This window comes from Lytechinus variegatus, chromosome 10 (assembly GCF_018143015.1).
Source record: "Lytechinus variegatus isolate NC3 chromosome 10, Lvar_3.0, whole genome shotgun sequence".
NCBI classification, from domain to species: Eukaryota; Metazoa; Echinodermata; class Echinoidea; order Temnopleuroida; family Toxopneustidae; genus Lytechinus; species Lytechinus variegatus.
The window spans coordinates 10,773,208-10,906,594 of record NC_054749.1 but is presented as its reverse complement, the minus strand read 5'-3'; the positions used below and the strand labels follow the sequence as shown (position 1 = coordinate 10,906,594).

At 37.1% G+C, this 133,387-nt stretch overlaps 1 protein-coding gene across 2 annotated transcripts; it reads left to right on the top strand.

The window, feature by feature from the left end:
• Positions 1–33,026: 33,026 nt before the first annotated feature.
• On the top strand, positions 33,027–124,164 carry LOC121423196 (DNA-directed RNA polymerase III subunit RPC5-like). Of its 2 annotated transcripts, XM_041618516.1 has the most exons (18): positions 33,027–33,157; positions 50,057–50,107; positions 51,790–51,867; positions 59,990–60,105; positions 66,098–66,180; positions 69,636–69,743; positions 71,097–71,260; positions 73,827–73,909; positions 79,087–79,223; positions 91,156–91,276; positions 94,018–94,099; positions 95,303–95,362; positions 96,167–96,324; positions 104,039–104,103; positions 105,246–105,760; positions 110,412–110,486; positions 113,294–113,422; positions 123,510–124,164. In XM_041618516.1, exons 1-18 carry the CDS (start codon positions 33,119–33,121, stop codon positions 123,567–123,569), a joined length of 2,124 nt encoding a protein of 707 aa, XP_041474450.1. In that variant the 5' UTR covers positions 33,027–33,118; the 3' UTR covers positions 123,570–124,164. The 2 variants fall into 2 exon arrangements, with proteins under 2 accessions (XP_041474450.1, XP_041474451.1); XM_041618517.1 differs by lacking the exon at positions 59,990–60,105 and having other exon boundaries at positions 33,039–33,157.
• The last annotated feature ends 9,223 nt before the right edge of the window (positions 124,165–133,387 follow it).

Sequence of the window (133,387 nt, the reverse complement as noted above, 5' to 3'; positions counted from 1 at the left end):
GTCAGAAGGGGAGGATGATTTTTTAATGGATATTGGAAATAGTTATGAGGAAAGTGATGTAATTATTTAGAATTTGTTCTCCCAAGTTGCTGTCGGTTGCAGTCCCAAATTGTAGTCCCATTCAGTAGCACCAGGGGGGTCAGTGCGCATTACAGCCTATAGCAGTCAAGTGGTTAAAGAACTAACGCAAGAAATTTTTAATACAGTGACCAGAAAAGGAACCTTTAACCTTCTACAGACTGTATTTAGTGACTCATCAAAATGATACAGGCTACATTTCTCACCAATCAAAAAATGCAAGAGCGAGCTAAAAATTTGTGATATTTTAACCATAAAACTGGACATTTTAGGCATTTATTTTAACCAGAAACAGAATGACTACCCTAATTAACAATAATTGGTGCGACCTAAAAATAGAACTAGCAAAAAAATGTGTGATATTCCAACTTGAAAACTGGACATTCTAAGCATTTTTGTATTAACAGGATTAGATTTAGATTTATTTCCGTTCCAAAAATTTTTCAAAACATAATTGAAGTAACAATACATATTCAATATAATCAATAATACAGACAAATCAATGAAATTTCGTAATAATCGCTGAATATAAATTAAACAAAACTACAATGTGTTGCAATAATTTTATCTATAAAAAGAATGTAGAAATGACTTGCCAAGAAAAGCAAAAGCTTGTTGAGAAGGCAAGACCCTAAACTTAGTTTCAATACTAATTATAAACAAAGTATGTATACAACTAAATCGAGACAGACACAGAAGACAAACTTAAAACAAGTAATCCACAAATATCAAAATAAAACGAATAAGTGACAACAAAAATAAGAGAAAGTAGTTCAAATGATGAGTATGAGTGATGAGTATCTTACTAAAAAATTAGTGATGAGTGCCAGAAAAATGTGATTATCTCAGTTGAAAACTGAATATTCTAAGCAGTATTTGTAAGTAGAAACACAATGAGTACCTTAATGAATAACGAGCCAAATACAAGCCAAAAATGTGTGATATTCCAATATGAAAACTGGACATTCTATGCATTTTTGTAACAATAAACAGGAAGAATACCTTATACTAACCAATAATTGATGCGATGTGATCTAAAATGTATAATGTTTTACTTCAAAAAGGGTATTTCATTTTGAAAAAGGGCACATTTAATTTTGAAAAAGGGGCATTTCCTCCTACAAGGAATGGGGGGGGGACTTGTGGAAGGGGGGCAACTCCCCCCTTCCACTGTGGAGCTTTTTTATTTTTCAAGGTGAAATTGTGTGATCTGGTGCATACTTTATAGAATATTTTAATACTTATCCAAAGGCATTATGAAGAGGGAAAATTAAAAAGAGCCTCTTTACATTTAAATAAAATGATAAACATGGAATACCCACTTGCTTAAAGGGGAAGTTCACCCTGAAGAAAACTTTATTGTAAAAATAGCAGAAAAATTAGTTAAAATATTGGTGAAGGTTTGAGGAAAATCCGTTAAAAAGTAAGAAAGTTATTAGAGTTCAAAGTTTTGGATTTGTGACGTCATAAACGAGCAGCTGCCCAGTGTGTTATGCAATATAAAATGCATGAATTTCAAATTTTGTATGGTTCCTGATGACTTAATTTTGTTTTCTATTCATGATCGGGTGTGAAATGATTTGTCTATTGATATACAAAAGGTACAGTGAAACCCATTTTCAATTTTCTGAGAAAATGACATTTCTTTGATTTTTTACTATTCCCTATGTATGAATGCTGCTCGCATATGACGTCACAAATCAAATAATTGAAATTCTAATAACTTTTTAATTAATTGATTAATTTTTCTCAAACCTTTGGCAATATTTTTTCTGCTATTTTTACAATAAACTTTTTGTCAGGGTGAACTTCCCCTTTAAATGCCAACCATGTCTGGATGTAGGTAATCTACAGTGTAGATGATGGGGAAGATGCAACAAGAAAGCATCTTAATAGAGAATTTCTTTTACCAAGCTTTCTCTGGGCTAGACCTTGGACCTAGCTAAGCATACAAGGTGCTACCTACAATAGCTTATGGCCATGCTTTCACTCACTAACACACAGCCACACTCAAAGACCAATGCAGCAGTGTTGTAGTTCTTTGATGTTTGGCCTTGGCCTTAAGGCCTACTTTTACAAAGCCTGGGCCTTGAGGTTTTTGAGCCTTAAAATTTCAAGGCATTTTCTAGGCCGCATTTTAAAGGCTGTTGAAGACAACAGGTGCAGGTACCACCTTTTCCAAGTTTTGGAAAACTTGATGAAAGTGGAGATGCTGATGTGAATACCTTTTTATCGATGCCTGAGCTGGCAAAAATCTTAATTGGACCTTTTTCTTCCAAAGGAGTGTAAGTTAGCGAATGTACTTGCAAATGATTAACAAGGAGATCTTACCACAGTAGTTAGACCAACATTTTGAGAGGCAGGATTGAGTAGTGTACCTGCAACTTTGGTAGATTCAGGACTAGCACTCCAGTCCTTTGATCCAACATCATTCAAGATAGACTCAAAGAACTCTTTGGACATCAAGTTGTTGAGTAATGGCCATTAAGATCCCCTTCCTTTGAAGACACTTAAAAACAAGTTATTTGTAATTCCTCCTCAAGATCTTGATTATTTGCAGGGCTAAATTTGACATGAAGTGGATGCCTTTTGTGCAATGGTAAGATGAGCTTTCCAAGATATCCTTAATTTTTCCACGCTACCAGTTTGTGTACAAAGGAGAAGAAGACATGTGGAAGGTGTGGATGTATGACATGAACCTTTCAATTATTATTTCAGAGGAATGCCTTGACTCTTCTTTCCAAACATTACTTCTTTACATTTTATTCTATCAAGCCCACATTTTACCCAACTTTACCAAAACTTTGAAAAAGTGGTACCTGTTGTCTTCAACGTCAATTAATTTGATTTGGTTACCTTTTTATTAAAAACGCTTATTTTTTTCATTTTTATTTAATTATTTCATTATTAGCGTAAGAAATGGGTGAAATATGTGAGTCTCGCATTCAACGCATGAGCGTTGGCAGCCCTGCATTCAAGACCCCACACCTACCTTCGAAGACAAAGGCCTTCAAAGGACCAGTGACAATTTTACGCAAGCAAGGTGTCAAATTAAAGTTAATGAGTTAATGCACAATAGAAATCACAAGAATAAATCATGTATTCTGGATATGGTCGAAATTTAAACTGTGGTTACCTGTTTTTGGAAACATCCTGTATGGAATGTGAAAAGAAGTTTGATACACAAATCTTGATTCAACATGATTTTTTTAGCCCTTTAGTTATTTCTTCGTCCTGTTTTCGAAAAATGTTAATCACATCTTTATTGTTAAGTACTGATACATACTGTACTTGTTGAAATCACACTGTGAATTTAGATATTACATTAAGTAATAAGTGCAATCAGAAATTTCTAATTCAAATATGAAATGAATGAGAATATCCAGCATATTCCTGTTAAAAACTTATATTTCTTGGAGCTATTGTGCCAGTTTTTAATTTATATTTTTATATTGAAATAAAATGTGTTGGTTTATTTTTTGTATAATTTCAATAATGTATATTTTATTGTCATATTGTAGCAAAATATAATAAGTCAAATAAAGTAAACACACAGTTCTTTGTATTTTCTTACTTTTCCTCAATTCTTTTGGGTCAAGTTCAACTTATAGTTGATTGCAATATTTTTTTCCAATAGATCAACCCCAAAGCAGAGTATGATTAGAACTATTCGCAATTAATGATGATGATGATAATGGATGAAAGAAGTATTACAATCCACATGTCTACAGCATGTCCCACAAAAAAAAATGTTAATTGGAATTCTACATGAGTATAATGTGAAAATGACCAAATCCTAGTGTCCATTGAACATAGATATACGCAGCACTCATCAGGGAACCTCTCAATCCAAGTTTACATTTTACATTGAATAAAGTACATAGTCCAATTACATCAACATTCTTTTTCTTTAATTTCCCTTTTTTAGATGTTTTGCCCATATTTTGGGGGCCAATACCTCAATTTTTTATGACGGTTGAAGAAAATTGGCATGCCACACCAATATGTACTAAAAAAATAGTACATTTTAAAGTTACTTTGGGAGATGCACTATACTCTTAAAATAAGAGAGAAAATAAATTATTACTATTGTATAGATCATAGGTACAATTTAACGAAAATGTGTCCATGTCATGCTAAGGGTTAATCAAACATAATTACAGGCCTATAAAATGGCAATCATGATCTCATCTACCGTTTTTATCAGAGGGGGATGAATGAATAGGAAATATGATTTTCATCAGCTTTCAAAGATCTCTGAGGTCTTTCAAAATTCCTAATTGATCTTTGTGGTCTCCATGATCTTCAAAACTTTCTGGAACGGTTCAAAACAGTCTTTCAGTGGTCTTTTATCAAAATGGTCTTACATCAGTTTTTCAGCAGTCTCTTGGTGAACTTCCAAAGTTCTTATCAGTCTTCCCATGATCTTTTGACAGTATCTCAAGATTTTTGCGGAGATCACTTGAAGACTCGTGAGATACAAGTAAAAGATGATTGAAAGACCAGGAAAGTCCATGGAAAGAATTCTGGAAGATCAGTTGTTGCTGGAAGACCCTTGAAAGTCTAAGCCCAGTAACAAGTATCAACTTTTTCAGAGTTCTTTGAGGGGTCTTTCTGAGCCATTCCACATAGATGACAAATTGCAGTGATCTTGGAGACGGCTGTAAGACCTTGCCAATATTTGGTCATTCAAAGGCCCTTCAAAGGTCTCCCTTTTGTGTGATGGGGGCCTAAGTTGAATCTGACTACAAAAATTGGATGGAGAAGTTTCCTGATGTATTATGAAAAAAATGTTCATATCTTTGTGATTATTATACCATATCACATAAAATTTAAATCAGTTGAACAAAAAAAACTAATTGTTGTTTACAGGTGTAAAATAAACAGTATAATGTTCATTTTAGTGTTATACCCATCTGGAGTGTCAGTAATTTTTTTAGAACACATACTACTCACATCAATTTAAATGTACATCTACTATGTGAACCTAGTCAAGCTTTGTTAAATTAACTATAAGAGGTCCACAAGGCTTGTTTAGTTTTTATATCTATATCCATGGAAATTAATTATGTCTGTAAGATGTTAATAGGCACTTCTCGCACAACAATGGGAACAGAATTGTACGACTCTAGTTGATTTGGCCCCGTCATAAGAAGCTGTCCTGCGATGCAAGTTGTGAGACAAATTCTAGTTGCTTCTATGGTAACAGCGACATCTCTCATTTTGGAGGACTTTCTAGAGTAGCTGTGGAAGCAACAGCCAATCAGCGTGCCTCTAGATAGATTCTATATTATTGCACTCTGTGCAGGGAACCTATGTCGAAAAAGAAATTCTTGATTTTTTCAATGAAAACAAGATATTTACCAAAATATAGGTCTACACCTTATGGATTCAAACAATGCCCACCTCACATGCGACATTGCTTGCCGTTTGTCTAGAAGACAAAGCGAAAAAAAAAACAGATGGATTTAAGCCGGACGTTGCTGTGCAGATCAACGCATGCCAAACGGTTTAGCTGGGGAGATGAATGTGACACATGGATTTAATTAATCCATGTTAGAAGTGATATTGATGATGGACTCCGGGGGGGGGGACACTTCCATTGACGCTTGGATACCATGCGTGACCCCCCAAAACAGGTAAAAATTGATCTCTTTTTCAAGATAGGGCAAGTTACGTATGTAACGTAATAGTGTCAAATACACAAGAGGAAATCGACGCGTTTACAGTCCAATTTGTGAGGGTATAAAGACTAAAATATCTTTTTGCCCAATTACTTCGTGTTTAGGGTCCGATTTGAGCTAGGTGTTTGGTGTGGTACAGGGATTTCGCAAATTGAAATACGGGACAATAATCACCCAAGAAGGCTCCGGGGGGGGGGACACTTACATTTACAAGTGGATACCATGCGCGACCAAAAAACACGTTAAAAGAATGTCTTTTTCAAGATAGGGCACGTTACGTATGCAACGTGATAAGGGTGTCAAAAACACAAAAATATTGCAAAAAGTGTATCTTTTTCGCTCGGAAAAAATATACGTGGGGATTTAGGGTCAAATATGCAGGGATGATAAAACAAAATCAAAATATTTTATTAAGGATGTCCTTTTTGCTCCAACACTGCGCGTTTAGAGTCCGATTTGCGTGAGGTGTGGAAGGTGGGACCGTACTAAACCAAAATAATGGTGTCTAAAGGTAAAAACCGGCGACCGATGGACGTGACATAACAATAAAATATCTATTTGTTTAGGGGTTCACTTCAGGGAAGGTTAAGAGCATCGTTTTGTTTCCAATTCTTGTTAAGGGGTGCATTTTCAGAATGTGGAAATACATCCCTGTACTTGTTTGGCAGTGGCGTAGCTAGGATTTTTTTCCCGGGGGGCACTGGGGGTCCTTGCTTTTTTAGGGGGGCACCGGCCATTTTCCGGTGTGTGTCTATGTGTCCACAAGGGCGGATCCGACTTTCGCCAATAGGGGACTGGGCCAGAAATTATCTTCACCTATATCATTCACTTCTTAGTTTTATTCTTATAAAACAACATAAACATAAAATAATCTCATAAGCCTTATAAAAAAGTGCGAGCGCGAAGCGCGAGCGAGTTTTTTTACTTTAATGTATTTTTTCCTGAAAATTTAATTTTCTGGGCAATGTTATGTGTGATCCTGAACAAGATTCGTATGTACCCCCAAGCGCGAACAGAAATTTTTATCAACTGTTCTAGCATTATCTAAAGGGACCTGTTAAGGACTGCTTACAGTTACCCACGAAGACGGTATATATTTCAATAATACGAGCGCAAAGCGAGCAAAATTTTTTACATTCCGACCTAAAAAAAATGGTCATTCTAAGCACTTTTTGTATTAATTAATGGGATAGGTAGGTAACTAAGCGCAAGAAAATTGAGATTTTAGACCTAAAAGCGGGACACTCTATTCATATTTTGTAAGTCATAAACAGGATATAGTCAATTGGGTATCATTAATAATGCGATCGTGAAGCGTGAGCAGACAATTATTGATATTCTGATGTAAAACTGGATAATATAACGAACAAGCAGGCTATCGCGCATGTTTTATATTTAGACCTAAAATCTGGGCATTCTGAATACATTTGTTTAATGGAACATTATGGAATACACGTAGACAATATAAACTTGGCAAATCAAACAATGCTGATATGTAGACCATAAAACGGACATTTTACAGAGCACTTAAATTTGTAAATGAAAAAAAAAATAATGAAAGCTCGATGTCCGAGCTGAAATATGTTTTGCACAAGGGCGCCGGAAGCGGGGGGGGGCACTTGCCCCCCCCCCCCCAAATAAAATTTTTGGGGGGCAAAACGAGTTTTTGCCCCCCCCCCCCCCCCAATGTGCCCCCCTGAAAGTAAAAAAAGGATAAATTATTTAAGGACAAAAGCAAACGAAGGCACTTTTCTGCCTGAAAATTGTCATTTCCATTGTCAAAAATGAAAAAATTTTGCCCCTAACGGGGCAAATACATTATAATAGTAAGCCTCGCGTCTTTCGACGAACAGTTCCTCTGTGAAACATACCTTTGATAAGCCCCTTTTCCATCTTATTACAGTGTGACAACGTTTAACCTTTTAATGAATACAGTTCAGACTAATAGCGAATGGCAAATTGATAGTGGTCCACCAATTATTAGGTTTATAACTCCTTGATGCTGGCTGTGTCGTCTAACAAACGCGCGGTCGGCCAGAAACGCTCAGACCGGACCCGATATCACTTCCCACTCGAAAGCAACTTGAGATAATGTTTAGACATGAAAAAAATCAAATCTGTGAATAAAAATGTAAATAAAGAATATAAAAGAAAAAAATAAGCGTTACAGTACTGCTCTACTATAAAAAAAAATCTTAAGATATTTTCACAGCCCCGTATTTTCCTCTATTCCTTTTCATTGGCATGACTGGAAGGCGTTTTGTCTGATACTATTTCAGCTCATATGATATAGCACTTATGTATTTTAGATTCCAAAACTTCTTCCCATTACCTGTTACTAATCAGATCGAGATGGCAGCTATGTTCTCTGGTTCATCCCAGCTTTTGTTATTCATGGACGTTTGCAAAAATCTAAAAATAATCCGGGAGTGGGTGGGGCTGCAAGACCTAAATTTTCGAAGAAACTTAAGAGCGAGGGGGTTTGTGATGGGGAGCTTAAAAATTTTCTAGAATAAAATTGAAGGATTTCGTGCACACTTTTGGTGAATTTTGTGAATTTTGCCCTCTCGATCGGCGGCCCCGGCTGCGTACGGTCATGTTTGCCATCTTAAAGTCTTTAAAAGGCCTATATTACATTGGTTTGAAACAATTTCGTTTGCAATAAGGCTCGTAATTTGCTGGAACTGCGACCCTGATCATGAAGAAACACCAGTCTGGGTCAGAAGGGAGGAAACAGAAGGAGCAAAAAGAACTCCAAGACTGTTTAATTCTCAAGAAATTTATTTTTGAATGCTATTAGAAACGCAACTTTTATACTCCATTTTTACACAAAGACCTTACCAAGGGGGGGGGGGGAGTCCCACAGCCTCTCCCACTCGATCGCTTCGGTATCTCACACTGTCAAAAATATTGTGCCCCCTTCGGGATTTTGCCCCCCAAAAACTGAAAGTGTTCCGGCGCGCCTGGTTTTGCATATTGACTTCAAAACCTGCTCCACATCAGCCTATTGAGCAAGATATGAATCCCATCGAACAGGCAATTATGGCGCGAAGCGCCAACAAAAATTCTATATAGTAACATGAAAATATTTTTTTTTAAATTGCAAGTCTTATTATTTCATTCACTTGTCTTCCTCCTCTTCTTTTTCTTTCTCTTTTCTCCCTTTTTTCTTTTTTTTTTGCTCTGCCAATTTTTTCTTGGGGGCACCTGGGGGGGCACACCAAATCTCGGGGGGGGGGGCACTTGCCCCCCCCCCCAGCCCCCCCCCCCGTAGCTACGCCACTGTTGTTTGGGGCTCAGTTCTGGGAATACTTGCCATTAGTATTTGTTTCCAATACTTGTTAAGGGTAGGGTTTCACACGCCCATACTTGTTAAGGGATGCATTTTCAGAATATGGAAATTACGTGTTTAGGGTGACCACATGGGGCGCATGGTATCGTCAATGGAACTACCCCCCCCCCCCCGGAGAAGGATACACAATATTAAACTTGTGAAAAATTATAAAGAAAAGGAAGGGAGGGTAAACAAAAGAATGAAGGAGAGAAAGAAAAGAGGATAGGAATGGAGTGAATGAGAGCGGAGGAAAGATAAGAAAAAAATGAAGGGGAAAAAACCTTATATAAAAGGATGAAAGAATATAAATGAGAATAACGGTTTCCATCATTCTTTGAAATGAATAACGATAGAAAGGAAGGTAAGATGAATGAATTCATGTGTGATCGAAAAAAATAAAACGAGAAACAAAAAAGAAAGAGAGAAAAAGGAGGTCAGAAGAATGAAAGAATGATGGAAAGAAAAGTGTTTCCTTCATTCTTTGAAAGAGAAAAAGGAACACAGGAAGGGAAGAAGTAAGGGGAACAAAAAGAAGGAAAAATAAAGAATGAATGAAAGATAAAGGGAGGATCGACAGAATAAAAAAGACTGAAGAAAAAGAAGGAGAGAAAGAACGAAAAAAAGGAAAGGAACGGAGAACTTGGGGGAAGCAATTTAAGTTTAAGTTTATATAGGAAAGAAAGAATGAATTAAAGAAATGAAAAAGTGGTAATTTAAGAGAAAGAAGGAAAGAAATAAAAATAAAGGATCAAGAAAGAAAGCGAGGAAAGATTGGAAATACATGTAAATATGGAATAAAGAAGGCAATCAGGAAGGGTACATTAAGGATGAAGAAAGAAGGTTAGAAAAGAAAGAAAATTGAAAGAAAGGAAAAAGTTCAAACTACAAGCAAACCCCCAAAATCCAATTATCTAACAAAAATCTTAATGATATTTGGATTTTTTGTATGTTTCAAAAATTGTTTGAAAACTAAAATGGTTTAGTTTAATGAATAAAATTTCAAAGTGAAACATTGTCGAACTTAGATGAAGCATCGCGGTCTCACACACAGGCATCTCTCCAATTCGCGCCATTTACCACCGTGACACATGCATGTGGTATGAAAGGGCTGGTCCGGAATGAAAATATTTATATCTTAATACATAGAGTAGAATTCAGAGCAAAATGCCGAAAATTTCATCAAAATCGGCTAACAAATAATAAAGTTATTGAAATTTAAAGTTTAGCAATATTTTGTGAAAACAGTCGTTATGAAAATTCCCCGGGAAAATTCATTAGGTGGGCTGATGATGTCACATCCCCACTTTCCGTTTTCGTATGTTATTACATAAAATAATAATTTTTTCATTATTTCATACGTGTGTGAATAATATGTCGCCCTTATAATGAAATAAGTTGCAGCAATAAATATCTCATGCACTCAATCAGTTAATCAAATTTTTCTAGTTTTGGAGGAAAAAAATTTGAATAAACCTAATTTCATATAATAAAATACAAAAGAACAAGTGGAGATGTGACATCATCAGCCCACCGACAGTTTTCACAAAATATTGCTAAACTTGGAAATTGAATAACTTTGTCATTTTGTTATCCGATTTTGATGAAATTTTCGGCATTTTGCTCAGTGAATTTGTACTCTATATATTAAGCTATAAATACTTTCAGCCCGGACCATCCTTCAAACGGTCACATGTGGTACTAAACCCAATTGTCAAGTATAGAGCCCCAACATAACCGTCAAGTTGGGTATGACTGCATTTTTTTGCTGGAAGTTAGGGTGTCTACTCCAAGAATCCTGCGTTTTTGTCTCGCCTGCGTAGCGGAGCGAGACATAGGTATCACTATTTCCGGTGTCGTCGGCGTCGTCAACAATTGTGTTGTACACCCAATAACTTTCTACAGCTTCGAGGTGGGATCACCAAATTCATACCAGAGGTCCATCTCGTGAAAGCACAGGTCAAGTTCGAATATGAGTCGAATTTGAATAAGGTCAAAGGTCAATGAACTTTCCATGACTGGCACTGTGCTGTGCTGTACATCCAATATAACTTTCTACAGCTTCGAGGTGGGATCACCAAATTCATACCAGAGGTCCATCTCCTGAAGGCACTGGTCAAGTTTGAATATGAGTCGAATTTGAATAAGGTCAAAGGTCAATGAACTTTTCATGACTGGCACTGTGCTGTGTTGTACACCCAATAACTTTCTATAGCTTCGAGGTGGGATCACCAAATTCATACCAGAGGTCCATCTCCTGAAGGCACAGGTCAAGTTCGAATATGAGTCGAATTTGAATAAGGTCAAAGGTCAATGAACTTTCCATGAATGACACTGTGCTGTGTTGTACACCCAATAACTTTCTATAGCTTCGAGATGGGATCGCCAAATTCATTCCAGAGGTCCATCTGAAGGCACAGGTCAAGTTCGAATATGAGTCGAATTTGAATAAGGTTAAAGGTCAAAGGTCAATGAACTTTCCATGACTGGCACTGTGCTGTGTTGTACACCCAATAACTTTCTACAGCTTCGAGGTGGGATCACCAAATTCATACCAGAGGTCCATCTCCTGAAGGCACAGGTCAAGTTCGAATATGAGTCGAATTTGAATGAGGTCAAAGGTCAATGAACTTTCCATGACTGGCACTGTGCTGTGTTGTACACCCAATAACTTTCTACAGCTTCGAGGTAGGATTGCCAAATTCATACAAGAGGTCCATCTTTTGAAGGTGCAGGTCAAGTTCGAATGTGTACTTGAACCGCGTGATGCAGGTGAGATGGCCAGAGGCATTCCACTTGTTATTTTTATTTATTTCTATTCTTGTTTATTTTTTATTCATTGTATATATGTATTGTTTATTTCTTTATTTTATCTTATTTTTATTCATAAATGTATTTATGAAAGGGGGCCTTCACCCTACAAGCTCTGCTTTTTAGTTGGTCTCGTTCTCTTTCGATTTCATAGTATTATTGTATTATAGAAATGATTTATATATTATATTTTGTAAATATGTATATTGAACTATCATTGTAAATGTAAAAAGACTGAAAGAGAAAATAAATGAATTGAATTGAATTGAGTTGAATTTGATTAAGGTCAAAGGTCAATGAACATTTTACTTCAGAACTCAGTACTCTCTGTACTTGAACCAGATTTTGTATTTTACTTGTTTATTCTTGTTTATTATTTATTTAATGAGCTATAGTTCTTGGCACCATTTATAATATTCACACAAATTTGCCAAAGGTACAATAGAAAAGCTGTCAAAGTTTTCACTCATATTATTATGCATTACATTCTTTTTCACTAACATTAATTTCCTTACTTCCATGGAAATCATTATAGCTTCATAGTATTAACAGCATTCTTAGTGTTATCTTATTTTCTAGTGATAAAGTAGGCCTATAGCATTATTGCATATGTAAACTGTCAGAACCACAATTCACTACCTAAACTGCTGATAGCCTCAGAAGTCATATAGCATAGTTTTGACATACATTCTCTTCATGACTGCAATATGCAGGCGAGACAACGCTTGGCGTTCGCCTTGTTTTTATTGACGTCTTATAGGCCACTTTGTCACATAACTATTAAATATGATTTTACGGAATTAACATGTCATGGTCGATAATATATAAAAGCTAATGAAAAATCAAAGGAAAATAATATGGATTACTGGGCATCTAAGTCACGCATAGGTCAGTAAAGGGTTGTTTAGGGTCCTGGTTTAAGGTCATAAAAGGTCAAAATACCTTACAAATATAAGTAAGGCATCACACCATGCTGTAAATACAAAGAAGTTAGGTATTATAAGCATTTGTTGCAAAGGTTAAGTTTGAGATTGTTCAGTTACATTCCTTTTAAATGTGACTTTTCTATTTAGCGGAATAAAGTAGCATATCATGTTTTAAATCATATTGAATAAAATGCACAACCTTTTCATTATGACTTATCTAGCGTACAAAATAAACGTATCATGTTTGGTATCAAAAGCTTATGGGAAATGGAATGTGCATTTAAAGGTTAGAAAAAATGAAGCATATTATGTAAAGGTGACTTTTAGGTCATTTACACGCATGGAAGGTTGATGATTGCTCAAGTTTCACATGACTTTATACAAAACGTTTAATTTATCTTCTTGTATATAATCATTTCATGGGATTCCAAATAATCTACACCAATTTAAAATTTCACACCATGTCCTGTTATATTCCTCTATACCCTCTGTACCATACCTTTTCGACCCGATGCTCATATGATTTCCCTTCACCAGCAATCTCAACTACATGCCTCTGCCAGATCTTCGATTCACACTAGCAGTATATGAATGATTTGAAGGGAGACCAGCAACTGCATTAATCCTTAAAAGTTATAGGACAGGGTGACGCCGACTTGTATCGACAAGGAAGTTCTTTTAATTCCTAAGGAACAACTACTTTGTCATGAACAAGTTCGGGTAGGCCTAATTTCCTGTTCCATATACTATAATAAGCTTTCTTCTGAAGATGTAATGGTAGTAGCTCCATGTATATTTTTTCTCTGACGACACTAACGTTTCTGTTTTAACAGTGTTGTCATTTGGGGTTTACAAGTCTTTTGCATACTGATGGAAAAGTAACTGACATTGAAGGTATGGCATTGAAGTTTGGAGAAAAACACTACACTCTAAAAACACTGAGTCAAATTTTACCCAATATTGGGTAGAAAGGGAACATGCATGTTTGCTGTGTGTTTTTTTAATCCCATATTGGGCTATTTCAACGCAACATTGCGTTAAATTTACAACATATTGGTATCTTTCTACCCAACCAACATGCATGTTCCCATTTTACCCTATATTGGGTAAACCTTTTTTTAAGTGTAGCTTTGCACAGATAATTCCTTATCAGGTTGTGATACCATGTTGTGTCAATATGGTAAGGGAAAGTTTTCTACTCTAAAGATGCTGCTCGAATAAGATCTTAATTTATAGAGTCCGATACTGAAGAAGTGCACTAGGTCTGCTGAAGAAGGGTTCTGAACAGTTTAAGCAAAAATACGCAAACAGTAAAAACACATTAACTAGAATTATTCGTTTAGAAAGGAGAAATTATTTTTTACCTTAAAAAGCTTCAAGAATGATACGCAAAATACCTGGAAAGTAATTGAGCAGGCAATGAACCATGTAAATAATATTTGTGATGTTACTAAAATAAACCATGAAAATAAAATAACAGAAGACCCAAAAGAAATTGCAAACATTTTTAATAATTATTTATCAACAAATATGAATATTAAAGATTTTCTCGGTAATCAAAATCCCAATTCCGTTTTCATTTTACCAATAAATAAACAAGAACTAACAAAGATAGTTTCGAATTTGAAGAATAAAAACAGTTCAGAATATGATGAAATCAACAATGTTATATTTAAATCCATAATACCTTTTATCGTCGACCCTTTGGTCCACTTTTTTAATCTTTCACTATCGTGTGGTCAATTTCCCAATGCAATGAAAACTGCGAAGGTCATTCCACTTTTGAAAAAAAAAGTGATGAGCTTGATGTTGGAAACAATATAGACCTATCTTCGATCCTTTGGTCCACATATTTAATGTTTCTATGAACACAGGGAAGGTACCTAATCTCATGAAAATGGCCAAAGTCATTCCTCTTTACAAAAAAGATGATAATCAACTTGCTTCTAACTACCATCCTATTTCATTGCTCACCTCGTTATCTAAAATTCTTGAAAAACCTATACTCGTACAATTACGTTCTTTAATAATACAATATTTTTTCGAACTCGCAATTTGGGTTCCGCGAAAATCTTATCACCTCGCATGACTTTTATTAATAAAATCACTTCTTCCATAGATAAAGGGTCTCAGATAAGGGGAACAGCAAGAGAAAATGTCGTGCATGCACAACTGACGACATTTTCCCTCTATTTTTTGGCTTGCTTGCTTGTCAAATTTGTTGTGACATAAATCGCCCTTCAATTGAATTGGCAACGACAACGGTGAACAGCGCAATGTTTGGTGCTCCGGCAAAAGTCACTTTTTGGATCATTTAAACCATCTTATTTGTTAGATTTGCCGATCTTATTTGATTTATACCTTCAAATACACATTTTATATACTCTGGATGGCTGATACTGTAACCTAAGATTTTTGTGGATTTTAACTTGCGTTCTTTTGGAACTCTACGACTACATGCAGATGATACGGACAACGCATAACCATCGTCAACTTTCACTTATATGTTTACGGTATGAACTCTGAATTGATCCAGAATTGTACATCTTGACAATGACGTGATAAACTGACTTTTACAGCTAGGAATACACCCAGGCGCAGATCCATGGGGGGGCCTTGCCCCCCCCCCTTCGGCTAAAAAAAAGAGAGAGGAAAAGGGGTGAAAGAAAAAAGGAAAAGAGAGAGAGGAGAGGGGGAAAGAAGAAAAGAGAGAGGAAGAGGGGAAAAAGAGAGGAAAGGGGGAAAGAAAAGAAGAAAAAGGGAAGAGGGGGAAGGAAGGGAAGGAAAAGAGAGAGAGGAAAAAGAGGAAAGAAAAGGGGGAAGAGAAGAAAAAAGGGGGGAGGGAGAGGGAGGAAAAAAGAGAAGAAAAAAGAGAGGGGAAAGAAAAGAAGAAGGGAAAGAAAAAAGAGAGAAGAAGAGGGGAAAGAAAGACAAAAAAGGAAGAGGGGAAAGGAAGAGAAGAAAAAGGGAGGGGGAGGGAGAAGACAAAAAGAGGAAGAGGGGGGAAGAGAGAGGAAAAGGAGAAAAATGGAAAGAGAGGAAGAGGGAAGAAAGAAGAGGGGAAAAAGAAAGGAAAGAAAAGAAGAGGGGAAAGAAAGAGAAAAAAAGAGGAATTGGGGGAAGGAAGAGAAGAAAAGGGAGGGGAGGGGAGAAAAAAAAGAGGAAGAGGGTGAAAAGAGAGAGGAAGAGGGGAAAAGGAGAAAGAGGAAGAGGAGGAAAGAAAATGATGTTTGAACCAAAAGGGCGCTGTAATGATGTTCGATGGAATGTCAAAATGCTGTTCGAACTGGGGGCAGAATTGATGTTTGAACGGGGGGGGGGCGAACTGATGTTCGACGTATATTAGACCTACATGTAGGGGCGCCGAATTGATATTCGAACTAGGAGGGCGCCGAAATGATGTTCGAAGGGATGTTAAAATGATGTTCGAACTGGGGGCCGATTTGATGTCCGAAGGGGGGGGGCCGAAGTGATGATCGACCTACATGTACGGGCGCCGAATTGATATTCGAACTATGGGCGCCAAATTTATGTTAGACCTACATGTAGGGGCGCCGAATTGATATTCGAACTAGGAGGGCGCCGAAATGATGTTCGAACTGGGGGCGCCAAATTAATACTCAAACTGGGGAGGGGGGCGCCACTTGATACTCAAACTAGGGGGGGGGCGCCTAACTGATGTTCCCAACTAGGGGGGCGCAAAATTGATACTCGAGCTAGGGGAGGGGATGATATTCGAACTAGGGAAGGCAAATTGAGTTCAAAGGGATGCCAAAATTATGTTCGAACTGGGGGCCGAATATTGTTCGAACGGGGGGGGGGGGCAAATAAATGATCGACCTACATGTAGGGGCGCCGAACTGATATTCGAACTAGGAGGGCGCTGAAATGATGTTCGAAGTGGGGGCGCTAAATTGATACTTGAACTATAGGGAGGGAGGCCGAATCGATTTTCGAGGTAGGGGGCGCAAAATTGATACTCAAACTAGGGGGCGCCGAATTGATGTTCAAACTTGGGGGGCGCAAAATTGATACTCGAGCTAGGGGGGCGAAATGATATTCGAACTAGGGAAGGCAAATTGAGTTCGAAGGGATGCTAAAATGATGTTCGAACTGGGGGCCAAATTGATGTTCGAACAGGGGGGGGGGCAAATTGATGATCGACCTACATGTAGGGGCGCCGAACTGATATTCGAACTGCCGCCTTGTTGTTGGCTCTGCGATTGGGGTTCATTTTTGCACCCTGCGGGTTCAAAATTGCACCCCTAGGGGTTCAATTTGAAATTTAGGGGTGCAGTTTTGAACCCCACCCGCAGTGTCCATTTTTTAAACATAATTCTAGCAGGGCCTACTCTGATGAGAATTTAAACGAAATTGAAAGCATCAAATGGTTAAAATAGAAATCGATCGAGTTTCCCGCTCGCATTGATTATTTTTTAAAGTGATATTACATTTATTCATGAACACATCATTTTAAAACCATTATTCAATTGCCTCTTCTTCATGCATAGGCGGATCCAGGTGGGGACCCGAGGGGCCCGGACCCCCTATGGGTAGAGCAAAAAAAAGTGGGAAAGAAAGAAAAAGGAAGGAAAAGAAAAGAGAAAAAGGAAAGGAGGAAGACGAATTAATAAAATAAGATGAGAGGAAGACTTGGACAAAATATTTTATGTCACTATATATAATTTTCGCTCGCGCTTCGCGCTCGCATTGCCTGTTAAGTGATCCACATATCTTGTTCAACACGGAGCTTAAATATAAAGTTTGGAAGTCAGTATACAAAACATATTTCTCCTTGGAAATCGAACTTTCATTAATTTTTGTGATTTATATATTGATTTTTAAAAAGTGCTCTGTAAAAATGTCAGTTTTGTGGTCTGAATATTAACATTTTCCAATTGCGCTGCGCGTTCGCGAATTGTGATGTATCAGGTACCTATTATTTTCATGTATTCCATAAAGTTTTCAAAATATCCCTTTTCAGGTCTGATTGTCAAAACGCATCAGCTAGAGCTGCTATGCTTGCATTTTTGATTGGCGGTTTATGTATGTCTCAATATTGATTGTATAACAAACTACTTAAAATCCCCTTTTCATGACAGTTTATCAAAAATTTCGGCTCGCGATTTGCGCTCGCATTAATGGTTAAAAATATATCAACTATGATGCATCCTATTCATAAATAAAAAAGTGCTTAGAATGTTCAGTGTTCAGGTCATAATATCATCAGATTCCGCGCCCTCATTATGCATTAATACTAATATATCAATTTAATAATTAAATTGTCACTTTTGTTTTATCTCGCGCTTAGCAAGATGAATAGGAAGATATATAGTCATCATATTCATATGATAACATGTGCTAAGGATGTCAAGGTCCTATGTCTCAAAATTAAAGTAATAATGAAACACATCAACTCTTTATCAAGTGCGATTTATATCCACCTTACAAGTTTCCTACAAAGTGTTTGAAATATCAGATCGGAATATCAAATATTTTAAGCTCGCGCTTCGCGCTCGCTTTTATTTTCATGATAAAAGATTGTTTAGAATGCCTAGATTCTAGGTCTAAATCTGAAACACGCGCGCGCATTTTCATTCAGTTATCCAGTTTCAGATCACAATATCAAAAAATTCTGCTCGCCCTTTGTGCTCGTATTATCAATGTAGGAAGATCCCCTTTCTCATCCCTTTCATTATTTACAAAACATGAATAGAGTATCCCGTTCAAGGTCGAAATCTCGATTTTTTTTTACGCTCGCGCTTCGCGCTCGCATAATTTGATTGTGAAATATGTAATGTCTTCATGGCTAAAAGCAAGCAGTCCTTAAAAGGCACTTTTCGATCAGTTCAAAACGTATAAAAACATTTTCTGCTCGCGCTTTGCGCTCGCATTATTAATGTAGGAAGATCCCCTCTTTTTCATGATTTAGGAAACATGAATAGAGTGTCCCGTTCTAGGTCAAAAACCAGAATTTTTCCGCTCGCACTTCGCGCTCTTGTTCTTTATGTAGAAATGTCAAAAATTTTCAGCTCTCGCTTCGCGCTCGTATTATTTGATTGTGAAATATGTAATGTCTTCATGGCTAAATGTAAGCAGTCCTTAAAAGGCACTTTTCGATCAGTTCAAAACGTGTACAAACATTTTCTGCTCGCGCTTTGCGCTCGCATTATTAATGTAGGAAGATCCCCTCTTACTCATCTTTTTCATGATTTAGGAAACATAAATAGAGTGTCCCGTTCTTGGTCTAAATCTAGAAGTTTTCCGCTCGCACTTTCGCGCTCGCATCAATTGATTTGATTTGATTTATTGTTTTCTTCTGCATGACTGCATCCATAACATTCGCATAATACATTTTCACAACATAATAAACATAATATGTTAGCATTTTTGGCATGAATCATAAATAAAGAGTACTAAAAATATTTCCAGACAAAAATGATTAACTGTATGATATTCACAATTTGCAGGAGGATTGTCATCATAAGCAGATTGCTTGAAAAAATGACAATCCCAAACTTATACTCATTGAATTAATACATTTATAAAGCAGAATTGGCATATATTTTCAAATACGAAACATGAGTATGAAGATGAAGATGATAAAGCTGAGGGTGACGGTGATATGATGATGTTGATGATGATGATGATGATTATGATGATGATGAAGGCCATGGAGATGATGGTGGTCATGATGAAGATATTGGTAGGGGAAGGCGGGGTAAGTTGAGCATAGGGGCAAGTTGAGCCACCAGCCCCAGGCCAATAATGAATGAGTCAGACATTGTGGTGGTGTCATGTATTGATGACCCATAGCATAACCCCTAACCCCACCACATTGTTTCCAACTTTGAAACAAAAACTAGTTTTTTAGAGGGAAAAATATGAATTTCAGCCAAAAAAGTAAAAAAAGAGTGTGAAATAGATAAGTGCTTTATAAACACACACGTCTTTAAATATAATAAAGACATGATAACAATATTATTAGTCCAGGTATGGATCTTCATTCTTGTCATAGTCTTTTATATGATGGATGCATAATAAATGTGTGGATACAAAATTATCGCACTAAGTTCGGACTGGGGTAAGTTGAGCCAAACGGCATGGGGCAAGTTGAGCCATGGTAATTCCTATGGTAATGTATCTTAAAAAACAAACAAACCATAAAAATAGATTGAAATGCAGGCTGAAAGGAGCAAATTTACATGACTGCTCTTTTCATTTTACAGGATGTTAGTATTTATAGAGAATTAGCAAGTGAAAAGACTTTAAACAAAAAATTGACATGCTGGTTCTCCCCCATATATTTTGTACATAGTTTTTGTGGCTCAACTTACCCCAGAAGGTGGCTCAAACTTACTCCATATATGGGGCAAGTTGAGCCATTTGACATCGGTTTTTTCAAAGGTCACGATGACTTTCAGTGTTGGGGTAGAAAGTTATATATAGGTGGAAAATATTTCAGAAGAATTAAATTTCAAGGCAAGGTACTTATTTCGACAAGATTATTAATCATATCAATTCTAACATGCAAAAAGCAAAAACTGTCACAACTTACCCCGCCTTCCCCTAATGACTAAATCGAAGGGGGAATAAATTCACGATAAAAAGGATACGACACAGAAATTTTGCTTCAAATATTCTGATAATAACATAGATTTAACGTTTGCCTTAAATGAGTGAAGAGACGAAGATTGTTTTACAGACTCTGCTGGTATAGAGTTCCACAAATCTGGACCATGGTGTCTTATGGATCTCTGCGCAATAAGCAGTTTTGGGTTGATTAAATGGAAATTTGAAGAGTTACGGGTAGGGTATGAATGAATAGATGTATTCAGAGAATAAAAATTGTGGAATGAAGGTAGGTGGGAGGAACTTAAACATAAGTAGTAAACTTTGAAGTGTATTTATGTCAAATACTGTTAGAGTCTTTAGTTTATGGAAAAATGGATTTGTGTGTGATAAATATTGGGAATCGGTACAAATTCGAATTGTTTTTTTTCTGTAATTAAGTAAATTGTATTCAAGTTTTCCATTCTTTATGTAGAAATGTCAAAAAATTTCAGCTCACGCTTTGCGCTCGCATTATTTAATTGATGAAATATGTAATGTCCTCATGGCTAAATGCAAGCAGTCCTTAAAAGGCACTTTTCGATCAGTTCAAAACGTATACAAACATTTTCTGCTCGCGCTTTGCGCTCGCATTATTAATGTAGGAAGATCCCCTCTTTGTCATGATTTAGGAAACATGAATAGAGTGTCCCGTTTTAGGTCTAAATCTAGAATTTTTCCGCTCACACTTCGCGCTCGCATAAAATTGTTTAGTTATACCGTATAGCTATCCTGTTCATGATTACAAAAACTGATTAAATTTTTCCATTCTTTATGTAGAAATGTCAAAAATTTTCAGCTCAAGCTTTGCGCTCGCATTATTTGATTGATGAAATATGTCATGTCTTCATGGCTAGATGCAAGCAGTCCTTAAAAGGCACTTTTCGATCAGTTAAAACGTATACAAACATTTTCTGTTCGCGCTTTGCGCTCGCATTATTAATGTGGGAGATCCCCTCTTTTTCATGATTTAGGAAACATGGATAGAGTGTCCCGTTCTAGGTCTAAATCTAGAATTTTTCCGCTCGCACTTCGCGCTCGCATAAAATTGTTTAGTTATACTGTATAGCTATCCTGTTCATAATTACAAAAACTGATTAAAGTTTTCCATTCTTTATGTAGAAATGTCAAAAATTTTCAGCTCGCGCTTCGCGCTCGCATTATTTGATTGATGAAATATATAACGTCTTCATGGCTAACTGTATGCAATCTTTAACAGGACTGTTAGGCCTAGCTTTCCGATCAGTTCAAAACGTTTATCAAAAATTTCTACTCGCGCTTCGCGTTCGCAGTAATTATTGCAGGCACATCTTTTTTCAGAATGTTCAAATTTTAAGAAAAAATAAATACAATTTCAAAAAAAATTGCTCGCGCTTCGCGCAGGCATTATAAAATAAGGATTATGATATTATACATTTATGTTGATTTAAAGAATAAAGCTAAGAAGTGACTTATAGGACTACCCCCTTCAAAGAAACAAACGAAAAAAAAATCTTCGAGCGGCCCATCGGGGAAAATATGGCTGAAAACAATTCAGAAGGCTGGATCCGCCCCTGATTCATGTGCCTATGAAATAAGATAATTTAACATGCATTTAAGGCACTTATGATTGCCTGGGGGAGGGAGGGGCCGCCATTTTTCCGAAAAGTACACAGGGGCGCCAAAATCAGGTCGAATTTGGGCCCCCCTCCCTACGAAATCCTGGATCCGCGCCTGACACCTATTGATTAATATCTTGGGTGAGCAATATATTTGATACTTCATATTTTCTCGATAATCACCCTCCTAATGTATTGCTTCATCGATCGTAACAGTTTCGTCGAATTGAATTTGAACATGAACTTTCTATGTTATTACTACCACGCTGGCTAAATATACTTGGCCCTATCCGTTGTTTATGCAATTAATAAATTTCCACTTCATATCCTGATATTTTGTTCTTCTTTTTCCATCGATTTTACGACCTAGAAACGGTATTGCTTTGACCGCCATCATGTCTTCAGATTCGTCACGTGATACTGTGGAATCCGTCGCTAATGACGCCATCCAGCGTTACATAAAGGGTGACGTGTTTCTTAACTCAATTCGGCAAACCGTGCGTGAAGCATGGATTTGACACATATACCCGAGCCTATGAAGCAAGCCCTTGTGTTACCAATACATAAAGGCAAGGGTAAGCCAACCAATGACCCATCAAGCTATCGTGGAATCTCCCTCACTCCAACCTTCTCCAAAGTACTTGAACTGCTTCTGAAACCCCATCTGGAAAGTTCTCTTCGAGACTCGAACATCCCTGATGAACTCCAGAGGCTTTTAAAAAGGTAGGTCCTGCATCTTGACCTCAGCATGCCTGCAACTGTCCATCGACATCAACAGTAGCTACAACAACTCTACCTACGTTGCTTTCTTAGATGCACAAAAGGCATTTGATTGTGTGTGGCATGATGGCCTCTTCAAGAAGATACGTGACACCACTGTTCATCCTTCAATTGTGGACCTCCTTGCAGAATCTTACAAAGATGCTAACAGCAAGGTTCTTTTGGAAGGAAGAGCATCTAATTCAATTCTACCGGAAAAAGGTGTGAGACAGGGTGCAATACTCTCACCATCCCTAAACACACTCTTTATCGACAATCTGATAAAGACTCTCAAAGAGAAAGGTCTAGGATACAGTTTTCAGGGGAGGTATACAGGTATAATCGTTCTCGCAGATGATGTAGCCCTACTTGCCTCCTCTGCTGTTGAGCTACAAGAGATGCTATCCATCACCCATGAGTACACCAAGAGGTGGCAATACTCCATCAACCCCTCTAAAAGTGCTGTTGTTGTCTTCAGTGAGAAGTACACCCCTTGTGACAAAAGGCAACCATCTCCATGGATGCTGGCTGAGGGTCAGTCCATCAATAAGGTGTTAAAACATCCCCACCTAGGTATCACCAAGTCTTCAATGCGATCTGACCCTACCATAGACATCATTGCAAGATGACTTAGGACCTTTTACTCCCTCCATGTTATACATCCGGCCTATCTCCACACCTCTGTGCGAAGCTGTGGACAATATTCTGTGTCCCCAGGATGTTATATGGCTCCTCTATCTTCTCCTTAACATCCCACCAGGCTAACCGCATAAACATCGCCCAAAATCAGTTATTTAAGAAGATTTTGGGAATCCCTTAGAGTGCAGCGAACGAATCAGTGTTCCTTCTCACGGGCAATACCCCCCTCATGTCACAAGTAGAACTGGATAGCCTCCTCATCATAGGTCAGCTAACATCATTATCTGAAGACCGCTTTGAGAAGAGGGCACTTGTACATGCTTTTATCCGCGGTGTACCCCTCGTGAAATCCTGGAACCTCCTTCTTTCCAAGTACAACTTACCAACCCTTCTCTGTCTAATTGAACACCCGATCCCATATCACAAGTGGAAAGCCATAGGCCTATGTAGGAAGTCCATCCATTCAAAAGTGCTGCAGGACACTACTAATGCCATTGCATCTAAGTCATCGCTGTCCTTTTGGAAAGATATTGACAGTCTCCCACCATCTTCTCTGCTATTTCCAGAAGGATTAGCCCCTCATCTCAGTAAGGCACAGATTATCAAAGCTCAGCTCCTCACCCAAACATATCTCCCCACCCAGAAAGCGTCTCTCAAAAATTGGCAAATCCAAAACTGCCTCCTGCCTGCTATGCAAAGATGGTGATGAAGACACCCTTCACTTTATCTCATCCTGTAGCCATCTACAATCTCAGCGAGTCACCTTTATGGCAAATGCCAACAAGATGCTGCCTGATTTGGGGATGAATGCCAATCTCCACATAGATGACCCCCTAGCATTTGCCCTGCTAATTCTCCCAAACCAAGACCTCTCTGCAAACACTGTAAAATCTTTTACGACACTTGCCCTCAATTTCCTGCTGAAAATCCATGTTTAGATCTTCTACACTTGAATCCTAGTCCTTTCTGCTGAATACATCTACCTTCTCTGACTGACCTCTCTTACAATACATACTAAGCTACATATACTGATCTCTCTGCTGATCTCCGAAGCTAACGGATGAAGAAGAAGAAGCTCTTCACGAAGAGTTCAAGTTCAAGTTTAACGTACTTCTCAAAAGAGTTGATGTTAATGAAGGGAAAATTATTGACCTTGAATGTCGCATCAATGACAAGGAGAATGAAATAGCCAATCTGAGAAAGTTGATTGAAAGTCAACAATCATCGCTGGACATGGTCCAGAGAACAGCCAACAACCAAGAACAATACTCGCGACGCAATTGCTTACGTTTTTATGGTATCGCAGACAAAGAGGGAAAGGATACGGATGATCTCATTTGTGAACTTGCTAGAGAAAGATTGAAAGTGACCTTGAAGAAAGAGGACATTGAGCGCTCGCATCGCCTGCTTTCAAAGTCTATGGATTCTGGGAAACCCCCTGCTCATTCAACCAGAAGCAACAAACGAAATGTTCCGAAACAAAATAAAGAAGCAAAACCTGACGTCATCATTGCGAAATTCGTGTCTTATCGCACGCGGAGACTTATTTTGTCTAAGCGGCGTGAATTAAAAGGAACTCGCATAGGGATTGAAGAAGATCTCACAAAGTTTAATGCTAGCCTACTGTCAAAAGCAAAAAAAATGTGAAAAGACAATTACCGCATGGTCTGCAGATGGTAGAATACTTGGCCTCTTCCCGACGAGTGGAGGCAGACAAATAAAACGGTCAATCACATGTGAAAATGACTTAAAGTAATTTTGTCAACTTTCTTGGCTTAACTTTTTAATGAGGTCTAGCACGGACTGTAGACTAGACTGATTACCCAACATGCTATTTTTAAATGATATCCTATAATGGTGTGTTTCAAATCTCCTGTATTCTTGTATTTCAATCATTATTTTTATTATTTTTAGTGCGTTTGTAAATGTTTGTTTTCTTGTAATATGTTTTTTCTTGTGTAAGTTGTTGTAAACCTGTTAAAACAAATCAAAAAGGGATAAAATGTACAAAATGTCATGGATGGGTACACATTAGTTGTGTGGGTATCAATAGGAAGGACTATGATAATCCTTTGAATGAATTCTTAAACTGGGAATGCCCAAAATGTTTATTTTTATACTTGCCTCAATTTGTATCTGAAAACAATGAAAATAGAATAAATCAACGATGACATTACATGTCAGGTACCATTGATTGACAACCGTAACTGGGAATCTAATGCTGATTTACAGTTTGCAGAATTACAGCAAAAGTGTCTAAAATGTTTACACTTGAATGTTAGGAGCCTTCTTAGAAACATAGCTGAAATTAATTTGTTACTAAAAATGAAGGTCTTATATTTTCCATCAATGAATCATGGTTGGATGCATGCAGTGCATGATAATGAAATACATATTAACGGTTATCGTATAGTTCGTAAAGACAGAAATCGTAATGGAGGTGGTGTTTTATTGTACATCAGGAATGATTTAAACTTCAGAATACTGGAACACCGTTGTTTGAATAACATTGAAGCACTTCCAATATTGGTAGATAGTAACCATGCCAGACCGCTATTTTTATATGTCTTAAGTTGGTATCGTCCTCCAAACTGTACAATTGGTATTTTTGATTACTATGAGGAATTGCCTACATTTCTCGATAGTTTTCATCTCAATATTATTATCACAGGGGACTTGAATTGTGATACAAAAAAAATCACCGTTAGCTAACACAACAAAACGACTGAATCAAATTCATAATCTTTTCTCATTAAAACACATTAATACGACTATATGTACGAGAATATCCACTGATTCACTTAGTTTGATAGATCATATGATATCAAATTAAGTAGAAAATGTTAAATCATATGGTGTAATACATACTGGGATCAGTGATCATTCCCTCTGCTTTTTTATCTGGAATTTACATGTAAAAAGATTTATTCTACGAACAATAAGCTATAGAAGAACTAAAGACTTTAACTCTAGTTTGTTCATTGATTATTAAATTATTTAATTGATTAAAATCTCAACCCTGGTACAGAGTATATGATGCCAACGAAATAGATGACAAAGTTAAAATCTGGGAGGAATTGATTTTAGATATCATGAATAATCACTTGCCTATCTGTCACAAACGTGTTAAGTCTAGACATTCCCCTTGGATGTGTTCTGAGATAAGTAGTTTGATCAAAGAAAGAGATAAATTGAAGAACAAGATGTACAAATTGAAATTCGAAATACTTGAAGAAAATAATGTATCTTTAATGAATTCAAAAGAAAAATTATATGATCAATTACGGACCCGTTACAAAAAACTTCGAAATATGATTACGTCTAAAGTGAGAAAGTGTAAACGTAAATATTACTCTGATAAACTATCTTCTGCGAACTCATCCTCTGATGTATGGGATGCTGTTAAATCTGTTATGCCTAAAAACAAATCTATGCTGTCAGAATGTTCTGAAACATCTCAAGACAAATTAAAGGCTGAGAATTTTAATAACCATTTTGCAAAGATTGGTGAAGAATAACAGCTAGTATACCTCATGTTCCCCCTTCATGTGCTCGTGAAAACATAAACTTTGAATCCTTTTCTCTTAAGCCAGTCTCTGAAAATGAAGTTTTTAAAGTAAAATAAGAAATCCATGGGCACTGATGGAATTCTTATGTACATCTTAAATTGTCTGCTCCAGTAACAATACCATCTCTGACTCATAATATAAATAATTCACTATCAAGTGGGATAATGCCGTCACGTTGGAAACGGGCCAAAGTTGTGCCGATTTATAAATCAGGTGAAAAAACAGATCCCTCTAACTATCGGCCAATTGCGATTCTTTCATCGGCTTCCAAAATCATTGAAAAACTTGTTCAAATTCAACTTGATAATCACTTGAAAGTGAACAATTTACTTTCTTCACATCAATCTGGTTTCAGAGAATAGCACTCAACCATCACTTCTCTTGTAAAAGTCACTGATGAATGGCTTCACGCTCTTGACAATGGTTTATACACTGGAGTGGTTTTCATAGACCTGCGTAAGGCATTGTGATACCGTTAACCATTGTATTCTGTTTGATAAACTCAAATCTCTTGGAGTGTCAGAGTCCTGTCTTACATGGTTTAAAAGTTATATGAACAACCGTAAAAGATGTACTTGTATAAATTCTACTGTCTCTGACTTAATATATATACAATACGGTGTGCCACACGGCTCATATTAGGGCCACTGCTCTTTACTATATAAACGACATCACAAAGATTGTCGATCGATGTACTATCCATCTTTACGCAGATGATGCTGTCCTTTATTTTTCCCATAAAAATGTGAGAAATATCGAAAATATACTGAACACATGCACAGTTAAACCATATTTACAAATGGATGTGTTCTAATGAGTTCAAACTTTGATAAACAGAATGTTTGTTGATTGGATCCCGCACTATGTTAAATAAGTGTTCCCAGGGTGACCAGACGTCCCGTATTTCCCGGGATTGTCCCGTATTTTGCTTCTTTGTCCCGGCGTCCCGACAAACCCTTCCCGGGACGCCTATTTGTCCCGTATTTCAGAATATTGAACAAAATGTATTTAAAAGTGACGAATTTTCATCAAAATAACCAACACTGCAACAGATGACGAAGCAGAGACAATAAAATCTATAGATCTAAATATACTTTTGCAAGTTCTGCGGTGATTTTCTTGCTAACCCAATACATCGCAAACGATTGTGTGGCAGGCTACTAGCTAGGCATGTAGGATCTGAGCAGATTCTTTCCACCAAACATGCCAAAATAATCACAAAATCGGCGGGAAATTTGCATGATTATATTATGGGTTCTCAGATTACTGATTTGGAGATGTAATCTCGGAGGAACAAGTTATTGAGTTTTCATAACTAGATCTAGTTGTTTCAGCTTTCGTTTTGAGTCTTGTTGTGTATGATGCCGCTATGTTTCATCTAATTTTAAGTAAAAAATCACTTTGAAATTTTATTCATTTCTAAAACATTTTTTTTTTTTTTAAAAATATATTTGAAAAACACCAAATATTATGATTTTTGCTAGATGATTGGATTTTTTGCTTGATGTTTGAGCTTTTTTCCTCACCTTTCTTTCTTTTCTTTTTTTTTTTTCTATCCTTCTCTCTTCGTCCTTCCTGCTTGCCCGTTTTTGTTCCATCTATCTTTATTTCATATTTGTCTTTCCTGATCCTTTCTCTCTGTTCGTTTTTCTTTCTATCCCCCTTTTTCTTACCCGTCTTCTTTATCAAATTTCCCTTTTTTATATTCTTTGTTTCTTTTTTTCTCTTCCTCGATTCCGCTCCTTTTTCTTTTAATTCTTTCTCTTCCTCCCAGTGGCGTAACTACGGGGGGCATGGGGGCACGTGCCCCCCCCCCCATCGGCTGGCCAAAAAAAACGGGGAAAGGGAGAAAAAGCGGGAGAAAGGAAGAGAAACGTAGTGGGGAAAGAAGAAATTATGTTTATTATAAATGTTATATTATATCATAATTATGTTATATTACATGAAAAAACATTTTTTTCATAACTATATAAAACATTATTTGCTTACAGGGCCTATGACTTTATTGTTACTGGTGCTCGCATAGACCGTTTAAAGAGATGAATAATCCTGATGTATAAAACCTCCTGTTTTCGAATCAATACTGTACACCAAATACACTACCTCGCAATTAGAGTCATAATTTTTTTCATGTAGTGACATTTGCTCTTTTTTATGACTACTTAAATTGATTGCCCTATTTAAGGTCTAATATAAAACATTTCCTGTCCGTGCTAACGTTCGCATTAGTTGATTGGTGAGATGTCTACTCTTCAATGAATTCCTAAAATCAGTCCTTAAAATGTCTAGTTTTCTCATCTCAATACCATTTGGTTAATGAAATACGCACAGTCTTAGTGAATTCCTGCAAACAAACAAGTCTTAGAATGCCCCTCCTTAGGTCTGAATTTCGCGCTCGCAGTATTTGATTAGTGAGATGCGTATGATAATCATGATTACCATGTCTACAAAAAATGCTTAATGTGTTTATATGTAATTCTAACAAAATCAGCAAAGGTTGGTACTTGCATTAGATGACTTTGCTGAGATATGTATACTCTTAATGGATTCCTAAAATATATTCCCCATTTTGGGTCAATATATACAAAAATTTCAGCTCGCGCTTCGCATTGTTTGTTTAGCGAGGCAGGTACATATCATGATTACAAAAAAAATTGCTTATAATGTCCCTTTTTAGGTCTGAATATCAAAAATTTTCAGCTCGCGCTTCGCGCTCGCATTATTTAATCAGTGAGATACATATCCGTACATATCCGTTTAATAGCACTGCATGTCCTTAAAATGTTTCTATTAGGTCAGTATACCTGAAAACTGAGCGCGCTTCGCGCGCTCCCTAAGTGACTCGATTTTTTTGCTGGTGCCCCCCAATGCCGTGGCCCACGGTACGCCACTGCTTCTTCCATTATGTTTTCATTCCCTCCTCACCCCAATTCTTCCTCCCTCTCTTTCCTCCTTTCTTTCATTCTTCATTTTACTATTCTAATGCTTTCCCTTATTCTTTCTCTCCCTCCCTCCCTTAATTCCTTCCTTCCTTTCCTCCTCCCTTACTGCTTTCCTTCTTTCTTTGTTTGCTTCTTTCTTTCAAAGAATGAAGGAAACATTTTTCTTTCCTTCATTCTTTTATTCCTCCTTTTTCTTACTCTTTTTCTTTCTCTCCTTTATGTTATCTTTCACATATTGTATTCTTCTTCCATTCCTTTCTTTTTCTTTCTTTCTGTATTCAATTCAAAGAATGACGGAAACATTTTCTCTCTTTTATTCTTTCTTTCATCCTTTTATTCTAACTTTCTTTTTTCCCTTCATTTTCCCTTAATTTTTTCTTTCTTTCTTCTCAATTCATCTCTTTTCTTTCGTCTTTTCTTTCTCTCCTTCATTCTTTCGTTCACCCTCCCTTCCAGTTCTTTATAATTTTTCACAGGTGTAACACGTGTAGCCTTCTTATTTGATCTTTTTGTCGATTGTCCCGTATTTCAATTTGTGAAATCTGGTCACCCTGAGTGTTCCCCACTTCAAATAAGTATACAGGGAAAGTTGATTCAACCGAAAGAAAGTGCTAAATATCTTGGAGTGGTTATTGATCAGCAGTTAAAATGGGACAAACATATTGAATACCTGACTGAAAAGGTTAGCAAACGGTAACCCGACACATGCTCCGGCGAAGATTGCTCCGGTGACAAATGCTCCCCAAAATGCGACATTTGTTCCGCGACATTTGCTTCTCCGACACTTGCTCCCCCGACACTTGCTCCGCCAACAATTGCTCCGCCGACAATTTCTCCGCCGACAGTTGCTCCACCGACAATTGCTCCACATTTAGCGACAAATGCTACCCGAACGACACATGCTCCGTCGACAATTGCTCCGCCAATATTTGCTCTAGTCTGCTATGCAGACTCTGAATGGCTCGTGAGGTGGGATCTGCTACTGGTTTGCGAAGCAAGCCAGCCTGAAAGGGCGAGCGTAGCGAGCCATTTCCTCAGTAGACCTATAGTCTGTTATGCAAACTCGTTGAATCAGCTAAGGTACACACACTGCAGATGTGGGTCTACATTTGTAGACTATATTTGCTCCGCATGTAGGGACAGTTGCTCCGCCGAAATTTGCTCCGCATGTAGGGACAAATGCTCCGCTGACAATTTTATTATAAGAAATATACAATATTCAAATTTATCCTCATTTTCCTGTGAAAAAAAGGTTTTATTTCTCCCTGAACATGTGTAATTATCATTGTTAAACATTTTTTTGAAGGGATAGTCCTACTAGTAACTTTCTAGTTTTATTCTTGTAAATCAACATATGATATCATAATCCTTATTTGAATAATACAATCGCGAGCGCGAACATTCTTTTTTAATTTTATGTGTTTTGTTCTAAAATGTGAACATTCTGGACAATGTTATCATAAAAAGATGTGTATGCAACTGGATAAAAACTACGAATGCGAAGCGCGAGCAGAAATTTTTAATATACGCTTTGAACTGATCAAAAAGGTTAGGTTTGCCTGCAATTAGCCATGAAGGAGTTACATATTTTAACAATCAAATAATGCGAGCGCAAAGCGCGAGCTGAATTTTTTTGACATTTCTAAAAAATGGAAATTCTTAGCTCTTTTTGTGATTTCAACAGGATAGGTATACAACTAATTTATGCGAGCAAGAAGCGCGAGCGGAAAATTTCGAGATTAAGACCTTAAAATTATGTAAAGGATGAGTAATTGGGGATCTTCCTAACATAATAATACGAGCGCAAAGCGCGAGCAATTTTTTTTTATATACGTTTTGAACTGATCGAAAAGGTACCTGTTATAGGACTGCTTGCAGTTAGCCATGGAGACTCTACATATTTCAGCAATCAAATAATGCGAGCGCGAAGCGCCAGCTGAACATTTTTTACCTTTCTAAATAAAGAATGAAAAAAATCAATCAATTTCTTTAATCGTGAACAGGATAGCTATATAACTAAACGATTGATGCGAGGCGCGAGCAACAAAATTCGAAATTTAGTCCTAAAAACGGGACACTCTATTCATGTTTTGTAAATCATGAATAGGATGAGTAATGGTGGATCTTCCTATATTAATAATGCAGGAACAGAGCACGAGCAGAAAATTGTTCATATTGTAATCTGAAACTGGATAATAACTTAAATAGAGAACAAGTTGCGTATCTGATGAAACATGCTCATATTTAGTCCTAGAAACTAGGCATTCTAAGTTTATCTTTTATCATGAAAATCAATAAGAAAAGGGTCTATTTCAACTTTATATTTCAAGCAATTTGCAGGAAAGTTGTGAGATGGCTATGGATCGTACTTAAAAAACAGCTAATATTTTTCACTATTATTGCTTTAGGTTTTGACAAGAGACCGGGACATCATTAGGACAAGTCATCACGGCGTGATCTTCCTATTTCTCTTGCTAAGTGCGAGATGAAACAAAAGGGACAATTTAATTATAAAATTGTTTATCTTAACTAATATGCCTAAGTAGGGCACAAAATCATGGACTGAAAACTGGACATTTCAAGAACTTTGGTAATTATGAATAAGATGCATGAGTAAATACATTTTTAACAATTAATGCAAGCGCAAATCGCGAGCCGAAACTTTTGATAGATTCTCACGAAATGTGGATTTAAGAAGTTTGTTGTATAATCAACATTACTTGCCAATCGAAATGCAAGCGCGCAGCGCTACCTGATACGTTTTGACAATCTGCAAAGGGATATTTTGAAAACTTTATGGAATACACGAAAATAATAAAAGTAACTGATAAAAGTTAAAATTTGCAAGCGTGCAGCACGAGCAGAAAATATTAATGTTCAGGTCGTAAAACTAACATTTTTAAAAATCACTTTAAAACAATCAATTTGTAAGTCAAACAAAATAATGAAAGTTCGATTTCCGCGGCGAAATATCTTTTGCATATTGACTTCCAAACTTGATATGTAAGCTCCATATTGAACAAGATGAATGTGTCGAACATTACTTATTTTAAAAAAAACGACACCACACCCTGACGTGCACGGATTCGATTGCGAGGTTACGCCTGCGCCGCCGCGCCGCCACCAAGCTCAAGCTAGACACTGAACACCTGCTTTTAACACGTGAAAACATGATGGCTGAAAGCGAGCCAGATCCTGTCATTGAAGAGGTGAGTTTATAGTCATTATTAGAAAAAATGAATGATCTTTTTATTTCAGAGTGAGAACTAGTGGCCCCTAAAAGCCTGGATTGCCCGATATATTGATGTGGTGTTGTTTGGTAAATTATTATTATTTTTTTGTGAATTGATTTTTTTCTCAATGTTTAGACGATTTAAACCTACTTATAATTTCAATATGTGGGACTACGATAACGGTAGATTTTGGCCTAACTACTATTCATTGAGCTCTCTCTTACTCAGTCTCATCCATTTTTATTATCTTGCACTGTTGCAGATCTGGAATTAGATGTATACACATTCCAAATATTTTTACAGAGTACAGAATAAATTAACAGAAACAAAATGAAGCATAGTTTAATAAACTAGGCCAAATCGCTTAATCGGGCACTCATTCAATGAACAAGGTTAATGATACTGATAGACCAAAAGCTTCGGTCTCTGTTTTGTTGGTTGTTCAGCTGAACTTCGTTGGCTTCACTCACCAAATACAGAGACCGAAGTTCTAGCGCGATCTGTACAGGGGACTCAATGGCCATATGTTTATGTACTTAAGATCGGATAAAACGGGGGAGTGAATTTGCGCGACAGCCGAGGTAAGTCACTGTTTTTGTTCCTTTTAACTTCATTTTTCTCCATTTTTTGGCAATTGATGCCAAGAAGGAATATAAATTTGCACTCTGGTCACTATAATTTTCGAAATTTTTATTCATTAAAGACAAAAATTGAACAGCCCCGACGGGGGGATTTTGCATTGCAAGTCCCCTAATGGTGGCTGCACGATAGCGAGCCGTCTGTGTACGAGGAGAAATAAAAAAAAAATGTTAAAAAAACTCCTCGAAACAGACGGCTGCCAGCTGTCTAGGTTAATGATATAATAACCTGGGGCCCGTTTCTCAACACCTGGACAAGTTATATCTTTATCCACAAACCAGTTAGTTCCAATCTTACTAAACCTGTTTCACGAAAGGATTCCTAACTAAAATACCTTGATATCGATACTATCGGTAAAAAGAGCAGACGAGACGTAGCCTTAGTCACAAAATAGCATAATTTTCAAAAAGAAAAATTATGACAAAATTGCAAATATTGTGATGAATTGGGAATTACATCTTTTGAAAATAATAGCACAGGTAAATTATGCATCATACATATTTAGACCATGAAGACTGGGGCATCAATTGCTGAAAAATTGAATATGAATAATTTATTTCATGAATAAAAAAATCACATGTGGACGTTGAAATGGGTACCCCGGGATATCCAATTTTAATAGTTTACGAAAGTAAACCATAACGGTTTTATTTGTAAAATTATGATAATTTTACAATGTTTTACGATTCCAACCATCATCGAAATATAGTTTTAACATTTTTTTTAAAATCTTTGATACCGATCTTACGATTTGACAAATTCTATGCATAAATTAGAGATTAAAATTTATCCGAATGTCAATAGGGTCTGAAAACGACAAATACAAGTCCAATTATGGATGGCCTGACGTGGTAGAATTTTTATCGATTAAATTATTTTACTATTTCAAAATGAATGGTTTTGTGGCGTTGTACCAACAGTTTTCATAGTTACTTTTTATTAAATGATCATTGAATGCATTATCCCACTTGTTTTGGGATTTAATTTCAACCTCTATGGTTGATTACGTAAGATTATAATTTTCAAATTTCTCGGCACTTTTGCATGTCATAGTCTACCCACATGATGCCATACGTCATTAAGAAAGAAGTTATGACAGGTTCGGAGGTGTCATAAATATTTAGTGAGGTTGTTGTACCCGATCTTGGTAAAGAGGGCTTCGTGAAACGGCGGGCAAGTAGCTCACTATCTACGATTTAGTCAAGAAGTTAGACTTATGACGGTTTTGTGAAACGGGCCCCTTGTTCTCAGTTACATCTCAATGTGTGGCAAAATAAAGGGAAGCAACTTTGGCTTATTTTTTTTATTTTTCTATGGGACAAATGCTTGTTTTTCTTACACTGTTAGTTTCCAATAGAGCTTTTCATGGCACTGTCGTGATCCAAGTCCCCAGTGACTCGGATCCACGGACAATTTTTCACAACGTAAAACATGTCTTACCTGTTTCTACCAACCTACCTCCTAGTTGTGTGCGATTTGTCTCTTTTCAGTCTCAACCAAAGATTGTAGAGCGCCGCGTACGCGGCGTTCTACAATCTTTGGTCTTTACTTTATTGGCGTGATAAATCAGAATTGCATCTGCTTCTTTTCAATCTCTATTTCTTTAGTTCGTAAATTAGTACTTTTCATATATATAAATCATGATTATATTCATCTTTTTATGTTTCTGACTATGAAATTTGCTTTATTTCGTTTACATTTTTACTAAATAAATCGGCCCCAAGTATATCCCTCTTCAGTCTCAATTGCTTTATTTCGTTGATTCATAATTTACTAAATAAATCAGAATTGAATCCTCTTTTCAATCTCTATTGCTTTGTTTCGTAAACTAGCACTTTACATATAATCATGATTATATTCATCTTTTCATGTTTCTCACACTATCAAATTTGCTTTATTTTGTTTACATTTTTACTAAATAAATTGGCCCCCAGTATATCCCTCTTCAGGCATTGCTTTATTTCGTTTATCCCTAATTTACTAAATAAATCAGAATTGCATCAACTTTTTTTCAGTATATAGCTTCATTTCGTCGTACTTTTTAATTATGCTATATAAATAAATCTCAATATATATGTTTGTTATGATTATGCTTTATTTCGTCAATCACGTTTTTACTAAATAAATCAAATTAGATATCTCCCTCTGAACTGTCTCCATCGTCAGGTAAAAAGAATGTCTGTATAATTACTCCTCGTGATTCAAGTCCCCCTTCATCCGAATTAAACTACTAAGTCACTTGTTTCCTATTTTCGATGATGAATTATTAAGATCGATAGAATTGAATTAAAATAGTATATACTACTCCTCGTGATCCAAGTCCCCTCTCCTAAAAATACAAAACGGCAATTAACCCGTTGATATTCATCTACCCCTCATTTCCCTCTTCAAAACCACTCTGCCACTTTTAGACAGTTTCCAAGTGATGATTATTGAATATTTTCGATCATAAGAATCATTAAAATCAATGAAAATCACATTAAAAACACTATTTAACTGTCTAAATACTCCTCGTGATCCAAGTCCCCTCTCCTAAAAATCCAAAATGGCAATTAACCCGTTGATATTCATCTACCCCTCATTTCCCTCCTCTTCAAAACCACTCTGCCACTTTTAGACAGTTTAGTAGACATGATTAATGAATATTTTCGATAATAAGAATAATTAAAATCAATGAAAATCACATTAAAAACACTATTTAACTGTCTAAACACTCCTCGTGATCCGAGTCCCCTTCCCGTGTTGAGTTCGTCCAATTTCCCATAGGAGGGGACTTGGATAACGAGGAGTAGGGGAAGGCGGGGTAAGTTGAGCATAGGGGCAAGTTGAGCCACCAGCCCCAGGCCAATAATGAATGAGTCAGACATTGTGGTGGTGTCATGTATTGATGACCCATAGCATAACCCCTAACCCCACCACATTGTTTCCAACTTTGAAACAAAAAGTAGTTATTTAGAGGGAAAAATATGAATTTCAGCCAAAAAAGTAAAAAGAGTGTGAAATACATTGTAGATAAGTGCTTTATAAACACACACGTCTTTAAATATAATAAACTTTATTATATTTAAAGACGTGTGTGTTTATAAAGCACTTATCTATTTCACACTCTTTTTTACTTTTTTGGCTGAAATTCATATTTTTCCCTCTAAAAAACTACTTTTTGTTTCAAAGTTGGAAAGACATGATAACAACATTATTAGTCCAGGTATGGATCTTCATTCTTGTCATAGTCTTTTATATGATGGATGCATAATAAATGTGTGGATACAAAATTATCGCACTAAGTTCGGACTGGGGTAAGTTGAGCCAAACAGCATGGGGCAAGTTGAGCCATGGTAATTCCTATGGTAATGTATCTTAAAAAACAAACAACCCATAAAAATCGATTGAAATGCAGGCTGAAAGGAGCAAATTTACATGACTGCTCTTTTCCTTTTACAGGATATTAGTATTTATAGAGAATTAGCAAGTGAAGACTTTTAACAAAAAATTGACAAGCTGGTTCTCCCCCATACATTTTGTACATATAGTTTTTGTGGCTCAACTTACCCCAGAAGGTGGCTCAAACTTACCCCATATATGGGGCAAGTTGAGCCATTTGACATCGTTTTTTTCAAAGGTCACAATGACTTTCAGTGTGGGGATAGAAAGTTATATATAGGTGGAAAATATTTCAGAAGAATTAAATTTCAAGGCAAGGTACTTATTTCGACAAGATTATTAATCATATCAATTCTAACATGCAAAAAGCAAAAACTGTCACAACTTACCCCGCCTTCCCCTACTATTACTCGTGATCCAAGTCCCCTCTCCTAAAAATACAGAACGGCAATTAACCCGTTGATATTCATCTATCCCTCATTTCCCTCCTCTTCAAAACCACTCTGCTACTTTTAGACAGTTTAATAGACATGATTAATGAGCATTTTCGATAATAAGAATCATTAAAATCAATGAAAATCACATTAAAAACACTAACTGTCTAAATACTCCTCGTGATCCGAGTCCCCTTCCCGTGTTGAGTTTGTCCTATTTCCCATAGGAGGGGACTTGGATAACGACTAATAGTGAGAGTGAGACTATAGGCGCCGCTTTTCCGACGGCGACGGCCCGGCGGCGGCGTCAACATCAAATCTTAACCTGAGGTTAAGTTTTTGAAATGACATCATAACTTAGAAAGTATATGGACCTAGTTCATGAAACTTGGCCATACGGTTAATCAAGTATTACTAAACATCCTAATAGAGTTTCATGTCACATGACCAAGGTCAAAGGTCATTTAGGGTCAATGAACTTAGACCATGTTGGGGGAATCAACATCAAAATCTTAACCTGAGGTTAAGTTTTTGAAATGTCATCATAACTTAGAAAATATATGGACCTAGTTCATTAAACTTGGACATGAGGTTAACCAAGTATCATCAAAGATCCTGCCTGAGTTTCACGTCACATGACCAAGGTCAAAGGTCATTTAGGGTCAATGAAATTTGGCCGTAGTGGGGGTATTTGTTGAATTACAATCAAAACTTTAAAAGTTTTTGGATCTGATTCATGAAACTTGGACATAATAGTAATCAAGTATCACTGAACATCCTGTGCAAGTTTCAGGTCACATGGTCAAGGTCAAAGGTCATTTAGGGTCAATGAACTTTGGCCGTAGTTGGGGTATTTGTTGAATTACCATCATAACTTTGAAAGTATGTTGGTCTAGTTCATAAAACTTGGACATAAGAGTAATCAAGTATCACTGAAGATCCTGTGCGCATTTTAGGTCACATGTCAAAGGTCAATGAACTTTTGCCATAATGGGGGTATCTGTTGAATTACCATCATAACTTTACAAGTTTATTGATGTGACTTTTGAAACTTAGACATAAGAGTAATCAAGTATCACTGAATATCCTGTGTAAGTTTCAGGTCACATGATCAAGGTCAAAGGTCATGTGAGGTCAATGAATTTTGGCCACATTGAGGGAATTTGTTGAATTACCATCCTATCTCTGGAAGTGTATTGGTCTAGTTCATAAAATGTGGAAATAGAGTAACCAAGTATCACTGAACATCTTGTGCGAGTTATAGTAGTTTTCAAAGTCAGCACTGCTGCTATTTTGAATCGCATGATGCAGGTGAGACAGCCAGAGGCATTCCACTTGTTAGTGTTATTAATTTTGTCTTATTTATTTTTTTGATCATTGTTTCATCAACTTGGAAGAATATACCGCCACAGGAGTGAAAAGAAAAGGACTATTTTTGTCGTTTGAAAAAGTGTCCGAGTCAGTTGTTATTGTGTCAATGGGAAAACGTGTGGTGGAAGGAAGTCCCCGCTCAGTGAGAAGCTTCGCACCGTTTCGCATCGCGAACAATAGATATCTTTTGAAAATCTTCCAACCGTTGATTCTATTGAAAGATTGCTGGATATTTGAGATGTGTCTCAAGTTTTTCCCCAGTGACTTGGATGACGATAAGGCCCTTTTTATCATATAACTTGGCTCTTATGTAAATTTGATTCTTTAAATCATTTTTTCTTAATTAAAAATAGAGATTAAAAAATAAAAATTTTCTTGCAATATTTCTTTCCACCAATAGAGGGCGTACACAAAAATATGCCCCATATTCAAGTTTTTGAGCGCTCTGGTGAATACAAAAATTATTCCCAAGTTATAAATGAAAAATAAATAGTAACAGTACAGAAATTAGTAATTTTGGTCACAAAAGTGATATTTTAATGATTTTTGAAAGTGTGTGCTATGTACAGCTTTGGCATACCATACTATAGTCCTACCTGTAGATTCCCCATAGGCAGGATGGTTGCAGTGAACAAGTGGTTGCGCACTTGTGCACAAAGTGAATGGAGGTACTAGGAAATAGCGAACCGTGCGTGTGACTGAATAAACTAAAGCGCTGCTTGTCTGAAGTGAACGTTGGTTCCGAATATCATGATAATGCCAAACACTATACCCAACTATTTGTCTTCTATACTTGATTATGTATTAATTAACCTAATAATGGTATACCAATTTAGGCCCACTCTTTTAATTATCGATCTCAAATGGATTTTTCTAAACACTTGACAATGACTCAAAAGACAGAGTATACAATTTAATTACATTGGTTAGATATACAGATAGATGACAAGCTCTCTCGAAGGTTCATTTTATCCATGAAAAAGTTATTATGGTAGGGGTCCTAAAGCTACGCACCACTCATCACGCATGCAGTTTTTAATGGCAAATGCGCACTTTGTGTGTGGAATTGTGACTGCAGAGTGACAAACAATTCCTATTCAATTTTTTCTACAGAGGCTGCAGTAAATCCCTAAATGCAGAGAAAACCCTCAACTGTTTGGAATTTTGGAGGTATATTCCCTTTAATTTCATAATATCCTATAATATGAACAGATTTTAGAAATTGAGGCACAAGAAATACTATCTTTCTGCATGATAAATCGAGTGCGTAGCTTTAGGACCCCTGCTAACATCGGGCGGCGAATTCAACAGGTGTTTGGAAAACACGGCGGGATTTTCGTATTTGTGACTTTCGCGATATTTTTTTCTTGCTTAATGATCTTAAGAATATTTGCCACAAGTTAGTGACAGATAATTTGTCAAATATCAAAATTTGCATAGTTTTTATCGTTTGTAACCAAAGTGCGTAGCTTTAGGTCCCCCCATCATATATAAGCGTTGATAGGGAGATTGGGGTTTATTTGGGAACATTTTGACAAAAATGGCTGTAATATCTAAATAGATCCAAATAGATGTGAGAAACAATTTGTCAGCTTAAAGCATATATCTACATGTAAGGGCTTCAAACGTACTTCATGAAATTTTTAACTCTATTATGGTTACTGATAAAAATCCATCTTAAGAACAAGACCATCGCAGGCTTTCCAACTTACCCCATATACGGGGTAAGTTGCAACGAGGTACGGGGTTAAAGGGATGGTCCGGGCTGAAAGTATTTATAGCTTAATAAATAGAGTAGAATTCACTGAGCAAAATGCCGAACATTTCATCAAAATCGGGTTACAAATAACAAAGTTATTGAATTTAAAAGTTTAGCAATATTTGTGAAAACGGTCTTCATGAATATTCATTAGGTGGGCTGAGGATGTCACATCTCCACTTGTACTTTTGTATTTCATTATATGAAATTAGGTTTATTATATTTTTTTCCTCCAAGAACTAGAAAAATTGGATTGACAACTGATTTAGTGCATTAGATATTTATTGCTGCAACTTATTTCATCATATATTTATTGACCCTGACCGAACACCCTCTGAAAGAAAAATACACAAACTGATGCGGGATGAACTCAAAATGCGTAGGGCCAATGGTGAGAGATGAATAATTCGTTGAGGTAGAATTGTGAATTTGGGAAATGCTCACAGACCCAGCAATCCATGGACTAACTCATATAGCGCAAACACACAAAGCCCTCAACCAAAGCGATCTGATGTTGAAGTTATTGGCATATCAAGCAATGATGACATATGGTCACGCACACACCTGACCAAACTTAGCAGAAAGGGAGATGAGTATATTGACTTCCCAACATTAAATGAAAGTATACATATTGATGGACAGCAGATGTCAGACATCCCTAGGATTTTGAAGCGAAGTGAGGGGAACACTAGTTCCAAGGTCAGACAGGCAATGTAGGGGTCACTGCTAATACCCCACAGACTGGAAAAGGACATACAATCCTAAATGAAACTGAACTAAATAGCAACATGGATTCAGACATCAATTTTGTCATTTGTAACAAATACCTACGAAAAAAATTGCAAAAAGTATAATTTCTTATGTATTTTTTGTCTTTTTTACGCCCATCATTACGGGTCGTATTATGGTATCACGCTCGGTGTCTGTCTGTCCGTTAACTTTTCCTTGTAAACGTGATAACTTCAGTTTAACTTATACCCCTTTCATAAACCCAATTACTATGAATTAGGCGGCTAATAGCAGCATAATTTGGTCGTAAAATTGGAGGAGGACAAGAGTTATCCACATTACTCTGATGCTGCTATTATCCGCATAATAGCAGCATCGGGACAAGATTTTGAGTTTATGAACGTATTTCCAAATAATGCGGATAATTGCCATGGTGCGGTCACAAGGTCACCCTTTTCCAACACAACCGCATCGGAGGGGCGTGTCCAGTTGTCATGGCGATTATCCGCCTTTTTCAGGACGGGCGCTCGTAAAAATAATGCGGCTTATTTTCGGAGTTTATGAACGCAATTTTTATTGAATTATCCGCATTACTTTTAGGCGGCTAATTGGAGGATAGGTTTATGAAAAGGGTATTAGCCTAGGCTCATATAATTTGGTATGTATGATACCAGCATGGGTCACAGGAAACCATTTACTTTTAGGGTCCAAAGGTCAAGGTTGCGGTGACACATTTTCATCTTACCCTTCTGCAGTCGTAAACGCGAAAACTTCAGTTTAACTTAATCTACGCTCATATAATTTGGTGTAAAGGTAGGATACTTGCATAGATCCCAGGAAGCCTATTGATTTTGAGCTCAACGGTCAAGGTCACAGTGACATGTTTTCATCTTACCCTTCTGCAGTCCTTGTAAACGTGATAACTTTAGTTTAACTTAATCTATGCTCATATAATTTGGTGTACACTAGGATACTAGCATAGATCCCAGGAATCCTATTGATTTTGAGGTCAAAGGTCAAGGTCACACTGACATGTTTTCATCTTGCCCTTCTGCAATCCTTGTAAATGCGATAACTTCAGTTTAACTTAATCTACGCTCATATAATTTGGTGTGTATGATACTAGCATGGATCCCAGGAGCCTATTGATTTTGAGGTCAGAAGGTCAGAGGTGAAGTCGCCACCTTATACTTGTCTTGCTTGACCAATAACTCCATTTTCTGCAGTACAGGCGGCGGATAATGTGCTTGCCTTAGCGACACTCTTGTCTTTATTTTTTCGAACCTTTTTTTTTCTGATGAACTATTTTGGGGACCCTTTTGCATATTACTAAATCCATTTGAGCCAACAAATTTAAAAATAATCATACATTCATGATTTTCGGTTGAAAAACACAACTTGCATTGACCTTGTACATTCTAGCAATTTTGGGTCTGACATGCATGTACAAAATGTTGCATGATTTCAAAATCATGCACCCAGGCATCGCAAATTTGGTCTCAAATGGTGCACAAGACTTGAATGTAAAAAGTCAGTGAGTGGTGCAGTTAAAAAATTTTGTGCGACAGTGAAGTGACAAATTTATCGAGGGGGGGGACTCAAATTGAGGATTAAGGGTTAATATTGCATAACGGGCCCACAGTAGGCCTATGCACACTCAAAACAAGCATGGTTTACAAAACATATTCAAAAGAGTGTGAAATACTGTATACATTATTTTCTCAAATCCAGTGTTTTTTTTTTTCATTTATGATTGGGGTAACTTGGAACATGTTAGAAATAGCCCCTTCAATTTTTTCCAACTAACCCCAGAGGCCCATGTAGGTTGCTACATAACTTTTTAGAAGTACTTGCCCAGTTGGGCAAGTAAATTTATAAATAGTTGGAATATACTTACCCAAAAATCTATTTCACTCGTCTGAAAATATCTTTAAATATTTCTCCAAAAGAAAATTTTTTTTTCTCTGTTTTGACATGAAGTGATCTACTTTTTTATTGCATTTCTTTTTCTCAAGTGATTTTATCTTGCCTGCCATGACCAAAATCATATAGACCTTAATTTTGGTCCGGCATTCTACTATGAGCATTTTGCTAAATTTGCTTGTCCAACTTGGGCAAGTAGTCTTGGTCTTTACTTAAAAAAAACTTGCCTGACTCTAACTTTTATTACTTGCCCTGGGCAATTGGGCAAGTGCTTATGTAGCACCCTGGACCCATGTAGCATTTGTAAGCTTACAGCACAAAAGACTCGTCGCCAAAGCAAGTGTCATGGAACAAGACAAAACAACTTCAAACTGATGGGACATTTAACTCTGTTTCTAACCTTGAACATTGGATCAGTGGTACAAATACCCCTCCTTTCATAAACCCATCCTCCAATTATCCGCCTAAGAGTAATGCGGATAATTCAATAAAAATTGCGTTAACAAACTCCGAAAATAATCCGCACTATTTTTTTTACGAGCGCCCGACCTGAAAAGGGCGGATAGTTGTCATGGTAACTGTACACGTCCCCTCGATGGAGTTGTAATGGAAAAGGGTGACCTTGTGACCACACCATGACAATTATCTGCATTACTTTGGAAATGCGTTCATAAAGTCAAAATCTGGTCCCGATGTTGCTATTATGCAGATAATTGCAGCATCGAAATAATGCGGATAACTCTGGTCCTCCGATTTTACAACCAAATTATGCAGCTATTATCCGCATAATTTGGTTTATGTAAGGGGTATAAAGCTATCAAATCTTAAAGGTCAAGTCCACCTCAGAAAAATGTTGATTTGAATCAACAGAGAAAAAGCAGACAAGCACAATGCTGAAAATTTCATCAAAATCGGATGTAAAATAAGAAAGTTATGACAGGGCTCCACACTAACCCATTTTTTTTTACTGGTCCAACCTATTCATGTCGGACCAGTAGATACCCAGTTTTCAAATTTTTACTGGTCCGAACCTAAAATCTACTGGTCCCAAAAAATAAAGCATTAAAAAAAGTGCAAGTTTATTTTTCTAGCCTTTCGTTACCCCCCAAAAAAATAAAATGAAGGAATGAAGGACAAGAAGAAAGCAAGACAGAAACGAAGAAGGACAGAAAGAAAGGAAGGAAGGAAATGAAAGAAAGAATAAGAAAGAAAGAATAAGAGAAAGGAAGCAAGGAAGGAAAGGGAGTAAAAGAAAAAAAGAATAAAAACGGAAGGAAGAAAAAAAGAAAAGGTACAGAAAGGATAGAAGTGAAGGAAGGAAAAAAAGAACTAAAGAAGGAAAGGAAGGAAGAAGGAACAAAAATAATAAAGAAAAAGAGAAAAGAAATGAAGGAAAGAAATGAAGCAATTTAGCAATACAGAAAGAAAGAACGAATCCAGAAAGTAGTAAAGGAAAGAAAGAAGAAGCAATAAAAAAGAAAGGGTTAAAAGAGAGATAGAAAGAAGGACAAAGGAAAGATAGAGAGGAAGGAAGGATTGAAAGAAGGAAGAAAGGAATTAAGGGAGAAATAAAGGAAATGTAAAATGATAGAAGGAAAGAAATAAATAAAGGAAGGAAGGGAAGGAAAGAAGCAAGCAATATAAAAAAAAGAAAAGGTAAAATAGATGAAAGGAAGAAAAAAAGAAAGAGTGAGAGACAAAGAAAGGAAGAAATAAAAAAGGTAAATAAATGATGGATGGAAGGAAGAAAGAAACAAAGAAAGTAACGTAGAATGAAGGAAAGAAAGGGTAAAAGGAAGGAAAGAAAGAAGAGAAGAGATGAATATAAGATGGATGGACTCAAGAATTAAAGAAAGAAAAATTTCAAAAAGAAAGGAAGGAAGGGAGAAAGAAAGAAAGAAGCAAAGAAAGAAAGGAAGGAAGGAAGGAAGAAAGGAAGGAAGAAATAGAGAAAAATATTTTTTAAAAGTATAGAAAGAATGAAAGAACGATTTAAAGAAAAAAAGGGAAAATAAAAAGAAAGACAGTAACAAAAAAATGAAAGAAGAGAGGGCAGAAACAAAGAAAGATTGAAAAGAAAGAAGGAAAGAAAGATAGGAAGAGAACAGAGGAAGAAAGCTAAAACTATCATCATAAATAATTTATCAATTTCTTTTTGGCTCAATTAAAGGGGAATCCAACCCAAATAAAAACTTGTTTTTATAAGGAAAAGAAAAATCAGACAAGTTGATAGGTGAAAGTTTGAACAATATTGGACAACCAACAAGAAAGTTATGAATTTTTAAAAGTTGTAAATATTGGTAATCACTATACCCATGGAGACTTCAAATTGGCCGCAGATGGGATGTCATAGTGATGTAAGGCAAGGACTACTCTTCTAATACATATTTTGGCTAAAATGTCATTTTTCCCAAAACTCTAATACATATTATGGCTAAAAATGTCATTTTTCCCAACAGTTTTATTTCAAATTATATTTTTCTTTCATGAGGACATACTACAATATACTACCTGGGTTATATTTTAGATTACTGCCCCAGGGGAATGGGTACTTAACACTGATCTCTCCCCTAACTGGATATGCGGGGAGGGTCCTTTGTTTGAAGCCCGCGAGTTCTATTGTCCGCCATACCAGTTCCCCCAAAAGGAACGCGATCGCTCCATTAGCGATACGCTATAGCTGTCTGCACACTGAAGCACTCATTGCTTTTTATAAAAAACTTCATATATTTAAGGTGCCAAAATTCACAATTTTCTTGAAACCATGGTACTTTCCCAGTATACAATTCGGAAACATAATTTTGAAGGGGTTGATGTTTTTCTCACCTACGGAAGAATCATGAAATCCTTGACTTGTCTAGGGGTATTTTGGAGGTTTTCCAAATAACCATCTTAGGATCGATATGGCGAGGACTTTCTAGGTTATGAAGGCTTATAACACTGGGCTTGAACCCCCCCCCTTTAATTAAGTCTACCCCACCCCCCCAAAAAAAAAAATCAAACAAGTGTAACACCGAAAAATTCATCGTTTCAAACGTTGAAAAAAGAACTTTCATATTTTATTTCTGATTTTGATTACAAATTTTGAGCATTATTGTGTGTTTTTCTCTCTATTCAAATAATCATTTTCATTAGGTGGACTCGCCCTTTAAAGAACAAGTCCACCCAACACAAACTTGATTTGAATAAAAAGAAAAAAAATTCAACAAGCATAACCCTGAAAATTTCATCAAAATCGGATGTAATATGAAAGTTATGGCAGTTTAAAGTTTCGCTTCATTTCACAAAACAGTTATATGCACATCTCGGTTTGTATTCCATTCAACATTTTGTGCTTCCGGCAATTAAGGAGGTCCTAAATATCAAATTCGTAAAAATTGAAATATTGTATAATTCAAACTATAAAACACAAAAGAAATAGTGAGTAAAATCATTGACTCTCTCATTTGGATGTAACTGGCTCGTTCATATCACTATTTTTTTGATAAGCGAAACTTTGAAATGTCATAACTTTTTATTTTACATCAGATTTTAATAAAATTTTCAGCATTGTGCTTGTCTGATTTTCTCTATTGATTCAAATCAACATTTTTCTGAGGTGGACTTGACCTTCTCTCTCTCTCTTTCCTTCTGTCACATCGATCGACCCTCTTCAATTATCCTCTACCCAGTTTGTTCATACACTGTAGGCAGCGGAAGCGGGGGGGGGGGGGGGGGTCCTGTACCCCTAAATTTTAGGTGGGGGACAGACCCCCCAAAGTTTATGTTGACAACTTTTTTTTTCTTTTTGCTTGTCAATTTTTTCCTGCATCCCCCCTAAATTCAGGTGGACCCCCCTAAAATCGTTGTGGTCCGCCCTGAAATTCTGGTTGATAACCCTTTTTTGATGCTTGTCAGATTATTTCTTTTGCATCCCTTCCTAAATTTTGGGTTGGTAACCTTTTTTTGCTTGTCAGATTATTTTTATTGCGTCACCCCCTAAATTTCTGGTTGATAACCCCCCCCCCCTTTTTTTCTGCTCCACCGAGACATTTTTTCTTTGAAGACATTCGGCATCTCAAAATAAGTTCTGTGAAATTTCTGAAGTCTGTAAATCCGTCTCTGTAGCTTAATGTCTTTTTTACGTACTTAAAAAAAAAGAGTTCTTGGAAAAAATAATTCGACCTATTGTTGACAGAGAAATATCACAAATTCACATGCCACAAGTTACATAAGCCCCCTAAAGTCCTAGTCCTATACCGTACATGTACCTATAGCTTGTAAATTTCATTGTCCTTTCACAAATAAAAGATAAATAATTTTCAGAATACCTTGTAGATCCAGTCCTTGTCCCTAAAATCAGTCTATTTCGGTCAGGATCTATGCTTGCAAAAAATATATTTTTAAACTCCTCCGAAACGGCAGATTTTCAGTCTTAACTTAAGTTTCACAATACATGCTATACACGGTCAGTATTTTCGTGTCTCAGTCGTGATATTCTTCTGTCCAAACATGATTGATAAACTCATAAAATTTGTGAATATTAATAAACTGAATATTCATTTGAATCATGGTTTGAATTCATCACGCTTCCAGAGAAATCACAACAATCGATACCCCCCCCCCCCCCCCCCCGGAGTTTTAAAGTTTTGGAAACTTGCTCTGGTAATTTAGAATTACCACACATGTATTTGAGCACATGGGACTACATAAAGTCTACAACTATGCAGTTCACCAGCTTGTCTTATCTGTGAAAAGTAATCCCATTTTCTCTGTTTTCACGGTCGTCACAATAAGTGCAATTATACGTGGCACAGGACGACATCTTAAACTTTGTATCAGGTATAAATTCACATTGAAAAGTGCTGTTATAAAAGTTGATTTGGTAAGTATAATTAAGAATTGACACTATTGCCGTGTACCAGACTCTACTCCGATTTGGGCTTTTTTGGGGGAACTCGGCGTGCGGAGGTACCAACTTCCGGTGCTTCAACACGGAATAGGCCAATCAGCGTTATTGTTCCCATCCAGGTAGGGGAGAGATCAGTGGTACTTAAGAGAAAACCACAAATCCCTGATAATAAAGTACATGGCCTATGGGAAAGTTGTCCTTGCCCCTTGTCATAATTTACTTACACAGTTGCCAATTTGAAATCTACATAGTATTAGTGATCTCAATATTAAAGCAGCTATAACTTTCTCATTGATTGTCCGATTTCTTTCAAACTTTCACCATTTTGTTTAATTTGTTTTTCTCCTTCCCAACATAATATTTTATGGCCAAGGCTGGATTCCCCTTTAAGATAACTATGAAAGAAAGTCAGAAACCAAGTGTATCAACACACGCATAAATGCATATGAGGGGCTTATATGTATTCAGACGATATCACCGAAACCCGATCTGTTTGAACCAAACAGAAGTGAAAATTTATCCTTTTACTGCTTACAAATGACAGAGTTACTCCAATTTTTAGGAAATATGGACATTATAAGAGCCTTTCATGAGTATGAACCATGAATTTAGACAGTTCTGTGAGAGATTTCTGCCAGAGTTTAGCCAAGCTTCGTTAGTGCAGCCAGTAGAGAATTTACCACATGGGTTGTGTGGCTGGCTACATGTACACTAGCTGTATCTACTCTAGTAGCAATTACGTGCGATTCATTCTGTGTGTATTCTGTGTGTGAATGACAGAATTTATCGGGGGGAAATGGTTTGCAGTGAATTTGACCATTTCTGGAAAAGTTATTGGCCCAACAATGGTTTTTATTACTGGTCATGTCGGACCCTTAAAATCTTGCTATTTTTGGAAAAATTACTGGCCCGACAATGACATTTTTACTGGTCATGTCGGACCAGTAAATCTTCCTTTTTCTTAAAATCTACCGGCCCGACAGCGACTTTTACCAGTCTTGGACCGTCGGACTGCCGCTAGTGTCGAGCCCTGGTTATGACAACTCAAATTTCACTTATTCATAATAAAATAGTCATATGAACGAACCAGTTACATCCAAATAAGAGAGTCGATGATGTCACTATTTCTTTTGTTTTTTATTGTTTGAAATATACAATATTTCAATATTTACGAGTTTAATGATTAGGACCTTGCCTGAAGCACAAAATGTTAAAATAATGGAATTCCATGTGTTCAGGGAGGAATGAAACTTCATTTTACATGACAATGACGAGAAAATCAAAATATTTCATATTTCATATAATAAAATACAAAAGAAATAGTGAGTGATGTCATCAGTTCCTCATTTGCATTCCGACCGAGATGTGCATATATAACTGTTTTGTGAAATGAAGAGAAACTTTGATGAAATTTTCATTGTTATGTATGTTGAATTTTTCTCTTTTTATTCAAATCAAGTTTTTGTTGGGGTGGACTTGTCCTTTAAAGAGTTTGGGGGACATTGATGTAATTGAATTACAGATTTCCAGATAAATTTAGAGAAAAAGTAAACAATTTTAAATTGGTTATTGGAAAAAGCATTAGTTTCTGTTGAAAAGAAAACAAAGAATTTTTAATTTTAGTTGGAGAAAATGCTAGAAAAAATGAGGATTAACAATTACATGGATACTGACATAGCTAAAGATGAAAAGTACATGAAACACACTTTCATTTTAGTCTGTATTATTTTTGTTTTTTCTCATTTCAGGTAGATGTTTACCTCTCAAAGGAGTTGGCTGAAAATTTGTATTGTTTTCAGGTGAGAGATGGTTGTACGAAAATTCAAGATGCTGATAAATATGTCTCAATGAAATATCATTCTTCCTAATAAAATTCCCGTATTTCTTGTTGAAATTTTTATTCATATTGATTTTAGTTTTGTCTCACCTGCATAGCAGATCAAGACTATAACTTGCTCTCAATTCTTTATTTCTTCCTCAATTTTTATTATACTTGGCTCAAATAATCCTAGGGTAATTCCATGTGCGCGCGTCCTTGAGAATGATGGGGTGAAGGGTCATCTAGGGGTCAAAAGGTCAATTTGTCCAACTTGCTCTTCATTTCTTTATTTCTTCATCAATTATGTTCACACTTGGTACACATACAATTGTTGTGTAATACCACATATGTGTCTTTAAGGATGACTGGTCAAGGGTCAACTAGGGGTCAAAGATCATATTGCATATTTCATTGATAGTGAAATCTAGTGAGACTAGTGATTCATGAGCCACCTTGTATGATCAGCATTGAATATATTCCTTCCTATTAAAAAAAAATTGTAAACCCAAGTAAGGGATTTGCATTACATGTATTAATGGGAGAGCTTGGGATTTATTCAAATCCTTTTATTGTGTGCAACAAAGCAGAGCGAGACTGGTAAATGACACATGCAGGACACACGCCTCCCCCCCCCCCCCATAAACCATGAGGGTACTTCAACCCCAGCATCAGGATCGTCAATCACTGAAGGTTAAGTTTTTTAAATGTCATCATTCATAAATAAAAAAACTATATTGGCCTAGTTCATGAAACTTGGAGATCTTGGTTTTTCAAGTATTACTCAATATCCTGTCAGAGTTTGATGTCACATGACCAAGGTCAAAGGTCATATAGGGTCAATGAACTTGGACCATGTTGAGGGAATCAATATCAAAATCTTAACCGAAGGTTATGCGCCTAGTTCATGATGCTTGGACATAAGAGTAATCAAGTATTACTGAACACCATGCCTAAGATTCAGGTCAAATGACCAAGGTCAAAGTTCATTTAGAATCAATGAATTTTGGCCATATTGGGGGTATTTTTTAAATTTTCATTGAAAGTTTATGGATCTGTGCTCAAATCTCTTCGATTAAAATTGATTTTAAAGCATTGTTAGTACAGTGGCACAAGTTTTGACCAGTGTGAGCATTTTGACATTGATACAAATTGCGTATTAATTTTCTATTTTAACGGAATTGTCACTTTTTCATGTACACAAAGTTTATGGGGAAACAGAATTTCTGTTTTCAGACATGCTGAAACAAAATTTAAGATTTTCTGAAATGATAACTCACTTTCTCTATATGAGTATTTTATTATCATATAAATGTTTCTTTTGTGAATAATTATTCAGTAGCTGTTTTCAAAGTCAGCACTGCTGCGATATCAAATCGCGTAATACAGGCAAGACTGCCAGAGGCACTCCACTTGTTTTCATTTGGTTTGTGTTATGTATAATGTAACACAGATGGGGGAGAGTGCAAGATGGCATCTGAACATGCCTACTGAGGTTTAAGTAAATTGAGTTAACATCACCTTATGCTTTGTTCAATTCCTTTTATACGTTCACACTCTCATTTCTCATTTGATGTTTTCTGACAATGATTTGGTTATCCATTGCATCTTCCTGTTTCTATAACTGTAGCATTTTATGTTGGTCTTTTTTATCTTTGCATTCAGTATCCAGTTCGTCCCAATCACATGTCCTATGATGACTTTGAATACACATCAGCTCGGATCAAACCTAAACAGAAAAAGGTACACATCAATTAACAAAGGTTTGAATGGCATCTTACAGCATGGATCCATTCAGAATCTGTTCTTATTTTAAAAAAGCCACTGTGAAAGTTTATTCATGGGATTCCTCCTAAAAACATGTCACATCACCCTATAAGAAAGTTATGACATTTTAAAGTTTCGCTTATTTTTCACAAAACAGAGATATGCGCAACTCAGTGACATGCAAATGAGACGGTCAATGCTGTCCCTCACTCACTATTTCTTTTGTTTTTTATTGTTTGAATTATATAATATTTAATTTTTGTCTCGCCCACCAGAGGTGGAAGCGAGACTTAAGCATCCAAATGTTGTCCGGCGTCCGTCCGTCACAAACCTATAATGACACATAACTCCACAACCGTAAGTCACTTTTCAACCAAACTTGGATGGTAGATGCACTTGGGGGACCTGCATTTTATGCTGCAGTCTGAGGTCACATGGTAAAGTCAAAGGTCATTTTCAGGTCAACGTTAAAGTTTACATGCAAGACGCTCTTATGACACTTAACTCCGCAACCGTAAGTCGCTTTTCAACCAAACTTGGATGGTAGATGGACTTGGGGGACCTGCATGTTATGCTGCGGTTGGAGGTCACATGGTAAGGTCAAAGGTCATTTTCAGGTCAACGTTAAAGTTTACATGCAAGACTCTTATGACTCCTAACTCTGCAACCGTAAGTCACTTTTCTAGCAAACTTGGATGGTAGATGGAGTTGGGGGACCTGCATGTTATGCTGCAGTCTGAGGTCACATGGTAAGGTCAAAGGTCATTTTCAGGTCAACATTAAAGTTTACATCAAGACTCTCTTATGACACCTAACTCCGCAACTGTAATTCGCTTTACAACCAAACTTGGATGGTAGATGGACTTGGGGACCTGCATATTATCTGGCTAGTGAGGTCATGACCTCAGGAGGGGTATTAGAACCTGACTGCTACTGTGGCGTTACACTGATATACTCAGTGAGCCAGTACTGCCAGCAAACGCCAACGCCGAGCCCCAGGCGGCGGAAAATAACCTGGCCAACTCAGGTAACCTGAGAGGGTAGTGGGACCCTGATGGAGGAAATGCCATCTAAAGGCGGAGGAATCATAATTGATCAACGGCATCCACAACTCACCAACATGCAACTGTGGCCAGCATGGTGAGTCAAGGCCACACCCCCTCAAGACTATGGCAGCACAAAGAAAGAAATGGCCCTCAGTCCCCAGCAGCTCTGGATTGCCCAGCTACGGGAGCGGCTGTGGTAAGGAAGGAGCAGAGGGTGCTAAGAATCTCTGGGCTAGGACAGGCTCCTTAAAGGATGTGACCATCTGTACATATAATGTACGTTCCCTTTTAGGAGAGGATAGGCTATATGATCTGGAAAAAGAACTAGGCAACATCACATGGGACATAGTCGGATTGTGTGAGGTTAGACGCCGTGGGGAACATCTACAACAACTAAAAAGTGGACATTTGCTGTACACAAGGGGAAAGGAGGAAAGTAGCATAGGAGGGGTGGGTTTCCTTATTCACAAGACCATAGCATCCAATGTCATTAGCTACAAGAGCACTTCAGACAGAGTATCCCAGATTATCCTAAAAATCTCCAAGAAACAAACCATGAAAATCATCCAAGTATACCTTCCAACTTCTAGCCATGCGGACGAAGAGGTTGATATGGTCTATGAGGAAATTGCTAAACTACTTGATGAAGACAAAGCAAATTTTACTATAGTTATGGGAGATTTCAATGCTAAAGTTGGTAAAAGGGAAGATAATAGTGAGATGATGCTAGGTAAATTTGGAATAGGCACTAGGAATGATAGGGGAGATCGTCTACTGGAATTTGCTTCATGCAGAGGTCTTAAGGTAATGAACTCTTTCTTCAAGAAAAAGGAACATCGAAAATGGACTTGGCAAAGCCCAAATGGCACTACCAGGAACGAAATCGATTTTATTCTAACAAACAGACCGGACATCATTACAGACGTTTCCGTGCTAAATTGTTTCAATACTGGAAGTGACCACAGGCTTGTGAGAGCTAAAATGCATGTCAATTTCAAGCTAGAAAGAAGTAAACTAATAAGGAAGAAGAATGCCAGCCTAAATGTGGACAAACTTAAACAATGTAAGGATGAGTTTCAACTACAGCTAAGGAACAGATTCCAAGTGCTTCAGGATGAAGTAAACCAGGAAGATATAAATGATATCTACAATAAATTTTCTCACACTGTCCAAACTTGTGCTCTTGAGATAGCAGGTAAAAGGGAAAATCAAACAACTGACAAGATCACAAAGGAGACACTCGATCTGATGGGAAAAAGGAGACAGATGAAGGTATCAACACAGAAGGATAGCATAGAGTATACAGAATTGTGTAAAACAATAAGAAAACGTATGAAAAGTGAAATTCGCAGCTTCAACATAAAGAAAGTCCAAGAGACCATAACAAATAATAGCAGCTATAAAGCAACCAAACGTAAACTCTCCAGTGGGAAATCACAACTGATAGCTATTAAAGGGGAGGATGGAAGTGTTATTCATGACAGAGACCAGATAATTAATCATGTGAAGATTTTCTTTCAACACTTGTACTCCAGCAAGGTCCATGTTGATGCACCAATCATTGCTCGAGATGCAGATGAGGACATAACTCCAGTAGGAGTAGATGAGGTTGCTAAAGCCTTACAAGAAATGAAGCGTGGTAAAGCACCAGGCAGCGATGAGGTGCTGGTGGATGTCCTTAAAGATGGAGGCGATGTCATCTTAGAACAGCTGGCCAAGCTGTTTACACTCTGTTTAGTAAAAACACAAACACCAGACAGCTGGAACAATGCAATCAAATCCTCATCCACAAGAAAGGAGACATAAAGGATATTAAAAACTATAGGCCAATTAGCTTACTTTCAAACACCTACAAATTATTTACAAAAGTTCTAACAAACAGAATCACTGGAACTCTAGATTTTAATCAACCGAGGGAACAAGCCGGATTCAGAAGTGGTTTCTCTACTGCAGACCATCTCCACACACTAAACCAATTATTAGAGAAGACTTGCGAATACAGACAACCCTTGTGTGTGGCATTTGTAGACTTTGCACAAGCTTTTGATAGTGTAGAATTTCAGGCAGTAATAACAGCCTTACAGGTACAAGGTGTGCACCATAGCTACATTAAACTAATTCAGGAAATGTATAGCCAAGCAACTGCAACCATTCACCTGCACAAAGACAGTGATGAATTCCCCATTAACAGAGGAGTGCGACAGGGAGATACCATTTCACCCAAACTGTTCAACGCTGCACTGGAGGAAATAATACGTAAAATAGACTGGGAAAGTACAGGGCTAAACATTGATGGCGAGTGTCTCCATCACCTAAGGTTTGCCGATGATATCATTCTAATCACTGATGATGGCCTCAAGCTAGAAAATATGCTTAACGATCTCAACACTGAAAGTAACAAAGTAGGGCTGAAGATCAACATGAAAAAGACAAAAGTAATGTTCAACAAATTTGCTACGGAGCAAAGAATCATAATGGATAATTCTGAAATCGAGAGAGTAGATCATTATATCTACCTTGGGCAACATGTCAGAATGGATCATGAACAACTGGAAGAAGTTAAAAGGAGGACAAGAGCTGGATGGATCGCTTTTGGGAATTTCAATGACATTATGAAGAGCAATATGCCAATTTGCCTTAAAAGAAAAGTCTTTAATCAATGTGTTATACCGGCAATGACCTATGGTTCCGAAACCTGGTCTGTAACAAAGAAAATGGAACAGAAATTAAAAACCACTCAACACAGTATGGAACGTATAATGCTAGGGATATCAAAACGCGATAGGAAAACCATACAATGGATTAGGAGCCAGACTAAAGTAATAGACATAATCAAAGCAATTAAATCAATGAAATGGAGATGGGCTGGCCACCTTGCAAGATCACATGATAATAGGTGGACCAAACGCATCACAGAATGGAGACCATGGCTAGGATCACGAAATCGGGGTAGACAGAAATTGAGATGGAGTGACGAGCTCACAAAATTCATTGGTATAAATTGGATTGCGTCAGCACAAGACAAGCACCTTTGGCACCAACTTGAGGAGGCCTTCGCCCTGCAGTGGGCTGAACATGGCTGATATGATGATGATGATATTATGCTGCGGTCGGAGGACACATCGTAAGGTCAAAGGTCATTTTCAGGTCAACGTTAAAGTTTACATGCAAGACTCTTATGACTCCTAACTCCGCAACCGTAAGTCACTTTTCTACCAAACTTGGATGATAGATGGACTTGGGGGACCTGCATGTTATGCTGCAGTCAGAGGTAACATGGTTAGGTCAAAGGTCAGTTTGAGGTCAACATTAAAGGAGAATGAAACCATTGGAACAAGAAAGCTTGTGTGAAAACAGAAAAATCAAAGAAACAGATCAACAAAAGTTTGAGAAAAATCGGACAAATAATGAGAGTTATGAGCATTTAAATATTGCGATCACTAATGCTATGGAGATAGCAAATTGGCTGTGCGACAAAGATGTGTGATGTCACTTGTGAACAACTCTCCCAATTACTCTAGTATATATTTCACTTGAATTGCCTCTTATCACATCTATCCATAGATCTTGTGTTCTTTCTACATGAGGGCATGTAATACATATTTTTTAAGAATACATCATGGATAAAGAGTTTGTATCATCATAAGAAAAAGCAAAAAGAGACATTTTGAGGGTATTTTATAGTCCACCAAAGGGAAAGTTGTTCATCAGTGACATCACACATCCTTGTCGCATTGCCAATGGGAGGATCTCCATAGCAGTAGTGATTGCAATATTCAAATGCTCATAACTTTCTCATTATTTGTCCGATTTTTCTCAAACTTTCTTTATTCTTATTCTTTGATTTTTCTGTTTCTACACAAGCCTATTTGTTCCAAAGGTTTCATTCCCCTTTTAAAGTTTACATGCAAGACTTTCTTATGACACCTAACTCCGCAACCGTAAGTTACTTTTCAACAAAACTTGGATGGTAGATTTACTTAGGCCGACCTGCATGTTATGCTGCAGTTGGAGGTCACATGGTAATGTCATTTTCAGGTCAACATTAAAGTTTATGTGCAAGGCTCTTATGATAAGTGTAATTCCATCCCAGTCATTCCACAATGAAGTTTCGATATAATTCTCTTGAGTGCCCTCGCAAATCACAATATTTCTGGTTATTTTCATAAGTGGGCGAGACACAAAATTGCTTTTGCCTTGTTTACATATTTGACGATAAGGACCAACTTGACTGAACTATGTAGTATTAAACAATGCTAATTCCACATGTTCATGGAGGAATTAATCATTGTTTCACTTGACAATGGGGAGAAAATTAGAATACTTCATATTTCATATAATAAAATACAAAAGAAATAGTGAGTGGATGATGTCATCAGTCTCCTCATTTGCTTACTAACCAAGATGTGCATGTGCATATAACTGTTTTGTAAAATTAAGCAAAACTTTTAAGTGTCATAGCTTTCTTATTTACATCCGATTTTGATGAAATTTTCAGTGTTATATAACCTATAACCTCTTTATAACTAGTCCTGTCGATAAAAGCATGTTTTTGCCACATAGCGATAATCTTTCTCTTGTTGTCAGTAATACCTGCTATTATGTAGTACAGTAAAGTTCCTCTGCATTCGCACTTTCGCAGTAGCGGACTTTATTATTTTGTTCATAAAACACTGCTGCTGGCCCACTGTAGCATGCGTGCTTGCGAAGTCACGAGTGTGGGAAATGGTCAATTGATATTATATACACGGGGAAACCCCAGCTCAACCGACCAGTAATAACGGTCTAATTGCTTCAGCTGTTATAAGCGATGTTGTTGCTATTAGGCTGACCCGCGCACCACAAAAGTTTCATTCGTTGACGAACTTGACAGCAAAAACATTGGTTCAGTAGGCTGGATATATACGGTCAATTAATGACTGTTTGTGAGCGTGTACTGGCCTCTGCTTCCCCGATGACCAAAACGAGGTTTAGTATTGTGACAGCCTCACAGGTAAATTTCTTTTTTTTTAGTTTGTATGGGTGTTATTCGTTTCTTCATGTTTGTAACTTCTGAAAAGTAATCAAGTTGGACTGACAGTGCACGATCTGCGTTGCCGGTAATGCTTTGTCGGCATCGCCCAAGCCTATCCTAAAACCACAGCACCGACGTGGACGGGATGCGGCCTTGTCTAAACTGCGGTGGCGCATTCAATTTTACCTCAAACTGGCCTAGTAATAAAATGTTCCTTTGTTGATAGTTGGCAATGTTGGTAAGATATTTCTACCAATATATCGACAGAGAATTTTCTTACTGATAACATTAAAGTTTACATGCAAGACTTGTAACAAATGATATTCCATCTCAGTCATTTTACAATTAAGTTTTGATACAATTCTGTTACGTGCCCTCGCAAATCACGATATTTCTGGTTATTCTTAAGTGGGCGAGACACAAAATCGCTTTTGCCTTGTTTTTAAGTAGTTTTTAAATTCAGCAATGCTGCTATATTGAATTGCGTGATGCAGGTGAGACTGCCAGAGGTGCTCCACTTGTTCCTTTTTCGATTGTAATTTGAAGATACAATCCTAAATTTGCGAGAATGTTCGAGATCCCAGAACAAAACCACAGATTTCTTCATTTTTAGTGCATTTTTCTGAGCTTTTTCCTAGCTAAGTCACCACGTGCCCTGGAAATGAGAGTTTGGTGTGTGCTAGGGGAATGTTTAGGCCTATTTGTTGAATTTTTAAAACTTATTTTCCTTATTTTCCCATGTCTTTTTAATTTCTCTTCATGTTCTTCCCCTTCTTCTTCTCATACTGTATTTCTGCTTTATGGACCACTATGATCATATTTTCCCTGAACTAGCTTGCACAAAGATTAACGTCGGTGCAGTCTTCACTTTTCTGTTTCATCAAAGCAAAACAACAAAAAATCCAGAAAATTGGAATCAGAAAAGGTGTTAAATTTTCTGTTTTGTCTAAGCAAAAACTATATGTTCATTGCAAATAAGTGTTCAATTTTTTCAAATCTAAGAGTGAAAAGTCAACTTAAGATGTCTATAAAATTATTAAATTTCCATTATGCAGGGGAAAAATAAAAAATGATTTTTAAAAAAGATCAAGCAAATTTTTTTTCAAATGTTTGATTTTACATATTTCATTCCTGACTGATTCCATGTAAATAAATGACTGTTTTCTGTTTAACTCAATATTTTGTATTTTGCTTTTTCTGTTTTCAAATCAGAAATCGGGTGTTTGATTGTTGCCAGCAGTAATTTTGTAATATGGCTGATACATCTTTTTACTACCAAAATTCTTAGCGGACTCTATGGCCCAAATTCACAAAGGTGGATTTGAAAACCACTGGTTGAAGCCAAAGTTGATGAAGATTTCCTGAATAAATTACGCTTATCTACCACATATATCAAAGATGATCGCTTTTGTCACAGTGCGTCAAATTGATGCCCGTTCCCATGGTCAAATACGCTATTTTATTCAGGAGTCCACTGTTTAGAGAGTGGATTCCTTAAAACAGTGGACTCATGAATAAGATAGCAATATACTTAACCATGGCAACCGGCTTCAAATTGATGCATTGTGACAAAAGTGAGGATTACACATGTAGCATTGGACATTTTTTAATATGATACACAGTAATAACAATAAGTTTTTAAGGAAATTTGCATAAACCGTGGGTTCAATCGATGGTTTTCAAAACCCTTGGTGAATTTGGGCCTACATGGCTTACAGTAATAACTATTTGCTTACGCAATAAACTGAAACTTACCATGATCTTAAAGTCAAGTAAAAAAAATAATAAAAAGAGTTTTCCTCTAATAGATCTGTTGATTTTCATCACCCTGTTTCAATAATGTGTTATATGATTACAGATGAATTTATTGTTTGATTTGGGGAGGGGGTGGGTGATGAAATGGAAAAAAACAAACATGTGCAAGGTCTTGTCAAGTTCCAAGTACTCATTTTTAGAATATCTCAGGATGTACTGTCATGTAATTAATGGATTTAAGCATTTTCTACTTATTTTTTTAAACAATATTTGTTTTCAAAAGTTGGAGCTTGAACTGTTTCTGGACACTCACAGTGATCACTATGCCAAAAGTAAAGGAGAACAAATTGCTCTTAATGTAGATGGAATGAACAGCACTGAGAATAGATCATTCATGAGGTAATTACTGCATCTTTTATAGTATTGTATCTTTCATAACTTGTACAATGTTTAAAATTTTGAACAAGACTTTCCAAATAATATCATTTTAAAAGATAAATTGCCTGTTTTTCTCATTTGTAATGATGAAGCCAATAACCCTAGGGTTTATCTCAATTTTTCCAAGCTTCCATCATTTTTTTTGGAGATACAAGGTTTTAACCCTACAAAGGCGATGTAAAATAATACATGTTTATTTCTCATCCCCACTTGCTTCAATTTTTCAGGCTGCCTCAATTCTTATTGTATCCCCGAACAGAGTTCGGAGGATACTATGGATTTGGCCGCGTCCGCCGCCGCCACAGATATTTCCTTGTGAGCGCTCTATCAGCTGCATTTCATGTCTGATCAACTTTAAATTTGGTATGAAGGTCAAGTATGGTATAGCAAAGCCGCCTATCGATTTTGGTGTGGGCAGAGGTCACATGTTAAGGTCAAAGGTCATTTAAAGTCAACATTAAAGTTTACATGCAAGATTCTCTTATTACACCTAATTCGGCAACCGTAAGTCACTTTTCAACCAAACTTGGTTGGTAGATGGACTAGGGGTACCTGCATGTTTTGCTGCAGTCAGAGGTCACATGGTAAGGTCAAAGGTCATTTTCAGGTCACTGCAGAGTTTACATCCAAGACTCTCTTAACCCTATCTAGGCCGCAGTATTTTGGGAGTTCATATGGCCGGGGGGCCTCCCAGGTCCCCCCTTGAGATCTTGGCCCGATCGCGCTGAAAATTGGCACGCAGGTTGTCTGGGATATAATCTACAAAATTGTACAGTAATTTATTTCATGCGAATTGTTATGTAATTATGCTAATTTTATGTGTAATTAGTATGCAAAATCATACTTTTTCCTCAAACTCCATAAATAAAGCTCAAATGTTCTAATTGTCTCACCTGCAAAGCAGAGTGAGACTAGGCACCGCTTTTCCAACGGCGGCGTCAACATCAAATCTTAACCTGAGGTTAAGTTTTTGAAATGACGTCATAACTTAAAAAGTATATGGACCTAGTTAATAAAACTTGGCCATAAGGTTAATCAAGTATTACTGAACATCCTATTAGAGTTTCATGTCACATGACCAAGGTCAAAGGTCATTTAGGGTCAATGAACTTAGACCATGTTGGAGGAATCATCATCGAAATCTTAACCTGAGGTTAAGTTTTTGAAATGTCATCATAACTTAGAAAATATATGGACCTAGTTCATGAAACTTGGACATAAGGTTAATCAAGTATCACTGAACATCCTGCATGAGTTTCACGTCACATGACCAAGGTCAAAGGTCATTTAGGGTCAATGAACTTTGGCCAGATTGGGGATATCTGTTGAATTCCCGTCATAACTTTGAAAGTTTATGGATCTGATTCATGAAACTTGGACATAATAGTAATCAAGCATCACTGAACATTTTGTGGAAGTTTCAGGTCTCATGATTAAGGTCAAAGGTCATTTAGGGTCAATGAACTTTGGCCGAATTGGGGGTATCTGTTGAATTACCATCATAACTTTGAATGTTTATTGGTCTAGTTCATTAAACTTGGACATTAGAGTAATCAAGTATCACTGAACATCCTGTTCGAGTTTCAGGTCACGTGATCAAGGTCAAAGGTCATGTAAGGTCAATGAACTTTGGCCATGTTGGGGTTTTTAGTTGAATAACCATCATATCTCTGTAAGTTTAGATAGATAGATAGATAGATAGATAAATGGTTTTATTAAAAAAACAATTCATGGTAGCCCAAAGGCTAAATTTACATTGTTTTACATTATAAAGATCTTGTTACATGTAAGATTAGATACATACAAAGACCATTTTGAACAACATGAAAATTTCAAAGTAAACTATCAATATACAAAAATCATAAAAATACAAACATAAGCCTCCAAACCAATTAAGTTAGAATAATATATAATGCAAATTAAAATCAGAATTAAAATTGAGGACAGGTCTGGAAATGGGCAACACCAGAGCAACGGACGCGACTCCGAGACATACCCCTACACCTCCGAAGCGCTACAGCCCAGAAATGCTCGGTCCCAAACAGCCACTTCCGAGCTGGACAGGCGCAAAAAAACCACCAGTCGCACACACGACGAGAAAGGCGCCGAGAGAAATGTATCCCCCGGGAGCAATGGGCATGGCACAAGCTTGTCACACCCATCACTCCCAGGGAAACACACTCCTCCCAGCCACCCAACCCGATCGGATATGCGACCAAAAGTCTAATACGCCCGTCCAACCAAGCAACAGCCATCCGGAACCACACACCCCAAACTGCAGCACTCCGAAACCAAAGGGGCCAGTCCCAATGTCGCGTCCGCCGCTCCGGTACCGCCCACACGACACCTATCCCTGCAAAGTCATGGCATAATGTCAATTGACATACATGTATGAATGAGATGTGAACTATACATACACACTGGTATTCCCTGACAGTGTAAGCTGTTATTGCACAATATAAATCAAACTGCTGCCCTAAAGAATTTGCATGGGCAGTGTACATTTCACACTCCATTCCAAAGTGAAGGAATTCTTGGTCATATGAACAAAGGAATCACTTAAAACTGGACAGATTAAGAGTTTTTGGAATGATATTCATTCAGGATATTAATAAAATATGGAATTGCACTCTTCTGAAACCTATCAGTTTTACAATGTAATTGTGAGTATTTTTTTACATGTCTTCGGTTAAAATCAATATTCCTAGCAACAGGTAACCAAGATGAGTACCTAGGATGTTTCTCTAAATTCAAAGCAAAGTCTAAACATAACTTAACCCTCCTTTGTTCCAAAGTTGATAAATTGCACATTTCTAGTGAATCCTCATAAGCAATGTACCTGGAACCAAGTATGATTTTGATTGCACGTTTTTGTATTTTTTCTATGTTATCAGTTTGATTTTTAGTAAGATTGGAGTGGAACAGAGGAGCACAATATTCCACAATGGGTCTAATGTATCCAGTATACACAGTAATAAGATCATACATGGGTAAATTGAACCGTTTAAGTTTACGCAACATGAACAGTCGTCTATTGCATTTTTTTTTATCATTTCATTAACTTGAGAATCCCATTTTAGGTTTTGTTGAAATAAAACACCCAAAATTTTAACAATACTGGTCTCATTCATTGGTATTTGGTTGATATTGAAATTTTGGTGTATCGGCTGTTTCATGAATGAAATAGTCATAAAAACACATTTACTAGGATTGAGTTTCATGTTATTAGCCAAAGACCAAGCAAGCAAAGAGTCAATCTCTCTTTGCATCTGAGAAGGTTTGTTTTGATTTCTAGCTTCTACAATTGTTAAATCATCCACATACTTATAGAAAGGTAGGGGACAATTGTTACAAGCATCATTTACCATAATCAAGAACAACACAGGGCCGAGCTTTGTCCCTTGCGGAACGCCCGCATTGCAGTCCTTGACATCAGAAATGTGACCATTATATTTTACAGACTGTTGTCTGCAGTACAAGAATATTGGTCTAGTTCATAAAAAGTGGACATAATAGTAACCATGTATCACTGAACATCTTGTGCGAGTTAGAGTAGTAAGTCGGCACTTCTGCTATATTGAACCCTGTGATGCAGGTGAGACGGCCAGAGGCATTTCACTTGTTTTTGGCATAGAAACTCTTTGTGATGTTTTTAGCAAATGTACATGAAAAAAATTGTGATATCAGATCGATTTCTGATGTATTATATTGTTTTTGCAATTTCTTATGTATTTCTTTGTTTTTTGGACCCTTTGTTTTTCATTGTTTTGTCAATGAAATTTGTTGGGGACTCTTCTAAGATCATAAACAGCATAAAATACATAAATTTAGGCCAGCAAAACTAAAAATAATCATACATTTATGATTTTTGGTTGAAAACACAATTTAAATTGACTTTGTACACAAAATCACATTTTTTAGCAATTTTTGGTCTGACATGCACTTACCTAACGTTGCATAATTTCGGAACCGCGTACCCTGATGATGCAAAATATAGCACGACTCGTTGAGGGGGGGGCCTCCGCCCCAGGCCTAGATAGAGTTAAGACACCTAACTCTGCAACCACCAAACTTGGTTGGTAGATGGACTTGGTGGACCTGCATGTTATGCTGCAGTCAGAGGTCACACTGTTAGGTCAAGGGTCATTTTCAGGTTAACGTTTAAGTTAACATGCAAGACTCTCTTCGCAACCATAAGTCACTTTTCAACCACACTTGGATGGTAGATTGTCTTGGGGGACCTGCATGCTAGGGTCATTGTCGCCATGATAGTTGAATTTATTTGTCAAATTTCTGTGCGACCTCTATATATCACAATGATGGATGACGCAGTGGGTTTGGGGATACATGTGCTCGGATGCGTGACCCGCCGAGCATCTGTAGTTTTTATTTGATTCTTTTTTTAAATATGATTAAAAACAGTGAAAAATCCCCCAAATCTGTTGGGAAACCTTCATTCTACGCAGCGTTTACATATGAACTAGCTACAGTTAAGTCTCAACATTAATCATTGCCTGGGGCCAGCAGGAAATTACCTTAGGCAACCAACCAAAAATTTATTAGTTTTTATGGGGGCTCTTTTTAGATTTTTCCCCTGAAAATAGCCACCCGTAATGTATTTTACAGTGGCTATTTTGGAGTTCATGGGGTTCTTTGCAAAGGTTGTATTTCTGTTCCATGATTTTACCCTTTTTAAATTTCAAGCAAAGTTACCTACATGTAGACATTCAGAGTTTCAGATACCTGTGAGTTAGTAATTATCGCTTATTTATGTAACTGAAACTTATTAAAGGACAAGTCCACCCCAACAAAAACTTGATTTGAATAAAAAGCGAAAAATCAAACAAGCATAAAATTGAAAATTTCTTCAAAATCAGATGCAAAATAAGAAAGTTATATTTTAAAGTTTCGCTTAATTTCACGAAACAGTTATATACACATCCTGGTCAGTATGCAATTGAGAGGACTGATGACATCACCCTCTCACTATTTCTTTTGTATTTTATTATAACTGTATGAAATATGAAACATTTCAATTTTCTCCTTGGCATGTGAAATAAAGTTTTATTCCTCCCTGAACATGTGGAATGAGCAATATTTTGTGGTTCGACCAAGAGGTTCCTATTCATCAAATCTGTAAAAATTGAAAAATTGTATAATTCAAACAAGAACAAAAAAAATAGTGAGTGAGTGACATCATCAACTCTCTCATTTGCATATCACTGAGTTGTGCATACTACTGTTTTGTGAAAAATAAGCAAATCTTTAAAATGTCATAACCTTTCTTATTTTACATCCGATTTTGATAGAATTTTCAGCATTATTGGTTGATTTTTCTCTATTGATTCAAATCAACTTTTTCCTGGGATGGACCTGCCCTTTGAATACAGGCATAAAAAGTGAGTTTAAATAACAAAACAATTAATTTTAAGTCTCAGAGAGGAAGCAGAGCGACTAGACCATGTATGGAATTTGCTACTGACTGTGTCTCAATCATAGAAAATAGCGTAAACAAACTGGCTTCCAATTTGAGTCACAGAAACTTTTCTTTTCTTTTTTTTTAGTGCAGGTGAGACTGCTAGAGACGTTCCAACTTGCTCATAGATCTGTTTATTTCTGCATCAATTTTTATCACATTTGGTTCAAATGATCCTTATGTAATACCACCTGTGTGTTGTTTAGGATGATAAGGTCAAAGGTCATTTAGGGGCCAAAAGGTTCAGATTTTGTTCAAATTGCTCTCATTTCTTTATTTCTTCATCAATTGTGTTTACACTAATAATCATTGGGTGATATCACACCATGAAGAGATAAGGTCAAAGGTCATCAAGGGGATTAAAAGATCACATTGCATGTTTTATTGATCGTGAAATCGGGCGAGAATCATGGTTCGTGAACCTCCTTGTTTTATAAATATAAATTTGTGACATATTTTTTATTATTTATTTGAAAGTAATAAGATGGACCGCCAGATGCTGACTTCGACCAACTCGCTGGATTCCATGGCTAAATATGCTGTAGGAGTCTTGAAAAGAGGTTAGTTATTTTCACTCTTGACCTTTTTTGTTTTGTTGCATCTAACACCTTGTATGTGCATTTGTCATAAACAGAACAGTATGGCTTTGCGCACACGCAACATGATTAAATGTATTGAAATGCTTCGAGTCAATAAATTCATGCAAGGAAATCAAGAAATCCTATATTATCCTATAACTATACTTGTTTGACCAAGGTTTGTGAATATAAATAAACATGTGAACATTTTTATATATTATCTAGATGATGAAATGCACATGTAGACCTAAACTTTGTTGATAATTCATAGTCTTTGGAGACACTTAATTTCTTAAAGATTTCTTATTTTAGTGGAGCACTGGCCTGGACAAATTTGCACTGGTGGACCACCCAGTTTGAATCAGACCTAATATTAATATTATTAATAATAATAACAATTACTAGATTTATGGTCAATGAACTTTGGCGATGTCTGAGTTAATTGTTGAATTGCAATCATAATTTGATATGGATATAGTTTATGATATGTGACATATGGGTAATCAAATATCAGTGACAAGTTTTTGGTCACGTGATCAAGGTCAAATTTCATTTAGGTCCAGTAAATGTAGTATTTTATTTCATGTTTCCTCAATCGTTATTACATGCGATCCCACCTGTGCATGCGCAGTTAATTTGCCATGCTAGTTTCAGAGGGGAAACCAACTTTCCCCAGCAGTCAAAATAACCTTTATTTTCGATGTTTCTTTAGACCATCGGTCTTGAAAATCATTTTCACAGGGAGAGAAACTCTCCTTTTCTTCACAGACTTGAGAAACTGTTTTTTCTCGTAAAAATCGTTAATTTTTACGGTTTTAGAATGGCTACAATGTTGTCTCCAACTTAGTCTACCATCTACATCAGTTTGGCGCAATTAGCAATTAATTTGGAAAACACTGCGGCACCACCACAGATCCAAATACCAGCAATGTACCAAAATACCTCCGTAGCAGGGAGAGGTATCCAGTTTCATGGGCCCGCATGAAAAGGGTTAACACTCTGATTAAGGAACACAAGGCCCATGGTAGGAGAGACATGTCTGCAATTATCAATCATGCCCATACCCACGATTCCTTTGGGATGAGATTAGACTGGTCACCTGTGTCCCCTACTGGCATCAGCAGAGAAGCATTGGAGATTGAGGAACATAATATCTTTCCTCAAGACAGCGGCCTCCACCTTACCAATATCTGGCTTACCATTCTAGACTTAAGAGGCTAATTAGAATAAGGACAGTGTGTTTCATTTGAATTTTCAATCATTTCAGAACGCTGATTGCAAACATTCTTGGAGTGCTGTATATGCTTAATTTTTCATAGGCGAAATTGCAATCTGCAGCTGGCTTTGCATAAAAATTTTAATTGAACAGGAAGACAGGGTCCAATTGGGCGGGCTCCTTTTTTAAAGTTTTTTTTAAGTGTTGTTATGATCAACTATTATTCTAACTTCTATTTTCTAATTTCTGATCTTTGTAATTGCATAGAGCTACTTAACATAGCCATAGAATTTCTACTATGGTGAGAATAATAGTAAAAGAATATAATGTATATAAGCATACATAAGAAAATAAGTCATCAATTTGTTTATGCTACTGAGGCTTCTTGCTCAATGATGTCTCATCATGAATCATGTTCCGTTTTTTTTTTATCCCTTAACAAATGGCGTCATTTAAACAGGTTTATACTGGTCCTGTTTAGATAGATGAAAATAGATAGATAAATGGATTTTATTAAAAACATCATGTCTCGCAGTAAAAACTGAAATGAACATGAATTACAGATTAAAACAATTACAAGACAAAAAGCAATATAAATTATTAACATAGGAATTTAAATTAAAATTAAGGGGTCACTCTCGCAGTGCACTTAATTTCGGCAAGGAGGAATACATTTCCAGGCACCCCGAATGGGGTACCTGTAGAAAATTAACTTTGAATACAATCATCCAAAGTGCACCACGAAAATGACCCTGTAAATACTTGACATGAAAAAAAAATATAATAAAATACTAAGTTCTTCGGTATAACAAGGCATAAATTAAACTAGATTCGATTCATAAAAAATCATGAGTAAAGTTAAAACTATCAAAATTGTACAGAGGAAACCATTAGGACTTTACATTTATTATTGATAAAATACTTTACTACTAATAAAATAGGGAAAACTAGCATTTATATAAAACAGAATATAAAAATATATGGACCCTAATTGCACTTAAAATTAGTTACACCAGTGACTAGGCTTATTTATGTGAGATATTGCACGAAGAGAGAGAGTTTATACATGTACTTCCCCAGAAACCCTGATTCCGGTCAAACAATGTTTAAAAATTTACCTTTCTGTAAGTTTGTGATTGACATTCTGAAATGTTGTTTAAAATGAAAGTACGCATGGACGCAACCGTGTTTAAAACTAATCATGCATGAAAATGCTGATTTATGGCTTGAAATGTGGAAGCATAAACACACTCTAATTAGCCCCCAGTCACAGTGTCCTACACAAATGTGTGGAGCCTACTGGGGACGTTTCACACACGTGTGAGCATTACAGTGATACAGCGTTTTTGGCTTTTGTCATTCATGCCATTTTGGTGGGATTGATAGTTGATGGCATTTCCGGTCTTCACTGATTTGCGCACCCAATTCTGTGTACTGTCAACCAGGTTCGCATATGTGGATGTCATGTGACATATCCAGTCAATCAGAGACGTACCCTGTAAAGTACCGTGCATACGTCACCTTGGCCTGCTTTTACAAACTTTGGACATTCTTCTGAAGACGACAAGAACACACTTGATGTCATGTTTGGGTGGTCCTTTTCATTACCAACACTTGCCCAAGAAAGATACATGGTGTACCGTGAAACTGTCCTGTCCGTCCGTTAACTTTTCCTTGTAAACGCGATAACTTCAGTTTAACTTAACCTAGGCTTATATAATTTGGTGTGTATGATATTAGCATGGATCCCAGGAAGCCTATTGATTTTGAGGTCAAATGTTCAGGTCACGACATGTTTTCATCTTACCCTTCTGCAGTCCTTGTAAACATGATAACTTCAGTTTTACTTAACTTAGGCTTGTATAATTTGATGTATATGATACTAGCATGGATCTCAGGAATTCTATTAATTTTGAGCCCGAGGTCAAAAGGTCGAAGGTGAAGTCGCCACCTTAAACTTTTCTTGCTTGACCAATAACTCCATTTTGCACGTTACAGGCAGGCGTATTATGTGCTCGCCTTAGCGACACTCTTTGTTAAGGTTAAGTCCACCCAAGAAAAATGTTGATTTTATTAAATAGAGAAAAATCAAACTAGCGAAACGCCAAAAATTTCATCAAAATCAGATGTAAAATAAGTAAGTTATGGCATTTTAAAGTTTCGCTTATTTTTCCACAAAACCCCCCGGTAGTTACGCCACTGTTTTTGTATTGTTATGTAGGTGAGCTCCACCTGACGCCACTTCATAGTATTGTTCAACTGAAACCAAGCTTTGGATATCTTGACAAGGCTGATAGTAAGGTCAAGCAGGAGAAGATGGAGGTTGATGGTAAGTCATGATCACTTTAAGTAGACTTTGTCTTACAATATATGCTTGTTTTATCCATATACACCAATTCTGACATAAATTCTCACAATTTTTGTCTCACCTGCATAGCAGAGTGAGACTATAGGCACCGCTTTTCCGACGGCGCCGGCATCAACATCAAATCTTAACCTAAGGTTAAGTTTTTGAAATGACATAACTTTTAGTATATAGACCTAGTTCATGAAACACTGCTGCTAGGTTGAATCGCATGATGCAGATGAGACCGCCAGAGGCATTCCACTTGTTGAAAAACATTAAGCGGATAGTCCCGGAATCGATTGCAATCGATTTTTATTAATCAATTATTACTTAATCGTAGTGAATAGTATATTCATTCAAGATATTTCCATTGTCTGTGAAAAAAATATTGAGAATAAGGCATATCAATTAATTTTGGCTGCCATCTTGGATTTATGCAAATTAGATGCCTTTCCCTATTCGGATAGTTTGTGACTTTTAATATGTTGTAATAGGGACCTCACAGAAACGCATAGTGGTGAAAAACTATTTGTTGCAATTTGTTCCAAGTTTGGTCAAATTTAGAGCTAAAATGACTGGACTATTTGACCAGCCATATTACACTCAAGGTCAATAATGCTGGGTGCATTTGCCGTAGATTCATGCTTGTGGCTGTGGCAAACTATACCCTTCAGTTTTGTTTAAATTAACCCTCTATTTATTGAAATTAATATGGATAACTTGTGGTGAAACTTACACAAAAGTGCTTGTTCATAATTGGATCTCCCTCAATATCTGCACTGGTGTATACACACATTCTTTGTGTATAAGCAATGTGTGTAGTCCATGGGTTAAAGCTTTCATGGGAAGTGGATTATTATTTACTGATCCAATATTTTGTTCGAACCATTTGAAATATATGTAACAGAGACTTCTTTGAACCAGTGAGATTATGTAACTCAAACCAGTGAGAAATTCTTCTGCAAAGCTCAGTTTGTGGCCTCAAGCAATTGTCAGGCCAGGGGGGCCGTTTCATAACGCTTTTCGTAAGATAAGAGCGACTTTGAGAATGACTGGTGAACCTTTCCTACCCGTTAGATCATCACCAATGAAATATACCATTTACCACAAGAAAGGATCACTAGTCGCTCTTAAATTACGAACAGCTTTATGAAACACCCACCAGGGAAAGTAAGGTTATGACTTGACCATGATGCATTTTACATATACAGTACAGGACCTCTACTGGTCATAAATACATTTTACCTTCCAAACTCTCGAGATATTGGCATCTAAAAAATTTTAGCATACCCCATGAAAACACATTCAGTTTATCCTTCCGATTTCTTTGGTCAGCTGGTGGAGACTCTCAGGATGAAGAAGAGGTCAAGCCGGTCACTGTCCAGATGGTCAGACATGAAACTGACCAGGCCAAAGCCAGACGTCTTGCCTCCTATGAGTATCATGCCAAAAAGATGGCCGAGGAACAATGGATTCACATCCATCATAGAGCTATTGATGTAAGTTGACACTTCAATTTAAGTATTTATTTCCAAATTCACTAGAAAGAACACAATGGAAACAAAATTATATAATGTATACACAAAAATATAAATGCACAACAAAGTAAAAGTATCAACAGAACATAACCAGTTAACAAATAGTGGTGATGATAAAATAATTATAATTATAAACATATAGATGAATGTAGTAATGAATGGAAATGGAGCATGCAATAAAAAGCTATTAAAAGGCTTGTTAAAATGCTTATACCGAAGGTGTATTAATCGTTCAAATAAAATTTTGTATATGGTATGGATGCGCCAAGTACCAGAGAATAATAGATTAAGAATCATTTCATTAAAACAAAAGGATAAATCAAACGTATTTAAAGCAAACTTCAAGTTAAAACAAAACACATCTAGGATTAAAAAACAATCAAACAAAACAAACGATGCAAACCGCATTAAAAATAATCAATAATTGCTGAGTCATTTCTTTTCATGTTGTCTTTTAAAAGTGTATTATATGTTAACAAGTCTAAAGTATTCCATAGTGTGGGGCCGACGTATTGAGTATGGCTATCATTTGAAAAGGTCCATCTGTGGAATTTGGTGAATGATGTAGTAAAGTAACTGTGAATGTTTGCATTAATTGAGAACATATTCATTAAATAAAGTGAAAGACGATTTGCATGGTATCGTTGCATACATGTAATTGAAGCAATTTGAATCTTGGTAAGTTTAAATGTACATAATGATTTAGCCTTAACTTTGGTTCTGACCATTAAATGATTGGATAAATGCTATTAATGGTAACTACTATTGCTCGACCAATTCTTGCAAGACTTACTATTTTATCAAACTTATCAATGTAAGGTTACAACCTTCTATTTTAATCTATGGATAATGTGCAGTTATATTATTTCATTTTTCATAGAAATTTGAGAATTTGACATGTTCTGGAAATTCTAGAAATAATTGGATTTAAAAGAATAAAAAAATTCCAGAAGCAAGAAGTCTGAGAAAGTTGTTTTTATTTTCTCCTGGAAAACTAAAGAAAATAATTTTTTAAGGATAATTACTAGATGAAATTGACTTGGAATGCAATTACATACCTGCCAACCTATATGATTTAAGGACAAGTCCACCCTAACAAAAACTTGATTTGAATAACAAGAGAAAAATTCAACAAGCATAACACTGAAAATTTCATCATAATCGGATATAAAATAAGAAAGTTATGGCATTTTAAAGTTTCGCTTCATTTCGCAAAACAGTTATATGCACATCTCGGTCGGTATGCAAATGAGGAACTGATGACATCACTCACTATTTCTTTTGTATTTTATTATATGAAATATTTTTATTTTCTACTCATTGTCATGTGAAATGAAGTTTCATTCCTCCCTGAACACGTGGAATTCCATTATTTTAACATTTTGTGTTTCAGGCAAGGAGGTCCTAATTGTCAAATTCGTAAAAAATTGAAATATTGTAAAATTCAAACAATAAAAAACAAGAAATAGTGAGTTAGTGACATCATCGACACTCATTTAGATGTGACTGGCTCGTTCATATAACTATTTTGTTAAAAATAAGCAAAACTTTGAAATGTCATAACTTTCTTATGTTACATCCAATTTTGATGAAATTTTCAGCATTGTGCTTGTCTGATTTTTCTCTATTGATTCAAATCAACATTTTTCTGAGGTGGACGTGACATTTAAATAGTAGTTTGGGACATATTTGTTACAATCAGGCCAGATAAGCTTATGCTATGGTGTGTCATCCGTCGTCTATCCACAATTTCAAAATACTTCTTTGTCATTTCAAGTCTGATTTCAATTCTGTTTGCTTTATATGATAGCACTAGGTGGGGATTCAAAATTTCTGCACAGAATTTTGAGACTTATAAATTATACTAATTTATGCACATTTTTCAAAATTCACAAAAAATGCTTCTTAATTTATTTTGTTGACCGATTTTGATATTTCTGCTTCTATATGATAGCACTAGGTGGGGATTCAAAATTTCTGCACAGAATTTTGAGACTCATAAAATTGCTAATTTATGCACATTTTTCAAAATTCACAAAAAATGCTTCTTAATTTATTTTGTTGACTGATTATGATATTTCTGCTTCCATTTGGTAGAGCTACATGAGGATTCGCATAAAATGCTTCTCCTTTATTTGTTGACCGATTATGATTTTTTCTTCTTGAGACTATAGGCATCGCTTTTGTGGCAGCGTCGTCAACACCAAATCTTAACTAAAGGTTAAGTTTTTGAAATGACAGCATAACTTAGAAAGTGGACCTAATTTAGGTTGTTATTGTATGAGAACAGATTTCATGGAACAGAGCCCTTCTAAATAGCTTTGTAAGAGAAGTGATTTGTAGGGTATTTTATATAGATATTTCAAAGCACACGGTTAGGCTGACTAACTAATCTTTGTGTAGTAAAGACCAAAAAAATAGAGAGGAATTTGATTCATACTGGCCATTGCTCTGAGTTAACATTTTATAAATTATGGATTCATATAAATGCTTTCATTTCATGAAAATTATTAATATCTTTTTGAAGGATTCCAGATCAGAGAGAGAAAGGGATCATCTGTATTGCCAGGCCATGGATAGTGAGATCAATCAACTGTCACTGCCTCCCAAGTAAGCTTATTTAACTACATTCCTTTCACCTGGGTGGGGGCTGTTATCTTACCATGTCACCCAAGTAAGCTTATTTAACTACATTCCTTTCACCTGGGTGGGGTCTGTTATCTTACCATGTCACCCAAGTAAGCTTATTTAACTACATTCCTTTCACCTGGGTGGGGTCTGTTATCTTACCATGTCACCCAAGTAAGCTTATTTAACTACATTCCTTTCACCTGGGTGGGGTCTGTTATCTTACCATGTCACCCAAGTTAGCTTATTTAACTACATTCCTTTCACCTGGGTGGGGGTTGTTATCTTACCATGTCACCCAAGTAAGCTTATTTAACTACATTCCTTTCACCTGGGTGGGGGCTGTTATCTTACCATGTCACCCAAGTAAGCTTATTTAACTACATTCCTTTTATCTGGGTGGGGGCTGTTATCTTACCATGTCACCCAAGTAAGCTTATTTAACTACATTCCTTTCACCTGGGTGGGGTCTGTTATCTTACCATGTCACTCAAGTAAGCTTATTTAACTACATTCCTTTCACCTGGGTGGGGTCTGTTATCTTACCATGTCACTCAAGTAAGCTTATTTAACTACATTCCTTTCACCTGGGTGGGGGCTGTTATCTAACCATGTCACCCAAGTAAGCTTATTTAACTACATTCCTTTCACCTGGGTGGGGGTTATCTTACCATGTCACCCAAGTAAGCTTATTTAACTACATTCCTTTCACCTGGGTGGGGTCTGTTATCTTACCATGTCACTCAAGTAAGCTTATTTAACTACATTCCTTTCACCTGGGTGGGGGCTGTTATCTTACCATGTCACCCAAGTAAGCTTATTTAACTACACTAGCAGCAATTACCCGTGGCAGCACAGGGGGTAGGAGTCATTTTTCTTTATCAAAGTGTGTGGGGGAGGGGGTGACAATCTTGTATGTACAGGTAGACTGCCTATTCACACTGAAAGCCAAGCAGTTTATTGATGAAATATATTTAGACAACTGATTCATAGCAGATTTCTCTTTCAATATAGATAGGAGGTTCAATTAAGTTAAGCATCTTGGGTTGAACTGGAGGAAGAACTTCAATAATCATTACAGAGTGAAATCCAAATCTAACTATAAAATGGAAAAATGTATTAGAACTCGGTGTATTCAGTAAGCTGTCAAGAGGCAATTATTGTGATATAGAAATGTTATGATTACATGTATTGGGTCAGAAATAAATTTGTAAGTACATTGCACATGTACCTTGCAATGAACAGTAGACTGCGGTTGTTTGTACTTTTTAAATTAAAGGTTGCTCAATCATATATAAGTATGGCAGGATGTCGAAAAGAAGTGAGAGTGAGAGAAAGGGGGGGGGGTGATACAATGAGTGAGACAGTCTGTAAAATCATTTTACCGATGCTTGTTTATTACGATCACACTACATTAGTATTTTGTTAATCAAACAGAAATAAAGTTTAACATATGAATTGGCAAACATAATACTAAATATAGTTCATTTATATTTGTAAATGAATTTTTATTAGAGACATTAATTTTGTTGAATGTGTGTAGCAAAGAAAGAAAATGCCAGTGTTACCAATGTTCCGAAGAAAATCTGATCAAATTTGCCCTTAAATAAAAGGGTTAATAGCAAATCTATTAAGAAATTTTTAATTTTGGGTTTTGGAACTTAGCACTGAGTTGATTATCAGACTCAATCAAACAACTTCATCACATGTTGGAATTTAGATTTACTGCGGCATCAATCATTTAATATAAATATTATGTCTTACGTCAAAATACTAACCATGCACTGAACTGTGTGCAACAGAGCACTGGCACAGCTTGGCCTTGGAGCATTGAGTGGCAGGTAGCTGAATCTGTTAAAATACAGGATTAAATATAAAGGATGTTTTAATGAAACTGGGTAGGTAGGTCATTGGATTGACCTAATTATCAAGGAAAGGTAACCTTCTCCATCATGAAGGTTTTATCTCCCGATTTCACTGATGTTGACATAGATTCTAGGCCTACAAATAATATTCTCACTTCATTCTCACCTGATCAGCAAGCAGGTGACAGTGAAGTGAGAATATTGTTTGTATGTCAAAGAAATCGGGAGATAAAACCTTTGTGATGAAGTTTTGCAACATGTACCGTCGCAAGAAATACACATCGCTTGTGAGTTGTGTTACGCGTTTGCGATTACTGCTGCTGCATAGAGTACAAGTGCAAGTGACGCGTGTAGCGGTATCCTCAGCGGGACCTAGTAGGTAAGCACTATATAGGTACCAATCCTGTAGACGCAAGCTGAAACCCTAATATCCTAATCCTAACCATAACCCTAATCCTATGAATATTTAAGAATATTTATGAGCTTGCGTCTGCAGGATTGGTACCTATTTAGTGCTTACCGGCCTAGTATTGGATATAACCACACTCGTGTGGCCACATGTATGTGGCTGTATACACTGCCTATAACATAAAAACTTTCTTATCACTTATGACCAGCATTTGATAGTAGGCTAGGGCTAGGCTATAGATTTCGGCCAAATCGTGTTTTTGGGAACCACTCGTAGATTTGTGTACGCGCACTTGTGTACGAAGTGAATGGAGGTGGAAATGGGGAACCGTGCATGTGACTGAATAAAGCACTGCTGTATGAAGTGAACGATGGTTCCCAATATCACGATAATGCCTAGATTTCTAGATCTTGAGCCTTTTAAGTAACAAATTTATCATTAATAAAAGAAATAAATAGGTTTGTCAGAAAGTCGTACTCACCGGTACGGTAACCACAGAGGACATCGGCCGATTACGGTATGTTGTTCACATTTCAGCAGCGCACACACATGCATATATATGCATGCAGCCAGCTCATGAGTAAGTACATGTACGTACCGTATACCGTACCATACCCGGTCGACAGTCGGCATGATGGCATGCTTTGTATTTCGCTGACCCGAGAGAGGTAAAAGGGACTGGGAACTTCGAAGCTATACTCAGGGCTGCAAAAAGGAATGCCAAAAAGTTACGAATTGTAAAAAAACTTTAAATAATGCGACCAAAATACCACAAACAACCCCCCTCATGACAATCTGTCGAACAATTTAACCATGTTTAGAAAAAATTCCAGCTCGATTGAGTGGAAAACCACGGAGAAAAGCTGCTTCAAACAAACGGAAGGACACACAAGATTAGCCAAATTATAGTAAGGATTCCTTTCACCTGGGTGGGGGCTGTTATCTTACCATGTCACTCAAGTAAGCTTATTTAACTACATTCCTTTCACCTGGGTGGGGGCTGTTATCTTACCATGTCACCCAAGTAAGCTTATTTAACTACATTCCTTTCACCTGGGTGGGGTCTGTTATCTTACCATGTCACCCAAGTAAGCTTATTTAACTACATTCCTTTCACCTGGGTGGGGTCTGTTATCTTACCATGTCACCCAAGTAAGCTTATTTAACTACATTCCTTTCACCTGGGTGGGGGCTGTTGTCTTACCATGTCACAAAAGTAAGCTTATTTAACTACATTCCTTTCACCTGGGTGGGGGCTGTTATCTTACCATGTCACCCAAGTAAGCTTATTTAACTACATTCCTTTCACCTGGGTGGGGTCTGTTATCTAACCATGTCACCCAAGTAAGCTTATTTAACTACATTCCTTTCACCTGGGTGGGGGCTGTTATCTTACCATGTCACCCAAGTAAGCCCAATTTGATCCATTTATTGTAATTCAGTGATGGAGGTTGGGGGTGCTGTTAAAAGAAACATGACAAAATTAAAATCATTCAGTAAGATATTTTAGGAAAACTAGTAGTTAGACTCTAAAAGAAATTGTGATGAAATATGAAGAGATTTTTTTGTAAGTTTTCAGCAGATACAGTTTCCCTATATGCTGATAATAGATGAAAATTAAATTAGATTATGAATAATGTTGTAACCGATTTTTATTCCAATTCCAGATCCGATTTTCCCCTTTTTTCTACATTTTTCCGAACTCTGATTTTTCACAAGTGGGAAAAAAAATCGGATCAGAAAAACCAAAACATAAACAAGGCAAAAAAACATATGGGACATGTTTGCCGTCAAAATGAGCTCATTTGTTTTGTCTTGGACAAAACCGATGTAAGGAAAAGAAGATAAAGGAGAAGAAATTCATGATTTGTTTTGATCTCCGACATAATAATAATAATAATGGTGGCTACTTATATAGCGCACAGGTCCACCTTTCGGTGCTCATGGCGCTTTAAAAAGGCACTGCTATTATTACATATTACATAAGCGGAGGAAGAAGATGATTTGTTTTGCTTTGATCTCCAACACAATCGGAGGAAGGAAAAGAAGATAATGATGTTGCAGTGCGCGACACCACCTCCGATCAACGATAGTCCTCTTCTCTACAACATCGTGGTGATGGCGGAGGCAAAGGTAATCTCTTAGAGGACGCACAACCTACCAAAATAGAAGCACTATTATCCAAAGTTGTTTATGATGAAATTCACCTTCTCTACAACATTGTGGTGATGGCGGAGTCCGATGTGAACTTTGAGAGGTTGCATTAATTACCGAAAAGACGCACTACTATTCGAAGTTGTTTACGATGGTATTCATCTTCTCTACAACATCGTAGTGATGGCGGAGGCAATCGCAAACTCTTAGAGGATGCATGACCTACCGAAATAGATGCACTTATCCAAAGTTGTTTACAATGATATTCACCTTCTCTCATCATCGTAAACAACTTTAGATAATCGTGCGTCTATTTCGGTAGGTCTTGCGTCCCCTAAGAGTTTACGATCACCTCCGCCATCACCATGATGTTGTAGAGAAGGGGACTATCGTTGATCGACGGTAGTGTTGCACGCTGCAACATCATTATCTTCTTTTCCTTCCTCCGATTATTTCGGAGATCAAATCAAATTACCATCTTCTTCCTCCGCTTTTGTCAGAGATCAAAACAAATTCTGTCATCAGTGTAGCTTGCAGCATTTGTCCATGTGCCGGCCACATACAAATTTTAATGTATTTCTTTGCTTTTTAATATCTTCCGATCCGATATCCAAACCGATTTCGATTTTAGGAGCAAAATTTCCGAACTGAACTCCGATCCCGTTATTGCTCTAACTTAACAACATTAATTATGAATACCTTTTCCTTATTTTTTTTGTTTACTGTTTTAGAGAATATTTATCATCTTTAATTCCTGAGATGGAAGAAGATGCCCTTACCAAACCAAACATGCCTGTCAACATTCTATCTATGTCACAACTCAAGACAATGTCATTACCAGATCAAGTGAGGGCTCTCCTCAGAAATGGTGAGAGCAATAAGCAAGTCTGTATATATATAATTTGAATTATATCTAAAACAAGAAGTAAGTCTGTAGATCAATATCTAAGAATTGACAGGCTGCATTGCATGGATGTTCATCCATCACTAATTCCCTGAATTTCTAGTTATCTAAGTGGTCACCAGCATGTAACTTGTTTTTAAGGCAAACAGTACCTCACGGTCAGCAAAATAATGCAGTTCTGCAAGGGACATGCCTCGGTCCACTTGTGTTCGTAGTAATGATAAATGGTGCACTCCAAACATCAACAAATGTGGCACGATAGGAATATGTTGATGATGTAACATTTACAAATACTTGTAGTATGGGTGGGTGGAGTGCAGTTCCGGATCAGGGAAAAATTACACAGGGTGGCAGGCGAAATCACTTTGGAAATGCCTCGTAGCGCCTCAAAATTGTCTAAGAATATGTGTACGGGGCGACATAAAAACTCCTTGAGGGTTTACCGTAATCCAGGATGGCATCCAAAATGGCCACCATTCACAGAAAATGGACATAACTCATTCATAATCCACATTAGACATCCAAATTCAGTGCATATTATATGCTTTAAGGGGTAAAAAGATCTAATGATACAGGTAAGAGTGAAAATAAGCAGACCAGGGTACCTAAAAATCCAAGATGACAACCAAAATGACTGCCAAAGCCTAAATATCCACAATTCATCTGTTACTTTAATGTCTTTAATTTTGATTCTGTTCAATGGTTTTTGTCTCACCTGTATAGCAGAGTGAGACTATAGGCGCCGCTTTTCCGACGTTGACGGCATAATTTACTATCAATAACTGGGATATACCCATTTGATTTGCTAGTTCATTACAATTAACTTGCGTGCGGAATATAGAGTACACAATTTTCCTGCGCGCGCTGCATCTCCCTATTAACGCACTATCCCAAGATCATCGCGCAATTTGGCGTCCATATCCTCTTTTACTTTCGCCTGCGGTCGAGTTCAGTTGCAAAGCTAAGTACACTCCCAAAATTGCATTTCTGTTTGCTTTTTGGATACCTTTATTGTGCATTCTTCCCTTATTTCAATCTTATTTATTTAATTTAAGATTGTTGTAAGATTATCCCGTCGCGCAGAGCTTCCGTGATATTTATTTCACGTTTTTTGTTCGTGAGTTGTTTTTTAAGATACTTTTCTCAACAGGCGGGTTGTCTTCACTTCTCCGCCCCATAGCTCCGCTCCTTCCTGCGTGTCGCGGGCGTTGACTTCGCTCCTTGTTAATTCCTTTAATTCTTTTTATTCACTGACTTCTTCGTTTATACGACTCTCGTCGTGAATTTATTTGAATTATTTCTCCACAGATAGGTTCTGTAGGACGTCAGGAGCGTCGTATTTCAGTCTCGTTTCAGGTTCTTTGTTTCTTGTTTCGAGTTAGTTGATTGTTCTTTTGTTTCAATCAATCCTTTGTTCTTGTGTTTATTAATTGAATTAATTAGTTAATTAATTATTTGATTCTTTTAATTCTTGACTTGCTCCTTTGCCTCGTCTTGAATTGAATTAATTTTATTTTCCTCTCCACAGCTTAGGCTATGCTGGACAGGTAGGGGCGTCGCCCTTTATTTTTCTCAAACTTGTCTTCAACTTGTTGTTGTTCTTGTTTTGAGTTGATTATTCTCTTGTGTTTCAATCAATCTTTTATTCTTAATTGATTAATTGATCAATTGTTATTCAACCTTCGATTGTTAATTAATCGCCCTTCTTGTTCTCAAACTTGTCTTCAACTTGTTGTTGTTCTTGTTTTGAGTTGATTGATTGTTCTCTTGTGTTTCAATCAATCTTTTATTCTTAATTGATTAATTGATCAATTGTTATTCAACCTTCGATTAATTGTTAATTAATCGCCCTTCTTGTTCTCAAACTTGTTTTCAACTTGTTGTTCTTGTTTTGAGTTGGTTGATTGTTCTCTTAGGTTCCAATCAATCTTTTATTCTAAATTGATTAATTGATCAATTGTTGATTAACCCTTTGGTTAATTGTTTAATTATTAATTAATTTTAATAATTATTTTATAAAAAAAAAAAAAACAGATCAGCTTAGGGCGTCATTTTGCCGCCTATTACTTGTTTCTTTTTCGACCCATGTCAAAAGAACAAAAAAAAAAAAATCCTTGTGTTTTTTTTTCTTAGCTGATCCTGCTCTTCGTCTTGGACTTAGACATTTTCTGTTTTTAATTAATTAACGTCATGTCGAGCCCTGCCCGCTCGTGTTATTAATTTAAAAAAAAAAAAAAAAAATCTTAACTTTGTTCTCTTAACTAAGTTTAAGAAGGTGATCCTGTTTTTTTACCTGACTTATTAATTTGATTAATAATTTCTGGTATGGATCTTATTTTGTCACCTTTCTTGTCCACCCACCCCTCCACCCCCCTCTCTGTTTTCGCCCCTACTTGTTCTTTTCAGCTGAGAACTTACCAGGTAGATGAGCTCTTCGACTCATCTTTTGATGACTCCAACCTGCCGCTGGGAGAGAACCAGACATGGTATTGTCCCTGTGATCAGCGGCGGTGAGTATGAGGGCAAGAGAGCGAGACCCTTTGCGTGGGGCTCTTTAGGGTGGAACCGTGGTTTGCGTCCACGTGCCCTGGAAAAGGAAGGGTGGAACCGTGGAGTTGCGTCCACGTGCCCAACAGGGTGGAACCGTGGAACTGCGTCCACGTGCCCGAGCGTTTCAGTGTGGAACCGTGGCGCAGCGGCCACGTGCCTGAAAGGTGATAGCCAAGGCTCCCTCGACGGGACCTGAACCTACTTGGGGAGTGTTGTACTAGTATAGAAAACCTCACTCCTCCAGGGCTGCTTGACCCACCGGCTATCGGGTCCGACAAGTCCAGGTTAAGAGCGTGGGACTCTTTTCCTGGCACAGACTAGGCTCGATGCTTTGTCAGCCTCCGTCAGGGAGCATTAGCAAAGGGCTACCAGCCCCTAGTCGCTAGAGACACGTGAGCTTGACCCCGTCAATCTCACGATTAACTGATCAGGGTGGAACCGTGGAATTGCGTCCGCGTGCCCTTTAAGGTGGAACCATGAAATTGCGTTCATGTGCCTGAACGGCTTGATCAGATTGGGTGACTTTCTCATGCGAGATATCACGTCCCCCTCCCTGTCTCTTGGTCGCTAATCCCGCTTTGCGGACAGACCTATCTTTCTGATTCTTGTGCCGATGGCCAGGCGTCGTAACTTCATGTTACAACAGAACGCCCTCGAGTATCACGGATCTTTATCTTCATACTCCCTGTCAGCTAAAACCGCCGTGTCGAGCACCGGGCAGGTCAAGCAGACAGTCGCCATCTCGCACCTCGGAGAGTCACCGGCAATATCATGATTCGCCGGCTCACGCACCTGCAAGGGAAATCCCCGCTAATACGCAGGTGTTATCGACATACGGGCGTCGCCCGCCATTATGTCACCAGACTCCCGATAATTGTACCCTCTTCTGCCCCCCGGCGGGGCCGCACAGAAGAGGAGGAAGAAGAAGAAATTCTAGGTTGCGGGCAGACCTTTCTTTCTGATTCTTGTGCCGATGGCCAGGCGTCGTAACTTCATGTTACAACAGAACGCCCTCGAGCATCACGGATCTTTATCCTCATGCTCCCTGTCAGCTAAAACCGCCGTGTCGAGCACCGGGCAGGTCAAGCAGACAGTCGCCATCTCGCACCTCGGAGAGTCACCGGCAATATCATGATTCGCCGGCTCACGCACCTGCAAGGGAAATCCCCGCTAATACGCAGGTGTTATCGACATACGGGCGTCGCCCGCCATTATGTCACCAGACTCCCGATAATTGTACCCTCTTCTGCCCCCCGGCGGGGCCGCACAGAAGAGGAAGAAGAAGAAGAAATTCTAGGTCGCTAATCCCGCCTTGCGGGCAGACCTTTCTTTCTGATTCTTGTGCCGATGGCCAGGCGTCGTAACTTCATGTTACAACAGAACGCCCTCGAGCATCACTGATTTTTATCCTCATGCTCCCTGTCAGCTAAAACCGCCGTGTCGAGCACCGGGCAGGTTAAGCAGACATTCGCCATCTTGCACCTCGGAGAGTCACCGGCAATATCATGATTCGCCGGCTCACGCACCTGCAAGGGAAATCCCCGCTAACATACAGGTGTTATCGACATACGGGCGTCGCCCTCCATTATGTCACCAGACTCCCGATAATTGTGGGTCAGGCGTCGCAACTCTCATGTTGTTTCATACTACCATGAGCAGTGCGGGTAATTCACCCACGCTTCATATCAGCTTCAGCCGCCTTGCTAAGCACTGTGCGGTTCAAGCAATCACCTGTCCTCTCACACCGGGCATTTATTGAAACGCTGTTCACCTACACGGTGATCCCCGTTTCTATGCAGGTGCTTCCGACATACGGCTTTCAAGCATCAACATGTCGGCAAGCTCTCGGTGACCGACGGCTGGACGTTGCATCCGTACAGGTTGCATCTATGCGTCCCCGAGCATTACGGGTTTTTACCCTCGTGTTCTCCGTCATTATAAGACCGCCGCGGTCTTATTGCCGGTGTCGGGTATTGAGCGGATTGAGATTCTCTCGCCAACCCGCACTCCGGGGAGCCATCGGCGAGTTTACCTGCATGGGTATCCCCCATTATTACGCAGGTACTCCCGAATTCGCCCTCTACGTCAAATTCACGTACGGCGACGGCTCTTTCAGCGGTAACTCTCTCCATTCTACCCCCTAAGCGGGCCTGTAGATTGGAGGTAAGAATTTCTTACATACCGCATGCCGCCCTTCTCTCGTGAGAATGTTTGGCTGCTTTTGAGAGGGCAACCTATCACGCCCGCGGACCGTCCGCCCAGGCGACGGGACCGTCGGTTTTTGGCCTGAACCTCACTTTCTATTCGAAAGTAAGGGTGCCCTGTCTTACTTAACTCCTACTCTTGTAAGGTTAGAGTCAGGGCTAGTACAGACACCCGTCCTCCAGCGATCGCCGCAGTAGAGGGCAACTCCGATATGAGCACCATCACCGCTCAGCGGTATGTCTCACTATCTCGTAGCTCTCCGAGCTTATGAGTATGTATATCGGATCTGAATGTCACGGCGATTAAAAGTTCTCCTGTGCTTAGTAATCGCTATGCCTTCACCACCCGGTGCATTATGGTTATTTTAACCTATTTGTCTCGTATTCGGGCGGCTCGTACGAGCCCTGCCCGAGCTGCCATCACCGGTCGTCCCCCGGACACCGCCGGCAGCACCCGCACCAAATACCTGGAGGGAATCAGCTATTCATATGCTAGATATCCCTCCTGTTGACATTCACAGCTATTCCCCGAGTCTTTCCCGGTCGGGTAAGCATCATCTCGGAGGAAAAAAACCGCCGTATATCTCATGAGATTGTTGGCTGTGTACGTGAGTTCAGGCTTGTTTGAAGCCCCAGGATTCTCTGTCGGCGTTTGTATGCCTACTTTCTGGGCACACCCACCGTGCCGGGTCGGCGAGTTTACACCAAACTGTTCGCCGCCAGGCCATCGGTCGAGCTCTAACAGTCTATCTTATAGATTGCCCTCTACGTGGGTCAAGCTTGCGGGCGTCTCCGCCGTTTCCTTCTTGTGTGGAGTGGGCTACGGTCGATGTTTTTACCGTGCCCGTTTGTCGAATCGTCTTCTTTTTAGAAGCCTTTTCACTCGGCACACTCGAGTCGCCTCGCATGCTGCTTTCATCCTCCTTCCATGCAATGCATGTGGCCATGGTCACCGCGCGACCGAGGATGATGTAACCGTGGATGGATGTATGCTTATGCCTGCCAACCACTATCACTACGACCCGCTTTCTCTCGGGCCGACTGTGGATGAGTCTCTCCATGTAAGTGATTTACTTCACTGGAGTTCTTCTTTTAGAAACTTAGATTCTCATCCCCCGCTGCTTAGGGCGTCATTTTTTGCCGCCCCCCGCAGCTTTTCGGAACTCCTTATCTTACCGATATCGGACTGTTCCACGCTGCCGCAACCGGCGCCGGCGGTGCTTGCTCTTACGATCACCAGAGAAACCAGGCCTTGTGGCTGTTTTCATAAACAACTGGTTCTCACCGCAGACTGAAGGAAATTTTTGTGATTACTTTCCTCAAGTCTCCTTACTCCTTCGCTTGTTTCTTCAAGCGAGGACATCGACACTCTTAGCCAGTTTCCGTCCCTAACTTGATAGGACAGGGCCGTTGTTACCTCATTCGATTCCGTTCGGAACGTAACTGTTGAGGTATCATATCTGGCGATGTCTGTTGGTTTAGAGCATCTCTTGATTGTCGTTTACGCTTGCTGCTGCTAGGGATTTCCCCGCCCAGCGGACATCCATCGCAGCCTAGCCTTACGGGCTCTCTCGGCGATGGTGGCTTGAGCCAAGCCACCTCTTCCACCGCGGGCGCTGCACCCTCAGGCGGATGCTTTAATCAGTACGGGAGAAAGGGGATCCTGAGTTCTCTCTCGATCACTCGGTCTATCACACTTGTTTTGTCGTGATGTGTACCGCGCTGTTTCTCTGACACGCCCGGTTGAGCTGTTTTGGTTTTCTTATACCTTACTCTCCGTCTTCCAGGTCCTTTCGGACCGCAAGAAACGTTCTGCCACAGCTCTCTATCAGAATTCTGCAGATGTTCTGCCCTCACGCATTTGAGACAGATATCGAATTCTGGGCGCTTTCTCCCACGCGGAGGCTTCTGAGATACCTCGCCTTCTCAGATTGTTTGATCACTTACTGAACCTTAAAAGCTTCAGTTTTTCCGATCACGATTCTTGTTGAAATTTTCAACAAAATCCGAATCTTACGATCTAATCAGCTGGTGATGTTGTTCTCCTGACACTAGGCCGAGGGCCCATGATACTTAGTATCATTCTTCTTGGGGTCTTTCTATGGAATCGTCGTTTACGACTTCTTGAGGACCGCCTATTGACGCTCCTCTTTCCTTCACTTCCTTGTTCTTAAGGACTTCTTCACATGAGGCTTTATTTGCCTCCTCTGTCCTTAAGGCAACGGCCTTCGTGTCTTCATCTCCCTATTTTTACGCACTTCTTAGTCTAGACATGCCTCCCTTCACGTTGAATCCGTGTTGGTCTAGCAAATCAAATGGGTATATCCCAGTTATTGATAGTAAATTATGAAAATACTTACCATGATTTTCTTATTTACGAGATAACTGGATATACCCATTTGAACCCTCCCTCCTACCCCTCGCCTTGTGTGACAACATGTCTTGCTTGCAGGCTCATGAGAGGATATGGACGCCAAATTGCGCGATGATCTTGGGATAGTGCGTTAATAGGGAGATGCAGCGCGCGCGCAGGAAAATTGTGTACTCTATATTCGGCACGCAAGTTAATTGTAATGAACTAGCAAATCAAATGGGTATATCCAGTTATCTCGTAAATAAGAAAATCATGGTATTTTCATAACTTAGAAAGTATTTTGACCTAGTTCATGAAACTTGGCCATAAGGTTAATCAAGTATTACTGAACATCCTATTAGAGTTTCATGTCACATGACCAAGGTCAAAGGTCATTTAGGGTCAATGAACTTAGACCATGTTGGGGGAATCAACATCAAAATCTTAACCTGAGGTTAAGTTTTTGAAATGTCATCATAACTTAAGAAATATATGGACCTAGATCATGAAACTTGGACATAAGGTTGATCAAGTATCACCAAACATCCTGCATGAGTTTCACGTCACATGACCAAGGTCAAAGGTCATTTGGGGTCAATGAACTTTGGCCGATTTGGGGGAATCTATTGAATTACAATCAAAACTTTAAAAGTTTTTGGATCTGATTCGTGAAACTTAGACATAATAGTAATCAAGTATCACTCAACATCCTGTGCAAGTGTCAGGTCACATGATCAAGGTCAAAGGTCATTTAGGGTCAATAACCTTTGGCAGAATTGGGGGTATTTGTTGAATTACCATCATAACTTTGAAAGTATGTTGGTCTAGTTCATAAAACTTGGACATAAGAGTAATCAAGTATCACTGAACATCCTGTGCACAGTTTAGGTCACATGACCAAGGTCAAAGGTCAATGAACTTTGGCCATAATGGGGGTATCTGTTGAATTACCATCATAACTTTGCAAGTTTATTGATCTGACTTTTGAAACTTGGACATAAGAGTAATCAAGTATCACTGAATATCCTGTGCAAGTTTCAGGTCACATGATCAAGGTCAAAGGTCATGTGAGGTCAATGAATTTTGGCAACATTGGGAGTATTTGTTGAATTACCATCCTATCTCTCTAAGTGTATTGGTCTAGTTCATAAAACGTGGAAATAAGAGTAACCAAGTATCACTGAACATCTTGTGCAAGTTATAGTAGTTTTCAAAGTCAGCACTGCTGCTATGTTGAATCACGTGATGCAGGTGAGACGGCCAGAGGCATTCCACTTGTTAAAGGGTCAAGTAGTACATCGGGACAAGTTACAAGGACAGTCAGTGGTCAAGTTTGTCCTAAAATCCAAGATGGCTACCAAAATGGAGTCTAAAATGGCTGCCATAACTTACAAGTTGACATATTCCATTTAATATCTTCCTGGGATATATGATTCCGGTGTCCTAGTCATGGTTTGAAGGGTCAAATAATACATACAGACAAGTTGAAATGACAGTCAGTGGTCCAGTATGTCTAAAAATCCAAGATGGTTTCCAAAAATAGGGTAAAAAATGGCTGCTGTTACTTACAAGATAACATAATTTTATATCCGCCTGAGAAATATTATTTTGGTGCCTACACTATACAGTGCGTATAAAAAAAACGGGACAGATTTGAAAAGTCTATAAAATTTTTGTTTCAAATTATGATCTCTATATTTTGGTGTCAAAAGATGCTCTGGGGTCTTATCCTTCAAATGTTATTAAAAAAATTTAGTTTCGTTCATGCTTGAGCGAACACGGAATGTTTTTGTTTGGGGTTAAAAAGGAGGCTTGCGCCAAAATGGCATCAAATGATAAACATGATGATCGGACTTCTTGCTATCAGCAGACTTCCTCTTAATCTTTACATTATCTTTGCCATAATTTTTGTCTCACCTGCGAAGCAGAGTGAGACTATAGGCGCCGCTTTTCCGACGGCGGCGGCGTCAACATCAAATCTTAACCTGAGGTTAAGTTTTTGAAATGACATCATAACTTAGAAAGTATATGGACCTAGTTCATGAAACTTGGCCATAAGGTTAATCAAGTATTACTGAACATCCTATTAAAGTTTCATGTCACATGACCAAGGCCAAAGGTCATTTAGGGTCAATGAACTTAGACCATGTTGGAGGAATCAACATTGAAATCTTAACCTGAGGTTAAGTTTTTGAAATGTCATCATAACTTAGAAAATATATGGACCTAGTTCATGAAACTTGGACATAAGGTCAATCAAGTATCACTGAACATCCTGCATGAGTTTCACGTCACATGACCAAGGTCAAAGGTCATTTAGGGTCAATGAACTTTGGCCGAATTGGGGATATCTGTTGAATTCCCATCATAACTTTGAAAGTTTATGGATCTGATTCATGAAACTTGGACATAATAGTAATCAAGCATCACTGAATATTTTGTGCAAGTTTCAGGCCTAATGATTAAGGTCAAATGTCATTTAGGGTCAATGAACTTTGGCCGAATCAGGGGTATCTGTTGAATAACCATCATAACTTTGAAACTTTATTAGTCTAGTTCATTAAACTTGGACATATGAGTAATCAAATATCACTGAACATCCTGTGCGCATTTCAGGTCACATGACCAAGGTCAAAGGTCAATGAACTTTGGCTGAATTGGGTGTATCAGTTGAATTACCATCAAAACTTTGAAAGTTTATGGATCTGATTCATGAAACTTGTACATAAGAGTAATCAAGTATCACTGAACATCCTGTGCGAGTTTCAGGTCACATGATCAAGGTCAAAGGTCATGTAAGGTCAATGAACTTTGGCCATGTTGGGGTTTTTTGTTGAATAACCATCATATCTCTGTAAGTTTATTGGTCTAGTTCATAAAAAGTGGACATAAGAGTAACCATGTATCACTGAACATCTTGTGCGAGTTAGAGTAGTATTCAAAGTCAGCACTGCTGCTATATTGAACCGCGTGATGCAGGTGAGACGGCCAGAGGCATTCCACTTGTTGTATTATGCGGTCAAAATTCATTTCCAAATCTACTAATTTGCTCAAATATTTCTGTTGTTGTTCCTTTTTTAATATCCTGTTTTAGCATTGAATTTTCCTTCTTTAGGCAAGAAAATTTTTTTTAAACCGAAGTATGAGAGACCTTTTTTTTTTCAAATCCTTTCATTGTGTGCTACAAAGGTTATGGTGCTTGAACAGTGGCATACTGATGGGTTGGGGCTCGGGGTGCTCCCTTCCCCCCCCAAAAAAAAAAATCATGACCAAGAAAAAAGAGATGGAAAGAAAATAACAGAAAACTTGGAAAGTGAAATGTGATATCGCTTTCTGAATATTATGTCAAAATCACAAAATTAGACATTTTAATGAAAAGGTGGAAATTTATTTGCTTGCTCGCTTCACAACTTTTTAATACATTTTACTCGATCTGCCATATCTTGCTCCTTCAAAATTGACTCAATAAACCATTGCTCAATAAACCATAATGGTTTATTGAGTCAATTTTGAAGGAGCAATGATTGCCATTAAAAGACATGGGTCCATTTCTGTTTGGCCTGTCAAGCACATAATTAAACTTGGTGAAGGATTCAATAACCCCTTGAAAATATAATTCATGTCTTTTATAGGTACCATAACATGATTTCTTTCACATAATAAAAGGATTTGAAAAATTACAAATTCTCCCAATTAATAATGCAAATCTTCCTACTTGGGTTGACAAAAAGTCTTATATTCTTACTTACATGTATGAAGGAAAATTCAAAGGTAAAAGAAGTTAAATGAAAAACAAAATAATTCAGGTAATTAAATAAAATTGTAATGAAAATTGACAGCATGATTCGAAAATTATGGCAAATACAATGAAAAGATTAAGAGAAAGTGTGCTGATTAGCTAAAAGCCTTATTGTCAAATTTCTAATTTCTGCCATTTTGGCGCAAGCCTCTTTTTGAACCCCCAACAAAAACGTCCCGTGTTCGCTCAAGTATGAACAAAAAGCCTCTTTTTGAACCCCCGACAAAAACGTCCCGTGTTCACTCAAGTATGAACAAAATTTATTTTTTTAAATGGCATTTCAAAGATAAGATCTCAGAGCATCTATTAACATCAAAATATAGATATAATATTTTGAAACAATTTTTTAATAGACTTTTCAAAACTGTCCCCTTTTTGTTTTGATACGCACTGTAGTTTCAAGGGTCTCATGATAACTGTGAACTGCTCATAAAGTTATGCAATTGTCCATTTTGCATGAAAATCCAAGAGCATTGCATATAACTCTCATCACTTAAAAATGGTCATACTTCATTATCCATGGTTCACCTGTGAGAAATGAATTAGGCAAATATAGGGCAAGTAACAAGGATGTTCAGTTTTCCATAATTTCCACGATTACAAGTAATTTCAATATCATATTATATTTGTTTTATTTAATTTGAACAGTTTTTGTGTCATTATTACTTTAAAATACATCCCAATTCGGCCTTAGCTTCAAAGATGTCTTGATTTTTAATAATAAACCATTCAAATATTTTTATATCTATCCATCTATATGTACAATGAATACAATTTGAATTAAATCTAAAGCTATAATCAATCCATAAATGTGCAATGAATTTAATTTCATTAAACCTAAAGCATTAAGCAAGTCAGTAGATACAATTGAGCATCTTTTTTTGCATGTTGTGTTCAAATTGTTTTCTAGAATTTTTTGTAAAATTTCAAACAGCTATAAGATACACCTTTTTATATACCAATGTGGAATTGCTTTTGTTTTTCTTTCAGCCAAGGTAATTCGTTTCTCGCAGTTGATGAGTATCTTACCAGGAAGTTATGACCAGGTGTCTGTCTTACGAGCTCTTCAGATGGTGGCATTGCTGGTTCAAGGTTGCTGGGTCGTTAAGAGGTAAATCAGGTTTTTTTTACTTGTCCTTTCTTGCACAATTCAAGAAAAACGGTCAAACATTTCTCATCTTTCTTATGTCCCCTTTTCATATAAAGGTTATTATGATCATTACTATTTTATATGGCATTTCAATGCATATAGAATACAGAGTTACAAGTAAATCAATGGTAAAGAAAATATGACATTGCTAAGAGTTTGAGAGGCTGCCTGGGTATAGAAAAGATTAACTCAATAACACAGGTCTTCCTCCCCAAAACCTCCCCAACTCTATCCAGGTCAAAATAAGAAAATTAAGGTATTTAGAGCAAAAGTGATACTGCAAACCGGTAAAAAGACAGTGGTCAAATTTGTGACTTGATCACTTCAAGCAAACCCCCACAATCCATCCCCCACATCATTACGTCAAAATAATTAACATTAAACAGTTATAAATTCAGAAATATATATATTGGATCACATATAATGAGATCAATCAAACAATAACACATAACAAATAATTTGAAATCCATGTATTTTGCAGTTTTGTGCAAATGCTCCGTTCTTGCTTTCATGTGTTGGAAAAAGATTGTGCGTTCACTCTGGCGTGATCTTACCATTACAAAGTCCTTACCGCTTCACAGGATACAATGTTATAAAGATCTTCAATGACAAACACATTGAGATATTTCCTTCTGGATTCCAGAGTAAACCAAGTAAGGGTTTGTAAGTGTTGTGGATAAGGCATTTCTTGTTTGCCTTCAAATTCACTCATGTTGCCCTTCACTGAACTTGTTCAAGATCTTCAGTATGTTTCCTTGTATAAACATACCATGATGGAAACCCTTATTCCAGGATTGGCAACACAAGTGATTTATACAAACAAAATAATGCCTGCTGTGACACGCCCTCACCTAAGCTTGATATTAAACCTAACGTTCTATTTGCCCTTGTGATTACATTATCAATCTGGTTATCCCATGTCACACAAGTATTCAGGTTGACACCCAAGGTTCATGAGTTGCATTTTGTCTGATCGCACCAGTTAATACATGAAATTTTAGCTTGGAATACTTGTTTATCTGACTCAATACCTATGCGATATAAGTGCATTAAGATTGTACTACCTGAGTGATGTTGTTTATAAACAGATTGAACAATCTTTGCGTAATACACTTCCTGAGGTATTCCTGCAGTCACTTCTGACAAGCCAGATCTTGATCCCCATTACTGAACAGTTTGCTCTCTCCAACAAACAAATGATTTAATCCAATTTCCTTAATAATAGCAGGGCCCACTGGGAGAACAGTTTTCGAAACTGAAGTGGCTTCCCTGGGTAAATATACCTATATTATTATTATTATTATTGTTGCTATGGATATTGTAGGTTTTGGATAATTTATTTAAGATAAGACTATGCGGCATTGGATGAAATGCCTTGCTAAAATAAAAACAGTGGATTAAAGGAGTGGGCGATACATTCAGGGATGTGAATCAGTCCTGGGTGATGTTAAGAAGTTGTGTAACACATGACTTTAGATAATGAAACCATGTTATTAAAGCAAGCCATGTGAATCAGCATGGGATACATTTGATCAATCAAATGTTTCCATCATCTTACAAATAACTTAGGTGGTTCCAACCGGGCGGAAATTAAGATAATCAGAGGGATTACCAGACTTATGAACAGGTTTGACAATTGACTGTTTCCACTGAATGGGAAGGTGAAATTTGACATGTGCTGTAATATGGATATTGGTTTTTTGTCTCGTCTGCATAGCAGAGTGAGACTATAGGCGCCGCTTTTCTGACGGTGGCGGCGTCAACACCAAATCTTAACCGAAGATTAAGTTTTTTAAGTGACATCATAAATTAAAAAGTTTATGAACCTACTTCACAAAATTTTGACATAAGTTTAATAAAGTATTACTGAACATCCTGCCTGAGTTTCAGGTCACATGACAAAGGTCATTGAGGGTCAATGAACTTAGACCATGTTTGGGGAATCAACATCAAAATCTTAACCTAAGGTTAAGTTTTTTAGTTCGTAGATTATAGTCGTGACAGGGTTTATAAAGATAGTCATTTTGTCATGGTTGCTGGTTTGTAGGTGATAGTCATTGTGTCAGGGTTGCTGGTTTGTAGGTGATAGTCATTGTGTCAGGGTTGCTGGTTTGTAGGTGATAGTCATTGTTGAGTTGCAGATTTGTAGATTGGTGAGTTCGCTTATCCATTTTGTCTTGTGTGAACAAAGTTTGGCAGAGGACTAGTCATCCCCTTGGGCTGTTATGAAAATGTTACATTTTTTATTAAACTTGCTCTGATTTCTTTTTTTTTGCATCAGTTGTCATGACACATGATACAAATGACAAATGATCCCAGGGTAATACCATATGTGTGTTAATGAGGATAATGGGGTCAAAGTTCATCTAGGGGTCAATGATCATATTACATATGTAATTAATCACAAATTCAGTGGAGACTCGATCGCGAATTACCTTGTATCATCAACATTTCACTCAATAAATTTGTCGGCTTCTTGATATTCTTGATAGTTGTTATTCTTGGTGTTCATTTTGTAATAGTCTAATGATCAGGGGTTAAAAACATCTTCCCTTCACTTACCTTTCATATTTTTCTCCCCTTTCATCCATAACATCTTCCATTATTCCCAATGACTTTTTGCCACATTTTTATTGACTGAGATAAAGAAGGTATATTTCTACCATGTTACTTTCTGACTGTTTATCTTTTGTTGTTAACAGTGAGGTGTTGTACCCCAAGGATACTTGTAGCCCCATTAGTGGAGTATCATCTGAGATCTTATGTAGAGGAAGAGATTATGTGGTAAGAACCTGACCTACAAATTATGTTGTTCATAATCTTGTAGATTCTCATTATTCACAATGCTAATACTATTTACTTAATGAAGTTTTAATTTGATTGAATTTAAATTGATTTTGCTGAAAAACTGTTTTGTTGCTCTTGATACGTAAACATAAGTGTGTAGAATGGTGCGAAAGATCAGAGTATATGTACATTACATTTGGAACACAAATTGCAAATGAATACATCAGAACAGAAATTACAAATGAAAATATCAGAACAGAAATAATAATATTAAATTGCAAAGCACAGAAAACTCTACTGCGTGAGTATAAAAAGCTTGACACAAATCTCAAAAAAAGTATGTTATGCATGTATTATTATTTTCTATGGCTGGAAAGAGTACCCTCTTTCAATTAATTTGATACCGTATTTAAGTGGTATGTGTTAACGCTTAGATAATCAGTACATTTGGTATACTTTGCAGTGATGTAAATCTTGATTTGCGCCAAAGTAAGACATGATTATAGTGAACGAATCCAGATGTCATAATCTTACATGAATTAGTAAACATATTTCAAATTCCTTCTCAACAAAATTAACTTGAGAATTGATACTAAAAAGTGTTTATTAAACAATTATGATATTTATTGAAAAGGTGTTTTAAAATGAATGTTAATGCAACCGTTTGTAGGATTGCAGTCATGCCTTACTTTGGCTCAAATCAAAATTTACATCACTGCAAAGAATACACCTCCATTCCTGATCATCCAAGCATTAACACATCACACATAAATGTGATATAAAATTATTTGGAAGAACATACTTTTTCATAATAATTATGTGTACAAGACATACCTTTTCCTTAAATTTGGTATTTGTGAGGTGTCAAGTTTATTTTTTTTTTACTTAAGGAATGTTGTACTATTTGTTTTGATATCCTCAATACCGGATTGATGGGCTTAGTTGTGTAATATGAAATCCTACAAACTTTTAGAGATGAAAATTAAGGTACTGCATGCCAATTAATCTCATTTGCTTCAGTTTCATAAAAAGAACCACTCCCAAAGAAAAATAGAGAATTTAAAATGTATTTCAAGTTCTCAGGAACGTAATGCATCAAGGAAATAAGCAAACACTCTCATAGTTAAGATTATTTTGTACTATTTACTGTGTTGTAATAATGTATTTTCCAATATTAGCTCTTTATTTTGTTTTTTTCAGATGTGGAGATTTACTCAGAGTCGATGTGTAGTAAGGAAAGAGGTTGCCTCTGTAACCAAGGTTAGATATATACAGGTCTATTATATTCATTATATCACACACATATTGTTTTCTTAACCCTTACTACATCATATTCTTCATTAACTATTGAGTTTTGTCTCGCCTGCATAGCAGAGTGAGACCATAGGCGCCACATTTCCGACGGCGGTGTCAACATCAAATCTTAACCGAAGGTTAAGTTTATTAAATGAAAGCATAACTTCGAAATTTGATGGACCTTTAATTTATGAAACTTAAACATAAGTTTAATCAAGTATCACCAAACATCCTGTGCGAGTGTCAGGTCACATAACCAAGGTCAAAGGTCATTTAAGGTCCATGAACTGTGGTCATGTTGGAAGTAATTCTAAAATTGCTGTCTTAACTAAAGTTTATGGATATAGTTTATGAAATGAGGACAAAGGGGTAATCAAGTATCTTTGACAAGTCTTGGGTCACATGATCAAGGTCAAATGTCATTTTGGGTCAATGAATTCTACATTGTATCATAATATGAATAGTGTTTTTTGTGAATAAATATTTTATAGTAGTTTTCAAAGTTAGCACCGCTATATTGAATCGCGTAATGCAGGTAAGACTGCCAGAAGCGCTCCACTTGTCTAAACCTTTGCAATTTTTCAAAAATATATATGTGTATATATTCTTTGTTACAATATTATTTTTGTTGTGTTTAGTGAAAAGATAAAGACATGAAAGAGACTAATTATTCATTATTATGTTCTTGCTTTATTGTCTATTGTTCTTCTTCTCTATTATCATGTTCAATTTATAGTGTTTCTTTATTGTATTGACCATTGTGTTTAGTTGCAAGCAGAAGACACCAAGGAGATTCTTGAGCAGATGGCCAAACCCAAGGTCAACCAAGGTTGGGAATTCCTTCATGAGTATGACAAGGACTTTGTTGATCGCTTTTCAGAAGTCTATCAACGCCAGCTCATGCTATGGCAGGCTAAGCTCCAGCAGTGAGTTTTTTTTATCATATTCATGGCCAAAACAAAATGTAACAGAAAGTTTGAGCTTATAAACAACCAGAAATATCATATTCTTATAATCTTCAGTGATTTATAGCCTTTCAAGGCAGGTTTCTTGTCTGAAATATATTCAAACCACTCTTGACCAAAATTGTGAATGTTGATAGACCTGACTCAGCCCATTCATGCACAGCGCTGCACACCAATTACTGGCCTTGCGATCAGTTATTAGCACTTGTGAATTAATAATAATGTACTGCATTTATTAGGTGCCTATTATCTAGTTGCTTATTGAGTGGCGCACTATACAGTGCGTATCAAAAAAAAGTTTACACTTTTAAAAAAATCCTGTAAAATTATACATTTGTAATATCCTGAAGATTTTTCCACATTTTAACATTGGTACAGATCCATTAAAGCAAATGATGATATAACTGTCGAAAAATATTTCCGCTTGAGTGAGCACCACTTACTTTTGAAAAGTTAGTGAAAAATGATTTGCGCAGAACTTTGAAATAGTTATGCGAATAAAAGTAGACCTTAATCATGAAGAACTCATGGAATTCAGCTAGTAAAATTTATTTGAAGATATCTTCTACCTTGTTTGACTTGTTTCCTTGCCCAAAACACTTTGAAGAGTGCATTTCGCCCCACCCCACTCCCCCACACACCGAGGCCATCGTGACGATATTTGCTTTACACTGAGCTGTGATTTACATGGAATGGCTTAAGCTTGATTTTCATTTTGTTAATCATTGCTAAGCTTGGGAAAAGTGTGGGAAACAAGTATTAAATGAAAAATGAAATGTAAACCCACTTTAAATGATAAAAACTTAGTGAAAAAATGCTGGAGATGTCTGATATAAACTTTTGTTTAGATTCAGTTATGTCCTCAGATCCTGCTGGCACAAATAGGGTAAAGGTTGTGCTTTTGAAGTGTTGAAATTTCAATTTGGGTGGCAAAATCGTTACAAAAAGCTTGAATGTATCCGTTTTATTTCAATTGACTAAAAGTGCAAGGGAAATGTATGATAAATCTTTCGTAGTGTAAGTTTGATTTCGCCCTTTCCCCTTGACACAGCATGAAAACGAGCATTTCTGCACAAACAGATTTCTGCGAGCTTTACAGAAATGGCCAGTGCTCACTCAAGTGTAACATTCTGACAAAACTTTTACTTTCATTTGATAGGTGAGACCCAAACCCAAAGATTATATGTGAAAAAATTACCCATATGTTGTATATTTTGTAATTCCCAGGGCTTTTTCAAAGTGTAAACTTTTTTTTGATACGCACTGTATATTGCCCGACTATAGCTCCAGCTGCTAAATGCGCTCGGTGCATTCAAGGAATTAATGTTGCCAGTTGCCTATTCAGCTCACCTGGGTTGAGTGCAGCAAACCGCATCATGGCTGGGATTCAAACCCATGTCTCTCTGATTGAAAGACGAGATTCAAAACCACTAAACCACAACGCCCCCACGTTTGTATACCGGTAACTAAAACAAGTAAAGCCGAATGGTGTGAAATAAAGTAAACAAATTTCAAAGCCAAAATATATGTAATTACTCTAATAATTGGCATGAGAACTAACAAAATGAATAAAGTGATAAATTTGCAAACTGTGCATTAGTTCAATTTTGTAAGAGTAATGAGAAAAGTGGTAGATTTTGGGGAGGATATTTGTGTACCAAATGAAAAAAATCAAAGGATAAAAACCCACCTAAAATCCACCTTTTTGTCTCACCTCGTGATCACTTTTCCTCTAAGTCCTTTGTTTTTGTTCAGCTTCCTCTCATTTATTTATTTCTGCATCACTTGTACCAATGATCCTTGGATAATAACACATATGTGTTGTTGAGGATGATGGGTTCAAAGGTCATCTGGGGGTCGAAAGGTCAAGTTCTTGTTCAATTTGCTCTCATTACTCTATTTCTGCATTGATTGTGTTAAGACTTGGTAGAAACGATCCTTGGGTAATGCTACATGTTGTTAGGATACAAAAGACCCAGAACAAATAACAAAGAATTTAATTAGGATATTTTCTTCTTTTTTTTACAAGGAATAGAGCACAAAGAAAACAAAATGATAAATAATCTTACATATCTTGAAGAGTCAGTTCTGATGTTATTCTTATGGATAGTCTGAATAATGATCTAAATTTGGCTGACAAAGAGTCCACAATGATGATAGTAATATTGAAAGTTAATGGATGATTACACTCACTGTATAGTGATTTTAAATGTCTGTAAAGACAAAGTTGATGATGATAAAACAATGAATGTCAGCAATCCATTGGTTGAAAATGTTCTCTTGAACGGGTTAATGATGTTGATGAGAACTGAGAATTCCCTTCATGAAATAGTTGCGAACAGTTCTTTGATGATGTGAAAATAATTCCACAGAAGTTGATGTTGTATTCCACATAAGGTGGTTTCAGACCGCCTCGAAGTTCGCCAGTTCCAGGTATTCTCTGATCGGGAAATTTACCCCGATCAGAAAATACCAGGTATTTTGGTAATGTGAAAGCAAACTACGCGTAATTTCCCCGAAAGAAAATACCCGCTAAATAGTAGGTACTTGGCGAAATTACGAGAACTTTCGTGGGGATTTTTCCAAGGTCGTAGGTATTTTGGCGATGTGAAAGCAAATTACGGGAACTTTTAGCCCAGCGTGTCGTTGGGCGCGGCGGCGTGGGTGGCTGCTGGGCTAGTGATTTTGAATCTCCCGCCTTGCCTGCTTATCAGACCACACTGCGCATGCTCGTAACTTCGGGAACTTATCCCGAAGGATGTGTTTCGGGGCGGTCTGAATGCAGGAATGATTAACGGGTATTTTTTAGCCTTAAAAAGTTCTCGTAATTTAACGGGGATTCTTGTGATCGAGGCGGTTTGAAACCGCCTAGCGAGGCAACATATGCACAAACAAAGACTGGGTTTGGAATCTCTGATGTCCTTGAAGCATTTTGTACAAATTTCCAATCTTCGACAGAGTTCCACTTTTGTCTTTAATAAGAATATTCTGCTTCTTTCTTGAACAGTCCAATTCTACATTTTTTAGAAGAGTCTTTAATGACCCCGGTGAAATCAACAATGTAAACGCTTGGTCCACTGCCCTTACCGATGCAGAGAGGACGTAAAAGAATCTTACTATCTTTTGTGTACTCTTTGCAGACATGTTTCATATTATCAGAGATGCCAACCCTCCCGATTTCATCGGGAGGCTCCCGAAAATTCATCCCAACTCCCGCACTTACGATTACCATCCTTATCCTCCCGAAATTACGATTTTTTTTTAATTGATCAAATTGGATTGGAAGGACATGTATCGTCTGCTAACTTTAGCATGTAGTAACTCCATTACGTTCGCTGCTACTAAATTGTGTGTGTTAAAGGTAGACAAATAAGGAGCAGTGAAAAGCTGGTGCATGTGATATGCCCAACGGGAATCCACTGTGCACCAGGCCGGTAGGCCCGGCTAGCTTCGCGAGGCGTGTGCGCTCGCGGCCACTGGATTTGTCGAGTTGTGCGGTGGAATATCGGTGTGTGATTTTGGCGTATTGATGGGTTGATATTGACACGAAATGGCGGAAAATCAACAAAAGAAGACCAAGAAATGGTCTCAGAAGTATAAGACTGAATACAGTCTCCAGTACCTGTGTATTCGGAGGTCGGAAAGAGGAATTTACCATGCATTTTGCGCAACTTGCAGCGTGGACATTTCAGTTGAGTACGGAGGTCGTGATGATATTCGGAAGCACCGTTCGGGAGCCGGAGCAAACGGCATAGGCCTACGGACATTACGAAGACAAGATCTTCGAGCTCCACTAGTACCCTGTTGACTTTATTTCACCAAGCAAGGGACCAGCGCTGAGCTTTTCTTTACTGGATTTATAGTGGAACATAACCTGCCTATAGCCGATAGTGATAATTCCTCCTTATGAATTATTATTGTTGTTGAACAGGTACTTCTTTTGTCCCCTCATTTTTTTACATGTAAGAATGCATATTTGATATTTTTTATGTTAAAAAAGTGGGAACAATTTTTATTTGAAAACATGTGAGATGCCCCAAAATAAGGGTCAGATTGCACCAGAGAGCATCTAGAAACCCAGAGCTTCCAGGGCCCTAAGGCGGGCCCTGGACCGCAAGGGTCGAGCGCTCTGCGCCCGAGATGTGCGCTATGCGCACATAATTTGGTGGCAGTTGCAAATCCTCCCTAATTCTGATTTCCAAAAGTTGGCATCTCTGTATTATGCTCTATATCCTTTGAGCCTCTGTGCACTGTGATTTCATTATGCTCTATATCCTTTGAGCCTCTGTGCACTGTGATTTCATTGTGCTCTATATCCTTTGAGCCTCCGTGCACTGTGATTTCATTGTTTGCCCATTGTCCGGAGCGGATGAAAACAGATGGAGCCACCCTGAAATTTTGCTTGTATGCTGTATGCAGGCCTCTTGAAAATTTTTTTTCGTCACTTGCCCTGTTGGGCAAGTGATGAAAAAATTTGCTTGCCCAATAGAAAAAACTGCTTGCCCAATTTTTCAAATAATTTTTTCATTATGACGGCACTATTATTTTTATTAAGGTATACAAAATAACAATTGAGAATCATGTCCAGTATTAAAGAACACACATTGAAAAGGATATTTTCAGCAACGTAGGCCTGAGTCTTTACGTTTATTTTGGAGAAAAAAAATCAATATTTTATGGGTATTTAAGGTTTTAAAAAACCCTTCAACAAAAGTTGCTAAAGTTTCATATTTTGCATCTTTAAATCCATGAAATGGCTACCTGCGTAACATATTTCCTTAGAATTGCTTTCATTTACCGTAGTTGGAAACTATAAAGAAAGCCAGTGAAAAATGTTCAGCTCTTTATTGACTCGGAAAAAATTATTTTATCATCAAAAGTGGAGTGGCTAAAATTTCACATTTTGCATCTTTAAATCCATGAAATGGTCATTTATTTTCCATATTTCCTTGATTTAAAAAAAAAAATTAGTTGGAAACCATCAAGTCTTTTCTTCATCATTTTATGATGTTCCATTCGGTCAATAATTTTATCTACATGTTTTCACATGCTACTTTTTTTTCTATTTTGAGGAATACCTGTTCACTTATTAATGAATTATTAGTAACATTGTTTAATATTGTATGATTTTTAAGTAATTTTTTTCACTATGCTTAGAATCTTGGGTGTGTGTGTGTGTGCGTGTGTTTGTGTGGGTGTGAGTTGAACTTTGATATAAATGAATTCAATATCTAATTTCTACTTCGCCTATTCCAGTACAATAACCTGTACTCGGCCATGTAATAAAGGCCCACATACCCTAACTTTTCCTGAAGTTCTTTGAAAACGCAGACTTCTACGAAAATTGCATTTCTCTATGGGGGAGTCTAAATTTGGTGAGAATGTATTCATTAATAACTTAAATATACATGACAATGAAGAAATCATCAAACTTTATTGGAAGTTTTGAATAATATACCCGAAATGTAAACTCTGTCTGAAACAGAAAATCACCATCATTGAGGCCTTTACTGAGCGAATTGTCCCCCAGAGCTCTGGCAGAGAGACAGAGCTCAGACTGGCTAGCTAGTATGCGCACGTGTGTGAGCCTCCCGCCGGCCTTGTAAAATAGATGGAGCTTTGTTTGATGATTTATTGTCTGATATTTACCTCATCCCCTCAAAAAGGGAAACAAATGAATTTTAAGTCATAATTAACAAATACGGTAAGTTATTTTGGATGTTAATAGGCCGTTTTGAAAAGCAAAGCCGAATGACATGACAACTCACCAATGCGAGACTCTGTGATTTATTTCCTGTTTAATTCTAATTATTTTATCACAGAATTGTGATATCGGAAGGGGGAAAATGTGCATTAGAAATTGCACATGGTGGTAGTCATAATGGACCCCTATACTACATTCAACTGTTTCCCGGCCATTGCGTTGATTTTTTTCATACCTGGTACCATGTATGGAAATACGTGGTACAGAAAAAATAACGCAATTTCGGAATTTGAAACTGCGCTCGCTATTTTTTAAGGCTTATTAATGATTTTGAGTGTGGATTTTGGATGATTTATGGAAAAACAAGGTACGGTACAGAAAAAAAGACGCAACAACCACTTGCCCGATCGGGCAATTGACTTTGAGAGGTGCTTGCCCGCACGTCATTTTCACTTGCCCCGGGCAAGCGGGTTTGTCGCGCCCTGCTGTATGAGTATGTTTTGTGTCTGTTGGCCAGTGGGACCAGGCCCATTGCTAATCCTATTGTCGTTTATCCTTGCCAACATTCCCTATTGTCTACTGGAGTCAACACAATGATATTGTGAAATATCAAGCATTTCTCTGGCTCATTAAATATGCCTACATTGCAAAGCTTAATCGAAACAGTCTGGGATATTCTTTACTCATATGCATGAATATCCATAGAGAAAAAAAAAAGCTAAATGAATGAATAAAATTTCACTTACAATTCTTTATGTATTAAAATGTGTGTTCATGAATAAGAAAAATCATTAAATTCAATCAGTTGTCATAAAACATGCGACCTTGCACACTTATATAAGAATAATTGGTGCTTTGAAAAATGGGGGATGAAATTCATAGGTCAAAAGGTCATTTCTGCCCAGATTTTAGAGTAATTTTCAAAGTTTATGCATTTATTTATTTTTTTCAGATTTGTTTCAAATTAGGTACACATCATTATTGGATGATGACCTTTATTCCTATGATACATTTTTTTCTAGTTCCTTAGTTCATGGGATATGGCCGATAAAAAAATGACAACTTTTCAAAAAAAATTAATAAAAAACACAAACTCCGTACCATAGGATTTAAGATATTGATGATCTTTAAATGTTTTCCCAAACCTCTACTAGTCCAACAAAGAATGCTGCCTTCTGATTGGCCGGAATCACGTAAACCAGAAGCCAGCATGTTTTATAAAAGCAGTTCATGAAGAATAAGCGATGAAATAATGTCAGAATCATTTAATTTTCATACATTTGGGAGTATAATTGTGAGGAGAACAATTTGTGTATGCACGTTTTATAATATTTGTTAGGTTATTGTGAATTTTATTTCTAACACCACTGACCAGACCATGGAAAAACATAATACAATTTTATGGCCTGCCGACTCTCTTGAAAATTATTGTTACAATGTTTCCTGTATATTAAGTTCTTATTGTTTTGTAAAGGCCTGTATAAAACTATGATGTTCTCCCAAAATATAAGACTGGCACAGCGAACACAGTCACAAAATTATCAATGAAGCTGAATGAATATGTATAAGTACTTTTCCACTATTGTGCGATTTGTGATACATTTGTGTTAACAATTAATGGTAAAGCGAGCCTTCTTTGGAAATATTATCAAATCACAAGTTTTACTGGGTGTAATATAATATTTCTTTCACTTATATAAAGTTCATGAAAATGATAGTTATTCTGGAAAGTTCTGCACATGAAAGGCTGCCAAAGCGAGGCAAATAAGAAAAACAGTATTTTGACTTGGTACCACCACCTGCTGTATGTGTGAGAAGTTTGTAAGGAATTCAAAATACAAGGCCTGTTAAATGAGATGGGATCTCCTGCTGTGCCTGCATTCATTGATGTCATTTGATTGATTCCTTTTACCAATTAATTTTATGTACAATGGTCATTTTCATATTGGTGCTTCTATTGGTTTCTTTCAGGATTTCAAAGGTGTTGAAAATTCCCAAACATGAAACAGAGAAGAAAGGCAAAGTGAGAAATGAAGGTAAGATCATTGGAATAAAACCTTGTTCCCCTCTCTTTGATTGGAATATAAAGGAATTAAGCTCATTATGGGAAAGGAGATGAATAAAAATATATATATGCTTCCAATTTGGCGCATCAATGAAATAAGGAGTTTATCATCAGAATATTAACCCTGATTGAGCCAGGTTATTGGACCCAACTCACATCTGAGGGGGGGGCGTATTAAGTAAAAGTAGAAATGATAATCAATGAATTTTGACTAAAAACACAATTTGCTTTAGATTTGTACATAAATTCAGGTTCAGGTTTTTGAGCAATTTGGGTCTGACATACATTATGAAGTGTTGTGTATCTCAGAAGTGCACTCTAGTGTCGCAAATTTGTTCTCGAAAATTGCCCGAGACTTGAAAGAAATAAGCCATGGAATGATGTGGCACAAGTTTTTTGTGTGACAAATTTATCACTAAAAAATATCAGTGGGGAAGGGACGGATTCCATTCCTGGACACTTAGGGGTAAATAATGATTATCATTCTTCTTCAGTAGTGAGTATTCCTTTCTCATAATATAGTTGAAATACAAATTATAGAGTGATATGAATGTAATTTTTGTCTCGCCCACCAGAGGTGAAGTCAAGACTTAGGGATCCAAATGTCGTCCGTCCGTCACAAATCTAATGACACATAAATCCACATCCGTAAGTCGCTTTTCAACCAAACTTGGATGGTAGATGGACTTGGGGGACCTGCATGTTATGCTGCAGTCGGAGGTCACATGGTAAGATCAAAGGTCATTTTCGAGTCAACGTTGTATGACACCTGACTCCGCAACTGGAAGTTACTTTTCAACAAAAAACTTGGATTATAGATGGATTGGGGGACGTGCATCATGTGCTGCAGTCGGAGGTCATATGGTAAGGTCAAGGTCTTCAGGTCAACATTAAAGTTTACGTGCAAGGCTTTTATGACAAGCATTATTCCAGTCATTTCACAATGAAGTTTTGATACAATTCTGTTGCGTGCCCTCGCAAATCACGATATTTCTGGTTATTTTCATAAGTGGGCGAGACACAAAATCGCTTTTGCCTTGTTCTTTCCATTTATCAGAGACACATATATGTCATTAATCAGACTACATACTTATTTATAATAATTATATGCAGTTGAAATCATATCTGGTTCTGAGCGAGTGAAGACAGCCCGTAGCAGAGCTCGTACCAAGTCATCTTCGATGTCAGACTCCAGCCCAGTTAAGTCATCTTCAACTCAAAACACAGATGTGGCAAATCACGTCATAGACTTAGACACTTTCACTCCTTCCCAGCATCCGTCACGTATACCTACAATAGTATCTCTTGAGGGAAATACACACATGAATTCCGTTGCAGAGGGAAACATCACACAATCATGCTCCACCAGCAATACTCAATCAACCAATGGGGGTGCAAGGGCGCTGGGTGATGATGGTGGTGGTTATGGGGATTTGAAAACAGAACTTAGAACTTTCTTAGATGATATCTTCCAGGAACATTCCATTTTGAGTGTGACACAGATGAGAAAGCTTTTGATGGGGAGATTGACTGAATGTACTCCAGGTCATGTGTTGGGATCAGGTGTCAGTGATCAGCTGTTAGAAGAATGTGCCAGCGAAATAGGTGGAACTTTGCTTCAAGTTGCAGTAAGTTTGAAATCGCTTCTTTTAGTAATGTCAGAGTGACATTCAAGTGTGCATTGCATTTTTATATTGATTATGCTGCTTGTGTTCAAGGTATCAAAAAGTTGATAATGTAGATTGTCTTGGTGGTGTTGATGATGGTAATGATGGTGGTGGTGTCGTTTATATGATGATGATAATCATGGCTTGAAAGTAGCAGTTTGCAAGCCATTGCCATTGGCAACCAAAACTATTGGCAGGCAATATAAAACACCCACCATGGTTTTTTGTATTACAGGCTTATGTACTATGTGCTCGCATTAGCGACACTCTTGTTAAATTATGCATTTTTTTCTTCAATTCCATCACTTACAGATATCATAAATATCTGTTCATGCAAGCTTAAATTCATGAAATCTAGTGCTTTAGACTAATCTTTTTGTCTGTTTTATTTCCTGCTTATTTTGTGTAGCTTTTCAAATCTATATGCATTTAGATTATGTGTAAAAACTTTTCCTGATATAGCAGTCTAGGCCCAGTAAGAGTCAGACAAGAAATCACAAAAACCTAATAAAGAGTTGTATTTTTTTATCCATCTGAGCACTGAATAATTGTTGGTGCCATTTTCCTCTGCAAATAGAAAAAAAATCAAATTCATAATCTGGAAATTATAAAAATAACTTCCTTCCTTTCTACATATATATCTACAGAGTCACAATCCACAAGGTGACCTATTTAATGCCATTGTTTTTCTTCAGCTTCATAGCTTTTAGCTTTGGTCTTGATCTTTAATATCGAGAATTATGAAAGTGTGGGGAAATATGTTTAGAGAAATCAAAAGCAGTTGATGAGTGCAAAAATCCATAGTTTCCTACTTTGTTCTTAATCCATTCATAGTAACCAATTCTAAAAACCTGCTCTGAAGATACAAAGAATAAAATGTTACAGAATGTCTATAAAATAATGAGACTCTGTATTCAATATTAATCTGATTGAGTTATTGTAATTTCTTATCATACCATAATTCAGTATCAATGAAACAGTGATTACAGAATCACTGCCCTCTACATTCACAATCTATATAGCTTTCGGTTAAATCGAGGAAATGACAACTAACTTTCAACTAAAAGCCAAGCAAATGTTTGTGTTTATTTTTTATTACACATAAAATAATTTTAAACCTTGCAGAAGTAACTTCAATATCTATATTCACTCTCAGCGACAAAAATTCAAACGTCATTGGTTTGCAAAAGTTTTGCAAACCAATGGCCTTTGGATTTTTGTCAATGAGGCCAGGTCAATGAACCTGTCACATCCCCCAAAATATGATAAACAAATACATATAGCTCAAATGAAGAGAATAGAAAAAACCTTGTGAAGTCCTATACATAGGTTTTGAAGTAGCTCCTTTCCATCTAATGTATTTCTTCAAGTATACTATGAAACAAAACAAGGTTTACATTGCTTCAAGGACTTGTCTCTTCAACATCCACACCAAACTTGCTTTCCTGCAAAGCTTGGTTAAATTGACATACTGCACATAATACTCATCTTCATGCTTGGTACTTAGTAGGGTTCCTGCTAAAGACTCTATATAGGTGATTGAACTGCAGGTGTGTCGTGTGCGGTCAGTTTTACTTTCATTGTTTTCTTCTGAAAGCTGATTTAAAGGTTCCTAGGGATGGCTGGGATATGACTGACGAGGGGAGACGATTCCAGTCTTTTATAGTTCTTGGAAAAAAGATGAGTTTGCATATGTATCTGTTCTGACATGATTGATGTAGAACTGCTAGTCATGACCCTGTCTTGCTTGATTATCCTCCAGAGAGATGTGTAGTTGATAAACATTAAACCATGAATCATATTGAAAAAGCAGGTGATTCGGGAACTCTGCCTTTCCTCTTGGATGGGGATCCAAAAAGCAGTAACACTTGAGTCTTGCCCATAGTTGTTAGTGATGAACCTAGCTGCTGCATTCTGGACCCTTTCAAGTTTTTTTGTCTCGCCTGCATAGCAGAGCGAGGCTATAGGTGCCGCTTTGGCGAGAGCGGCGTCAACATCAAATCTTAAGCTAAGGTTAAGTTTTTGAAATGACATCATAACTTAGAAAGTATATGGACCTAGTTCATGAAACTTGAACATAAGGTTAATCAAGTATTACTGAACATTCTGCCTTAGTTTCAGGTCACATGACCAAGGTCGAAGGTCATTTAGGGTCAATGAACTTTGGTCAAGTTGGGGGTATGTTGTTGAATTACTATCATAACTTTGAAAATTTATGGATCTAGTTCATGAAACTTGGACTTAACGTTAATCAAGTATTGGTGAACCTCCTGCCTGAGTTTCAGGTCACATGACCAAGGTCAAAGGTCATTCATGGTCAATGAACTTTGGCCAAGTTTGGGGGATTTGTTGAATTACCATCATAACTTTGAAAATTGATGGATCTAGTTCAAGAAACTTGAACATAAGGTTAATCAAGTACCACTGAATATCCTGTGTGAGTTTCAGTCACATGACCATGGTCAATGGTTATTTAAGGTCAATGAACTTTGGCCGTGTTGGGGGTATTTGTTGAATTACCATCCTAACTCTGAAAGTTCATGGATCTAGTTCATAAAACTTGGGATATAAGAGTAATCAAGTATCACTGAACACCCCCTGTGAATTTCAGGTCACAAAACCAGGGTCAAAGGTCAGTTAAGGTCAATAAACTTAGGCCATGTTGGGGTAATTGTTGATTTGCCATCATAACTTTGAAAGTTTATGGGTAGAGTGAATGAAATGTGGACATGGGTGTAGTTGACTTAAGTCGCCATTCAAATGCCATTTATGCTCAATGAACGGGGTATTATGTCATTATATGAATGGTGTTTTTGTGAATGATTATTTTATAGTAGTTTTCAAAGTTGGCACTGCTGCTATATTAAATCGCGTAATCCAGGCGAGACTGCCAGAGGCGTTCCACTTGTTTATGTTTGTGGTTGTGTCGGGAACCTAACCTGAAGAAGCATAGTTATGATGAGGCATAACCAGCATAGTATACAAACTTCTTCGCCTTAGATGAGGATTGGTAAAAGAAGTTAAGCAGTTGCATGGCCTTTCTTTTAGAATTTTCAACCTGTTGTTGCATCTCATAACATTCTGCAGGGTGATGCCTAGGTATCTATATTGTGAAATCTCCTCTCCATGTAATTATCTTTGTATTGTTTTTTGTCTACAGGCGTATCCCGCCACAAGCCTCAGCTTTTAGGGTATACACCTTCTTCCTTAAACACAATATGTACATATTGATATTTTTATAAAAAATTGATTTATGTATGAATTTATGTTTACGAAAAATGTAATGAAATGGAAGAAAATAAATGATTTATTTGAATTGAATTGAATTGAATACATTGGTATGCGTGAAGACCATTATTTGTAATCAGTGAATTTTCCTTTAAATTAGAATTTTGACTCTTGATCATTGGTGAAAATTTGATTTTTGACTTTCATGTGCTGGATTCCCACATTATCTTTCCTTATTGAACGCACATATCACCAGAAAGTATTTGCATTATCAGTTAACTCCTTGATATAATAGAGAGTTTTAGAAGCAGAGCAGCATCGCAGTCGTCTGATCGTTCCAGTCATCGTCGTCTGCCTTTGTTCACTTTTGATGCAAATATTTTAGATGTCATTCAAATTGTACGTGTACGTACGTCCACGTGAAACAGCGTGATTACCAGCGGGTCATGACACGCTGCCCGACCCAGAAGATCTGGCGTACCATTGCCTGGTGACCTGGTCGGATGATGCAAAGTTGCAAATTGAGCACAGTTGCCATTTCACTTTGATTCCTTTTTACAGGAGTTAGGATATATATCGATATAAAGTTTGGAGATCAGGGAAGCATTTCATGAAAGGACTTGTCAGACGTTTTATCCGACAAGTCCTGTTTTATCCAACAGTTACTATAGTAACAGTGCTTCTCAACCAACCAATGAAACGCCCCCCTGAAAGCAATTTCAAATATAAACAAAATGCATCATACAACTTAAATTAATTTTGTGACAAAGTCACTGAAAACTATGTTTTAAAAGGGAAAGGGTGAAAAATATGAAATGGATTTTTTTTAAATTTTGGTGTGTAGGTAGATGACACCAAAATACAGGCTTAGTTCGAATTCGGAGTCCGCAGGTCAAAGGTCACAGCTCATTGAATATGTGAGTTGGTTTCCGCACAATAACACAAAAAATATTTAATGGATTTTAAATATTTTTGGTGTGTAGGGCTAAGTTCTAATTTGGAGTCTGCAGGTCAAAGGTCACAATTCACTGAATCTGCGAGTTGGTTTATGTGAAATAACTGGAAAATATCTAATGGATTTAAAAAAAAAAATTGTGTGTAGGTAGATGACACCAAAATACAGGCAAAGTTGGAATTTGGAGTCCGCAGGACAAGACTCATTATATATGTGAGTTGTTTCAATCATATTGAATGTATTTCTGATTGCGCTAGGCGGGGGCATCTCAATCTGTGTCATTTGGACATGTCAAATTTCTAGTTTCGGGGGGGGGGGGTTACCTCCAACAGGCCTGAAAAATATCAATGATGATCATGATATGAATGAAAACTTTGGTGATGATGAATCAGTGACATTGTGATCTTGAATCGTATCTTTTATTTTCAGTGGCCACCTCAGTATAATGATATTCAAGATAAGAGATTATTTTGTAGGACAGCTCTAGGTGAATCACAAGACAAGGTTAGTATTGATCTCTAAATACTTTGGTTGTTCAGACATGGTTTGCTTAGAATCATACAAATTCACAATGATGGTTTTTAAAACCATCAGTTGAACCTGGGGTTTATGCAGATTAGATTTCCTGTATAAATTACGCTTTATTAACGCCTATATTTAAAAAATATCCATTGCTGATGCATGCCTTTGTTACAGTGTGCCAATTGATGCCTGTTGCCGTTATTATCTACACTATTTTATTCATGATTCCACTGTTTTGAATTAATGAGTCCAGTCGTCAAACAGTGGACTCACGAATAAAATAGCGTACATAGCTATGCCAATAGGTGGCAATTTGGCACTCTGTAACAAAAGCATGCATCAGCAATGCAATGGACATTTTTTTAAAATGTAAGTAAATAAGCATAATGTATAAAGGAAATCTGCATAAACCATGGGTTGTCGTTGAACTGATGGATTTTAAAACCACCTTTGTGAATTTGGGCCATTGTGTACAAAAAATAGAATAATGTCACACATGGGCAGCTCCATAATATGCCATGTATAAATTTATTTACCATGAAGTGTCATTTTTTTATATTTGGTAAATTATTTCACTATAAATAGTGATGGGCTATAGAATGTCTATGTTTCACATCACAGCTTGTGTTCCTGAGCATTTGGACACCTATTTTAGAGAAATCGGTGCCGCCCCAAAAACGATTTGGGGCAAAAAGGCCATTGACCTCCAACCATTTTCATCAAAATTGTATATTTCTTCTTCTGCATAAGTTATTTTAATGATTTTTGTGTTAATTTCTATGTCATTTTGGAAAAGGAATACATTTTATCAATAAAATGATGTATTAATGCTGTCTTGTGTTTAAAATCAAACCCTTAATTTGGGATGGGGTCAACTTCTTCACCATGTGACGGCAAGAAATTTTTTGACCTTGTAGCTCAGTGACTTTTTACTTTCAAGCTTGTAACATCTTTTGAGACAAAATTTGCGACGCCCAAGTATGTGGTTCCAAAATTATGCAACATTTTTTAAGTGCATGTCGGACCCAAAATTGCTCAAAAACGTGATTCTGTGTACAAAGTACAGTCAATTCAAATACTGCTTTTAACCCAAGTTGCATTGACTAGAGGGGACGTACAGTGTATTATGGTATCATGCTCGGTGTCCATCTGTTAACTTTTCCTTGTAAACGCGACAACTTTTCTTCTGACACTTCAAAAAAAAATCTAAGTTTGTTGAATGAAATAAATCACCTTACAGGTGTTCTTTTGCTTAGCATTGTGTAAATTTTGTCTTCCCTTATTTGCTTCCTTGAGGAAACTTTCCTTCTCCGCAACCCCCCCCCCTGTTTTCTCTCTTCCATCCTTTTAAATGCTCATCCTAGACGGTATCACGCTAGGTGTCGGTCTGTCTGTCTGTCCATTGACTTTTCCTTGTAAACGCAATAACTTCAGTCTTACATAGCTTAGGCTTGTATTACTTGGTGTGTATGATACTACAGAGATGCCAACCCTCCCGATTTCATCGGAGGCTCCCGAAAATTCATCCCAACTCCCGCCTTACGATTACCATCCTTATCCTCCCGAAATTACAATTTTTTTGCATTGATCAAATTGGATTGGAAGTACATGTATCGTCTGCTAACTTTAGCATGTATTAACTCCATTACGTTCGCTGCTACTAAATTATGTGTGAAGGGTAGACAAATAAGGAGCAGCGAAAAGCTGGTGCATGTGATATGCCCAACGGGAATCCACTGTGCACCAGGCCGTAGGCCCGGCTAGCTTTGCGAGGCGTGTGCGCTCGCGGCCACTGGATTTGTCGAGTCGTGCGGTGGAATATCGGTGTGTGATTTCGGCGTATTGATGGGTTGATATTGACACGAAATGGTGGAAAATCAACAAAAGAAGACCAAGAAATGGTCTCAGAAGTATAAGACTGAATGCAGTCTCCAGTACCCGTATGTTCGGAAGTCGGAAAGAGGAATTTACCATGCATTTTGCGCAATTTGCAGTGTGGACATTTCAGTTGAGCAGGGAGGTCGTGATGATAATTCGGAAGCACGAAACGTTAGGAGCAAACGGCATAGGCCTACAGACATTGCAAAGACAAGATCTTCGAGCTACACTAGTACCCTGTTGTCTTTATTTCACCAAGCAAGGGAGCAGCGCTGAGCTTTTCTTTACTGGATTTATAGTGGAACATAACCTGCCTATAGCCGATAGTGATAATTCCTCCTTATTATTATTGTTGAACAGGTACTTCTTTTGACTTTTGTCCCCTCATTTTTTTTACATGTAAAAATGCATATTTGATATTTTTTATGTTAAAAAAGTGGGAACAATGTTTATTTCAAAACATGTGAAATGCCCCAAAATAAGGGTCAGATTGCACCAGAGAGCATCTAGAAACCCAGAGCTTCCAGGGCCCTAAGGCGGGCCCTGGACCCCGGCCGCAAGGGTCGAGCGCTCCGCGCTCGAGATCTGCGCTACGCGCACATAATTTGGTGGCGGTTGCAAATCCTCCCTAATTCTGATTTCCAAAAGTTGGCATCTCTGATACTAGCATAGATCCCAGGAAACCTATTGATTTTGAGATCAGAATGTCAACGGTGAAGTCCCCACCTTCCAATATTTCAAATTTCTGCGTTACAGGCAGGCATATTATGTGCTCGCTTTAGCAGTACTCTTGTGTTAAACTAGGTTAGGTGTGTAATATGTTCTTGATGTGGCAATTTCAGAAGCATTAATTGTGAGATGACTGTTCAAAAATCCATCTAGTTTAATTTTCAATCTATATCAACCTACAGTTCCGCGGGGTAATCCTTGATCTGTTTCGAGAGAACTTCAAAGTGAGAAAGACCCACATCTTGGAGCAGTGCAAAGAAATATTGGGCGAGGAACCGTCAAATAAAGCAGAATTTGATAGGATTCTCAAAGTGAGTATGATATTACTTTGTCTTCTCTACTGCAAAGGATGGCTTGTTTTGATTGTCTGCATTCGTGGGGCGGGGATGGCTGTACCATTTTGAGAAAACCAGGGGAGCTTTTCAAGAAAGTATAGGTTGAGGGAGGGTGGTCGAATGAACGCTTCTTTTCTAGACAACTGGGGGAACTTCAGGAAAGGCTGTGCTAAAGTAGTGCGAGGGTGTGTGTGTGTGTGTAACTGAGGAAGAGAAAAGAAGGAAGAAACACATTTTCATATTAGGCTTATTTATTTTCAATGGTCTCTAATGCATGCGCGGTGATCAAATTGTCGTACATGCAAGCTGTTATACTACTACTATATCAGCTTGCGATGGAAAGCCAGTTTTTGTCTCACCTGCATAGCAGAGTGAGACTATAGGCGCCGCTTTTCCGATGGCGGCAGCGTCAACATCAAATCTTAACCTGAGGTTAAGTTTTTGAAATGACATAACTTAGAAAGTATATGGACCTAGTTCATGAAACTTGGCCATAAGGTTAATCAAGTATTATTGAACATCCTCTTAGAGTTTCATGTCACATGACCAAGGTCAAAGGTCATTTAGGGTCAATGAACTTAGACCATGTTGGAGGAATCAACATCAGAAATCTTAACCTGAGGTTAAGTTTTTGAAATGTCATCATAACTTAGAAAATATATGGACCTAGTTTATGAAACTTGGACATAAGGTTAATCAAGTATCACTGAACATCCTGCATGATTTTTATGTCACATGACCAAGGTCAAAGATCATTTAGGGTCAATAAACTTTGGCCGAATTGGGGGTATCTGTTGAATTCCCATCATAACTTTGAAAGTTTATGGATCTGATTTATGAAACTTGGACATAATAGTAATCAAGCATCACTGAACATTTTGTGCAAGTTTCAGGTCTCATGATTGAGGTCAAAGGTCATTTAGGGTCAATGAACTTTGGCCGAATGGGGGTATCTGTTGAATTACCATCATAATTTTGAAAGTTTATTGGTCTAGTTCATTAAACTTGGACATAAGAGTAATCAAGTATCACTGAACATCCTGCGCGAGTTTCAGGTCACATGATCAAGGTCATGTAAGGTCAATGAACTTTGGCCATGATGGGGTTTTTTGTTGAATAACCATCATATCTCTGTAAGTTTATTGGTCTAGTTCATAAAAAGTGGACATAAGAGTAACCATGTATCACTGAACATCTTGTGCGAGTTAGAGTAGTATTCAAAGTCAGCACTGCTGCTATATTGAACCGCGTGATGCAGGTGAGACGGCCAGAGGCATTCCACTTGTAAAGTAATATGCTTCAGTGCCAACGTACAGATGGGGGAGGGGGGCTTGTAGTCCGGCAGCCCAGGAGGTTTATTCAACCGAAAGCCGGACAAGCAAATGACCCCATAGCTGGATAGCATGGACCCTTAAGTTTACAAAAATGCATTGCTGCCGGGTTCTATGCGTGGTCTTCCCTCCGAAATGACGTAATATATGACGTCACTACAAAATGGCCCTATTTCACCATTTTTCAGACATGGTACACATAGCATGAAGTCAAGGGACAATATCTCAGCCAAATCATGCTTGTTTTGTATGAAACTTTCAAACTACATTGTTTAAGTAGTGCACAAGAGATATGCAGAATTTCACGAACAGAAATTATTGTTTACATATGCAAATTATGTAATGAAATTTGCATATCATTAGTTTTGGAGATTTCTCGCATAAAAAATTGTTGAAAATCGATTCAGAAATTTATTTTCTTTTTTATTGTACTTTATTTGATATATTTCCTCTCAAGCATAATATCATTCTCTTCATCTATATCTCTACTTTAAGAAAATATATAAAAGTAATTGAAAATGACATTATAGACTGTGATTTCAGCCCCCTTTTCAATATGGTGCGCATATAGAAATCGTGCGTTTTTGGCCCATTTTCAACATATAGCTGAGGTGTGCAAATGATATGCCTACTTCATTGATGTTTCCTGCATTTTGCATGATATTAAATCTTCCAAACAACATATTTTCCTCTTTATTATGTCTCTGCTGATAAATCAATGATTTAAGCAAAGATTGATTGCCCACTGGGCAGTCTATAGGCTACGTTTTCAGCCTAGTTTTCAACAACGAACCTATACCATGTATGCCTGCATCGTTGTAGTCGAGTCGGATAAGGGGTTCCTGTGTACCATCAAAATATTTTCACTCAACGTTTTGGTATTTGCCTTAAGTGTCTAGTTAATGAATCTTGATGTTCCCTTCCCAAAATCGTGTCCAACGGGGTTCAAAATTGATATCTTTGGCGGCCCTCTTGGACTTTTTTTTAAAAATGAAAATCAATTATTTTCATATTTTATTGCACAAAGTCTGACAATGGGACAATCTTGAATCAATACGCATTTCACTATGATTTGGATAGTAGAAATCGGTTAAAATTGTTTTCTGAATATAGTCCGGTTAATATATTTTGGAAAAAAAAGAATTCATCAAAAATTTTGAACCAAAATGTTCATGTGCATTGACATCTTGCATCCGATCGCCTTTGTTGATGTGCCTAACATGCAGAAATGCATGTAACGTGCTTAGCGATCGATAGAAAGGTATGTATTACTTGTATCATGTGTATGAGGGTAAAGGGCGTTTTCTACACAAAGCAATTTTTATGATAATTAAATCTTTTGAAAAAGATAGAAGTTCGAGGCATTACTCTGCATTTTCATTTTGCATGCAATTACTCTCGGGCACCTTAAAGCATAGTCCCACAAGAACCAGTAAAATGTTACATACAGTACCACATCATTATCCATAGCTTGACTATGATATCGTGCTTTTCGGAGCCCCCAATGTGGTAACATTTTGTTTTGAGTATGTAATTTTTCCTTTAAATCACTTAGAGACAAAAGAGTAGGCTATTCTCTATCAGCTACATATAAAGAAGTTGGGGCATAGTAAAGCCTACCCTTCAGGCATGTCAGGGGGCTGCCAAAGTCACCCAATCTTTTTTCGTATCTTGACAATTTCTCAGAAAATTCGTCATTTTGGAGAACCATTGAGACAAACAATGTTTCTGCCTTGCGGTAAAGCCCTTATTTTTGTTTTGTAACCACATAAAGATGACAAAGTAGGATCTTCTTTATCAGTTACATATAAAGATGTGGTAGCACACTGAAGCCTTCCCCCTTCATGGGCTGCCGAACTTTTCCAACTTTTATGTCTATTTTCATTACAATAATTGTAAAAAAAAATGCAGTGCTTGAGCCCCCATTCAGACAAAAGGGTATTTCTGCTATATAGTAAAGCTAGCTTTGATTTTGGAAACCACTTGGAAATAAAAGAAGAGGTATTTTTTCTGTCAGCTACATGTAAAAAAGTGCTGGCACATCGACTGCTACCTTCTTCAGAGGCTCCAAGATTGGCAGATTTTCCCCATATTGGAAAAAATATGGAAAAGGGGTGGGTGACTTTCGGAACCCCCGAAGGGGATCGACTTTGCTGTGCAACCACTTATTAGCAGCAGATTGAAGAAAGTCTACTCCTTTAATTTCACGTAGTTTCAAAAGAATGAAACTGGCTTCACTATATAGCAGAAACACTTTTTGTCTCAATGGGGGCTCGAAAATAGCATATTTTCCCATAAATAGTTAAAATATGAAATAGGGAAGGTGATTTTGGTGACCCCCTAAGGGTGGTATGTTCCAATATGCCAACACCTCTTTATATGTAGCAGATAGAAGAAACTCTACTCTTTCGTCGCTATATAGTTTAAAAGCAATAAGAGTGGTTTTACTACATAGCAGAAACACTTTTTGCCTCAATGGGGGCTAGAAAATAGCATATTTTCCCATAAATAGGTAAAATATTAAAAAAGCGGAGGTGATTTCGGCGACCCCCTAAGGGGAGTATGTTCCAACATGCCAACACCTCTTTATATGTAGCAGATAGAGGAAACTCTACCCTTTCGTCTCAATATAGTTTAAAAATAATAAACGTGGCTTTACGAAATAGCAAAAGCACTTTTTGCCCCAATGTGGGCACGAAAATAGCATATTTTCCCATTAATGGGCAAAATACGTATAATTATCGGGTAACTGCCGCAGTTCTCAGAGGGGGAAGTCTTTGCTGTACCAGCACTTCTTTATATGTATCAGATAAAGAAAACCCTACTCTTTTATCCCTAAGTGGTTAAACAACAATAAAAGTGATTTTACTGCAAAGCAGAAACGTCTTTTCACTTCGATGAGACTCCAAGAACGTCGAATTTTCCAAGAAAATGGCAAAATACGAAAAAAGGATGGGGGGATTCCAGCGGTCCCATAGGCTTAGCTGCGCCCTCATTTCTTTATAATGTAGCTAATAGAGAAAAATATACTGTTACAGAGGTTGCTTTTTGGTGTCATTTTATCGCAATATCGAGTAATAATGGTATTTGCCCTTTAACTAAGCAAATTAAGACATACTGCCATGAAGGGTTTCAGTATTATCGGTATATTATATCCCCTTTCGTGTCGAATGCTGATATTTTGAAATAGTGGTTGATGTTAATGATTGAACAGATAGATATCAATGCACATGCACATTTTTTACCAAAATCATGCCCATTTCGGGATAAATTTTATTTCAAAATATATTATCTGAGAACGAATTCAATCGATTTATACTATCCCAATCATATTGAAATGCGTATTGATTCAAGATTGTCCAATTGTCAGACTCTGTTCAATGAAATATGAAAATATTTGATTTTCATTTTTAAAAATGTCCAAGAGGGCCGCCAAAGATATCAATTTTGAACCCCGTTGGACACGATTTTGGGAAGGGAACATCAAGATTCATTAACTAGACACTTTAGGCAAATACCTAAACGTTGAGTGAAAAATATTTTGATGGTACACAGGAACCCCTTATCCGACTCGACTACAACGATGCAGGCATACATGGTATAGGTTCGTTGTTGAAAACTAGGCTGAAAACGTAGCCTATAGACTGCCCAGTGGGCAATCAATCTTTGCTTAAATCATTGATTTATCAGCAGAGACATAATGAAGATGAAAATATGTTGTTTGGAAGATTTAATATCATGCAAAATGCAGGAAACATCAATGAAGTAGGCATATCGTTCGCACACCTCAGCTATATGGTGAAAATGGGCCAAAAACGCACGATTTCTATGTGCGCACCATATTGAAAAGGGGGCTGAAATCACAGTCTATAATGTCATTTTCAATTACTGTTATATATTTTCTTAAAGTAGAGATATAGATGAAGAGAATGATATTATGCTTGAGAGGAAATATATCAAATAAAGTACAATAAAAAGAAAAATTTCTGAATCGATTTTCGATAATTTTTTATGCGAGAAATCTCCAAAACTAATGATATGCAAATTTCATTACGTAATTTGCATATGTAAACAATAATTTCTGTTCGTGAAATTCTGCATATCTCTTGTGCACTACATAAACAATATAGCTTGAAAGTTTCATACAAAACAAGCATGATTTGGCTGAGATATTCTCCCTTGACTTCATGCTATGTGTACAATGTCTGAAAAATGGTGAAATAGGGCCATTTTGTAGTGACGTCATATATTACGTCATTTCGGAGGGAAGACCACGCATAGAACCCGGCAGCAATGCATTTTTGTAAACTTAAGGGTCCATGCTATCCAGCTATGGGGTCATTTGCTTGTCCGGCTTTCGGTTGAATAAACCTCCTGGGCTGCCGGACTATTGGGGGGCTTTATTTTCATGACCTTATAATCTTTGTTTTGGCTAGCTGGCGAGCTGATATTTAGAGCTCAGGTTGATATTGATGAATAAAGTGGGAGAGAATGAGATGCCCTGGGGTGGTATTCTGAGATCCATTTTATCTCAGATAAAATAAAATATTTTATCTCTGTTATTCATTGAGATAAAATACCCTTAAAATCTCTCTGAATTAGTATTGTGAGAACAATTTTATCTTCAATTTATCTCTGTAAGACACACCTATTTTTTAATCAATATCAAATTAGAAACGCACTTTTATAGCTCTCTCATATCACTCAACCAATGTAAATCCATTCCGCTAGGAGGTGTGGCAAAGAAGTGAGATTGTGTCAATTGACTTCAAATACGCTTGCGCCGTCTTTCAGAGATATTTACCAAAATGACAATACTCTCATCATTTTTCGAAGTATATTTCGCATCATATCAAAGACAATATTAGTCAAGAAAAGTTTTATGAAATAATCCCTGATTGTACAGAAATAACTTTAAAGTGTCGTTTTCAATGACTGTATCATTTTTCTTCATTTTCATGTCAACATTTGGAGTTCATTCACCTCGAAATATTGACGAAATCAACGGCGTGGAGATAAAATAGCCCCTACACTCTTAAGTTTATATTATTTTTTTCTTCAAAGTATCTTGGGCGCAAGCACATCATCCGCGTTGCAATGTCCAGATACGCGATGGGTATGTCTACGCAGCCACTGCTCTGTTGCGTATCATCATAGATACACAAGATAAAATTTTGAATTTTATCAGAGATAAAATGTCGTCTCAGAATACCAATTTCATTTTAAGACATGAAATAAAATATTTTAAAGATAAAATGACCAGAATACCGCCCCTGTACAATATCCCCCCCCCAAAAAAAAATATTATTTTTGTCTCACCTGCGAAGCAGAGTGAGACTATAGGCGCCGCTTTTCCGACGGCGGCGGCGTCAACATCAAATCTTAACCTGAGGTTAAGTTTTTGAAATGACGTCATAACTTAGAAAGTATATGGACCTAGTTAATAAAACTTGGCCATAAGGTTAATCAAGTATTACTGAACATCCTATTAGAGTTTCATGTCACATGACCAAGGTCAAAGGTCATTTAGGGTCAATGAACTTAGACCATGTTGGAGGGATCAACATCGAAATCTTAACCTGAGGTTAAGTTTTTGAAATGTTAATAACTTAGAAAATATATGGACCTAGTTCATGAAACTTAGACATAAGGTTAATAAAGTATCACTGAACATCCTGCACGAGTTTCACGTCACATGACCAAGGTCAAAGGTCATTTAGGGTCAATGAACTTTGGCCGAATTGGGGATATCTGTTGAATTCCCATCATAACTTTGAAAGTTTATGGATCTGATTCATGAAACTTGGACATAATAGTAATCAAGCATCACTGAACATTTTGTGCAAGTTTCAGGTCTCATGATTAAGGTCAAAGGTCATTAAGGGTCAATGAACTTTGGCCGAATCGGGGGTATCTGTTGAATTACCATCATAACTTTGAAAGTTTATTGGTCTAGTTCATTAAACTTGGACATTAGAGTAATCAAGTATCTCTGAACATCCTGTGCTAGTTTCAGGTCACATGACCAAGGTCAAAGGTCAATGAACTTTGGCCGAATTACGTGTATCTGTTGAATTACCATCATAACTTTGAAAGTTTATGGATCTGATTCATGAAACTTGTACATAAGAGTAATCAAGTATCACTGAACATCCTGTGCGAGTTTCAAGTCACATGATCAAGGTCAAAGGTCATGTAAGGTCAATGAACTTTGGCCATGTTGGGGTTTTTTGTTGAATAACCATCATATCTCTGTAAGTTTATTGGTGTAGTTCATAAAAAGTGGACATAAGAGTAACCATGTATCACTGAACATCTTGTGCGAGTTAGAGTAGTATTCAAAGTCAGCACTGCTGCTATATTGAACCACGTGATGCAGGTGAGACGGCCAGAGGCATTCACTTGTTTATATTATAATAATTATTATTATAATATTACAATTGCAATTTTTATAATAATGATGATCATGTATACATGTAGTGGTATATGTCTGAACGAAAGCAAGTGAAAATATGGAATGATGAAACTGAGAAAAAGTCGTAGAAAGACCACATTCGAGAGAGAAAAATAGGAAACAGAACGAGAGTTGCACATGCATCCTTGCTATGGCATTATATCACAGTACATAAAACCCCAATGCATTCTTTCCACCCCCCCCCCCCCCCCTTATGACCTCTTTGAATTCCGTGGTCAGGCAAGTACCTCAAAGTCTCATGTATGATCACATTCATCAGCTTTGCAAAACTCACACATTTAAGGATTACAGCATTGAAATTTTAATCAGTATCACATTCCTATAATGGAATTAAAGAGTCAAATTGCAAATATAAAGCCCAGTGCAAACTATGCAATCTGATGTGCAATTCATATTTTGCATGTTAGGAACACTAAATCATACATGTAATTGATCTGTGGCTTGTTCAGATTGAAGTCCAAATCACAGGCAATGATGACGTCATTGCGATTTAGAATTGATTTCATTTTTATTCCAACAGGGAGGTTCAAACTTGACTGAATTTCTGTAGTCCTATCACAATTTTGAATTTGGATTGCTAAGATTTTAATGGCTGGGATGCTCATATCAAATGTTATTGCAATTTCTTTGAAATTTGGATTACAATGAGTCACATAGTGTGCCCCGGGCTTATAGGTAGGCCTACTTTTGTTTTAAATTGAATATCATCTTGGTCTAGCAAAAATCTTAATTCTATCCTCGCCGATTACGCTGCCAAGCGGCTGTCTATTGAGTGGGACATTGTATCATATTGATACAGTGTACATGTACTGAGTCAATTTTTTTCTCTGATTAACTCTTAACATGCCACGCACACTACTAACCCAACGCCACAGTGCTAATCTGATGCTAATCCCCTGTGCCAGCCACAAAACCCCCCTGTGCCACATTGATTTTGGGATCGCGAGTCGTATTCACTCCTTTCAATAGTCATGATTACAATTGCTTGTAACTCTCTATCGATTAGTTTATCCACAAAATATTGTGTAGTAAAGTTGTAGGAAATTTCATACTTATAATGGTGTCCTCATTATATGGATTGGTTATTATCTTTACCGCGAAAATATGAGTTGTATCAAGTAGTTCAATTTTGTGGAGTGTTTTGTATGGATCAAAACACCTAGGTATCTTTCCTCTCAGAGGCGGAGCCATATCTTGTAAAAAAATGTAGAAATACTCGAAAAAGTCGAATGTAAACCGCGTAAGTTAATCTGTCAGAAAGCAGAGTTTGCACTGCACACAATAGTGCTAATTACGGCGTGCATGCGATGCGCAAAACAATGCAAAACGGCGTAACAATGATTGTAATTCCAAATGTGCGCAGTCATGCACGAAGCAGGCGAGGGTAGGAAACAATGCAAGCACAAAGCAGTCAATAGTAGGCGTGCGAGCACGACTGTGGCATGTAATAGTAGGATACGTAGCGTGCACGAAGCACTCAACGAGTTAACACATCAATTTTCAAAGTCAAACAAATTTACCTACCCGACAAGATTGACTTAGCGGAAATTAACTGTATATACTAACATTGATTGAAACAAGGTTGAAACTTTCATGCTTTAATCCAACAAAATTCATTGAAGTCCACAAATTTTTGACTAGTACATACCGTCTTTATCAAGTGAATGACAAAAGTACCGCGTTTCCATGTGCAGTTGCCTTGTGTAACTAGGCGCATTGTCATGGAGACGCATTAGGCTCAAAAATAGCTCATAATGAATAATAAAACGTCATTTCTACGTCACAATACATAATGTTAATCAAAATAAGCGAAGCATATCCAAATAAAAAATCAAGCGGCGCACTATTAGCGACTTTGGGATGTCTTATGTGAACAAGACGTCATAATGTATGACATCATTTCTTGTATTATGATGTAGTAGCTATAAGAAATCATAATTATGAATATTGGTGATCAATAAAATAAATCAAGTTTATGTGTTTCGAAAAGAGCTGTAATTAGTGAGCCATGACATATCAATATTCATGCCAGGTTTTCTGTAACTCTCCGTTTTGATTATCATTGAGTGATATACTTATAAAATAAAAATAAAAAAGGGCCCTGTTTCGTTTGAATTGCTTTCATTGTCAGGTTATGGTTAAATAGGTTTTGACATATAATAATTCATTTCCTTGAGATTATCTGCTTTCTTATCTAGATATATGTTATTAATATTATCTTTGTAATTTACTGTCTCAATCTCTTTCTTTTTTTCAGAATGTTTGCGTTTTCAAGAGCCCCCATTGGTACTTAAAAGGATCTATACCACACTCATGACGAACACCTAGATGCTGATTTTTATTTTAATATCAAGTGAAGATAGTGATCATTTTCTACGTATAATCAGCTCTTTAATATGATTTGTTAACTAGGCCTTTTGGAGATACAATAGACTTGACCATTCATCAACCCCTTTGCCAAGGCGTATATGTTATTTTCATCTTCAAAGTCAAATATTGCCTTTTAAAGCCAAACAGATATTTGTGGTTCACCTTTTTTCACATAGACTGTAGACTAAATGTGCTTTATTCTACAAGTGTTCAAATTAAAATATACTCCAAAACATGCTACAAGTTAGAGTAATCAGGGCCATTATGTTCATCTCTAGAATAAATGATTATGGAATAAGACTCTATGGCCTTTATGTAGTTTACCTATTGGTAGCCAAATGTAATGCAAATCTTGATGACTTGATAGTCAATTTCAATCAATTCAAAACTACCAACTAGTATTGATTTTCAGTATTTAGAGAAGAAAACTGATGGTTTCATGCACAACACTGATTATGCATAATACCAGTTTATGTGTTGCCCTTATTGTATTTCTTTGAAAATACATGTCGATTACAATAAATTTATTAAATAATAAGTTTTCCCCCATCAAAATACTGATTGCCAGCTTATAGAATACTTCAATGTTCTTGTTCAGGTTGACAGCTCTGCTTCAAATCCTATTTGGCACTCAAACACATGAAGTTTGAACATATTTGTCATGTTTATAACCCAGATGTAGACTAGACCATGGTTTGAGTTACGATTTAATTGCTTGTTTTCTTCTAATTAACAGATTAGTGTATTTCTTGTATGGAAATTTTAGCATGATTAGATTTTAATGAAATCTGTATCTTTAGTCCTCACTAGGGAGGCAAGAGAAGATGTTCTTTACGGAAAGGTTTTTGTTTCATATTTTTCAGTTCAGAAAAGAATGCATGGGAAATTAAAATTTGAGTCTTCATACAGTCCTTTAGACAGTTGGCTGCTTAAGCAGGTTTGACTTTACATCGATCATAGTGTCATAATCTTGATAATTTTCCCAATTTTTTTTTCTAACAGAGTCTGATTTAATATCCCAAAATAGGTCAGTTTTTGTCTCACCTGCGAAGCAAAGTGAGACTGTAGGCGCCGCTTTTCCGACGGCGGCGGCGGCGTCAACATCAAATCTTAACCTGAGGTTAAGGTTTTGAAATGACGTCATAACTTAGAAAGTATGTATACCTGGTTAATAAAACTTGGCCATAAGGTTAATCAAGTATTACTGAACATCCTTTTAGAGTTTCATGTCACATGACCAAGGTCAAAGGTCATTTAGGGTCAATGAACTTAGACCATGTTGGAGGAATCAACATCGAAATCTTAACCCGAGGTTAAGTTTTTGAAATGTCATCATAACTTAGAAAATATATGGACCTAGTTCATGAAACTTGGACATAAGGTTAATCAAGTATCACTGAACATCCTACATGAGGTTCACATCACATGACCAAGGTCAAAGGTCATTTAGGGTCAATGAACTTTGGCCAAATTGGGGATATCTGTTGATTTCCCCTCATAACTTTGAAAGTTTATGGATCTGATTCATGAAACTTGGACATAATAGTAATCAAGCATCACTGAACATTTTGTGCAAGTTTCAGGTCTCATGATTGAGGTCAAAGGTCATTTAGGGTCAATGAACTTTGGCCGAATGGGGGTATCTGTTGAATTACCATCATAATTTTGAAAGTTTATTGGTCTAGTTCGTTAAACTTGGACATTAGAGAAATCAAGTAGCACTGAACATCCTGTGCACATTTCAGGTCACATGACCAAGGTCAAAGGTAAATGAACTTTGGCCGAATTGGGTGTATCTGTTGAATTACCATCATATCTTTGAAAGTTTATGGATCTGATTCATGAAACTTGGACATAAGAGTAATCAAGTATCACTGAACATCCTGTGCGAGTTTCAGGTCACATGATCAAGGTCAAAGGTCATGTAAGGTTAATGAACTTTGGCCATGTTGGGGTTTTTTGTTGAATAACCATCATATCTCTGTAAGTTTATTGGTCTAGTTCATAAAAAGTGGACATAAGAGTAACCATGTATCACTGAACATCTTGTGCGAGTTAGAGTAGTATTCAAAGTCAGCACTGCTGCTATATTGAACCGTGTGATGCAGGTGAGACGGCCAGAGGCATTCCACTTGTTGTTACAATTAGATTTCATTTTGAGGTGGTGTGTAGCCCTATTCATGCACTCAGGTGTATTATGTTCTTAGCTGTGCTCCTCCTCAAAGTACCTGTATTAGGAGCTGGGGTAGCTCTAGTTAGCCACATCCATTATACAGTGCTTACAAGATTTGTTGATAGTAAGTTACTCGAATGTATCAGGGATGCCAACCATCCCGGTCTCTGTACTTTCTACGGATTGACACATATCACTCCACAAATACGGTGTACAAACAATAGTTCGGTTCAATGAAAATTCCAGTAAGTTTGTTAGTGCTATTACATAAATACTCCTTTGCACAGATCAGCACTTCCGCAAATTCACACATGCCATTTTCCAACGAATCACTGATGCCATGAATGGACAGTCTGCAGCCATCTTCTGTCGTAAAAAACACCTGACTGTTGTAATTGTTTCAATATTATGCACACGGCTATGCATTGTGGGGGTAGCAAGATGGCGGAAAATCGTGTTTGAGACAAACTCTATTCAGACTTTGGTGGTTGAAGTGGGCGAAGTGTTCGTACCTGTCATAGAAAGGGCTTGGCCTGAGTGCGCTGGCCACTTGTTGTTCGCGGTTCACGTGTGTGGTGCTTTTCATAACGGTGTTTGCATGAACACTTGATCGTGTTATATTTTCATTTTGATTAATAATGGAAACATGCAAAAAAAAGAATTAAGTAACTGAGGCGATTCTTACTCTGGACCATCCAGAAATGGAGAATGGCCAGCTTTGATGACAAGTAAGTAGAGTAAGTTTAGGAAAATGCAAGCACCCTGGCATAGCCAGCATGTTAAGGGTGTACCTAGGGACTGATGACTGTGCTGCACTGATGGAGCTGGCTCCATGCTGTGTTGAGCATTCGTGTAGTTACTAGTAGTCCACGTCAGTATTTTATTCATGTTCTGCTGCTATATTGAATCACACAATGCAGGCTAGAGGCATTTCACTTGTAATAATTGAGTGATGTTTTTGTGTTCTTGTGCATATGTGTGCATTTTGCTCATTTTCGCGTGAAAATTGCTGCGTCGCTATGTGTTATACTGAGAACACCTCATTTGTTACTGACAATAATCCTGTAGGGTTGGCATCTTTGAGGTATACTCCTTCAGGATAGGAATTGTCAAAAAGTGTTACCAATAGATGGTACTTTTATATCTTTAACACATTATTGGAGAGTCATAGAGTCCTAACTTATAAAATCAGACTGTGCTAAAAAAAGATCAAGATTAAGACAATCAGCTCAAGTAATTGTGTGGCAGCACGACACTCAACGAGACCTACAGTGTATGAGACCATGCCTCAAAGCTATATGCTGAGTATTAAACATGATGAAAAGAGATTCAATATAATTCAAAAGAAAACAAACTTGACTAGAGCATAAACATGCGCTTATGAACAAAATTTCTGTTGTATCTGATTTTACAACGAACAATATGATGTTGACTTTCTTTATTATACAGTGTGTCCCAGAATGAACTTAATCATAAATATAATAGGCAAATGACCTACCAATGTAAAGCTTAGAATCTCCTCTTTCATCTGATATTACTAAGATTATTCCCCATTCACGCATGAGTGAGCAAAAACAATTTGAAGAAAGGATGCCAAAAACTCATTTAGCGGAGGGTGTCTGAATATCAAAAAGAAAATCACATGCCTAAAAGGTTGAATATCTGCTCTTATTTGATACCTTAATCACAAAAAATAGTCAAGAAATAACAAAGTTCTGGTTATTTGAAATAAGGTTTGTATTTCCATAATTTCATTAAATAAACATGTTTTCACCGGTTTCCCACAGAAGCTATTGCTTGGTGAACAAAAGACTTAATGCATGGCTGATCGTCAACAAAACGGAGTGTCTAGTGAGTTTGAACGCTAGCCTGGAGAACCTCTTCATTTTATGAAATTATTGAAATTCAAGCCTTATTTCAAATTACCAGAACTTTGTTATTTCTTGACCATTTTCTGCAATTGAAGTATCAAATTAAAGAGCAGATATTGAACTTTTTAAAAATGTGGTTTTCTTTTTGAAACCCAGATACAGCCCGCCAGATGACATTTTGGTATCCCCTCTTCAAATTGTTTTTGCTCACTTATGCGTGAATAAGAAATATTCTAGGTAATTTCAGATGAAAGAGGAGATTCTAAGCTTTACAATGGTAGGTCATTTGTTTATTGTATTTGTGATTAAGTTATGATAAATCATTGCTAAATCTCGGTTTTGTTTTTTCTGGGACGCACTGTAGATATGGTTAAATAGATTGTTGTTATTAAAGGACAAGTCCACCAAAGAAAAAACTTGATTTGAATAAAAAGAGAAAATTCAACAAGTATAACACCGAAAATTTCATCAAAATCGGATGTAAAATAATAAAGTTATGGCATTTTAAAGTTTCGCTTTATTTCACAAAACAGTTATATGCACATCTCAGTCGGTATGCAAATGAGGAACTGATGACATCACTCACTCACTATTTCTTTTGTATTTTATTATATGAAATATGAAATATTTTTATTTTCTCGTCATTGTCATGTGAAATGAAGTTTCATTCCTCCCTGAACACGTGGAATTCCATTATTTTAACATTCTGTGCTTCAGGCAAGGAGGTCGTAATCGTCAAATTCGTAAAAATTGAAATATTGTATAATTCAAACAATAAAAAACAAAAGAAATAGTGAGTGAGTGACATCATTGACTCTCTCATTTGGATATAACTGGCTCGTTCATATAACTATTTTGTTCAAAATATGCGAAACTTTGAAATGTCATAACTTTCTTATTTTACATGCGAATTTGATGAAATTTTCAGCATTGTGCTTGTCTGATTTTTCTCTATTGATCTATATCAACATTTTTCTGAGGTGGACTTGACCTTTAAAAAACATAAACTTGACAATTACACTAGGTCATACATTATGTGCCTTAAATTTCTCTATCAAACAAACTTTAATATGATTATGGTTAAATAGCTTGTTGTTAAAGGTCAAGTCCACCCCAGAAAAAAAACCTGTTGATTTGAATAAATAGAGAAAAATCAAACTAGCATAATGCTGAAAATTTCATCAAAATCGGATGTGAAATAAGAAAGCTATGACATTTTAAAGTTTCGCTTATTTTTCACATAACAGTGATATGCACAACTCAGTGACATGCAAACGTGACAGTCGATGATGTCCCTTGCTCACTATTTCTTTTGTTTTTTTGAACTATACAATATTTCATTTTTTACAGATTTGACAATGAGTGGATGACATCATCAGTCTCCTCATTTGCGTAACGTCCAGCGTGTATAATTGTGTTTATGAAATTAATGGGTATTTTTAAAATGTCATAACTTATTTTAACTCCGATTTTGATGAAATTTTCAAATTTATACTTGTTTGATTTTTCTCTTTTTATTCAAATCAACTTTTGGTTGAGGTGGACTTGTCCTTTAAACATTTGACAATTACACTAGGTCATACATTATGTGCCGTAAATTTCTCTGTCAAACAAACTTTAATGATTTCAAAACTTAACTATTAAAAGGCATTTGTGAGTCATGCATCTTAAAAAATAACAGTCTGTCATTTCCTTTATTCATACTTGGCTGAGAGAAATGCTGTGTAACTAAGATCATAGGTAGAATGACTGCACAGAAAGTGCTGTTAAGGTGCTGTAAGAGTTATGTTAAAGGACAAGTCCGCCCCAACAAAAAGTTGATTCTAATAAAAAGAGAAAAATTAAACAAGCATGACACTGAAATTTTCATCAAAATCGGATGTAAAATAAAGTTATTTCAAAATTTCACTTTATTTACAAAACAGTTATATTCACATCCTTGTCGATAGGCAAATGAGGAGACTGATGACATCACTCACACACTTTTTTTTTTATATTGTATGAAATATTCAAATTTTGTCCCTGTTCTGTGAAACGGCAATTAATTCCTCCCTGAATATGTGGAATTTACATTGTTATATGGTTCATGGTCCTTATTGTCAAATCTGTAAAAAAAATATATTGTATTATTCAAACAAAAAACAAAAAAGTGAGTGAGGGACATCATTGGCTGGCTCATTTGCATGTCACTGAGTTGTGCATATCACTGTTTTGTGAAAAATAAGCAAAGCTTTAAAATGTAACTTTCTTATTTTTCATCCAATCTTAATGAATTTTTTTTTGCTTCTGTGATTTTTCTCTACTTATTCATTTTTCTGGGTGGACTTGACCTTAGAATGGTTTTAAGCCATAGAGTTAAGCAATATCTGTGGGATCTCATCAATAACAAGCCAAATAAACCATCTAAGAATTGTCCACCGAGTCCGTAATCAAGCCTTAAGATCAAGTTAGAAACCTTAGAGTGGTGTTTGATTCCTCACTTTATAATGGAGCAGCATGTCTAAGGCACTTCCAAGGCTGCCTGTATCTCTATCCGTAATCTTGAAAGGATCCGCAAGCACGCCTTTGTTACGAAGAAAGTTGCTAAACTCTTTGTTCATGCCTTTGTTACAACCCGCCTGGACATTTTCAACTCCATTTTGACTGGTTTGACTCAACATCAACTGCACAGCCTTCAGCGTCTGCAGAACATGGCCGCACATCTTGTGTCCCTTCAAAGAAAGAGAGTCCACATAACTCTAATTCTGCGTGACCTACATTGGCTGCCTGTCAACCAGAGAATCGCCTACAAACTTTGGGTCTTTGTATTTAAAGCGCTTAACGATAAATCTCCACCCTACATATCAGAGCTCAGCATAGACCAACATGCAGTCTCAGATCAAGCGTTGCTGACTGCCTGGGGTGACAGAGACTTTCCCCAATTTATGAGGAGAGCAGAGACCCATCAACTTTTGAATCTTACCTGAAGACCTTTCTGTTCCCCACTCCAACATTATTGCAAGAATAACTCAATTGTAGCATTACTAGGACAGTGCTTGAACTGAATGATGATCCTAAGCACTATTTGAAGATCATGAAATTTATGAGATATTTCCTATTTTTTAGCAAGCGCCATGAGCGCCCAGCTGAAGGCGATACGGGCGCTATACAAGAACCAATCATCATCTTATTTTTGGTTACGTTTAAATTAAACAGGTGTTCTTCTCCATATGAATCAAAGTACTGCTCTTATTTTGAACACCATCTCATTTTAAACCTCCTTTTAATTGGTTAGCTTAAGAATGCAGCTTTGTGTTACTTTTCTGTAAAATGAACAGGGGTGATAAGTGTAATATCTTTTGAACTAATTAAAAGACCCCTTAAAATTTTAATGACATGTAATCCTCTTTTTGTCACCTTAGACTTGTTGACTGTAATCCATATATAGGTAATGAATGTTCACCTCTTTGTATCATTAGTGAGTTAAATAATTGATAATTAATAATTAAATCATTAGTGATTTAAAGCTATTATGGTTCAATAAGGCTATTGAACTGAAAAGTCATCTCTGGTGACTTGTGAAGGGTTTACCATGCCGGATGACATATTGAGTATCCTCTCTGGAGCATTATTATTCATTGCACTCAAACAAAATGTAATATATTAGTCCAGGATAAGCCCCATAGAAAATCGATCGGTTTGAGGAAAATCGGTTTGAGGAAAATCCGTTAAAAAGTAAGAAAGTTATTAGAGTTCAAAGTTTTGGATTTGTGACGTCATAAACGAGCAGCTGCCCCATGTGTTATGTAATATAAAATGCATGAATTTCAAATTTTGCATGGTTCCTGATGACTTAATTTTGTTTTCTATTCATGATCGGGTGTGAAATAATTTGTCTATTGATATACAAAAGGTACAGTGAAAACCATTTTCATTTTTCTGAGAAAATGACATTTTATTGTTTTTTTACCATTCACTATGTAGGAATGTTGCTCGCATATGACGTCACAAATCAAATAATTGAAATTCTAATAACTTTTTGATTATTTGATGAATTTTTCTCAAACCTTCGGCAATATTTTTTATTATTTTTTCTTCTATTTTTACAATAACGTTTTTGTCAGGGTGAACTTCCCCTTTAACAGCATTCTTAGTGTTATCTCATTTCCTAGGGATAAAGTAGGCCTATAGCATTATTGCATATGTAAACTGTCAGAACCACAATTCACCCCCTAAACTGCTGACAGCCTCGGAAGTCATATAGCATAGTTTTGACATACATTTTCTTCATGACTGCAATATGCAGGCGAGACAACCTTGTTTATCTCAGAATACAGCTTTTCATTCCCAGAGGTAGGCAGGTCTGCATAATATATATTATGTACAATGCGATTGGAGAAATTAATTTTCACAAGAACTATTATAAAATGCATGTAATTGTAATCGCCCAGTAAAATAATGTCTGAAAACTTGTTTTCTAGTGAAACATATCATTTCTTTTGTCATGCATGAGATAAATGCTGTATTGTGAAATTCAAAATGGCCCCTATAGGCCCTAATAGTATTATCTACAATGTAACTGGGGACATTTAATTTTGTAAGAATTTTTATTTACTTGACTATGAAATCCATAAAATCCAGTTGTATGGTGTCAGGATCAAACCTGGGTTTTTGTTTATCTAAAGATTTGGTCACCAATCACCTCAAATCACATAAACAACCTCACATACTCCAAGCATCCTTTTTGTCTCGCCCACCAGAGGTGAAGGCGAGACTTAGGGATCCAAATTTCGTCCGTCCGTTGTCCGTCCGTCACAAACCTGTAATGACACATAACTCCACAACCATAAGTCGCTTTTCAACCAAACTTGGATGGTGGATGGACTGGGGGACCTGCATGTTATGCTGCAGTCTGAGGTCACATGGTAAGGTCAAAGGTCATTTTTAGGTCAACGTTAAAGTTTACATGCAAGACTCTCTTATGACACCTAACTCCGCAACCGTATGTCGTTTTTCAACCAAACCTAGATGGTAGATGGACTTGGGGACATGCATGTTATGCTCCAGTCTGAGGTCAATTGATAAGGTCAAAGGTCATTTTCAGGTCAACGTTAAAGTTTACATGCAAGACTCTTAACTCCGCAACCGTAAGTCGCTTTTCAATCAAACTTGGATGGTAGATGAACTTGGGGGACCTGCATCTTATGCTGCAGTCTGAGGTCATATGGTAAGGTCAAATGTCATTTTCAGGTCAACGTTAGAGTTTACATGCAAGACTCTCTTATCGCATACATTCGTAATTCCGAAGCTTCGTAATTCCGAAGGTTCGGTTATTCCGAAGGTTCGTATTTCCGAAGGTTCGTAATTCCGAAGGTTCGTCAATCCGAAAACGAAATAAGGTTCGTAATTCCTAAGGTTCGTTAATCCGAAAACGAAATAAGGTTCGTAATTCCGAAGGTTCATTAATCCGAAAACGAAATAAGGTTCGTTAATCCGAAAACAAAATAAGGTTCGTAATTCCGAAGGTTCGTTAATCCGAAAACGAAATAAGGTTCGTTAATCCGAAAATTGAATAAGGTTCGTATTTCCGAAAATGAAAATTATTCATTTTGATAACAAACACGGTGTTGTCATTACAAGATAACACAATATTATGCAATGATAGTAATAACGATCGATGATACATGCGTGTGTTGTGGCCAAAAGCATGTATTTCATTAAGAATAGGCGCCCGGATCACGC

Coding starts and splice junctions, on each gene's coding strand:
- LOC121423196 (XM_041618516.1), top strand. CDS start 33,119: ATGATGGCTGAAAGCGAGCCAGATCCTGTCATTGAAGAG. Junction 51,868..59,989: donor TCAAACCTAAACAGAAAAAG/GTACACATCAAT, acceptor TGTTTTCAAAAG/TTGGAGCTTGAACTGTTTCT. Junction 113,423..123,509: donor AATTTGATAGGATTCTCAAA/GTGAGTATGATA, acceptor TCTTTTTTTCAG/AATGTTTGCGTTTTCAAGAG.